At 47.2% G+C, this 120,250-nt stretch overlaps 19 protein-coding genes and 2 long non-coding RNA genes across 34 annotated transcripts in view; 13 read left to right on the plus strand and 8 right to left on the minus strand.

Moving 5' to 3' along the window:
- Window positions 1-14,969: 14,969 nt before the first annotated feature.
- On the minus strand, window positions 14,970-17,457 carry LOC133392752 (uncharacterized). The gene is made up of 2 exons (XR_009765804.1): window positions 16,229-17,457; window positions 14,970-15,297 (listed from the first exon to the last, which is right to left on the minus strand). It is a non-coding gene; the product is annotated as an uncharacterized LOC133392752 (long non-coding RNA).
- A 686-nt stretch (window positions 17,458-18,143) lies between these two features.
- Window positions 18,144-22,911, plus strand: LOC1269460 (protein SERAC1). Of its 2 annotated transcripts, none has more exons than XM_061655812.1 (5): window positions 18,144-19,378; window positions 19,678-20,000; window positions 20,062-20,763; window positions 20,854-21,120; window positions 21,391-22,911. In XM_061655812.1, exons 1-5 carry the CDS (start codon window positions 19,320-19,322, stop codon window positions 22,539-22,541), a joined length of 2,502 nt encoding a protein of 833 aa, XP_061511796.1. In that variant the 5' UTR covers window positions 18,144-19,319; the 3' UTR covers window positions 22,542-22,911. The 2 variants fall into 2 exon arrangements, with proteins under 2 accessions (XP_061511796.1, XP_061511797.1); XM_061655813.1 differs by having other exon boundaries at window positions 20,854-20,913.
- Window positions 22,912-24,255: 1,344 nt separating this feature from the next.
- Window positions 24,256-36,056, minus strand: LOC1268369 (uncharacterized). 3 transcript variants are annotated; one of them, XM_061655818.1, is made up of 8 exons: window positions 35,794-36,056; window positions 35,212-35,438; window positions 29,300-29,760; window positions 28,475-28,683; window positions 26,461-27,295; window positions 25,505-25,785; window positions 25,275-25,421; window positions 24,256-25,198 (listed from the first exon to the last, which is right to left on the minus strand). In XM_061655818.1, the coding sequence occupies exons 3-8, from the start codon at window positions 29,524-29,526 to the stop codon at window positions 25,080-25,082; spliced, it is 1,818 nt and encodes a 605-aa protein (XP_061511802.1). In that variant the 5' UTR covers window positions 29,527-29,760; window positions 35,212-35,438; window positions 35,794-36,056; the 3' UTR covers window positions 24,256-25,079. The 3 variants fall into 3 exon arrangements, with proteins under 3 accessions (XP_061511802.1, XP_061511800.1, XP_061511803.1); XM_061655816.1 differs by lacking the exon at window positions 35,212-35,438; XM_061655819.1 differs by lacking the exons at window positions 29,300-29,760; window positions 35,212-35,438; window positions 35,794-36,056 and adding an exon at window positions 28,778-29,255.
- LOC133393008 (uncharacterized) lies at window positions 29,760-30,535 on the plus strand. Its single transcript, XR_009765955.1, has 2 exons — window positions 29,760-30,034; window positions 30,127-30,535. It is a non-coding gene; the product is annotated as an uncharacterized LOC133393008 (long non-coding RNA).
- A 1,626-nt stretch (window positions 36,057-37,682) lies between the features above and the next one.
- LOC1269452 (uncharacterized) lies at window positions 37,683-39,375 on the minus strand. Its single transcript, XM_061655820.1, has 2 exons — window positions 39,212-39,375; window positions 37,683-39,133 (listed from the first exon to the last, which is right to left on the minus strand). Exons 1-2 carry the CDS (start codon window positions 39,339-39,341, stop codon window positions 37,986-37,988), a joined length of 1,278 nt encoding a protein of 425 aa, XP_061511804.1. The 5' UTR covers window positions 39,342-39,375; the 3' UTR covers window positions 37,683-37,985.
- A 655-nt stretch (window positions 39,376-40,030) lies between these two features.
- Window positions 40,031-43,311, plus strand: LOC1269444 (uncharacterized). The gene is made up of 4 exons (XM_061656630.1): window positions 40,031-40,154; window positions 40,217-41,355; window positions 41,662-41,821; window positions 41,892-43,311. The coding sequence occupies exons 1-4, from the start codon at window positions 40,046-40,048 to the stop codon at window positions 43,145-43,147; spliced, it is 2,664 nt and encodes an 887-aa protein (XP_061512614.1). The 5' UTR covers window positions 40,031-40,045; the 3' UTR covers window positions 43,148-43,311.
- A 534-nt stretch (window positions 43,312-43,845) lies between these two features.
- Window positions 43,846-68,524, plus strand: LOC1269451 (trichohyalin). Of its 7 annotated transcripts, none has more exons than XM_061653007.1 (10): window positions 43,846-44,079; window positions 46,440-47,182; window positions 61,128-61,279; window positions 62,921-63,653; window positions 63,727-63,964; window positions 64,037-64,202; window positions 64,264-64,407; window positions 64,479-64,578; window positions 66,323-66,466; window positions 66,779-68,524. In XM_061653007.1, exons 2-10 carry the CDS (start codon window positions 46,860-46,862, stop codon window positions 67,929-67,931), a joined length of 3,153 nt encoding a protein of 1,050 aa, XP_061508991.1. In that variant the 5' UTR covers window positions 43,846-44,079; window positions 46,440-46,859; the 3' UTR covers window positions 67,932-68,524. The 7 variants fall into 7 exon arrangements, with proteins under 7 accessions (XP_061508991.1, XP_061508992.1, XP_061508990.1 ...); XM_061653008.1 differs by having other exon boundaries at window positions 43,876-44,030; XM_061653006.1 differs by lacking the exon at window positions 43,846-44,079 and adding an exon at window positions 46,244-46,353.
- Window positions 68,525-68,577: 53 nt separating this feature from the next.
- Window positions 68,578-71,717, minus strand: LOC1269450 (aldo-keto reductase family 1 member B1). Its single transcript, XM_308086.5, has 3 exons — window positions 71,289-71,717; window positions 69,026-69,861; window positions 68,578-68,731 (listed from the first exon to the last, which is right to left on the minus strand). Exons 1-3 carry the CDS (start codon window positions 71,361-71,363, stop codon window positions 68,686-68,688), a joined length of 957 nt encoding a protein of 318 aa, XP_308086.3. The 5' UTR covers window positions 71,364-71,717; the 3' UTR covers window positions 68,578-68,685.
- A 1,567-nt stretch (window positions 71,718-73,284) lies between these two features.
- LOC1269446 (aldo-keto reductase family 1 member B1) lies at window positions 73,285-74,718 on the plus strand. Its single transcript, XM_308085.5, has 3 exons — window positions 73,285-73,596; window positions 73,675-73,817; window positions 73,881-74,718. The coding sequence occupies exons 1-3, from the start codon at window positions 73,519-73,521 to the stop codon at window positions 74,617-74,619; spliced, it is 960 nt and encodes a 319-aa protein (XP_308085.5). The 5' UTR covers window positions 73,285-73,518; the 3' UTR covers window positions 74,620-74,718.
- Window positions 74,719-74,802: 84 nt separating this feature from the next.
- Window positions 74,803-76,396, plus strand: LOC4578441 (prostaglandin F synthase 1). The gene is made up of 3 exons (XM_061653013.1): window positions 74,803-75,221; window positions 75,292-75,459; window positions 75,529-76,396. The coding sequence occupies exons 1-3, from the start codon at window positions 75,147-75,149 to the stop codon at window positions 76,225-76,227; spliced, it is 942 nt and encodes a 313-aa protein (XP_061508997.1). The 5' UTR covers window positions 74,803-75,146; the 3' UTR covers window positions 76,228-76,396.
- A 162-nt stretch (window positions 76,397-76,558) lies between these two features.
- Window positions 76,559-77,802, plus strand: LOC1269442 (1,5-anhydro-D-fructose reductase). The gene is made up of 3 exons (XM_061653012.1): window positions 76,559-76,658; window positions 76,729-77,424; window positions 77,505-77,802. Exons 1-3 carry the CDS (start codon window positions 76,584-76,586, stop codon window positions 77,691-77,693), a joined length of 960 nt encoding a protein of 319 aa, XP_061508996.1. The 5' UTR covers window positions 76,559-76,583; the 3' UTR covers window positions 77,694-77,802.
- Window positions 77,803-78,588: 786 nt separating this feature from the next.
- Window positions 78,589-80,321, minus strand: LOC1269441 (1,5-anhydro-D-fructose reductase). The gene is made up of 3 exons (XM_308082.5): window positions 79,854-80,321; window positions 79,559-79,726; window positions 78,589-79,475 (listed from the first exon to the last, which is right to left on the minus strand). Exons 1-3 carry the CDS (start codon window positions 79,926-79,928, stop codon window positions 78,741-78,743), a joined length of 978 nt encoding a protein of 325 aa, XP_308082.5. The 5' UTR covers window positions 79,929-80,321; the 3' UTR covers window positions 78,589-78,740.
- A 2,373-nt stretch (window positions 80,322-82,694) lies between these two features.
- On the plus strand, window positions 82,695-85,822 carry LOC1269440 (peroxiredoxin 2). The gene is made up of 3 exons (XM_061653018.1): window positions 82,695-82,771; window positions 82,996-83,262; window positions 84,889-85,822. Exon 3 carries the CDS (start codon window positions 84,904-84,906, stop codon window positions 85,492-85,494), a length of 591 nt encoding a protein of 196 aa, XP_061509002.1. The 5' UTR covers window positions 82,695-82,771; window positions 82,996-83,262; window positions 84,889-84,903; the 3' UTR covers window positions 85,495-85,822.
- A 2,708-nt stretch (window positions 85,823-88,530) lies between these two features.
- LOC1269439 (serine/threonine-protein kinase PITSLRE) lies at window positions 88,531-91,871 on the minus strand. Its single transcript, XM_061653009.1, has 2 exons — window positions 88,989-91,871; window positions 88,531-88,899 (listed from the first exon to the last, which is right to left on the minus strand). The coding sequence occupies exons 1-2, from the start codon at window positions 91,749-91,751 to the stop codon at window positions 88,795-88,797; spliced, it is 2,868 nt and encodes a 955-aa protein (XP_061508993.1). The 5' UTR covers window positions 91,752-91,871; the 3' UTR covers window positions 88,531-88,794.
- Window positions 91,872-92,858: 987 nt separating this feature from the next.
- LOC3291219 (distal membrane-arm assembly complex protein 2) lies at window positions 92,859-93,969 on the plus strand. The gene is made up of 2 exons (XM_560368.5): window positions 92,859-93,422; window positions 93,498-93,969. The coding sequence occupies exons 1-2, from the start codon at window positions 93,001-93,003 to the stop codon at window positions 93,910-93,912; spliced, it is 837 nt and encodes a 278-aa protein (XP_560368.4). The 5' UTR covers window positions 92,859-93,000; the 3' UTR covers window positions 93,913-93,969.
- Window positions 93,970-94,020: 51 nt separating this feature from the next.
- Window positions 94,021-95,389, plus strand: LOC1269437 (vacuolar protein sorting-associated protein 26C). The gene is made up of 3 exons (XM_308079.5): window positions 94,021-94,298; window positions 94,378-95,134; window positions 95,217-95,389. The coding sequence occupies exons 1-3, from the start codon at window positions 94,242-94,244 to the stop codon at window positions 95,300-95,302; spliced, it is 900 nt and encodes a 299-aa protein (XP_308079.4). The 5' UTR covers window positions 94,021-94,241; the 3' UTR covers window positions 95,303-95,389.
- On the minus strand, window positions 95,379-98,201 carry LOC3291218 (uncharacterized). Its single transcript, XM_560365.4, has 2 exons — window positions 96,544-98,201; window positions 95,379-96,477 (listed from the first exon to the last, which is right to left on the minus strand). Exons 1-2 carry the CDS (start codon window positions 98,038-98,040, stop codon window positions 95,419-95,421), a joined length of 2,556 nt encoding a protein of 851 aa, XP_560365.3. The 5' UTR covers window positions 98,041-98,201; the 3' UTR covers window positions 95,379-95,418.
- A 234-nt stretch (window positions 98,202-98,435) lies between these two features.
- On the minus strand, window positions 98,436-99,066 carry LOC1269443 (coiled-coil-helix-coiled-coil-helix domain-containing protein 7). The gene is made up of 3 exons (XM_308077.4): window positions 98,926-99,066; window positions 98,757-98,855; window positions 98,436-98,684 (listed from the first exon to the last, which is right to left on the minus strand). Exons 1-3 carry the CDS (start codon window positions 98,968-98,970, stop codon window positions 98,577-98,579), a joined length of 252 nt encoding a protein of 83 aa, XP_308077.2. The 5' UTR covers window positions 98,971-99,066; the 3' UTR covers window positions 98,436-98,576.
- On the plus strand, window positions 98,497-100,641 carry LOC1269445 (protein Mo25). The gene is made up of 2 exons (XM_308076.4): window positions 98,497-98,639; window positions 99,281-100,641. Exon 2 carries the CDS (start codon window positions 99,401-99,403, stop codon window positions 100,418-100,420), a length of 1,020 nt encoding a protein of 339 aa, XP_308076.3. The 5' UTR covers window positions 98,497-98,639; window positions 99,281-99,400; the 3' UTR covers window positions 100,421-100,641.
- Window positions 98,500-103,543, plus strand: LOC1269448 (phosphotriesterase-related protein). The gene is made up of 4 exons (XM_308075.3): window positions 98,500-98,639; window positions 101,946-102,267; window positions 102,343-103,244; window positions 103,315-103,543. Exons 2-4 carry the CDS (start codon window positions 102,249-102,251, stop codon window positions 103,450-103,452), a joined length of 1,059 nt encoding a protein of 352 aa, XP_308075.3. The 5' UTR covers window positions 98,500-98,639; window positions 101,946-102,248; the 3' UTR covers window positions 103,453-103,543.
- A 13,014-nt stretch (window positions 103,544-116,557) lies between these two features.
- LOC1269447 (myoglobin) overlaps window positions 116,558-120,250 on the plus strand; it is a 4,967-nt gene continuing 1,274 nt past the window's right edge. Inside the window, exon 1 of one of the 5 annotated variants that reach the window (XM_061653023.1) lies at window positions 116,558-116,762. The gene's annotated coding sequence lies outside the window, so the exon portion shown is untranslated. Of the gene's footprint in view, window positions 116,763-118,988; window positions 120,177-120,250 lie in introns of those variants that run through there. The other 4 variants (XM_061653019.1, XM_061653020.1, XM_061653022.1 and 1 more) reach the window with 4 other exon arrangements.

Below are 120,250 nucleotides of genomic sequence, written 5' to 3' on the forward strand. Positions count from 1 at the left end.
AGGACAGATAACAACACAATCCCATAAAAAACACACTATTATACAACCTCAAACAAACACATTTGACAGTGTTGTCAGTGTTAGGTCCATCCCAACTACCCACGGGTGGTGTGAAATAATCGCTTCATCGCAACCTAATCAGTATGAGATGGATCGGGTCCGATTTCCAACAAAAACAGTGTTGTCTGCGTCTGGGCCGAAATTGCCCACAAAACCCCCACCGTTTGACGTTTGACCGTGCCAAGCGAGGAACCCGAGCGTCGTGTACGGGGGATAGAAATCACGCGAGACCGACCAAGCACGCACGCACGCAGGCACGCACACGAAGAAGCGCTAAAGCGTACAAACTCTGTAACGTAGTGTGACGTACCCCAGCAGCGCATTACGCGAGCGCAAATTCCGAGAATGTAGTTTCAAACACGCTTCCCTTCCTGTGTCCACGTCTAACGCTTTGATGATCATATCGTGATGACCAATCGTACCGAAATTCGAATGAATTTGTTTTTGAATAGATGGGAAGCAGCCCCGCGGGCTCATAGAGGAAGCGCTCGTTTTGATGGATGGCTCTGGAAATTTCCTCCCAATTTCTACCCAATCATTCCACGTTGTTCCTGGAATCTTCCATTTTTACACCAGCAACAACTCCGCGCGCGATTCATTTGCACTGTATCCGTTTTTTTGGTACAAACTCTATCGATAATAAGCAAGCAAACATTGTGTGGGGAGATGAGGTTAACGAGGAAACCTTTGAAGCGCTTCATAACAGCGCGATAGAGTCTGCGAAAAGGGCTCCAAAACAACTACCCCCCCAGACAAAGGAAAGTGTGGCGGCAATGTTTCGACAATATGAGAGAATTCATAATTGTAATGCCATTTGTAACAAACGGGCGCACAAGGCGCGTCAACGGCGAATCGGCGAACAGTAATGATACGCGGGAAGTTTCCAGGAAATTATTCCAACGCACAACAAGGCACTGGAAAGGCGCGAATCGAACGCGATTTCAGCGAATTTGCACAAAATAAAACACACACACACACACGTCCGCTTTTTCAACTTTGTGGAAAGCTTTTGTTATTCCCTAGCAGCGAGAACCTTTGCCCTTGGTCCGCTCTTTGCGAGCATAATACCAATCCTAACCACACTTTTTTTACAAAAATAAATACAAAAAAATTGTTGTTGATGTCGCTCTTCAATTTCTTTTTTACCCTAAAAAAAATGCACATTTCGTCGAATTGGACAGTTTCTACACTGTAGAAATTGAGCGTATTCCATAATGTTGCTATTCGCCGCCACTACCCCCCTTCCTGTGGCTCCTCTCCGCGTCCTTCCATTTGCGCGAGCCAATTTTCGCGAAAGAGGATTTAAAATACCCAAACACAGTACAGCGTACGGTGAATTCCCGGGTTCGAATACATTCCACGAAGCCACCACTCGGGATCGATATACAGGGCATGGGGTAGACCTGGGCCAACCGACACACACACACACACACACACACACACACACACACACACACACACACAAACGTTTGCTGCCCTGCGCTGGTATTTGGAATTCTGCCGAAATTAGTTACAAACGCACAATATGGCACACGATCACTTGTTTATTCTTCACACAAAATTAATAACGAAAAAAATATCCGAAACCAAACTTTGATTTCAACTATGCTGGTCATCAATTACGAATGAGACCGCACTTTACGGCACACACACGAGGGAATCAATCATGTATGTGTGGTCGAAATAAATTGTAAAAAAAACTCTCTTCGCCCCCACACATTCCGTTCACATTCGAGCAAAAACTCCCACCCATTAGGAGACGATCAACGTCAACGAGTTCGTGTGTGTACACACAATTAAAATCATTTTCCCCGGATTGGTGCTGCTAAAATATTCACCAACCCGCAAACATAAACACTCTGTGTGCTATGTGCCGCCCACCGGGTGTGTTTTAATGTCCTGCTCGGCTCCAATCGAGCAAATTTGCAAATAATAACCGTATGACCTCACCCAATGCCGCTTTTAGCAAGCAAGTTTCAATAATTGACCAACGAGCGGAGACGGTGAAAGAGTTGCAGAGATGCCAGAAGAGGGGATTCTTTTTCTCGACCCCTTTTAGGAGCTATCTGCCCACTTCCGTTTCTTTTGTCGAGAACTACACATTTTTTTGTGTTTTTTTGGAATAGAGCATCACAAAACTCCAACATTAGCCGGCATACACACGACACAGACACCAGTAGTTCTAATTTCTCATATCGATGGGGCGAATGGCACAGTTCTACGAAATTATAATTGGATCCAGGCAACACCACCACCATCGCTCCCTCCGTCTCTCTCCACACCAACACGGCAGCAGTGTGGGCTGTTAGGTATGGTATATTACTCCTCCACACGGACACACAAGCGGGTTCGGTTCGCCAATTTCGTGGAAAAGTGACACCGAAATTGAACCTCGGACCCGATAAATAACCCCACGAACGCATGAAAGAAATTGTAAGTAGAAATTGATATTGCTCTGGGTGAAAGAGAGTGAGAGAGAAAGATTAGAAAATATAGAAATTTAGTCCCAATCGTACCCCCTTTCTTCTTGGGTTTGAAAAAAAAGCATTGAGAGTCAATGGTATTGCATCGTTACACAACGCAGAAGAATATATCGAGGGAAATGAGTTCCAAGAAAACGGCAAACCGAGAATATATGTTACCCAAGACACCCACCAACCCTATGGAGGCTATGGGGGTAGGAGGTTGGTTGGATGTATCAAATAACAAACTATTGAACACAGACAAGCCAGCCAGCCAGCCAAGAATGAAGGAAAGCGTATGGTAATTCGAGTTCACTTTTACCCAAGGGGTTTAATTCTACTGAATTCTTTTTCAACCCATTCAATCAAGCAAGACAAAAACCAGTACACACACACAGAGATTTTAAAACGCGCACAAGGAGCACATCAAATGCTCAACGCAACTGCGAGTGAGCGCATGCAAAATCCGTACGCCGCTTCCCGGAACACGGAAGGATATGATTAAACCGTTTCGAGCGAAACACGATTCCAAAAACCATTTTCCATTTGCGCAAAACGGTGAGACGCAGAGAAGTGGGGAAGGAAGGAAAGTGTGGAACGCGGCGACATGTATCTATCTATCTCTCCCCGTCCGTGTTGGTAATCACTGGTGGAAAGCGCTGGCTACTACTTTCAGACTTCAAATCAACCGGAAAAGCTTCGTTAGCAAAGCAGGCGCGATTGTATTCTATTTTCCGAATGAGGCCTTTTCATGGAATTGTGCACAGCAAAATGGGGAGATTGTTAGTTTAAATATCACTTGAAATGTCACACGTGGACATGTCTCACACACGATTGGGCTCTAAGAACAGAAAACCTCATTCTACGAGAAATGATTGATGATGATCCACAACAACCAACTACAACGTGCTCCCTTTATATACACACACATGGCTAAATAGATAGTACCATTAAACCATCCAGATATAAGCAGAAAACCACATTTTCAGATAAGACTCAAACCCCCGACCTGTAGCGTGCAGCTGCCGTGCCGCTTACCACGACACCACGAGTACATCGCTCGCTACGCTACGATTAAAAGCGATCAGGTTCGGAGAACAGTTCGTTACTCCCAAAAAACACCCTAGGTCGTGAACGTGTTCATCATCTATTTCGATCGAATCGTCGCGCTTGCCTCTCTTTCACTCTCTCTTTCACTCTCTGCCAATCCCAGCAAACAATTGAAGCGATGATGGGCTGTGAAGTTAATCCATTGAAATGCATCAAATCGCACCCTTTCGCTGGCCAATTTTCTCCATTATTCCTCCCCAAGGGGGGCAAATGCAGTTGTGAGTTTGATGCACTCTCCCCGATCAACCCAACATTGTGAAGGGCGATTTGCATTTAATTGAATTTCATTAGTCATTCCACCAGTGAATGGTGCGCCTCCATACTACGTGGAAACATGCATTCGATCAAACGCGGCGAAGGTAGTACGGGGCCGGAAATTAAGGTACCATTGTCTGCATTTGAGTGGGAACCGTGGCTACATCTGTAGCACAAATGCTCGCATGTGTGTGTGTTTGTGTATATATTAATTGCTTATTGTTCCAGGTGTGGTACACCATGGGAGGAGGATTACTGGAAGCTATACAGGGCGCACCTGATAAAGCAAGTGCATATAATGTTCGATGTCAGCTGGAATGGTCTTATCGATCCGAATCATCACAAGCAATCTCTCTTGTACAAGGAGCAGAGACGAAAAAAAAAACGGAAGAACAAGCCGCGTTGCACTACTCGCGCACAATACCAATTAAAACTTTCCAATCACCTTAAAAGTGCATGCTCACTCACTGTTGTTGGGGTTTGCTGTCGGGCCACCACCTGTCTCACCTGGCAGGTCAGTGTTCTTTCGGTCGGGCATAAACTGTCGAAAGAGTAGACACACGAGTGCATCAAACTATCACAAACGGTACTGGGGGATCGGAGCACACGACCACCACGAACCAAAACCCAAAAAGAGAAAATAGAAGCAACACATTTGACATGCGCTTCACTGCTCTGTTCGCGGAGGTTAAATTTTCTTCTTCGACCCGCGTCGACACGGAAAACTCTACGCCACCACAGCGAAGAAGCGCAGCGAAGGGCACTGGCCGTACCAAAAGCAGTGGAATACACGAGTACAAGGTGCAGCAAACCACCACCAGCAACGACGAACCGACCTGCTGCGGCTGCTGTTGGAAGACGGATAAAAACACGAGAATTCGGAAGGCGACGCAAGAGTTCGCGTGGCATGTACGGGCGCGGTAGGGAGCGCGGACGACTCATCCAGTTGGAACGTCAGCAGCGACCAAGCGCGAAGCAGAAGATGTTGGAACCACCGTGACCAACAGTTGTTTGCCCTCTCTCTCATTCCTTCTGCCTCTAAGGAGACTGCAGCCACCGTACACCGGAAGAAGCAAACACGCGCAGCGAAGACTTGAGGTTGGTCCGTAGTTCTTCGAATCCATTCACGGGTATATATTCTCGTTTGCGTCTTCTGCGCTTCTTCGAAATTTTTGGGGTGTATTTTGTTTGATTAGAGTGTGGTCGTCGGTTGTGCACGCTTATTCCTTATTCCATTTCGGTTTCTTCAACCCCCGAGGACACACTCACACTCGGTTGTCCACCGTGTGTGTGTGTCTGTGTCAGTATGAGGTTCTTCGTTGCACCACGCTCGAAGAAAAAACGAGGCCAATGCCCATTAAACGTCATCCGGAAGGCAACGGAATCCATCATCCGTACAGAGAAGGAAGGCTCTGCTTGTGTGGTGGAGTTGTGTGTTTTTCAACTTCATTTCGGATCGTTTGCCCGATTACAAGTCTCTTCGCGGCTGCTTTGCCTTCTTTCCCGTTCTCTTTACCCGATCAACCAATGCCCTCTCTCTCTCCGTCTATTCCGATTCCGTGAATCGAAAAACCAGTCTTTCTGCTGTCCAGCATAACCCAACAACTCTGGCGTGATGCGCGTCTCGCAGAGTTCGTTGGAACTGTTGCTCTAACCAGCAGCAGCAGCACATGCTCTTGCTCCCGCGTGATGTATAAATACGCAGTAAAAGACATGAAAGATATACCTCTCCCTTCGAACTCCACCAGTGTAGAGATCCACCGAAAACCGGTCACAGCACGAATCTTCGTCCATCTTCGTTTGTATGAGTGTCGGCGGCGAAACAGGGCCTTCGCGTATCACCACCACCAAAAGTTCGGAATGGTTGGAGGGGAGTTCGAGCCCTAAGAAAACAACAGAAAGATGGCAGAAAGCAGGTCGCGGCGCAATAGCATTGTGACCAAGCTACTTGCACTGAATGCAACTTTTCCATACAGTCTCTACAGCCTAGGTGAGAAGATTAACATAACAACTTTACTTGAAGAAACCTTATTTGTATGGTAATGCATCAACAACAGCGTCGTGTTATCCTTCGACTGTCGTGAGATGATCACGAGGAAGAGCAATCACCCCTCAAAAACTACGACGTTTTGTTTGTTTCGTCGTCTCATCACCACATGACCACCGTGAGGGGAGAAGACGACGACGTTGGTCAACTCACGCAAGGGCATATTGCGTCAAACTGGTACACGCAACGTCAACCCTTATGTGAGATATGATGGCGTAGCACGCATCAAGATGATGTGTCTCCTCGACCAGCCTCACACCTCGAGCGCGTCTGACGTTAATATTCATAAATGACCTCTTTTCGGCTGAGTGTCATTCGGACCAGTCGTCGACATCCCCCCCCCCCCCCCCCACACACACACACACATACACAAAACCGAACTCCAATGTCTTACAGCGATGTACGAATGTGCTTTGTGAAAACAGTACATCATTCGATTCACAGTGGCCTAGCGCAATTCTGGGAATATCCAATTTTCCAAGACGACAGACGACAGTCCTTATCGACCCGCCACACGATGGGTGCAAATTCCATGCATAACATTCCTTTCCAGGAACTACCTTCACCGTGTTGTTATCCCAGGTCGCGTTATCTGCTGCCGCCGCGGGGCGGTTTCTTGCTTACTTCACACATATGTTTGCCCCTCTGGCTTCTGCCGATAAGCTATTGTTAGAAAGCAGTAACCTTATTTATACACACCCTCACACGCAGCAAATGGACTCGATCCAGGATGTAAGGCTCGCTGCTCGGTGGTGCTTGGAAGTTGGGAACTTCTGTCACACACAAACTGCGTTGCATTGCACGTTATTGTATGCACGTGCGCTTATCTTATCCAAGGCGAGGCGCACATGGGCCGCCTTGTGTTTCTGTTTTTCTTGCAATGCACTTGTTGCGTATCGCCGAGCAAAACAAGACACATAAGTACACAGCCATAACAAGATTACGTGAGTTTGTTTACAGGAAACGGGTTAACACACGATCAAAACAATTTTGATCGAAATGGGCGCCCGATAGGCGTCTGAGTCACACGCAAACATCATGGTAACTTGGAAATGGAGATAAGAAGACGGCGTTGTCCCGAAAAGGATTTTACGTGTTATCTCGTGGTTTCAACAATAATATGTTTTGATTGACCCCTAGAAATGGTTAACAGCTGTTGTTCGAAGAAATGAATATATCAATTAATATTTTATTTATCGTTTGACTTCAGTTTTATGACTTCAGTTTCATCGAACTGCATAAATCATTGTTTTGTAATTAAGATATTTTCCTCCTCAGAGATCATGATTTAGATAACTTCACCTCTACCTAATCATTTCATATCCAATCGTGCCCACTTACATGATATAACTCTACCGCTCACGCATGTAATTAACAATTATGCCTTGACTGTTTTTGTACCCCTAAGGCAGCTCAGGTTAGGATCTCCGAAGACCAAACCCAGGTAATCAAACCTACATCACTCCCTCATCTTCCTACGATTCATGACAGCCTCACAACACAGCACCGTCTTCAACACGGGGTTCTAATTATCCCGGTAAGGTAATTTAGCTCCCGTCGGTGTCGGTCATTATATTGCTCCCTTTTGTCATTCCACATCCTTGCAGCTCACAGTGGTGCTTATTTAATTCATCACCATGTCTCGTTTTTCATCCCTAAACAGTGTTCCGCTGTGCGTCCTTCAACAAAAAGAAAAAGGAACGTTCCTCTAAGTCGAACACAACAGCTGGTAATAATTCCAGAGACACACAGGTAGGCAAATTTATTACTCCGATTCTACAAATCGGTTCTCGTCTGTCTGACCGGCTTCACACTTTGCGCTCTAGGCCCTTTTATCCTGGTTTACATTTTACTAGCTCTTGTTTTGCTGCTTTTTTTTTCATTTGATTCACCTTGCCCAAAAAGGTGAGCCACTCTTACCGACCTCCGGTTTCGGCCATATATGGAACACGACTGCAAGAGTGACATATAAACGGGCTCTTTACCTGCACACACACACACATGCTGCAACGCAGATGTCTCGACCAGCCATATGTCAGCACTTCCAGCCACCGGGTCTCGATGTCCCTTAGGTCTGAATGCCTCTCGTCTGGAATTAATCCACTCGCTCGCACTCTTTCGCTCCTTCCCGAAAACCGTCTCATTCGTTAGAGGTTCGCTCTTCCTCTACTAGCTCAGGGTTTTACTGCAAGGATTGATGGTCGGATAACATGCTACCCACTTTAAACGGGGTCTCGCTTCGCTTCGAGGAAGAAGCCCCCTAAGGGACTGGAAACTGCGCTAAACGAAACCTTCGGTCCTTCGTTCGTTTACAAGGAGAAGGACCATTACACCATTCACTCTGTGTCTCGCACGTCATTTACGCTCGATCGGAGAGTGTTCGCTTTCAACTGGTATGCAGCCGCAAGGGGCATGGCCCACAGTGGAACTACTTCCCCGAAGTAGTTTTCAAGGATCGCACGGGACGCCGGGCGAGTACTGCGAAGGACAGAACTGCAAGAGGCACAAAAGGAAACGAAACCAACAACAACAACAGCAGCAATTCAACCCAACAGTGACGGCCTACGCACTCCCTGGAAGTGCAGCCATAGGACAGTCATCCATTCGCGCAGCAAAGGGAAAAAACAATATCCCTGTCGATGAAGAAACTGGAAACCTCTGGCAATTCCCCTTTCAACCGTAGGAACAAAACCTACGGAATGGAATATCTAGAGCACTGTGGCATTTCGATACCTGGCACACAATTCGGAGTTAGCGGAGTTCGGTTTGCACACTTCTGAGCCTTGTTTTGTACACATTCACACAAAACATTAGAAAAACAAATCTTTTAACAATTCTACTCGTTAGGTCCTCTTTCACTCTTTCTCTCTCTCTCTTTCGAATGAATGAAGTACTTTTCATTGCAGTAAATTGATGTAGACAACTTCACACAAAACTCCGATTAATAGAGTCTATTGCCCCGCTCTGTACAAGTTCTTACTTCAGGAAGCTCCCAATCAGTGATATTCATCGTTTATATTCAAAGTGAAGACATTTCTCCTATCTTCATACAACCGGAGAGGTATGTGCGTGTGTCGCCGACGACGGGAAGTTTGCAACAAACCCAGACTGTGTGGTGCTCAGGAAATGTCCAATTTGTGTTGACTAGACCATCCTACTTCACGAAGATTCCGGACGTCACAGTCTCGAGTGAACTCCCCAGAAAACATGCTCTAGATACTTCCAGACTTCCAAATTTCCAGAAGATATTGGCCATTCGGTACGTTGTGCGATAAGATATCTGTCATCGAATGTTTTCCCGAAAAAAAACAACAACTCAAGGATTTCTTAAAGCCACCTTTACTCACCAGACCCGTGTGTTTGGAGTTCGTGTGACGATAATTATTTGTTTACTTTTGGATTACAACAAATACACGCGGGGTCTGTTGGAACTGGAATGCCTATTTTCCAGGAATTTTGGTGCGACAACAGCACACAAGAAATTTTTAGCATCTTTGTAAACATCTTGTTTTGCGCCCCCTTTTTTTTGCTTTCGATGCATCACACAGAAGCTGCGCGCAACTGTTTATGTACACAAGCTGTAAATGTCGGCTGCTGGCTGCATTGCAAACATTCTTGAAAGGGACGTCATAGAAACGGCCATGTTTGCTCAGTCTGTCAATGGGGTTGTGGTTGTTGTTGTTGTTGTCGTGGGTGGTTTGAGCATCGACATATTTGCAACCAATTCTCGAATGTTTTGGTTGGCGGCGATCTTCCCCCAGTATTGGACTAGATTATGTAAGTATAAAAGAGGCCAGGCCAATGATTCGCTAGCTTCATCAGAAACGATCCATCTCTGATTGTCATCAATTAGTATTCTTTCCCTTTTTTTTTGCCCCCGGCTGGTCGAATCAAACCATTAACCGTTTCCTTTAAGTGATGACGAAGGCGTTTCCTGACAATAGACACGCCGAAGTCGCGCCGAGAGCTTTGCCTTCTCCACACATCACGCACAAAAGCGTACATAAATCAACTGAAGCAGCAAGAAGCATGCCCTGAATATTGCAACAACATTGAAACACAACAGACCGGCATTGGAAGTATGTATGTTTAGCTTTTCACTTTATTTGCCTCAGCCATTTGTCATGCACAATCACAAAAGAGCGTCAGAACGCGTGGGTAGAATACGCGCTGCCTTTGCTAAACTAACGTGTGCCTTTGGATGGCGCATATGGAGGCCGCCCACCCAAAAAACATACCCCAAAACACAACTTACGAGTACACAGCCAAGCAAACCCCTTTTATTTACAGGAACATAATGTTATTTGCGTAGAGTAGGGGCAACTCCTTGATGGACCGATAAGAAACAACAGCTAAAACCGGCCGAGAAACAGAGAGACACGGTAAAACAAATAACCAACCATAATAGGAACCGTTTTGCAACATACAGCTGTGTCTGGCATCGTCGACTGGGGAGTCAGTTTCCGTCTCCGGCACAGCGTGTGCGTGTGTGGGCCACTTACTTTCATCAAGAGTGGCCGGCGCGCCAAAAAAAACCCAACTCCCCCCTAACCTAATCAAATCAGAGCACGAAACGAAACGACCATCCAACGGCCATTTATCATCGCACTTCCGACAAATGGTGTTGTGTCACTTCCGTTGCCGCATCATCGTTTGCTCTCTTTTTCTTCTTCTCTTTTTTTTTTCGCACGAAATTTCGGTGCTACTTCCGATTTTTTGGTTGGAAAATGGGGAGGCCACAAAGGCCACAGACACAGACGGTAACAGAGTCAAGCGCTTAACATGGGACGTGCATCATGACTCATCTCTGTCGTCGCTATTGTCAGGACCTAACCAAGGTTAATGTAGGCATTCAGTAGATACCACAAAAATGAGTCATTTGCTAGAAATCACACATCTGATGACAGGAAGAATGTATCAAACCACAAAAGAACCTTACAACTCTTCAGGACTTTACATAGATTTTAGCTTTTTGGAGCACAGAGCATCACTCCATACAGTCCAAACCCTGCGACATTCAACAATTCTACAACGAGACTGATTTTGAGGCCTAAAATATGATTACAACTTCCCTGAAATGACATTTAAAACGGCGATAACTTTGTCTGTGATATCGCTTAACATCACTAACAACATCCAATTATTTTCACAATTTCCACGCCGCTCCATCACACTCCAGAAAACCGCTTGCTACACACATTGGCAATTAGCGACAGTAGCTAATCTTACCAAATATTTACGCCGAATTTTTGGGAACCTACCCTCACCCCGTACCAAATTAACTCTACAAATCATCTGGGACAGCGGGACACACTCCTGCGCCTAATTGCCTGGGAGCGGCCGTGTCCATCAGCATAATGAAGCTATCAGCAGCGCGCGAACGCGTCACGCGCTCATTAGGCATCAAAACTACCGGTCACAATTGCCACCACTCCGGAGAGAACGATGATGGATGACGATAATGTGATAGGAGACAAAAAAAGCCAAGGTGGCTCAAATATCAATCGATCGATAGTAAACAACCCGGGGGAATTGGTGCCGTTGCGGTGCGTTCGTGGCCTTATGACACTATCAGGTCCCGGCGAAGCTTCCAACCACTATCACAGGGGAGGGAGGAGGGCAAACAGTCCCGCGCAGCGGCGTAATGGAAAATAGAGAGCGAGCAAATACAGCGAGCGACTCCATTTGACGCAACTTCCGGTTCCATCGTGTCGCGGTGGAAGAAAAAAAACACAACACTGGAGCCACATGATTACACGCTGCTGCTGCTACTGATGGACGTTGAGTCATGCTAAGAAGGGCAGCGATGGGTTTGATTGGGTGCTCCTATCAATTCGTGGAGCTTCTCTTTGTGTGTGTTTGAAGTTGCAAAACATTATCTGATAAAATTAAGTCCATTTTTGCACACTAATGGTGGGAAAAAGTGGCAAGAAACCGAAGAGCCACGAATTGATGAAGCAAAAATTGCAAAATGCTCTTTAAAAAATACGCCCTGACCCCCCCGACGACCAAACATCAAATCGTCAAATGACTTCCTTCCTTGCTTTTGTTCGCCAAAACCGTTTGTAAAGTCAGGTTCATTATTCTCGTATGTGTGTCTATGTTTATGTCTCTCTGCCTCTCTCTGCTTCTCTCTTCTAAAAACATGCGACCTAAAAGCAGCGGTGTGTTTGGTGCACCGGGATGGGCACACCACACACACGTTCGCTTTGGCGTTGTTGATTCCGTCATTTCCTGTCACATGCAAAAAAAATGCGCAAAAACCCAAACACAGCAACAGACAACGAACCCCCTCCTAAGGTCCGCTACCAAAAGAGAGATCGTTAACGGATCGCTTCTCCACGGTGGTGCCAGTGTTGGTGTTGCGGGCATCAGATTATTATTGTTCGCCACACACACACACACGGCCGGGTTGCATCTGCAGGAAGTTGGCCACAAAACCGCACCACACTTCCGCCCATTCAGCCCAGTTGGACAGACGAGGAGCATGCGGGGGGACCTCTTGCCCGGCCGGGTTTCTCTTGCATAATGAAGCCGATTCCCACAGGCCACACGGTGGGAGCAGAAGATCACGGAAGCCCTTGGAAAGATCGTTTATCAATTTGTAATTCATTTTAAATAAAAAAACGGCTGTAAGGTGTTACATTTTTATCGATCGAAAATCACTCCCTCAATCGCTTGATGCAATTTCAACCCTCCCGTCGTTTGATGCTTCCGCTTATGACTCATTGTTGTTTGCAGCAGGCCGCTGGAAGCCATTTAAGCGCCAGGCGAGGGCAAAATCCCACACACAAAAACAATCCGATGATACCGACCCACCACCGGACACGGTGGGGGAGAGAGATAAGATCGGGTTTTGTGCCGTTGTTGGTCTCGCAACTGTTTTGATTGAAGCCAAACAAATGTTATTCACACATTGAAGGCAAACACAGAATGGCGAGGGTTGTTGTGTGCGGGAGGCTTTGAATTGATCTGTTTGACGCATTAAGTACAGTATTGCAAAGCTTCAGCAGATATCACAAAACTATTAAAAGAAATAACAAAAGAACAAAGCACAATAAAGTAAAAAAACAACATCCCAAAACACACATGAAAAGTTAAGTGTGCAACTGTAATGCTCCGTTTGTGATATCGTGTGCAATATTTGCGATCAAATGGTGCAATATCACAATTTTTACAATCAATATTACAAAATCAACAATTAATCTTTAAGAAAGTAGTTTGGAGATTTTGTGATCAAGGCTGAGTGCATTGCGATGATAGCAAGTGAAATCAATCCGACAGCCTTTGCTCTCTCTCTCTCTCTCTCTCTCTCTCTCTCTCAAACAAAATGAATTACGGAAAGAAAGTATTTTTCCCCTTCTGGCACACCATCACCCCCCCCCCCTCCCACCCCTCAGAGTGACTATTATCTAACACACACACAGGTCCGGAAGTGAAAACTTTGAACGGCAGGAAAGCACGGCGACCGCCCAAAACCCCACCACCAGAGGAAGATCCCCCATGAAGGAGGCTAGCTTTCCAATTTATCGAGCCTATGTGCAATTTAAAGAGGCCATTATACATCGAGAAAGATGGATTTCTGGTGGCGGAATCACACATCGCTCAACAACTGCGAGACGGTGAAGCCGAAAGGCGCGCCCCTGTTGAACACACATCAGCAGTGTTGCGTGTTTTTGCGGATTGGGAAAACATGTTTTTCCTCCCTTTAATCACCTTTAATCTATCTTACTGCGCACACGAGACGAAGACGACTCGCGTTGTACCCCGTGAGTCTCGGGTGAGGCAAGTGGGAGGGATTTGGGAGGGATGAAGACGTTACGTCAGCATCATTCATCATCGAGTATGGCCGACGGGGCCATGGCCGGCTGTACCGCAGAGTGGTGAATGAATTTCCATCTCAGGGACACCCCGCCGTCAGTCACTACCTTCACCATGCACTCCTCCCATGCGGATGCAGTGGGAGACAGAGAGAGAGAGGGAGGGATGTTGATCGATACGGAGCGTTGGGTGGGTAGTAAAATGGTTTTGGCTTTTAAAAATAGATATTCTGACAAACAACCACACAACCATTGAGGGAGCGCCAGCCCCTGCCTTTGTGTGTGTGTTTGTGCAAACCGCAAAGATGCACAAAAAGGAGAAATAAAGACTGTTGCCTTTGCCTGCCTTTGGTGTGGTGACTTTTTATGCAAATTTGATGCTACCACAATAACAACAACAACAACAAAACCGCAGCACTGCTCTTATTTACCCCTGCTTAAATGCAACCAACTATCCACCTCCCGCTCCCAGCTTACTTTGTGCCGCGATCGATCGATTGTGTGTTTTTGTGTTGCACTTTTTGCTGTGCGCGGGGAGCCATTGTTGTTAGCAATGCAGGCCGGAAGTTGGCTGCAGTGGACAAACAAAAATAGTGCACACAACCCGCCTCGTACACAAAAATACACCTCCATAGCGCTGCACCAAACGAGGCTAAGCAAACAACCACTCACACACACAAACCTCCAATCGAACATTAGGATTGACGTAAATTGAAGTGGGGAGGTTTTACGAGAGGCATCAAATAAATGCACTAAGAAAAAAAAGGACGACGAAGGTTTTATATGTCTTGCTATCCCCTGTTGTTGTTGACGACTGTTTTTGTTATGTGTTTTGTTGTGTTTCTATTTATTCATCGGAATATATAAAAAAATAGCAGTAAAAATGGGCTTGCTGCCAAGGTTGATTTGTTTTTGTTGTTGTGTGTCGTGTTTTTGTCGTTGTTGTTGTTGTTGTTGTTGTACTTGTTGTGAGTAATCGGTCACAAAAAGCGTCATGTCCAATTGCGATTTGCATTTTCGCTGGCAGCAACAACAATTACAAAAGCAAAATAGTTACAAATTTCTTGTGAACTTTTATGTTTTTCTGCTGTTAATCGATGTTAATTTGTGTAATAGTTTTTATTTCGTTGCCGAGAATCGTCTCCTTTTTTGGACACTCTGTGCCAATTAGGATTATTTAATAAGGATTAAATAATAAAAATAAGCTTCAACATACCTTTTTTGTATTTTTAAAAGACTCGGCAAACGGCACAATAATTGCTCTTTAACTTATTTTCCCCTTATTTTGTATGAATCGTTTTAATTTTTGCTGTAATCAATAGCTTCAAATTTCACTATTCACCTTCAAAATTTCACAAGTTTTGTATTTTTCACTAACACTGACTTTTGGAAGAGTGTAATTTTGAATGAACAGATTATTCACTTAAATTGTAAAATATAAACTTTTTTCTGGTGCTATAAACATTTCACAATCACGTACACACTTCACTCACTGGTAGGTAAGCAGTTTATATTTTGATTTTAATTTTTAATCAGTCATATGCTGCAGAAGAGAACCACAAGTTATAAATTATAATATTTTCGAACAACTTCACTTTTTTTACAAAACAAACACACAAACAACGCAAATTATGAATGATGTTTCACCACCCACCCCACCCCACCCCCTGAGACTTGGTGGGGTGGTAAGGTGATAAGGCCGCAATCGAGCAGAATCGCAGCGCCATTGGTGATGATGTTGGATGAGTTTAAATTTCATTCATGAAACACGACCCCACCACACCACACCTTTGAAGGGCGACCTGGGTGAGATAACCTGCCGGCGCCTTTACGGGGCCGGTCTGCTGCGTTCCGCACCAAAAGATGGCCCCGGTCGCTTGGGCCAATAAGCCGAGCGTGAAAATCCCAGGAAAAATGCAAACTGTGGAACCAAACTGTATTTTAACTTTAATAAACGATTTTTCTATTATGGAAGCATTATTTTAAACCACTCCACGATTAGATCTAATCTGCAATCTAATTATTTTTTTTTGCCATTTTTTTATATTCTTTAGCACAAAACACGGAAGAGCACGACTCGCCTTGAAGGCAAATAATTTTCAACGAAGGAAAATACAATTAAAACACACCGCAGCAGCAAGAGGAGGCCACGTTTTCACTGCATTTGAAAGAGAGCGATATAGGAAGATAGAGAGCAAGAGAGAGAGAGAGAGAGAGAGAGAATGCACAGCACAAATCGCACTACAAGGCACCACCACCACCACCGATGATTGTTTCGCCATTGTTTCTCGATGAAAGCGATCAAAACTTGATGTGCTCTAACCACAAAATGGAAACTTTCTAATAAAATTCAAATCCAATGCACTTTCAACACAATTTTTTTTTCGTCAGCTTCTCCAAGCTCAACCGACATTTTGTGGTAAATATTTTGCCACGAACGCTCTATTGCTTGCTTGCACTTTTCAAAAACAAACCGTTTTCATCTGCGACGCAGTTAGTTTTTCTTTTTTTTTTGCTCCCACTTTACGCCGTCGTCATCCACAATAGCTGACGACACGTTGTTTGTTTGTTGCTTTTGCTTGCCTTGCCTGCGTTGGCTGGCTGCCTTGGGGCCTGGCTTGCTGCTTGCGATGTCGTACGAACACTACTACTACGCGATCCACCTATAATTCCCTCTGGCGGCGGCTGCTGCTGTACGTTCAACTTCATTCATGTGCTGTCTCTGCTCGCTCACTCTCTCGCTGCCATGCTGTTTGCTCTCTCCCTCTCACGCAAAACTCGTCTCGTCGCAAACTAACACACGCACACACGCGCACGCAAGCATACATCCTGTGCTAGACTTTTGGAATCCGTCACAAGAGACGACGGTGTAAGGAGGTTGAGGGGGTAAAGGGAAGGAAAACAAACGGTACACCATTTCCATCGCTATACGAACACACACACAAACACACCTAGACGACCCCGCGTTGAGATCAAAAATATGCTGTGTTGGGAAAAATACGCACACAAACACACACACACAACCAAAAAGGCGAGAGAAAACTGTGCAAAATTGCAAATCCTCCTCGCTTCTTCTTCTCATTTTCAGCAGACTCGTGCCATCCGCAGCGCAGAAATGGTTTTCCATGAAAAGGCTCGCAAATGTTCTTCAAGAAAGTGGCTGTTCAGATCCGGACGGTAAGCAATGTTCACTGCACTGTGTGGTGGTGGTACGACGTGACTGGCATTGAAACGCGCCCCGTGTTGGTGCGATTGTGAAATCAACCCCCACGCACAAAAAAAAACTCCCCAAACACATTACGAGCAGTTCACTTACATGTGGTACGATTTTTCACACACTTTCACGTTTTAGAAGCAAACTAACTGCAAACCTTCAACGTTTTCCGTCCGCTTTTTCACACCGAAAAGAGAAGAAATCTTCCCAGACCACCGAGAACCCGAGGGCGACCCTGTTTGTGTGCACTTTTTTTCTTCTCCCAAATGAGTACGAAGCGTTCAACTCTTGCAGCCCGGTTGTAAACGCACGCGCCCGAGCGGTACCCGAACCGCACCGATGTATTTCCGAAAACGCGGCTGTTCGAAGATGGGTTTTTCAATTTGACCGTTGGCGAACGGTCTAGGGGGGAGCTGGAGTTAGCTTTCATGTTAATTTTAAACACTTCAATGTACGGATTGATCTCTTCAAGTCTATCTTGGGTTAAAATCTCAGGCCTGGGTTGTTGTTGTTGCGGCAGCATTTGTTCAATAGCAATATTTCCGAAGATTTCGCAAATTAGTTTGAAATTTTGCACGTAATTGCTCATAATTCCTCACGTGTAAGTGCCACTTTTTTCCAATCCAACTGTGGATGACTCCGACTCCGAACGACTCCGACTCTCGAAGACTCCGAATGACTCGTACTCCGACTGCGGACGACTTCCTCTCCGGATGACTCCGACACCGGACCACTCTGGACAGCTTCGGATCTTGCGGAGTTGGTTCCAACATTTTCAGAGTAGTAGTCGGAGTCGACTCCGGAATTTTGCCAACTATAATATCACTACTGCAAAGTGGTCATGCGACATAAAACCAGAATCACTTCCGAATGACATGAAGCTTCCAACTAGCAGCTCCAGACGGCTCTAGGCTTTAGCCACATGGGTATCCACATGGTTTTGAGTTAACCGGTATCGGAACCGGAGTTACGTCGCTCGCAAGCGATTCGGTGCCATGGGTATACTATTCCAAGAAACCATCGTTATTCAAGTCATTCCATTTGAGACCCATGTAGAGACAAATCCATTCAGTTAAGGATATGTGAATGTTACTTGCTTATAATTTTAGGACGCATATTTCATTTCCAGTCAATGTTTTTTTTTAAATTCAAAACGACACTGGTAAAAGATGCGGCGCTCAGTATGAATTTGAATTTCGCGCGTTCGAATTGCTTGAAAATGAAAAGCGTGTTCTGAATTTCCTTTCGTCATCAATATTGAGCCACCTTGCGCTCAGTTGCTCCTTGCATTCTCTCTCCCTTCCTTCAACTTCTTTCAACGTCTCTCACTCACTCGCTCACTCTCCCTATCTCTCTCTCGCTGTGTTTATTATTGGTTAGTCGTAGTTTCCTTCCACCACGGACGTAGCGCCAGCTAATTTGTTGATATTTTTTTCGCGAAAAACATTTGCTGCACTCCTGCTCAATCATTGACATCAACGTGTTAGCTCCGTCTGTTGTTGATATTTACCGTCTAATATCTTCCCTCCAAACGGTTGCTGACGCCATCGCCCAGTGACTCAATCCACATCGCTGCACTTGTTTTGTGTGTTATTTACGTGGAACTTACCTCCCCTCTCATTGACTGGTGTGTGTGTGTGTTTGTGTGTGTCAGTGTGTTGGTGGCCCAATCCGTATGGCGTGATGTTGTTGTTATTATCGGATGTTGTTGACGGCAGCGAAAAGTCGTTAAGTAGGACCGACCGCGGCATTAGAAATTTAGTCTCGGACTCACACCCCACCAGCAAACAAGAATCAAATACACCGTGAAGGCACACCCCAGGTCGTGCCCCCCAAACAAGAGAGACAAGAACAGTTTTCAAAGCGAATGAACTTAAAGGAAGTGATAAAGGATATAAACGATTTAAAAAGGATACAAAAGTGAAACCCAAACCCACGCATAATAGAGTTGTGCGAACAAAGGGACAGTGTGAAATACAGAGAAGTTTGAACAAGTGTGTGCCTTGTTGTTGGTGGTGTGCATTGGGGGTGCTACTTTTGTGCTTAATTTAGTTCGAACGAGCGCGTGTGTGGTATGGTGTAACACACACACACAGTGTGTGAAGCACAGTAGGCGAGCAGATCGCCTTTTCAGTGGAAAGCGACAGTGCGGGAACCTACCACACAACAGAAACACACCAAATTTTATCGAAAAGTACACAAAAAATTAAGAAGTTAAGAAAAAATTACCCTAAAAAACGTGTCATATTGAGATTGTGTTAAGAGAAGGAAAAAAAATCTAAATTATAGTACAAAAAAGTCGGGAAAAGGAGGTGTGAAAAACGTGTTTTCCAGCCAACCACCAAAAAAGGATGCAAATCGAGTACAGAAAGTGTACCAAATTGTTTTCCGGCTGTGGCGTTGCATCGCTGTAAGTACCAACACATGGACCGTCATCACGAGCCCCCATCTCTCACCCCCCTCCCTAATACATGCTGATTTGTTGATCGGTTTCTAAGACACACCCCCCGAAGGGGCGACATATCACGCCATCGCAAAAATGCGGCCTTGAGCAGGCGCCGACGACGAACTGCGTAGCAGAGTGAGAGTTGCGCACTTCCCGTCGTTGGGCACGTTGATCTCAGCGCGACCGTACCGCCATAGTATTATTGTTTACGAATTCATTAGCTAATCGTCCATCCCTTCCCCTTTTTTCTAATCTATTTTTAGGCTGGGAGTGTTAAGCTATGAAGCATACCGTACGTACGCAGCCCTTTCCTCGCTGGTCGACACACGCGTGCTAGACATTGACCGGAAGCGCCCAGATTACATCTACATCAAGCATCACATCTACCGACAGTCGCTGCGCGAGCGCGCTCTCGATGCGGAGAACCAGCACCGGCTGCTGAACATCATCGTGCAGCCGTTCGAGAAATGGTGGAAAGCGCTCAAGCATTCCGTGGCCTGGCGGCTGCTCCGGATCGCCCAGCGGGGCGATCAGGCCGAGCGGCTGAAGGCCATCCACCAGCTGGCACAGATTGACCATTTAAAGGGTAGGTCGGAAGTCACAAAAACCGTCGCCGAAACAAGTGCCTAATGATCATTTCTTTCCAGATTGGGACTTTCAACACTTGGCGCAGCTGTGCGACCACCGGACGGCGATCTCGCTGGCCCGCTCGAACTGTGACACGCGCTGGTTTCTGCCCCCGCGCCAGTACGGCGTCGAGAAGGAGATGCGCGAGGTGCTGGTGGAGATGAAGTCGCTGCTCGAGCTGTTGGCCCCGCACAAGTGTGCGGCGTACGCGCTGGAGCAAACGTTCGGCAGCTCGGGACACATCCGCGAGCCGGACGGCGACGAGGTGACGTACCAGATGTCACCGTCCCGGTTCGAGTACGATCAGCTCAAGCAGTCGCTCAGTGCGCTCGTGCATCTGACGGGGCTGGTCGGGCCGGAGGGTAAGCAGCACTGCCGGCGGATTGTGGATGCGGGTGGGCTGCTGATGCTGCTGGAGGCGGAGAAGCTGTTCCGGGAGGATATTGATATGAAGCTGCTGATTAGCCGGCTGGTGGGCAATCTGTCCGCGTGCGAAGGGCTGGGGTACGAGTTTTACGCGAGCGGTTGGATCGGCATACTGGCCCGGTGGAAGCGGGACGTTGATATGCGCATGCAGGTGACGGCGGACCTGACGCTGGAAAATTTGGACCAAGACGATCCGAACGGGTTCCGGTACGCGCCGAAGGTGTACCCGTTGCATCCGCGCGGCCGCCAGCAAGCCAAACCGGCCGTCGATGTCGTCTTCATCCATGGACTTTTGGGTAAGGATGCTGACGTGCAGCTCAATCGATGGTTTAACATAACTAACGCTTGTATTTCCTATTTCTCTATATTCTTTTTTCCCTCTCCAGGGGGTGTATTTGTGACGTGGCGCCAGAAGGATCTCAAACCGCAAGCTGCCAGTCTGCTAGGTAAGAAACACAAAGACGTTCATTTAGTGTCCACATCGTCGCCTTCCTTCACCTCGCTCACCAACGACATTGCACCGACGGACGTCGACATACCGCCGAACGGGACAGGACAGCGAACCGAGGTCGCTTACGCTGCTCGCACGTACAAAAGCTGGTCCGCTAGAAAGTCCTCCTTCGAGGAGGAGGACCACGCCCGGACAGCTGAAGGTAAGCGTAAGCGAAACGTGCTACGCTTTTCCGTTGTTTTTACACTTGCGCCCTTTTCACCTCCCCTTTCGGTCGCTCATGTCACTGCCACACCACACCTCATCTCCTGTCCCCGGTACGCAGGGGGAATCGGATGAGATAAAACATACAAACAAGTTGTAGAAATTCTTCATCCTGCGCGCTACGTTGACGATCGTGCTCACTCAGTTTCATTGTTGCAAAGCATAACGATGTGCTCTAATTGCAATTTCTCTTTCCTTCCATTTCCAGAGGGCATTACCGCGTACAAGGATGAGCTGCTAACGTTCCAGGAATCGACCAACAGTGGACCCCGGGACGCATCGATCAGTGATACAGAAACGAAAGAGCTAATTGAAGCACTGCAACAGGAGGAACCGCTCGGTGCCGACTGGACCGTCGTCTACCCGGACGTCCCCCTAGCAGCGGACGAGGATGCGCACACCGGCAAGCCCACCGCCACCGCGGACGGTGCCACCTGCAGCGTGTCGGGCGACCAGTGGCTACAGGAACCGCTCGACTCGACGCAGCGATCGTTCTGCTGGCCGATGGAATGGCTCCCGAAAGACTTCCCCAGCATACGCGTGCTCGGCCTGGACTACGAGTCCTCCCTGTCGCAGTGGTCGGCGACCGGCTGCCCGTGCGAGAAGTACGACGGCAAGCTGCAGAAGCGAGCGGCCGAATTCCTCGAAAAGCTGGCTACCTCGGACGTCGGGCAGGATCGGCCCATCATCTGGGTCGGCCACTCGATGGGCGGACTGCTGATCAAGAGCATCATGGTGCAGGCGCTCGAGAGTCCTAACCCCAAAGTGCGCCGGTTGGCGGAAAACTCGCGCGTCGTCATGTTCCTCGGTACGCCCCACCGCGGCAGTGGTGTGGCGAAACTGAAGCAGCACACATCCGCCCTCGTGTGGCCCTCGGTCGAGGTGCAGGAGCTGGAGGAAAACTCCACCCATCTGCTGCATCTAAACAAAAGCTTCCTCCGCTCGGTGGATTCGCTGGGAGTGCGCCGGCCAAAAATCATTACCCTCTGCGAGGGCAAGCCAACCGTGCTGACGTCGTTCAAGCTGGCCATACACGTGGTGCCGGAAAGTTCGGCCCGGATCGATGCGGGCGATTTCTACCTCACCAGCGAGGACCATCTCAATCTCAGCAAACCGATCTGCCGGCAGTCATTCCTGTACCAGCGGCTAGTCGGTGCCATCCAGGAGGCGATCCGGTCCGGCGGCCCGGACAGTGTTAAGCTGGCCAACGTGGCGCAGGTAATGCCGAAAGCCGCCCAGCAGCAGCTCATTTTCCACGGCACCAAGAAGAGCGCCGGCAGCACAGCAGCATCGTCCGCCCTGTCCGGGCTTTACACGCAGCTCAAACAGTTCGAGCAGCTGATGAATGTGTTTATTTAAATCCAGACATGGCACAAACACACACACTCACCAGTTACCTCCACGCACCTCAGCCAAAGCTTGGACAACGAGACAACATCGCATTTCGACTTTCGATGTAAGAATGTGATGAACTTAGGGTTAGGATCGTGTTGATTTAAGGTTGCTCTCCCGTGTTTGGTTGGTCGTTTTTGCCTCGCAACACACAGAGCAACACCGCACACCGCAGGGTTTAGTTTTGTAGTTATTTATTTTTTTGTTACACATAGAGGTTTTTTTTAATTTGCAAATGTTGTTACCCCCCTCCCTCGCTTGCGAAGAAGCATTACGAATTTGACGGATTTACACCGAGAAAGTATTTGTTAACAAAATAAAAGTTACAGCAATGAAATAATGGCTTTCACATGTTAAGATTTTGATGGGAAAAAAATGAAGTTTTCGACGGTATCAATTCTGGTTAGCTCTGAAGTTTTTTGGAATCGATTCCGGATGGTAGGTTCGGAATCAGTTTCCCGAATCGATTCCGGAATAGGCTTGAGAATTGACTCCGAATTCGGCTTCGGAATCAGATCCAGAATCAAAATCGGAATTGTCTCCGGAAGTGGCTCGGGATTCGGGTCCAGAATTTAAATCCACTCCGGAATCAGAATCGGTTTCGGAGTCGGAATCGGTTCCAGAGTCGGAATCAGGTCCAGAATCGAAATCGGAATCGGCTCTAGAATAGGCTCGAGAATTGACTCCGAATTCGGCTCCGGAATCAGTATTAGATCCGGAGTCGGAATCAGATCCAGAATCGAAATCGAAATCGGAATTATCTCCGGAATTGGCTCGGGATTCGGTCCCAAGAATTAAAATCCGCTCCAGAATCAGAGTCGGTTTCGGAGTCGGAATCGGTTTCGGAGTTGGAATCGGTTCCCGAGTCGGAATCCGGCCCAGAATCGAAATCAGAATCAGCTCCAGAATAGGCTCAAGAATTGGCTCCGAATTCGGCTCCGGAATCAGTATCAGATCCGTAGTCGGAATCAGATCCAGAATCGAAATCGAAACCGGATTTGTCTCCGGAAGTGGCTCGGGATTCGGCTCCAGAATTTAAATCCGATGCGGAATCAGAACCGTTTTCGGGGTCGGAATCGGTTCCGGAGTCGGAATCAGGTCCAGAACCGGAAACCGGAGAAATCGGAATCTGTTCCAGAATAGGCTCAAGAATTAGCTCCGAATTCGGCTCCGGAATCATAATCAGATCCGGAGTCGGAATCAAATACAGAATCGAAATCTTAATCGAAATCGTCTCCGGAATTGACTCGGGATTCGGCTCCAGAATTTAAATCCGCAGCGGAATCGGAATCGGAGTCGGAGTTGGAATCGGTTCCGGAATTAGAGTCGGAATCGATTCCGGAGTCAAAATCAGGTACAGAATCGAAATCGAAAACAGCTCCGAAATCAGGTCCGGCATTGAATTCGGAGTCGGTTTTGGCATCTCCAAAAGAATAGGCAAAAAAAATAGCAAATTCCGATTCCCAGGACGATTCTGATTTCGGGGAGTCGATTCCGATTACGGAATAAATTCCAATCCATCATCGGAATCGGCTCCGGAATTGATTCCAAACACGGAATCGGATCTCCTGCCAGTATAGTTATAAAAAATGTTGAAAGAAAAGGAACTTTGTAGCTAAATTGAACCGAAGATTCGATCAGGGAAAAGGTTCGTCGCCTTCGGATAAGAAATCCAAAAACATTTGCTATTTTATATCGTTCATTATGGACTCTGTGTCCATCGAATGAATCTTTATTTGCGTGAGAAGTGGTTCCCCATATCAGTAGAGCACACACTAACCCACCCCTCGGTAAACCTACGCTAACTCCTCTCTCACTCACTCTCTTTCTATCATCGCACTGTTTTTTATCGATTATCACAAAATAAAGCAGCTGTCTTACATCTGTTTAAGGCTCTGCTTTCTCAACGCACTTCCGACCTCCAGCTTTGCTAGGTGTCGCACAAACTTTTGCTGTAACAGTGTTCAAAACTTCACTTCAGCGGTCCAAAAGCAGCAAACTTAACGCAAATTTAAAATGTAAAAAAAACAATCATTTAAAAAAAACTGAAACTGTAACAGCCATAACGGCGATCGTCCAAACTGGATCTATCTAATCTCAAAAATGGTATACGTTGGTCCCCGTCGGCTGTCTTTCTGATGCGACTACTTTAACCCGCAATCCGGTAGTTGTTGGGCTTACATTCTCTTCGTCTTTCTACCCTACTTAACGGTAACTAACTACGTTTGTAACAAAAGGTTTTGCAATTGTAAAGTGGAAACATATTTTAAAACAAATATTGAGCCCTCCTCTCACACACTCTCTCTCTCTCTCTTCAAACAATCATCAGCGAAGTCGAGCTCAAGTTCCCGCCTTATTCCGGTACGTTGTTGTAGCATTTATATCGCGCTTCACTAACTTCTAATGTTTCTGTACACAAACACACACGCGCACACACAGTTTGGCATTCCTCTCCCGCACGCACGTCTTATCACACACGTCTTTCTCCCTCTCCTTTCTTTGGCTTCAGCTGACGCGATTGATCATTTTGACCAGCTCGGTGTAGAGGATGCAGTTGCGGCTCCGCGGTTTACAGATTTCCCGATGATCGAGATGCACCCCGCACACCTCCCCGATGCCGGGATCTGCAAAACAGAATGCGGCGTTAATGCAACCCACTTGGATCTTGGGGCCTTGGCCACTGCCTTCCGAATTACTTACCCGCCGAATCGATGCCAACGATGCGCAGGTACATCACGGACATGAGCGTCATGGCCGTCTCGACGAAGCTGAACACGTCAATCTTCAGGTGGCCACTGTGGTACAGGGCAACGAAGCGTCTGTGCAGTTCAAGAATACTGGAACAGTCTGAAGAAAAACCCCAAAAAAACGAAGGTCAAGGTCAAATCCTTCCTATCTCAATCGCAAGAATTCGTTGTGTCCTCACGCACTTTTCTGTATTTCCAGCAGCTCCACCGATTGGCGCAGCAGCGGCAAATTGAAGTCCGCCAGAGGAGATCCCCGATGTGGTACGGAGTAGAAGAAGGTCCCACGGGACGATTGCCACAGTGGTTCGGCCGCTGGGCGGCCACTTTCCCACGCATCGACCAGGATCTGCTTGATGAAGATGCCACCCTTGGAGTGGCCGACCCACACGATCGGATGTCCACGACCGACCCCTTTCGCTATCAGCAGATCACTCATCTCCCGTGCTCGATCAACAAGGCTGGAGCTGCAAAAAAAGAGAAGATCTTGTCATAAGTGCCGATTATGTGACTCAACTGCTTGAGAAAAAGTATCAAAAATGCTCATTTTCTATTATGATCCGTGTTAGAGAACTCGATTTGTCTCTGGTTTGATATATCGAACTGAACGAAGGTCATTTGCATTACCTGACTCAAACGGAGACCGTTTTTTGCCAAACAGCTTTCCGTCAGGTTAAAGCTACGGAAAGCGGTTTGTTTTACGGTTTAACTACTAAATACATATATTTAAACCACATGAATTGCATGTAATTAAATTCAAAAGGGATTTTTTGTAATTATTCACTACAAAAAGGGTGGGAATTACAAAATACACAGAAATTAGAAAATCATACCACAAGCGCTACTTTTCATGACATTGCCAAACACATTTAAAGAACAATAATATGCCACACGTAGAAATAATTATAAATTGGTACGATACTTCCTGCGTTACGCGTTGCAGTTTGTTTTGACAAACAAATCCATTTCAGATCAATTTGGTAGCAATGTCTCGAGTCAACGAAAGAAGTCTCTAACAAGCTTGTATAATACCGATTTTGTTTCAGTTCGTGTAGCGCGATTTTGTTTGACACATTTCCGTTTGAATCAGATAATCGACACTATATTGTGTGTCTTAGAGGTCTCCGAAATTCTTGACCTACCGATTCCTTTTGGTGATCCAAACCGGTCGCCACAGGTACGGATCGGTCGTGTAGTTGACGGCGATCACACGCACCCCGGGACAGTCGAGCGGCAGCCAGTCACCCGGCCAGCAGGGTGACCAGTTTGCATCCTTCGTCGGTTTCGGCAGCTTCCTCTTCCCGTTCGCGGTGCCCGGTGAGCCGGTTCCATCGTCGATCGCAGTTGCCGGCTTGCGACCGCCCGCCTGCTCCTCGCTCTCCTCGATGCGCAACCGGAAGGTGGGAAAGCTGTACTCCACATCGTCCGCAAAGTGTACCTCGTCCGGTTCGCCGCACTCGTACGTATAGCGTCGGTGCGCAAACTCGTACGAGGTGGACCGTGACTCATCGTACTGGTGGTCATGTTCGGTCGTCCGATCACCCGCCCCTCCATCCTCCCACTCTGCCGGATACTCAAACTTGGGTCGCTTGGAGACGTGCGGCGGTGCAAACAGGTTGGCCCGCGAGTGTCGCTGCCGTTTCGGTGGCCGTAGTGGAGGTTTCGGAGGGCGCTCGAAGTTCACCAGCCGTCCCTCGCTGTTCCACAGGCCCTGCTTCCAGGTGTTGACGAGCGAACCGTGCAGCCCGTGGATGAGCACAATGTCCGCCCGGATCGGTACACCCGGGGGTGGTTCTGCGAGCACTACCAAATCGACGCACCGCTCCGGTAGATGGCGTGGGACGCGAAGGGACGCTAGCTGACTGGTTGCAGCGGTGGGAGTAGTAGTAGCAGCAGTACCCTGCTTGATGGCAACGGTGGGCGATGAGTCCTTGCGGAGTTTGATCACACGAAGCAGCGGGTCGATGCGGTGCGCCACTAGAACGAGGAAAAGGATCCAGGTTAGGCAGGAGGACAGTTGCTGGCTGGCGATGGTTTCAAACGATGCCCAGGCATCGTCCGGCCCTGCACCACCAGCAGCACCGAGTGAAAGCGTTAGCGTCGAGAACAGCACCATCGAGCCCGATCGACGGTACGAATGTGAGTGAGGCCACATTAGGGCGGAGACCGATATGCAGGATCGTGCCTGTGCGCGAATCCTAATTGGATTGGAAATTATTTTTATCCCAACACCGCCGTTGTCGCCGTCTCACACCGGTATTGATTCTGACTCTGGCTGACGGCTACGCAATCAAACGCAGGGCGCGCTTTGCTGGATGGGGCTGGAATGCCGAAACAAAGTGCAACTGGCGCTAAGACGAGGGATGATGACGCTAGTCGAACGTTCGAGCTTGGCCCGTTTATATAAACTGTATCGATTCGGGAAGCGTAATAGTGCCCATCTTTCAGCTCCAAACACTGGTTGGCACTGTTAATGTTACGATAAGATAACGATATAGCGGTTGTTGGAGAATCAACTTGAAGTGTTTAGAGAATGAAAAAAAAATGGCTCTATTTACAGTGGAACTACAACTCGGTTTTAATGGCAACATCTTGATGAGTTCCGTGCGCATCAAATCACAACAACAACAGCCTGAAGTACTTACCGGAAGTATCTTCTCAATTCTAAGAAAATCTTCCATTTAGTCATCAAAATTCCAGAGTTCTTAGCTCAGTATCTACAGACAGATCTGCTGTACAGGCGAGCTTTACTCAGCTGCCTCAGAGAGCAATATCTCACATCTGACACCGTTTTAGGACACTTGCCAACGCTGAGAATAGAATGCATTTGTTTGACCACAACCACAGACCAGTCAATCCGGAGTGCAGCCGGCCTACTGCGAGTAAACAGATCGTAAATAAAACCTAGCTGTGCTCTGTGTTGTTATTAGCAAACAGGGGTTATTGACTCGCAGCCGTTTTAAAACGTATGACGTATGACAACCGTTCGAAGCATTTCCCCTTTCCCGATCAAGGCAGGCCTCGTGTGCACGTGAACAGTAGCACAATCCGGTCGTGGTTTTTCAACCTATTTCCGTCTTTGGTGTCACATTTTACAGACACACGGCAAATGTGTTGCACACCACTCTTCCACTGGGAATCGTTCTTTTCACTTACCTTGTACGGAGGACAGACTCATCGAGACGGTGTTGGCCGCAACCGCGAACAGCGTCGTCAGCAGACCGTGGCTTTCGCGAACCTTCCGGAGCAGGGCCAGCACGCTCAGCCCGCGCAACCCCTTCCAGCCACGTGCGACACCATGCGTGAGCGGAAGCATCAGCCGGATCAGGACGCCGAGCGCCACGCGGACACGGTTGTTCGGTGTGCTGGTAGGAGTAGAAGAAGGCGATACAAGTAACATTAGTTCCGGATGGTAGAAGGTAAACATGTGAGTACTGTTCCGAGTGCACTCTAACTAACTTTTTATACTGGAAATATGGTCCAGTTGTCTGGTTCATACTAATTAAGTTCGTGTAACATGAGATAAGCTTCCACTAACTATATTCCCTTGTTGCTAAGGCACGTCGTTATCCCTCGGCACGATAAAGCTCCTGTGCGGTACAATGCATCCAAAATCGTTAATCCTTTCAGCACTGATTTCACATCACTATAAAGCCTGAAGGTTTCGTGAGAACAAAACCCACCCGGTATACACACACCCAAGGTATCAGTGCGTACGCGTATCTTTATCGCCATTTGCAGGTTGAGGTTAGGTAGCTGATAACACACTCAACTTCCCCATGTCATCGCCGAATGTAAATACAGCTGATATGAATCAGCTTCGCAATGAACCTGATGGTGATGAACTGCCTACTATGATGATTCGCGGGTCCCCTCTTCACACGAGACACAGAGATAGCGTCACTGTTCCTGTGCACTTGAACTTCAAGATCAATGTGACCTGACAGAACTTTAGTGGGAATGAAACGGGGGTTTACTTACTCCACAACGACCGCCACCTCGCTCGGCTTCGTCATTAGCTGCATCTGGCAGTCCGATTCCTTCACGACCAGCTGCTCCACCGCCTCGGCCGTTATGGCGTTGGCACAGAAGCTGACGGTAACTTTGCTGTCGTTGTAACACTGGCCGACTCCACCGTCATCATCGGTGCCGGTGTGCAGTGCATTGCAGTTGGTGTCCAGCGTGGACCACATACTCATTCCGTCCATTTTATCTTCGTTCGTGATGGTTGCCTCAGGGCAAACACGAACACACGCGATCACAAATGTGACTTTGGTGCCGAAATTCTGCTGCTGTCTGCTCCCAATAGTTGGAGTGTTGTGGAGTCGGTGGTTTTGCGTCGTGTGAGTTTAACGATGGTAAGTGAGGATCGTCATTATGAGGATAGCTGCTTGTTTGTTGGCGTTGTTCCACCTCCAGCCGCTTGATTGGTGCTGATTTATCTGTTTTATATGAAAATTGAAGAAAGAGAGAGAAGGAACGTGAGTTAGTTGATATTTCTTCACTGCCGAGGGTCAATTGGAGTTCCTGAGGGAGCGTGCCAACGAACAAAGATTGAATGCAGCATCAACGTCACGTGCTGTTAGTAATGATGATCAGTAACAGTCATGTGCAGATCCTGTCTCATGATAAGAGAAAAAGTAGGCTAATCTCAGCTTGCACTATCAGGGCTCCGAACCCCTTACAGTGTGCATGGGGAGGAGAAGTTGTTTTGACGTAAGTGTTTTGCACTTTCTCATCAATTATGCCATTGAAACGACGAGCGCACGTTGTTGCAGTCATTCCTATTTATATTGTTCACACCACAGAATCACACCAAACATGACTCAAGCGCCTAGATCTAGAAGAGCTCCGTGTCAACAAGACCGTACTTCGATAGGATGTCTAACGCGCTGTGGCTGAGATAAAGCTTCCGCCAAGTGAAGTGTGACCAACCTACCCCAAGGACAACCCCAAACAGATGACGATGATGGCGGAATCGATCGTTGTACGGGCCTGATAAACGGTTCCAGCTGGTCACCCTCCAGCCGGCACTCTCTCAGGTCACCTTGCTCAATAATCGCCGTCAGGCGGCGACATGTTCAGCCCACTCTAAACTACCGTACGAAAAACTACCCATACAGCACCGCCACATGGAGGCAGAGCAGTTTTGCTGGTAGGTCATTTATTTCCGCTTGTAGCAACGCTGTTCGATTTAATAATAAGCTGTTGAGTGGATGTTGTTGTTTTTTTTTCTTTTTGCCTACCAATGCCTTCTAACAATGCACCTAGCGAGCTTCCTTTAATAATGATGTGCATTTGACCGTTCGTTATCGAACACTTCTGCCTCGATACGACGACTACCACCACCACCTTCCTCCACCATAATCTGTTGGTGGGTTTCACGCGCTTTCTCCTTCGCGTAAAACACGAGCACAAACGGCACCCAAACGATGTGGAAAACGTGGTGGAAAACTGGCGGCGAACTTGACTCATCGAGCCCATGGTCAAACCATCAAACAAAAAAAAAAACCAGCACGAGCAGAGTGAAGCGATTCTTTATGCGCCGGTTGCAGAATGGACAACCCCCAAACGACCTCGTTCGTTTTCTGGTTGTGTGGCTTTGCCGCGCGCTTTAACCTTAATAGTGGCGAACATTCGCGATCGATTTCAATACAACCCCACGAAAGCAGCACGAGGAAATGAAGATGCGCGATTACGCATTACAACAAAACTGTTTTGCTTTGCTTTGCTTTGCTGATGTTGTAATTGGTGTTGGCGGTCTGGGATACAGCACAGGTTGTGCGGTATTAAAGTTTCACGATAAAAAGGTCCAACGTCCGTTCGTTCCGATCGATCGAAACTTGTCGATGGGTTTCATAGTTTGTAATCTATAATCAGGGTGCTTATCAGGCATTGGGGCGGTCCCATTGTACACTTCGTCAACTCGAACGACTCAATAACATACCTGTCTTGGGTTCAAGCCTAGAATGGACCATGTCCCCGTAGCAAGGACTTGACTATCCGGCTGCGTGGTAATGAATTAAGTCTTGAAAGCCTGTAAAGGCCGGCATGTCCACGTAGGACGTTACGCCAAATAGAAGAAGAAGAAGATCAGGCATTGAGGGAGGATTTTTAATGATCTTCAACATCGGGAAACTGATGTCTCTTTACTGGGAAATTATACTCCACAAAGCCAACACGCTGCAGCGCGATGATCTAACTTTTAACCTCATTTTTACATCCAGAGCAATTACGAGTGCTTATCAGTGAAGACGTGACTGTACGACGTTTGGAACTAGTTGGCTAGTTTTCCCGGAAAGCTAGTCTGAGCTAGTATTGCAGATCTATTCATCACAAAAGATCACAACAAAACCCTGAAGAGTCCACGGCAAAAAATGGGACAAAACCCTCCGGGACGCTTTATCAACCAGGAAATAGCCGGCAGATCCTAATGTTAACTCATTCTTTACTCACACTTGTAAGCAAACAAAATCCCGCCCAGACGATAGCTGAACACCGTGGGTATGCTGTATGTTGTGCTATTACAACCACAAGTACACACACACACACTTATGGCTCTTATCAGTCGGGAAGCGGTCCACCCGCCGAGGTTACTTCATCGGGAACTCACCCCGTACACATGCGTCTACCATCGTCTCTTATCAGCGGTGTGGTATGCCCTCAGTACACGGTGTTGACTTCTCGATTCCGACGACTGTGAATCTCAAGTATCACCGAAGATTGAATGCGCCGCGCCTGCCCAAGCGTGCAACGCGACGGTGTGCCGCTTTTGGTGACGCCAACGGTCACGTTCCCGAACCGGTCTCCAGGGGGGAATAAGAGAGCGGTCGTCCAAGCACCATACCGTTTTTGTGACGGCAAAATTTGCATAACCTATTCTTCTAAGTGAGGCAAATAGAGAGAGAGAGAACAGCTTGACCAGAACGCCTCCAGCCAGGAGATCATTGATGATGATCATCAATAAAATGCGGCGTGCCCCCTTGGGTCCCTGTCGCTATTTGGAGAGCTGGGATCACATTTGCATAATGGAATACATTAGCTAGACGATTGAAAACCAGTGCCAAAGCATACGAGAACATTGGCACCCATTGCATTGGTTCGATTTGTGGCACTGAAGTTCCAGTCGAAAACTGGAAAACTGGAAGGATTTTCATTGCTAATGATGACTTCTAGCGATCGATACAGCAGCAACGGAAAGATGCAAAACGGGCATGACACTTTCTTTTCAACCCGACAAACCGGCAAACAGCGATGGGAAGCAATTCCAGCTGTAATGATAGGTTGCGGAGACGTGTGCGTGTCCAGCGGATAATGGCAGACTCCACTTACTAATAAGCAGTTGCAGCAGATAGGAGCTACGATTTCCAGCTGGTGGTGCTGTGCTGTAGGTTTCACTTCCAGCTTTAAGGCGTTTTTACCTTTCAATTGCCAATTGGAAACATGTGACTCCAACGGGTTTGGGTGCAAATATTCGATCAATATTTTATAAACCCTCGCCTCGATCGGTCTATTTTATCACACACACCACCTTGGAGCTTCTGCATCGTCGTTTTTGGAGTGCAATAAGATGCTCTGTGCCACATCTTATCTCCGTCATCTATCAGCACCTTTTCGCATCATTGCTGGTGCTGTAATTAAACGTTTCTCTCTCGCTCTCTCTCCGCTTTATTCCCTTAACGACGCTCATTAATGATCCGCACAATTGTGCGAAGAGATAGCGCAAAAAAGGTTCGCCAAAAATATGTTGTGACGCATTTCACAGCCAGCTGCTGGAGTTGATTCGCGGCTTTTTGGCAATTTTTTTGTTTCTTGTTCGGCCAGATGTGCTTCACGCCTCTTATCGCAAATGGGCAGATTACATACGAGTTTGGTACAACCCGCCGCCCAGATGACCCAGAACGACCGGGCGACTGATAGTAGATTGCGAGCGAGAGGGGCCAGCTAAACATAATACAGAACATTGTGACCTGACCTGAGAGGAAGCTTGATAACGGTTGTGGCGCTCGAGGTCTTTGGATTCATTCAGTAATGGCTATGAGCGGCTTGTGTGCTGGTGGTAATTCATTTCTTCCATTTTATTTTTATCTTTTAGAGAAAATGCTCTCATCAACCAAGTTCAACGAACCAATTATGCAAAAAAGTCACATCTGAACATTCAGACTGAGCGTCGGCTGGGCGGGCGCCTGAGGACTAGTGCTCCACCGCGTTCCGTCTGTCAAAGACTCCGCTAATCCGGTCTTATCAGTAAGCGGGTTAATGATAGCGGGCAGTGGACAAGTGACCGGTAACACCAGCCGAGGTTGAAAAAATTGCCACTCCAAAGATAATCCCCCGTTCGTTGACAAAGGAAATGTAGAGCACTGTGGCTGCTGCTACTGCTGGCGATGAACCGCGCCTAGCGACATCGTACACTGTGAACCAACTGTGGCAAAAACGTGAACCAACAACAACAACAACAACACAACAGTGACACTATGGTAACGGAAAGGCAGTAGCGTTAATTATAGAACCGTTTGCCTGTCGCGGTAGTAGTAGTTTTTTGCCATCATTCTGCCACAGGAGAGTGGACAGCTAAGGGTGAACGGCGAGAAAAGAGTGTTATATTCTTGTAGGGGGTTGGATGGCAAAAGGGGAAAACGGAACCGACGACTTATTTGGTTGGGCTTTGGTTTATTTTTTCTTCTCTCTGTTGGCAGGATTTACCTTTGTGTGAGTAATTGAGACACTATTGCTATACTTTTTGCTTAAGTATTTGCATTTTTGAGGTTATGTAAGTACATTTTGTATAAAAAGGCAGTACTCCTACTGTAGGATAGGCTTAAGGAAGATCTCAAAGGTTAAAAAGATCAATAAGAAGAAGAGGATGAAGATGAAGATGAAGATGATGATGAAGAAGAAGAAGAAGAAGAAGAAGAAGAAGAAGAAGAAGAAGAAGAAGAAGAAGAAGAAGAAAAAGTGTAAATCTGAGGAGCTTTAGCAGCCAAAAAAATCCCGTTTACAAAGATGCAAGGGTGACGACGCACAAACAATGCCGGCTGTGTTGATTGCGGTCATTAAAAAATAATCAAAATCAATTGAAACACTTCCACACCAGTACAGCTGCAAGCTCACGGTAAGGGTGTAAGTAGTAGTAGCCCAATACAACTACACACACACCAACAAAAAATGCTGATATTCAAACACTCAAAACAGCCTCTGGGCGAGTGAGTTATGTATCGCGGGAAGAATTCAAAAAGAGGAAGCATATAAATAATCGTCCAACAAAACGCCGAACAGCCACCTCCCCCTCGCGTAATTGTTCACCTTGAGCGTCGCCTGAGCACAATCATCACGGGAGCGATCGGACACTTGGGGGAGGTGGGCGACAATCACACATCGAGCACCCCTAAAATCTGTGTGGCTGTGTGTGAAATATGGTGAATGGCAGAGGTCACACATCTTGGCGTACGCAATCGCACAACCGATTCGAAACATTTTTGGGCAACCGGGCGCCGTGCGCTTCAAACTAATCCCTTTTCCTCGAATAGATCTCGTGGCGCGCTGCGTGTAGTGTTTGCACATTTGTAGGCCTGCTGTGTGGGCGAACCATACACAAACACAAACGCACACGAGAAAGAGAAGAAGAAGAAGATACACACCACACACACACGCGGGTGCGTTTGCCGAGTGCGTTTGTCGATATTTTTATGCTTTCTGGGGGTTTGCTTGCTTACTCCACATGTGGTTGTTGTGGTTGTGCTCTTCGTCCGTTTCGATCTCGTTGGGGGCTTGTTTCTGTTTTGAATAATGATGGGGAATGGGGAGATGAAATTAGGGGTAGGGGTTGAAGGGGATGTCTATGCTTTTTTTTTGTCGAAACGACACAAATACAGAAACATCAAACAACGAACCTTTTTTTTCACAGCACACAAAACACACACACTCACACAGACTCGTTCTGAAATGGGGGAATTCTGTCGCCGTCTTTTGTTCCCGCCGTACAACCCGCACACACAGAAGCTCAGCTGTTGCTTCCGCACACTAAAACGCTACGCAATTACAATCCGCTGGTACGCTTCACTTGCACGCTTGTACGCAACTTTTGCGCATTCGCTCACGCAACGACCACGTGCTAGGGCTGTGGTGGTACAAAAAAATGGAATTCTTTGCTTTTCCTTCTTTTAGGGTTACAATATTTCTATTATAATTTCACCTTAGCAACCACACACACACACACGCATACATACACCGACAGTTTGGGGCTCAGCGCCGTTCAAGGCCACACACTGTTGTAGAGTCTCAGGGGCGCGCACGCCAGGAGAACAAGATAGTGGTCGTTGGCGGGAATGCGATGATCGAAAATCATCATCCCCCTGTTGCAGCCAGCCCCGCCATCCGATAACACCCCCGAACACACACACACACACACACACACACACACACGGTAAAGCTCGGACACTTGAAGAAAAAAAAAAACCGAAAGTGATACGTACCCCCGCGCAACACGGTTCCGTCACATCAGACACACGATCAACAATCGACTCGACAGACAGAAACCAGCGTGCTCCACCGTTCGGGGTGTCCACCACACTAGCGATAACACAGCACACACACACACACAGTCACAAACGCCCAGCACAAAGCGAAGGGCGCACACGGGGTGGGTTTCGCTGCTTCGCTCGCCACTGCAGCGGACACAGCACGGGGCACACTTGCGCTCGGGGCGAAGGGAAACAATCGAATGAACCGCAAAACCCTCGAGTCCGCGGTTCGTGGTCGACAAAGCGCGCGCACAGACACTACAACCGATGTCGATGTTGTCACTAGCACAGAGACAAAAACAACGACGGTACAGAAGCGGCCCAACGGTTGGCGTATTTGAAGTGCGTTTGAAGCATTCTTTGGGCTGAGAAAATTGAAAGATGGGAAAAATAATGTAACTATTTGTTTGTTTTTGTTTGGTTAAAATAAGATGTATTTGTATTTTTTTTATACATCCTTCCTTGCTCGGTTGATTCGTTTCATGTGTGTTTCTTTTTAACGTCAAATAATAAATACCAACGGCACACATACAGTGAATAGTAAGCAAATGCGTATGGTGGGCTCGAGTAGTGCTGTTAAATGGACAACAAATATTGAAATCAATGAATTTATTGTTAATATTCTGATTTATTTTAGATGCTTATAAGTGTTAAGAAAGTATCATTCCCTTCTCTGGATATAGCCCTACCGTTTATGATGTTTGATCTTTTAAATTATTAAAGTGGACGAAACACTTCTCGATTTTTTGGGCGCTGTTATTCATATAATTTCCTGTAAAATAAAAATAAATCAGTAAAACATATTTTTGTTTGTCCCATAGAACCTCCCGCTACTCTCCCATAGTGAGCAACATTCAATTGTTTTTAGCAAACATATTCGTCCGTACACAGCCGGTAGAGTGCATTCATGAGCAATCACAAATTACACCTCATACGACGTATTCCATTTCTTCCTGTTGTCGCCAGCGCCGTGGTGCAGCACGATGCAATTTATTATCATCAAAGCAGCACTAGGTCTTTGCCGCCCTCTACACTTCCTCGCTATTAGCAACACGTTTTTGCGCCCCCGTACACAGAACACGGAAACAAGGATTTTTGTTTTCTATTTTTTTGCTGGGAGAAGTGCCAATTTCTTCCCTATTTCCTACCGATTTGCTTTCTGTCGTAAGGTTGGTCATGGCATGAAAGAGCAATAACCGCACAGCTGCTGGCAGAATAATGGTAATACGCAAATGTTACGCCACCCAAAAGACACAAAGGAATCGTTGCGTAAAAGCATAACACGTGTAGCTGTGCTGTGATGCGCATACACGCAGTTGCTCTCTGTTGGGCGGGAAAAGAATAATGAGGCATACACTTTTTCTAAAAATCTGTAGAAAAGAAATTCCAAAATTGTGTTGAATTCAAGCAAACAGTTAAGTTTTACTAATATTGAAATATATTTCATGTGTAGTTTATTTTATTAACGCAACGAAACGAAACCCTCATTTCGATACGTACTGTAGTTTGCGTAGTTAGGGGTTGATGATGGTTATGCGCCGTAAAGTATGCAATACGCTCAACGCACGTTGTGGTGAATTAAAGGACGTTCAAGCGGAGGGAAATCTCCATTCCGTTTCAAGTGTTGATTGTTATCGCTCGAGTACACATTAAATCGGTACTTCACGTCACATTAATCTACTGACCGGAATGTTACATTATTCGGAACTATACCTTGTTAGCTAAAACCAACCTGCTAAATGGTCTAAAGCAGATAAGTTGCAAATTTAATATGCAAACACTTGTTCCAACCGCTTGAAACGATTGTATCACCACGCCAAGCAAATGCAGCTAATCAACAATTTGTGGATTAAAAAATACTCTTTTATTCAAACAATGCTATCCAGCCTATCGAACGGATTTGAATCGCGTGCAAGTCATGTGCTCCCCGTTATCGGAGGCGTGAAAATGAGTTCCTCCTCCTCGAGCTGGTTCGATAAGCGTCGAGCGTTGTGGTCCATTAATGCCTTTCGGGGGAGGTCTACGACGTCAATGCTCGCTTTTTATCTACCCTACTTCAAACACCACCCCTTTAGGTGGCCATTAAGTACCTAGTAGCTTGCTCTGATTTACTTGCCAGACGCTCGGTGCTTACTTCCTGCCACTCATATCAACAGACTCGCCACGTTCAGCTGTGGCAAGTGGCCCGTCACGCGGTTAAACTCGTTCACCTCGCACGCATACGAGTAGCCCCGGGAAAGGTTTTCCCGATCCCAGTTAATCCACCCGATGCGACTGCTCACGTCCGTGCAGAAGATATAGTCCCGTCGGATCTCCTCCAGCGAGATGTGGACATTGTTAACTCCTATCAGCACGATGCCCGAGTTCTGGGCCTCGTTGTGCAGGATCTTGTAGTACACCTTCGGTGCTCTCAAGCGCGTCCGTCCATTTGGATCAAAGTCCAGGAAGATCTCCCGGTGATCTCCATTACCATCGGCCTGCGTCTGCACACCGTACGTGCCGCCGTAAACGCGCACACGAATATTGCGAGCCGCCACAAACGATTTCACCGACGACTCAATGCGCTCCCAATTGCCAGCGTTAAAGTTTTGCCACTGTGGGGCAGCATTGAGGAACCAAAACGTGGCGTTCTGTTGCGTGGCATAAATGAAATCCGCCCGAGCGGCGATATGTCCCCGAGCCATGTAGATACCGTTGTTTGTCGTTTGTACCAGCTCGTCCGCCCGGGGCTGTGAGTCCAGAATGGTTGCAATCGTTTCCCGCTGCATATTGACGGTGTATAGTGTATTGACGGTAACGCCCGGATAGAAGTTACCCTGAATCCAACCCGGTCGTGGTACACCCGTCTGGAAGCCTGCATTCGCCGGGGTAAATTCATGGACTAGATAGTGATTGTCGTACGTCACCTCATCGTGACAAACGTCCATGATCTTCGGGAATCGTGCTCCCATCTCAAATCCAATCTCAACGATCGTGGCATCGTTGTAGCAACGGTTGGCCGTGCGTCGAGCCACGCTGCGCCAGTTAGCCGTACAGCCGAACTCCGTGAAGGCATACATTTTGCTTTCATAGTTGAACTGATCGTCAAGCACACACGTCACGACGATGGAAGTTTCCGAAGGGAACAGTGAAAACCCATTCTGACAAGCCAACTCCAAGGTTTCCCCAGCGTTCAGCGTCAGAATGCCACTGGACGTTGAAGGATACTTGAACTGATCCGTGCCGGGGATGAGAAACAGGGGCTGTGGTTGAGGCAGCGCTGCTGTAGCAAGTGTTAGGGAGCATCCCGTTGCTAAAGAAGGAAATCGAAATTAATGCGACGTGAAGATGTTAGTTATGATGTTGATGTTAGGACTCATCAACAACTCACCAAATCCAACAACTTCTGGAGCATCCTCAGCAACATCTTCCGGGAGCTCCCGCCGTGGAATATCTCTCGCCCATACTGCAGGACTTGCCACCAGCAGCAACAACACTAACGAAGCTGAAACGAGCCCCATACTCGAAACCAACCGATTGGACAATTTAACGAACAAGCTTTCGGGTTTTATAGGTGCCCGGATCCACCGGAATTGTGATTCACATTCTTACGATAAGAACTAATCCGCTCGGCTTTGCTGATTTCACGCAAAAATAGAGAAATGTCTAGCAAACGAGAGAAGTAGCAGTGGAAGGAAGCAAGAGAGCCTTTGCACCCACTCACGGGATATGTGACATACTAGTACTACGAGGGCCGTTGTCGATAAGATAATCAGCGTTGGTTGTAAGAGTGTTGTTGTATTTCTTATCATTCGCGAATCACGACCATGATCAGTGGGGGTTCTGTTTATTTGTTTTATGTACAGCTGTGTACTGGTATCGAGTGATCCTATAATACTTAGGATCAACTTCAAGAATTCAGGATATTAAATGGCTTACCTCAATAGCACCTGTCGACGATGTTAGCCGGTTATTGGAGGACAATTCCGTCAGAAACGGCCCACTCACTTGCGGCATGCTGTGACAGCAGAGACTACGTGCAAAAGCGTCCAAAGTTTCTTATCACCACGAAATTTCCCCCAAACAACCACACACACGACATTCATCCGTTTTGATGTCTGGAGGTGTGGTTCGATATGGGGCTCCCCGACAGGCTTCGACAGGGCCTATAAAAACGGCCAGTCTACGCAGCTCCTTAATGCACTGTGTACGAGAAGGTAGCAAAATGAGGTGGCTGCTCTGTCTGGTAGCGATTGGTGTGATTGGGGCGCTTGCGGAAGCCCGCGATCTTCGGCACGAAATTCCCGCTGAAGTTCCGGAGTTTGGAAATTATGGTAAGATCAAAACGAGTTTTGGTAATTAGCATGGAATAATCACGTCCTATCGCTTCCTCCAGCAACTGCCTGCTCGATCCGCACGACGGGCGATATGCCACGTCCACAGCCACTAGTGCTGATCCCCGGTACCAGCCAGTTCCGCTATCCCGCCACCGGCAACGGGCTGCTGCAGCTGAACGCTGGCGAAACATTGGAGCTAGCCTGCCAGGACGGGTTCGGACTCTTCCCGGGCAAAAGCTCCATCACCGTGACGTGCGTCATCAACGATCAGTTCAACTACGACAGCCAGATGTTTGCGTTCCGTGACTTTGCCTGCACGGAGAACTGGCTGAGCAGTGCGCGTCGTACCGCGCAGCGTTGCTTCAACGGGGCCACGATCGTTGAGATCGGCTTCAACGTTGGCCAGCGCTTCCCGAAGATTCTGGACGTGTGTCACGACGAGGTGACGTTCGACAATCACTACGTGGTGCATGAGTTTACGCCGGCCAATGCCGGGTTCCAGCAGGGCGTACCACGGCCGGGCTGGTACCAGGGTGACTTCTACCCCGGCATCAACATCAACGGACTATACACGGTCAATACACAGCGCTCCACCATCGCCACCATTCTTAGCTCGCAGGCTCGCGCCAATGAGCTCGTCCAGGGTACGGACAATGGTATCTTCCTGGCGCGTGGACACATCGCCGCTCGGGCGGACTTTATCTACGGGACGCAGCAGAACGCCACGTTTTGGTTCCTCAATGCTGCCCCACAGTGGCAAAACTTTAACGCTGGCAATTGGGAGCGCATTGAGTCGTCGGTGAAAACGTTTGTGGCGGCTCGCAATATTCGGGTGCGGGTTTACGGCGGTACGTACGGTGTGCAGACGCTGGCCGATGGTAATGGAGATCATCGGGAGATCTTCCTGGATTTCAACGCGAATGGAAGGACGCGCCTGAGAGCACCGAAGGTGTACTACAAGATCCTGCACAATGAGGCCCAAAACTCGGGAATTGTACTGATAGGAGTTAACAATGTCCACATCTCGCTGGAGGAGATCCGACGGGACTATATCTTCTGCACGGACGTGAGCAGTCGGATTGGGTGGATTAACTGGGAGCGGGAAAATCTTGCCCTTGGCTATTCGTACGCATGCGAGGTGAATGAGTTTAATCGCGTGACGGGCCACTTGCCACAGCTGAATGTGGCCAGTCTGCTCGTCTAGGGTAGTTTCTTTTTATCGCGTACCATTGAATGACCTATTGTGACGATGTGTATAGTGCTTCAATATATACGTCAATATACTCCATCCGTAACGCATTTCTTATCAATTTGGTGAGCTTGGCAGAGTTTGGACTATGATAGCATGCGGATATTCGTTTACTACGCTTTTCGGGTTTCGGCTAATCGTGAATTGTTCTTCAAGCTGTCGGAAATGTATTGTGCCAGACGTATTGTACAACTTATCGGGATGATAAGCAGATTATCTTCGCAATATGGTTTGCTCCGGAGTTGATGTCTTGCTTACCTTCAAAAGATTTGCTGGAATCAGTTGAATAAATTCAGTAGACTCGTGCAGTACAAGATGTTGGATAGAGTTTTAGCAGTCAGTTGTATCTTTTTGGCGGCATACCTTCAAGGTGCAGCTGCTCGCGATGTTCCCACTTCCGAAGAGATATCTAGAGGTAAAGATATTGCTTCAATTCTTCATATAGCTGAAGTCATCTCAAAACATTAAAATCGCTTCCCTCCCAGCCGGTGGATGTACGGTCCCGTTCGCTGACCTACCGTACCCGGAGCAACCGCTCATACTGATCCCCGGGACGGAGAAGTACTGGTACCCACTGGACGAAACCCGCGAGATCCTAGTACCAACCGGTGCCCCAATCGAGCTGGCATGTCAGCAAGGCTTTCGACTCTTTCCCACCCAACGATCGATTACGGTCCAGTGTGTGACGAACTCAACTTTCAGCTTCGGTGGCTCGACCTACCCAATGAAGTCCCTTGCCTGCACATCGTACTGGTTAAGCTCGGCCAAAACCACCCAGGCACGGTGCCACAACGAGTCCGTGATAGTGAAGGTTGGCTTCGAGCTGGCCGACGCTCGCTGGGTGAACGTGTTTGACGTGTGCTACGATGAGCAGCTTTACCATACACACTTTGTGCGCCATCATATGAACCGCGCCAACGGTGGCTATCAGTCAGGCAATCCACGACCCGGCTGGTATCAGGGTGCGTACTACACCGGCGTTAACATCAACACACTGTACACCGTGAACAAGCAGCGGGAAACGATCGCCACCATCCTGAACTCCCAGGCCCGGGCGGACGTACTGGTCCAGAACACCACCAACGGGATCTACATGGCCCGGGGGCACATCGCGGCACGGGCGGACTTTGTTTATGGCACGGAGCAGAACGCAACCTTCTGGTTCCTCAATGCTGCTCCCCAGTGGCAAAACTTCAACGGAGTTAACTGGGAGCGGGTGGAGTCTTCGGTGCGCGATTTCGTGGGCAAGCGGGATCTCGAGCTAACCGTGTACAGCGGTACGTACGGTGTACAGAAGCTGGCCGACGGCAATGGCGACTATCGGGAAATTTGGCTTGACTTTGATCCTGTGGCTGGTCGTCGCCGAGCGCCGGCTCCGATGCTGTACTACAAGATCCTGCACGACGAGGCCAGCAACGCGGGCATTGCACTCGTCGGCGTTAACAACGTGCACGTGCCGGTTGAGCTGATCCTGCGCGAGTATGTGCTGTGCAAGGATATTGGCGATGAGGTCGAGTGGATCGACTGGGAGCGTAAGAACCTGACGATCGGGTACTGTTACGCGTGCGAGGTAAATGCGTTCAACGACGCAATTGGCAGGCCCCATCCGCAGCTGAACGTGGCGAAGCTGCTCACGAGCAGTGGTGCTAGGGGCGCGGTGTTTGCGCTCGGCCTGATGTTGGCAGGCCTGGGACTGCACGCACTGTTATTTGTGGTACGGTCCTCTGCCCTTCGTGCGTGAGCGGTGGTGGTGTTTGGGGACAGCCGAAAGCAGCAGACACCATTTCCGATTGACGTCACGAAGCAGTAGCAGCTGCAGCACTGTAGGCGCAATGGCGGCCAAAAAGAGGTTTCGTTTTAAATTGAAGTCATCAGTATTCCAATAAATTTTGCTTCAAAACATTATTTTAAAGAAGTTTTGAGTGGTTTTATGTAAAACTTTGATGGATTTAATTAGTATAGATAAAATATAGCTCCTGATCCCACTATCCATCTGAGACCCATACAATCGCAAAACGTTCCAATTTTCTTATTGAGTTTTCCTATTATTTTCTGATATTTTCTGATTGGATCACTTAGAAACCCGTGGACGATGTTTCTATGCCGTTAATTATTTAAACAATACAACACTCCTTTCACTCTACTTTTCGCCCGCTTTCGACAAACAAACAAACAAACAAACAACGAAATGCGGAAAGCCATTTTCGGCAAAAAAAAATCACATCAAAGAAGCCACCCTCGATCGGGAGTAGTTGATCGTAAAGGTTTCAAACGTACGCGCACCTACTACTTGGGGCGAATTTCCCCCCTTCTCCTCCCTAGTGAGGTTCAACTAAACAAAGAGCTCGTGATCGTGAAAATCCGTCGGCCGTGGTGCTTTTTTATTTTCACCCGAGCCAACGCCAGCCAACCAGCCAGCGAGACCCAGGGGATACAGGGTTTGCATTCGCATAACGTTCGTCTCACTTATGAGATGCCCACCACGGCCGCCACTGCTGCGTGTGCCAGAGTACTTGTGGTGCGGAAGTTTGGCGTAATTAAAGTATTGCATTGGTTCTCGTCTTGCCACACGTGAAGTTTGTGTGATTTGAAATGCAACGATTTGTTTAAGTGCAAAGTGACCAGTAAGTGTCTGTGACAAATGATGGAATGACGTGATTGATGAGGGTTTAGGTGTGGTTTTGTGCGTGTTTCTGTGCTTTGAATGATTGGATTTAGGGATACTAATCGATTGAAATGGACTGAAGGATGAGTTTGCGTTTCGATTCAAGGCTATCAAAGGGGAAAAACAAAGGCCTAAGAGACGTCATATCTGAGCTGATTTCAACACAATTGCAAGCATTTGGGGGCTTGTCACATTCTTCAAACGTGACGTTCTAAATAGCACACACACAGCGTGACTCAAAAACGTATCCGTTTCTCTACTAGGCCAGCTTCAAGCTTAATTATGTGAACCATTACTTAATATGTTCCCTTTAAAAAAAAACATGAACAGCCGTTGCCAAGCCGTTTCAAAACGCTTAATTGTGTGTGTTACGTTAAAAGGTGAAGTGTCGTAAATCACGAGTGAGGTGCAAAATTTGAAAGATTAATGGCGTTGGAAGGTGACTGTTGCTGAGTGCGCCAAATTTCGTTCTAACGATGCCTAACTAGAACTAACCCAGACAACAACAAATACTCCCTCCAAAGTGTTGAACCATGGCACAAAACAAATCTTTAAATTGTGATTTTATTATACCAAGAAAAAATAAACAATAATTAAAAGATTGTTGATTTTCTATGAAACAAAAGAGTATTAAATTACAAAACAAAAACAATTCTCATTTAAAACAACAACACCAACTGCTCCTCGTCATCGCTTACCGTCGGTAACACCTCGGCGAAAAAAGAGCAAATAACAGCATCTACAAACGAAGATGCCAAAAAGATGAATAATATACCAATTAGCAATATCAATACACCTCGCACCATCCCCTCAAACAAACAAACAAACAAAAAAAAGCACATAACCTCTTTGCGGAGCTGTTAGGAATGTGTGCTCATGAACGTGATCGTGGCATCAACGATACATTCCAACGGTGTCGGTGTGCTCTGCGCGCGCTCTCTCTCTCTCTCTGTTTAGTGTTTCGTGAAACGATTACACGCAACCGAAATTCCATTCATTTCGTTTCTGCTGCAGTTTGTGCAGGGGGAAATGTTGATGGAGGGGAAAATACAGGAAAATGTGTGTGCATTTTTGAAAAAAAGCACTAAACGATGCGTCGTTCGTCCGTTACCAATGTATTGCTTGAAACTATGTGTGTTTTTAAGGAAATGGACATTAAGATCGATTATTAGGATAACATACAATTTTCACACTGTATTATTCACTATTAATAATTAAATTACATAAAAAACTCTCACAATTGCATTCTCGATCAACCTGTTGATGCACAAAACACTCTTCTCTTCAGCCCCCAATTTCGTGGAAGCAATTACTATTAAAGAGCTTCATTACCATTTGACGCCGCTTTCTAGAGCCAACGACGCGACTGAGGTCATAACTCATAAATAGTATAATCCTGTCGCCAATATGACCGCCACACACACAAACACCCATAAATCTTCCCACTATTGCGCCTTTTCTTCGCTCCGTTGTTTGTTTGGAGTGAAAATTCACATTTTCCCACGGTCCGCTTAGGCACGGACACGGGGCCGAAAAGGGCAACGACGTCTAATTTTATGCCTGCACTCGCTCCATTGCAAATCATCCACTTACCTCCATATCAATCTGCAGTGGATGGATGACAAATTTCCGGGACAACGGCACCGCACTGTAAGCACTGTTTGCGCAGCGTAACGCATCCGCTTGCGTTTGTTTTCCCACCCACGGGGGAGAGTTTCCTCTTTTCTGCGGCTCAAGGTTAGCGACGAGTTTGTGCGCGTGCGACGACCAAAAAACCGTTCGCATTGATTGACAAACCGTCCATCCAAGTCCAGTGTGCGAGGGTTTGCTTTTGTTTTTTTCTTTGGATTTTCCCCCATCCACAATCCACTGTCGCACGTTTTAAGGGTATTTATTTATCTTTCGTGTTTTTTTTTTCAACACGGTGTCTATTTTTTCGCTTCTATTTCCATTTTTGCGACAAGTGGCAACGTTCGCTGACGTGTCCAACGTTGGACCTGCGGTCCCCACAGAATGATCCTTAAGCTTGACCGCACTAGAGCGCGTTTGCAGGACGCCATTGGTGCGCAATTCGTTAAAATCGCCCATTTATGTTTGTGTGTGAGTTCGGTTGTATTTGTGTGTGTGTGTCTGGCTCTTTGGGGAGGGATTCATATTTTTCTACACCATTTCCTGCGGCGGACAACGGACCGTTCGGAGCAGTCGTCCGATCCGGTTGCCAGGTTTAGGGTTGGCCTTCAGTGCGCTACCGAAACGAACGCGACGCGCATTGTTTGACCAGCGTAAGAGTTGGTATTTGGTGATTTGGGGGAAAAGAAGGAAATTGCTTTCGTGATTTTTACAATAATTTTATGTGTACCGTTTTCAGGATGGTTTGTTGTCTCCCTTCTCGTGATAAAAGTGATCACTACAGTGCAATCGAAATGTGAAAAAGAGCCACCTTAAACGGCCCAGTCTTGCGTAAGTGCGAATCGGTGCGAATCAAAGCGAAAAGAAACTCTCGCGTTTTCCTTTCTTACCAAAGTGGGTGCGTGAAAAGTGGTTTTTGGTTATATCATCGCCACGCGTACTTAGCGCTCGAGAGCCTTAAGCGTGTGAAAACGCCACCCAAAGGTGTGCCTCCCTGTTTTGCGGTGCCTTTTTTCTGTACTCTGTACTGTACTCGACTGTCGACTCGCTCTCTCTCTCGTTTGACTGTAACCTAGTGCGTGTGAAGTAACTCGCCTTTTGTTTCGACGACCCTCCCACCGTACGACCGCGGGCAGGGAAGGCAGTGTATGTTGTTAGGATGAACTTTTTCAACCCGCAAATACCGCGCTTCCTGGCACACTTGCCGGAAGACACCGACAACGAGACCGAGCAAGAGCGCGAGCACCACCGACACCAACACCAGCAGCAGAAGGCGCAACAGCACACCGATGAGGAGGGAGATGATGAAGAGGAAGAAGAGGAAGAGGAAGAGGAGGAAGAGGAGGAGACCGATACAAGTGACACCGAGGATGACAGTGGGATTGCGGAGGAGGCGCCCGGACCGGACCACTTTGCCAATCTGCGCATCACCGATCCGCTGAGCGTGCAGAACAGTGCGCTGAACAACTTTTTCCACTACTGGTAAGTGATTTGGTTATGTTTGTGCGGGCTGGGATAATTTGTTTTTGTTTTTCTCCGATTATATTGTGCATAAAGTGTCATAAAGTGCATACAAATACATTCCATAGCATAGTTCATGGAGAAGTTGGTAACAAATGGATGTGTTAAGTGTTCTTATTAAGGTCATTCAATGTCAATATTAAAAATGATCAACATTTTATCGCATCACCTAATGATAAGTATGTTTAAAATAATTTTTATGAAACTTAACAGACAAATATTAAAGTTAACTAAACTCAAAGATGATTACGATAAAAGAACAACAACAAAGTAATAAAGAATAAGAAGTAAACTAAATGGTAAAAAAAAGAGAATTGAAGAACATAGTGCAAATGATGGAACTCGAAAACAAGATGTTAAGGGAAAGAAGAAACCAAAAGAAACTACAAAAAAACTATAAAAATAGCAATCAAGGAAGGGGAAGATTGATGATTGGTGATAAGTTTTACAAAACTGAATGAACAAGAAGCGAATAGAAGGCAAAAAATATGGACAATAAAATAGAAAATAAGTCAACCACATACAAGAAAAAATAGAAGAATCAATTAGAAAAAGAAAAAGGTAAAGAGAAGTAGCAAAACTCATTAAAATTAATACAACGTAATAGTAAAAATTAGCTAAAACAAAAGAAAATTGGCGAAGCTACTTTTCAATCCACTTCAAACTGCGAAACACCAACGGACACAAACGTCATCTAGGATGGTTTTTTTGTCTTGCTGGCAAATGTCTCCCAACCCACCCAAACCCCACAGTGTGGACGAATCTTTGGGACGAAAACCCTCACACACACACATACTTACTGCTCTTACGCTTGTATAACCTACCCCAGTTACCTATTCCGTTACCGTGCTTGTGACGTGTTTGAAAAGGTGACAGAAGGCGTATGAAAAACAAAAAAAAACAAAAAAAAACCGTGCAAGAAGGAAAGACCCCTCCCCGTGTGCGGCACCCACACACTCGGGTGCTCACGCCACGATCGCACCGACACACACACACACACACATACTCACGTACGTTTGCAAACGAACTGCAAACGAAAATAAATTTTCATTTTCACTCACTCAGTTCGTAGTCCATTTGTGCGGATTTTTTCATTGCTACTTCACGTGCGTTCGCAGTGCTGCTTAGCACAATCCTTTCTACCTTCCCTGCCTTACCTGCTGAGTAGATTAGTGCCATCACATTTCACAGGTTGGAAAGGAATCCGTTGTTTTGATTTAACGAAATATTTAACTATCTAATTCATCAACGGCACACCGCCGCACGCTGCGGCTGAGGAACGTTATTCGGTCGGCCTTTTTTTTAATTGCTGTTGTCTGCAAAGTGTCTTGGCGTTGCAAAAGCAAAACCGAGAGAGAGAGAGAAAATGAAACGCCTGCCTTTTGCTAAAATTATGCAAACGCACACGTACCCCGTTGATGGATGGTAACCGGGCCGGCATTTACCGTCGGTCGTTGGTAACTGCACGTCTCCCCGCACGCAGAAACAACTCAATCCCGATCCGGCTAATTGAGAATCGATCCTCAAGCACCGGATTTGCTGGGAAAGGAATTTTGATACGGTTGCTTGATCAACCTCGCCACTCCTCTCCAGCATCAATCCAATGTAGATCACAGCTTGATCGCAACGCCATCGAAACCATCTGGCAGGAAGGTCGGAATCGGAGCTAAAAAGAAAGAAAGCAAAACCCACCCATTTCCAGACGCCACTTGAGGGCAAAATATTTGCCTTCACTTGAGGCCAGAAGTGCCGATCATCGAGGAAAGTCGCAAAACGATGGGCATTGCAGATTTCTATTTCCAGAGGTTGCACGATCGTGATGCCGGGGAACGTCAATGGTTCTTTCTCCAGGTTTGCTACAAAAAACAGTATGTTCCAGCGATGGAATGTTCCAAAAAGCAGTTTATTGTGTGTTGTTCCTCTAATTAACGTGAAAATGATCCTCTCTCGCTGTAACCTTGAAGTTGAGTTCAAACTTCTGAGATCACTATTTCTACACACATGGAAACAATGCGCTCCGAGTTTAGTAGACACGTTATTTAGGCGACCTGTCAGACGCGTGCACTGTGCGGCCATCTTGAAGCGATGATCACGCCATAAAGCGAGTGCCAAATTCAGTCATTAAAAGCAAATTTATAGTGACATTCGCTGATCATGCGATGCAGAGTAGCTGCAGAAAGGGTGTTTCGTGGAAAATTTGATTAAATAAACAATTTAAAGCGTGTCAGAAGTTTGATATCGAAATAATGAACCATTAGATAATGACTATTGTGTTAGTTATTTAAAACAAAAGAATATTTTGCATGAATTTGGACGCATTTTATACGAATCACCCTGTAGTTCCCTCCAGGGAACAGGGATGCTACTGACAGGATTTATTTTTATTATTATAATCATTGTCGGTGTAGATCGAAGATCATTGTCTATACATTTGGATGAGAACCCACTCCCCCATCTCCATCTTCCGGTACTTCATGCCATGTGTGGGATGTGTTTGTGTGCGTATGTTTTTCTAACCAAAAACTCGATCGTGCGATCGCAACTGACGTGTACGATTGAGGCGGTAGCGAAGCAGGGGGGGTTTTCCCCGGTCGCAACATTTCACATTGACGTCAAACGTATCTTTTCCCGCGTCCGGTCAATGGAAAAGATAAAATGGGGAAAATTGGTTGATACTGGGATAAGGGAAGAAAAGAAAATAGAAGAAAAAAACGAACGATCACGCTGTGGATGGGAAAACCACAAAACCCGAACATAAGCCGATTGAGATCCATTTTTTTGAGCATAGAAAACAGAAACATCCTCTTCACAAGACAGTAAAACCATGTGTCAACCACGTTCCCTTCCTAAGCCCTTCATTTCCTCACGCTACTTAAACCAGGCGATCAAACACGGGCACACATATTGGCACACACCGGTCGAAAGAAAACAAAACTCCTCCGCAAAACTCGAAACGATCGCACTTGAAGCTAGGGAAGGGAGGCAGATCTTGTGAGGGAGCAGTAAAAACGTCACCACCCTTGCCCACCGCGGCAGTTGGAAGTTGGAAAGTCTGGGATGGGCTTGGAAAATTGCGACCGACGCGGACATGATTACGGCGTTTACGGCGCCCGGGGAAAGAAGGAAACACATGCACACGATCGGTCGGTCGGTTGGTTGGTTGGGATCCTTTTTGGAGAAGCGCTGTTTCGGGTGGGCGGGTTTGGGTGAACCCAGCTAGAAGAGAAGGAGGTCGAACTGCGTACGCACTTGCACCGCGGTGGCCTTCGGAAGACCCGGTCCGGTACGAGCACAGTCAGTCGGTAGTGACAGTCGACCGTTGGCGGATCTATCTTCCAACCGGGCAGCCGCAAAGCCGGAATTATTCGACTGTGCGTTGAGTGTCACTCGGTTGATTGTGTCGCTTCCGGTTAGTGGAATAGAGTGTGAATTGTCCTCTTCAAGTGTTTGTGTGATTTAAAACCTGTATGGTGTATGTGAAATGTGATCGAACGCGGTAGAATGAAACTGTGAAGCAAACAGCAACTCAACCATATGATCGTTGAGCGGGAGTGACATAGAAATTCGTGTCACTGTGGTCTCGTGAAGTCTGGTTTCCTTTCTGTTTTTATTTTGCCTTAATTTACGGGCTGTACAATCTCGTGTGTTAGAGGGAACGGGATGCTATTTAGACAACAAAAAAAAATCTCCCAAGCAGCTTCTCACTGCAGCCCCACGAACGCACCTTCATCTCGTGGTGGCCCATATTTCTCTCTGGCACGCGCCCAAAAACACGTCCTACACCTTGTACGTCTTGTGTGGTTGGTTGGTGGGAGCTAATTATTACCACCATTGCGCGGTGATTCCCGAGGTGGGGCAACAGTTTTACGATTTTATAAATACGACGACACCCTCACTCACTCACAGCGGCGGAGCGTTTTGCAAAGTCAATTATGTGTTCCGAATGCGTTTCCAATGGACAATAAAAAGAGAATTTTTGTGTAGTCGGTGTTTTTAATGTCTCAATTTCTTTCCCCATCTTTTCAACAGTAATTGAAGCTGTCATAAGAATGTTACAGCACAGAACAATTACAACATCTCTCCCTCTTTTGTCAGTCGCGATGTAACAATCGTGCGCCGTTGCACAATGCATTCCACTATGCTCTGCGTTGGATACAGCTTTACAAAAGCATCCGCCGACCGATCGTGCTGTTGCTCTTCCTGTCGCAATACAGAAGCAGTTGAGGCTGTGGGTAGCTTGTAAGAACCCCGGCAGGGGTCTTCTTTCGGCAGTGTAGAAAAAAACACCAACGTCTCAACCTGATGAGTGACTGGCCGGACTTCACCGCTCGAAGATGATTCATTTGACAGCGCGTACTTACCAGGGGGAAGAGCATGCTGTTTGTCCGTCGCGGTGATTAGTGTGCTGGTCCTGATCGATTTGCGCTTTGCCGACCCCGGTACCGGTGCAGCGGGCAAACTGGCCCCAGTTTTTTTTTTTTGGGTGGGAACTATACAGACTTCAAACCTGTATGTGTGTGCGAGAGTGTGCTATGTTTAGACGCACTAATTTTGTAACTGCACCACCGGTTGAAGTGTTTGCTGCGCTATCTAAGATCGGTGGATCTAACCCCCTACGGTTGAGGACCGGCGTTGTGAGCTCTCCTGAGACAACGTGTGCTATTTTGAATAAGGGAAGGTTTGACTAAGCGGTTGGCGATCTTGAAGGGTTGTTTCGGGTTGGGAGGATTGTACGGTGCGTGCAAGGTTTGTAAAACAGGGATTAAATTGTACTGCGAACATCGGGTTAATAGGTAAAACAAACCTGAAAGATGCAAGCAGATCATAACAACATCCTAATATCATAACATATTGATTGCTGAATGTTGTAATGAAATTATTACAAACCATGGAACTTTTCCTAGTTGTGGATTATATCGAATGCAAAAACCAGATGAAAACAATTGCATTCATTATGGCTTAATTTGAAATCCAGAATTTTATAACTTAAAACTTAAACTTAGAGTCTTAAAGGGGCAAATAGAAGTAGCGTTTATATACGATTGATGATCTATGCTCCAAACAACCGAAATTATTTAATTTCCTCATTGCCTTTCCACAATAAAGTCGTGCAGATGTGCGTAGTGTAAGATGAGCACAATTATACTTTCTTTGTCACTAAATTGTGACTCTAACTCTCCAAGACACCATATTTTTTACAGCGTGTCAACGTTTTTGTCTCTAAGGCATCAATGTTTGAATGCACATTGATTTTTGTTTATGAGGCATCAAATTTTGTCTGTGAGCCAATTAGTGATGTAAGATCAGATCCGAATTCGTTCAAATGATCTGGATCAGTAAATTGAGCGAGTGAAACATTAGCTTTTGACATCAGCTTTTGAAAGATCCAGATCATCGCTTCCCAGAGAGAAACAAAAGTGATTGTCCAATTGCGCCTAATGTGCTAGTAAGCAAGTGATCAGGTATTATGCATCAGTTTTTGAAAGATCCGGATCATGGCTTCTCTGAAAGAAGCAGAGGCGAATAATCGAATGCGCTAAATGAAGAAGTGATCAGGTATCATTTTCGGATCAGCATTCTTTTCTCTTCAAATAGTAGATAAAACATCCCAATTGACATTTTCGAGCACGAATAACCGGAAATTAAACTGACCTTAAACTGAAACCTTAAACTTCCCTTAAACTGCACCAGTTTAAGGGAATTTAGAAAAAGGCCTTTAAAATCAACTGTGATGCGGCTTTTTCGTTGTTTTCTTCTAGATTCGCTCGGAAATGATGTTTCCTATCGTTACAGTTGGTCATGTAGCCATTTTATACTTAAATAATATCGATTTTTTTTAAATAACGTCACACAAAATTAGCTTTTGTTTTTCATAAAAAAAATTAAGCTACGAATGTAAAATGAGCTCGACGGTATCGTCCATCGATAGAAGAAAGTCTAATTTACGAACACGCCAAATTTTAGCGCTTTCAACACACTTGATCATACACAAATCCACAATTTCAGGCGTATCGAGTACTAATCGAGCAGATATGCAAAAACAATTTCGAGCAAATGTCACTTGGGATATCTTACACATGTGTGATTCTTTATGCCAAAACGAAAAAGCCTGGTGACACCGCTCGGATCCGACTCATACTTTGAATACGACGGTCTCATGGAACAGTCGTCAACTCGCACGACTTAAGAACATGGCCGTCATGGGTTCAAGCCCCAAATAGACCGTGCCGCCATACGTAGGACTGACTATCCTGCTATGGGGGGGAATCAATTAGTCACTGAAAGCCAAGCCCACAAGTGAGTACAGGCAGGCCTTGACCGACATCGGTTGTTGAGCCAAAATAAAAAAAATACACGAAAAGCATATTTGTTCATAATCTATGGAGATATCTGCGTGCGAGGCGTTAATTCCAAATAAAATTTTGACAAATTGACTTGATTGCGCCAATCATAAGGATAAAGCTTTAGCAATATATTTAGCGTATTGTCTACTCGACAATGACGATGAAAATATAACTGGCATTCTCATTCATTCGGTCGTTAACACGTACTGCATATTTTCGCCTCGTGCTTCGTCTCAACCAGACTCTAAACGACGAACAGCACTGGATACAGGGTTTCCGCAATTTATTGGTTGGTTCCTATAATGTTTAGGTCCGTCTTTACAATAGCTTTACAATTTATTCAATTTGATTATTTTAAAAAACACATTTAAATTATATGGATTTTATATTGCTTATGTGACGTAATAATTACAATTGTGATAAATCGGCTCAAATATCTTGTAAAGTGTTCATAATTCCTAGAAGTGTCAAAAATTGATTCTTTAGAGCCAACATTTGGTGGCAACGGCAGTAAAATGTATTCAAAGAATTCAACTTGACTGAAAATCATGCATTTTGATTGGGAAATAAAATGACATGTATTTCGATGCAAAAAACTATATATTGCATCGGTAAATATTGCACCAAATAATTCAAATTCTTCATTTGCCTATTGGATTAATAAAAGTATAGTTTTAAATTCATTTAAATTATTGTAGGCTTTTCAAAGGAGGAACCTATCCATAGTTTGTCGTCGACTTGAAACCAATCTTAACTAAAAATTAAAGTAGATTAAAAGAAAAAAAGGCAGATAATCCAGTACTACTAAAAAAAATAATCACAAAAGACCGTACTACTAAAAGGATTGTTAAACATCCCTTTTCTTTTCCACCCAAAAACATCAGATCATCTAAAACTACGCAAAAAAATGCTCTAAAATCAGCAGAAATTTGAACGCTTTATGTTTATCGACATGACGATATTCCATCACTCAAAAGTGTCGATCATTTTTTAAAACACAACCGTTAGGAGGCAGTCCCACCTAAAAAAATTAACACTATTTTTTTAACCATCGGATAAACGAAACATCCACTTAAGCGCGGCTGACATCTGCTTGTACGTGACTGGATGAAAGTTTCACGCAGCTTGAAACAAAAATAAACCGAAAACAACATGTCATTGGTAGCCAAATCTAAAAAAAAATCAACGATGCGGTTTGCTAAAGCTAATGTATAAAATGTATTTGCTAAATACATTTACACGCAATGCAATCAATTTCGAGCAGGCGATCTCCACTCGTATTAGCCATTGTTGTTGTAATAGTAACGATTTCCTGCTTCGATTGTTGATTGATTCGATCGGTCGTAAGGGAGAGGAAAAACAACACAACAACAAGGTTGGACTATCGACTGCCCATGCCAATCATTTCTACCCAAACAACGGCAACGCCAGCAAGACGTGTCTAAATCCGCTCAAATCAGTGGTGAATCGTATAGTGATAGGACTAAATTTAGTTTCCCCCGTTGCCTTTCCTCGCCGAATAAAAACGCACTCCTTCCCCGTTTGGTGCGTTTAAACCTCGCTACGATAAACAAACGAAAGGAGGGACAGAGGACTGGTTCGCTGTGTATTCGGAAACTAGCTAGCGAGCAGCATTTTCAGTTTCGCCTGTCTCTCACGCCACACAAAAATCGACGTCGAGGAGGAGATAGTGTCGAGGAGGAGATAGGAGATGTAGTAGTGAGATCCCAATCTCAATGGGAGATAGTGAAGCGCGTTTTGTTTGTTTATTGGGATGAGCATGTTGCGGTTTTTTTGTTTTTCGTTGGGTGGCATGGCATTTTTTTTCGCAGCCCAACCACAAATAGGTTGGGGGTTAGGTAGAAAGCAAATAAACACGCCTGCACGTTCGGCACAATTTACACGATTTAAACGGCATCGACAGGCCCAATTTCGCGAGTTCTTGTTCCGGATAAACGAAGCGTTTCACACGCGCTCGCACGAGCTTGGGCACGAGCAATGAGAGGTGGATGTCCTTGTTAGAATACTCGTTTCCTTCCTCTGCCTGCTGTTGTGCTGCCCTGGAACGAAGGGAACGCGCGAGGCGTGGCCAGAGAGCGGCAAAGTAACGATTTAATTAACGCGCGTTAAACACTGTGCAGATGCGCTGCAGGTCCGATTGTCAAGGATTTAGCAGGAGCAGGGTTTGAAAGTGCACAAGCCAAGCGAGATGTGATGACAGCCTAGCGAAGGACAAGGCTATTTTTGAAGCAAAACCTCTTTCAGCGTGTGATACTGCTAATCCGCTAAACAGATTAAAAACATTGCTTGAAAATTGGTTCAAGGTTAAACACACACACACGCAACGAGGAACGAAGATCCGGAGACCCCAACGCGCCGATGGAGACGCTTGGTCGCTCTCGACACTGGGCTGGCTGCGTACTGCCGGTCTGGCGTTGTTTCGTCATATTTAAAACGCACTCAATTCGCTCAAGGATAATGCGATGGTTTTGTTTTTTTGAGGATTTGTACATACACACTTGAACGCAATATGTATAGCTCAAATCAACATTGTTGCATAATTGTTGCATTGTATTGCATGCATTCAATGGGATGAATTGTAAATGTAAACAGTTTACAACAACGATCGTTTACGCTTCACCTCCTCATGTAGTATCGCATGCCTGTCTTTTCGTGTTTCTTTCACCCGTTTATTAATAATAACCTCACCACAAAACCTGACGAACGACCCTCTTCCCACGACCACTTCCACTGCGGCTTAAGCAGATTCTTACCGATGAGTTCGGTATTTATCTTCCGGGAAATCCACAAACCACAAGCACCTCCCTAGCTCCTTCCCCACACATCGGCGATCGTTTTACCCGTTGACAGATTGATTCGCCACAAAAACGCCCCAAAGAGGATCGATCGTCCCCCAGCCCAGCTCATTTTGAATGGCGTGTGTTGCTTTTTGGAAGTACAGGGGCGGTCTCGTGCAAACGAATGGAGACGCATGGTTGCTCATGAATGACGGGAGGATTAAGAGCGTTCAAAAGCGGCGGAAAGCAAAGGAAAGGAGGCAAAATAAACCGCACATGACAGATTGCAAAGCTTCTCGTAACGTCTAGGCGGACATTGTTGCGTCAGTGAGCGAGTGTGAGCAAAAATAAGTAATAAAGATCGGGGCGCGAGCGCGCGCTCTCGTTCGCCGAAATGGTTAACATGAATGACGGAACAGTGTAGGACGCAGCGGGACAAAACAAAAAAGAATAAAAACAAGGAAAAAACGCGTTCGTTTGGGAATTTTCCCACCACACTTCGTGCGTGACGTGCTGGTTGTGTCGCACGCGTCGTATGGAGTGGCGAAATGACGACCTTCCGCGCCAAACCAGTATCTTTCAGCTTCTGTTCCGGTGCCGATCGCTGGCTGAGCGTGCGAGAAGAACTGTTTTTTGATTTTCAAAGAAACTGTTTCAAAGGAAACTACCAGTTGAACGGGAAAAAAGTGTGTGCGTTTCAGCAAAGGTGGTTGCAGTTTGTGTGTACCCGTCCGCAATGTTTAGCTTCTTCAAACGCTCCAAGTCGCAGAAGGGAAAACAAAAACACGATAAACCGCTGCAGCTAGTGCCAGCGGAGGAGCCAGAGGTGGCATCGGTAGCAGTGTGCAGCGAAGAGCCGTCACAACCACCACCACCACCACCATCGTGTGCGAAGGTTGCGTCTGATGCGTACGCAAGCGCAGCTGCGCGGCAGACGGGCCGCAACGCACCGGACGGCACCACGCTCGGAAGCCGCGCTGGCGACGAGGAAAAGCGGACCAAAAATAGCTCACCACCGGGCGGCCCAGTGGGGCAGGCGGACGGTGGCGGACTTTTGGCACCCTTGGGCGAACGGTGCGAACGCTCGCCCGAGCAATTGTTGCCCTCCAAGTGCCGGCCCACCGCGGTGCCGAAGGGAGCGACGGACGACGGTGACGAACGAAACCACCGCGCGATCGATGTCAGTTCGAGCGATCTAACGCGCCAGCACGGTTCGGTCGCGCCCGAGTACGAGTGCGGCAGCGGTCGCGAAGCTTCTGCCAACGGTGGCCCGATCGATGACAGTGCCGGGTGCGCACGGGAACCACGTCCGCCGCACGCGAGCCACAGTTCGAGTTCGTACGCGCCGCAGAGCGAAAGTGCAATGGCGAAAGGGAAAAATCGACGCCGCTATCAGCAGCAGCAGAATCAACAGAATCAACAGCAACAAAATCAACAGCACGTGAAACCACAACAACAACAGCAACAGCAGCAGCAACAACAGAACGTGCTAAAGCTATCCCTCCCGAAGGCCGACTCCAGCGGAGGTCAGGATGGCTCCACCCAGGGCAGGACGCACCTGTCGAACCTCGCGAAGGCAATGAGCGGCACGGTACCGATCAAGGTTATCGAAGAGTTTGTGGAGATGCAGCAGGGAAAGGGCACGGCCGATGCAGAGCCCAACCTTCCGCCCGGTGACGTCACGAAAGCCGAACAGGACGGTTCCACCACGCCCCGAACGATCGAACGAGCGTTAGCGAAGACACACACCAGCGGCGACGCTAGTGGTGCGGCGCTAGTGTCGCCTAACGCATGCGCACCACTAGCGCTCGCTGTCACGCACACTACCACCTCCACACCACAGAGCGGTGGTGACAGTAGTACGGATGGGCAGTTATTAAATATCAAACATATTTCGCCTACTACTCCGGCACTGGGTCATCACGCACACCAGGGCGGCAACGCGGTACAGTCAGCTCACGACACCACTACACCGGCGGCCGATCGTGCGCTCAGTCCGGCCGAGGCGACGATCCTCCCGCCAGTCGGCAGTAGTGCACCGGGAGCGAACCTTACCGTATCGGAGGCGAATGCCACCGGCAGCGAAGCAGCAAACAGCAGTGCGCGAGCAGCAGAGCAACGAGCACCGACGAGCATCCAGGAAATGGGCCAACAGCCAAGCCGGGCCGGCAGCGAGCAACGAGCAACAGCCCCGTCCCAGCGGGCGACCAAGTCAACGACACCGCCATTGCCACCGCCACGCAGCCAGCGACCGGCGGCAGCGGCACTTCCGGCGCACGAGCTAGAGGCGCCCACCCGCCACACGGTCGTGATCGTGCAGGATGCTGCTGCTGGGGACGATACTAGCGACGATCGGGACGTCTTCTACGAGGCAAAGGAGACGCTCTCACCCACCAGCGGCACTGACGCCGCGGACGATGACAGGCACCGTGTTGCCGGGAGCGAGCATGGTGCGGAACCGGAACCGATCCGCGCTAGCCTGGTGCTTAAGCTGGCCGAAGTGCCGGATCATCAGCGCCAGCCGTCGCCGCAGAAGAAGCAGGTCAGCTTCAAGCTGACGCAGAACGGCAGTGACGATGTGGAGGTGTCGTCGACCAGCGTCGACAGCAGTGACGTGGACAGTGACAGTGAGGTAGGGCAGGCGACGGGCCAGGACGGTACACTACAATCTCATACTGCATTTAGTGAGCGTGCTAACAATGGTGTGTTCAGTCGGGAGGATGCGGGCAAGAATTACATTGAGTTTCAATACGATCACAGTGCATCCTCGCCAGCCGAGGGCGTGGAAAAGTGTGACGAGGAAAAGTGTGCAAAGGCTGACGCAGCGGAGCAGCGCAATAAGAGCGAGCTGATCGAGGACAGTGTGGCCAGCCTGCCGGATGTGGTGCAGCCGTCCAACATTGAGCCGCCGGCATCCTTCGGCACCGTTGAGAAGATCAACAGTGACATGTAAATATCCTTACTTTTAGTTCTTTTGCTGTGTGTTTTTTCGTTAAATTATATCCCTTCATAGCTTCAAATCCTTGTTTAAACAAGCGCGCAATCAACGGATAATCTTTGACGGTTCCACAGACACAATACAACCGGTCGATAAACGATCGTTAACTATAATCGCGCGCGCTAAGACAGTCCGTCTTCCGGTGACGTTATTGAAACGATCGTTTGTGTAAATATTTATCACAAATTGTGATCCACGAATTGCGAATTTCGGATTGTTTCATTCCTACGGGGCCATCTGCGAGAACTTGTGCTGAATGATCATCTTCCCCCACCCCACAAAAACACACTTTTGTTTACCTATTTGCGCACGTACATTTTGCGACGCAGCTGGTTTCTTCTCGATGGCAGATGGCGACGCCTAGAATGAGACCGTTCTTTGTATGCATTCGTAGAAGCTGTTCGGGGATTAAGGTAAAAACGATTAATTTACTGCTCACGGAAGTGACAGAATGAGGATCGGTTCGGTCGGGTCGTTGAAACCTTCCGATAAGAAATGTGGAGGAAATTTAGTGAAAACCTCATAAAGACAATGCGGTTGTGCGAAATGATGTTTTTCTCCTGACTCATATCCGGGCACGTTCACACTAGTACTCGCGATTGACGTCAGCAGCCCCGTGGGGAGCGTGGGAAGTAAGAACCAGTTGAAACGGCCCGTTCAGTGCGGCCCGTGTTTTGATCCGTTTTTGATCGCCATCTTGTTAAATGAGTCATGAATGCGAAAATAATTACACGCCAGGAGCTCCCTCTAATTAGCAAACAAAACTGTAACAAAACTACCAAAACGTGACTTTTTGCCTCAAAATACATATCAAAATGCTTCAGGACTTGTTCAGGCTTGTAACCTCAATAGATGGCTGTTGGGGGCAATAAATCATACAAAACACGGTGCTGTGGATTGTTGTGGTCAGCCTGCGCTGACCCACTTACCTTTAACCAGTAGTAGTAAGCGGAAAATAGCACACGTGAATTGCACTTTCCGACACACTTCCATCATTGCGCTGCAACAAAACCCCTCATTGGACGATAAAAAGTAACCATAAACCCTATTTAAGCGAGCTGTAAGATAGCTAGCGGGTACGCATCGCTTCCGCTGCCGGACGGTTGAAGGGGCGCTGCTTTTTTGCAGGGCACGTTAAGTGCTTTTAAAAATAACTCTCCTACCGGCCGGTTTCGGGCAAGGTAAGCTGAGCGCATTGGCAGGCTTAAAACTTCTTCCTGAGCTGAGCGTTCTAGGTGACGTACCAGATGGGCCGCTTCGAAATGCGACGATACTAGTATACCGAGTACGCGTCAGACTGTCTGCCAAAGTTTGAGAAGGTCTCCATCGTATACTCGCTTTGAGCGCTGTGTAAACTGAGCCGTTTTTTTTTTCGCTGATATCCTCACTCCGACGGCCTGCTGAATGAAACTGTGTGAATGAAAATTATTGAAATATTTCAACCCGACTGCTGCTGGTTGTAAACTGCTGCACGAAGTGGTAGGGTCTCCGAAGAGCAAGGAGGGGAGGGGTTTTGTAAATGTTGAGATTGCAATTTCACCCTCGGAATCGCTTCGTGTATCGATTTATTTTCACTTGGCAACTGTCTCGCCGGGGGGAAGGGTCAATCAATCAGTCGGCACGATCAAACGATCAGGGTGAGGAGGGTTGAGCACTTTCTACAGGGGTAGGAAAGGGGCAGGGCTGTAGCTGCAAAACTAAATACCGCATCACCCTCTTTAAAAGCTTGTTAATACAACACGCAATAACTCTTTTTGCTTTTGCAGGAAGGATCTGGTGAACCAGGAACAGCGGTACAGCGCCAAGCTAGAGGAGGCCGAAAAGCGCGTGAAGGAAGCGAACGTGAAGGTCTACGAACTGCAGCAGAAGCTCGATGCGGTCGAGCGGGATGCGTTGCTTAAGGAATACAACGTGGAACGTAAGTGTTTGGACAATAGACTAGAATGCTTCCTCCCGAGCAAGAATGTGGGAGCTGTCGAAAACGGAACTCCAAAAAACAACCAAAACCCTCCTGACAGCGGTTAGCAAGTGTGTGGTAGAGCAAAACAACTTTAAATTGATGAGGTGGACGCGTGCGACGATGCTGTCACGCGTGTATATAGAACCGCGTGGGACGATCGCGTTCGTGCGCTCGTAACGCCCCGACAGATGTCAAGCGCGTGTATCCGCAAATACTTAGTATCGCTCGGAAGACGGAAGTTTTTTTTTGCCGTTACGGTTCATTCGTCGACGCGTTTATTGGCCAAGACCTCCGAAACGCTATATCAAAACTACGAGGGGCCGTTTTTTGATCTTTGAAGCAGTGCGACAACGCGCGTCATCGACAGTTGCGCGACGCAGCTCGGACAAGCGTGGATGCGTTATTTTTGAATGCGCATCGGGGGGACATCGGGGGGACCCGTGCGGGACTGACTGACAGACAAAGCGAGCTACATTAACCGCAACCGAGAGCAACCGCCGCCGAGAAGAGAAGAAGCTACATTGCTATTTTGGGGCTGAATAAACAGCGCGCGATCCTCCGTTCCTGTGCACCGGTAGGAAGAAGCATTCACAAAGACTTCCTGCTGACCTTGCGCTGGGCGGGAATATGAGGGATCTTGGTTTTTTTGTTCTACCAGTTCTCCTAAATCAACCGGATGACAGACAAGAATGGATGAGGGGTAATGGAATGCGGGCGATGCCAATTCGGTGTCAACGACACAGGTTTCGCGTAACGATTCTTGATTGGACTTTCTTCCGAAGTTGAAGAGTTCCCCAAGTCGTAGTTCCGATCGCTGCCAAGACCTTTGAAGACAATCTATGCATGATGGCCAACAGCTTGGTTTGATGGGAGTTGTTGATCAAACACGTAGAAAGCAGTCGTTTAACGACGTAGTATTCTTCCCCCAAGAACGTCGTTAGGTCCGGGAAATACCCAAATAGGTAGCAAAACAGCATTCCTTTGTAAAGGCCGGGCTACATTGATCGTACTCGCAAGCGTAATTTTGATTTTCACTAGCGCATCTGGCGGCGACTGGTGGAAGCTATTTTTGGTCATCCAGGGAATGGTCATGCCGGATCTCAAAATTAAGTAGTTTTTCCATCGTTTTCCATTGCAAAAATGGATGCAATGCGTGCAAAACATGTGTATCTACGTTTTACAAAACTTTTCTCCTCCGTTTTTAGTAAAAAACATAGAAAAATAACGTATTTTCTGGAGCAGTCCCAAATTGTTTGGCAAAATGCTTCGGTCAGCCGCCGCCAGATGCGCTAGTGAAAATCAAAATTACACCAGAGAGTACGATCAATGTAGCCCGGCCTTAAGATTTTGGGATATTCTTGATACCTGAGAAGCAGGCTTTGGTAGAAATGTCAACGCAAGAAGCAGTAGAGTATTGCGTTGCAGTAGGCCTTGATACAGTGTTTCGTCGTTGTCTTTCGCTGCTCAGTATGGGTTCCAGCAATTCTAAAGATCTTAACAAATGCAACAAAGAAGGTATTTTGTAGATTTCTGATCTGGCACAAACGTAACTAACTCCTCTCTCACTCTATTTTCCGCTGTTTCCCTTTTGTCCTTTAGGTCTACAAGCGGAGCTGGTGGCCGCCCTGAAGGAATGCGAAGGCATACGGGCCCGGCTGACGACCCAGCAGTCGGAGATGGAAACGATAAGACTGAAGGCCTCCGACCGGGAGGACGAACTTAATCTCAAGTATCAAAATTTGGAAATCGAACATCTGGAGCTGACGGAAAAGCTGGCCGAGGTGCGGCAGCTAGCCCACGAGCTGAACAGCCAGCTGATCGACGCAAAATCGGAGGTGGACCGGCTGAAGGAGGAACGCCAAAAGCTGCTGGACGAGCGCACCGAGGAGCAGAAGATTATGCGCGAAGCGCTCGAAGAGTCGGTGCGCGAACGGGCCCAGGTAGAGGCGAAGTGGAAGCAAAGCTTCGAGCAGCTGCGCGACGTGAACAATGCGCGCGAGGAAGATCTGATGAAGGATTGCGAGTTCACGATTCGCAGCATGCAGAAAACGTGCAAGGAGAAGATGGAAACGGTCGAGAAGGAGCGGAAGCAGGCGCTCGAGCAGGTGAGCCGGCTGGAGGAGTTGGCCCGCAAGCGCACGGACGAGGTGCGCCACCTGAAGTCGTACGAGGCGGAGGTGGAGCAGCTGCGCGGGCTTACGTACGATCAGAAGGAATCGCTGCTCGGGATGACCCGGCAGGTGGAGAGCTTGAAGGCGGAGCTGGAGACGGCGTACAACAAGCTCGAGGAGGAGATGGTGAAGGTGCAGCAGATAAAGAACCGCTGTGAATAGTAAGTAGCAGAAGAGAGGTCTTCATCTCAAATGTTTAATGTTAATGTTTGGTACATCAACTTCTCTTCACAGTCAACTGTGTGAAAAGGAACGGGAAGCCCTGAACCGGATAGAGATCGCCCGAGGGGAGATTGCGATGCAGTGGGAGGATCGGCTGCTGCACGAGATGAACCGGCTGAAGGTGGAGCTGGAACAGACGCACATGGAGGAGCGTACCTCCGCCATCGAGAAGCTGCGCCGCGAGGCACTGGCCGAAACGGAAGCCATGAGCCGGCGGTTCAATGAGCGTGAAATGCAGCTGAAAAATGAGGTAAATGACACTCTCAAACTCTTATTGGCAAGGCATCAAAACTTTGAGGGCTTTGTGTGCGCTTTCTTCCAGATCGAATCACTTAAAGCGAAGCTGGAACAGCAAAAGAAGCTGATGGCCAATGCACAGACCGACGCTGACCAGAAGCTGCTCCAGTCGCGCATGTACGTGGAGCGAGCCGAGCGGGAGCACGAGCGCAAGCTGGCCAAGGAAATGTCCGAGAAGGATGAAATCATCGGTACGTTGGCTTATTTTGCTGAACGTTCCAGAGTACTAATTCATGCATTTTTCCACTCCAGAAACCCTCAAGCAACAGTTTGAAAAGGAAAAGTTGGAGTTGGAGCAGCACTTTAGCGAACGGATTCAGCAGGTGCAGGAAGAGTTTGCGCGGGAAATATCCGACACGACCGAGCTGATGAAAACTGCCCACAAAAAGGAGCTAGGTTCGTCCTATTCCCAAATAATGCAATCTATTCCCAAATAATGCAAATTTTTTCGCGGGAATTTGTTTTAGAAACACAATGGAAGGCTCTTGTTGCAGAGAAGGAAGAAGCACTGCATCTGATGGACAGTCGCAACCGACACCGGCTTGAAGATGCTGAGAACAAAATCAGGTAGGCAAGCGTTGTCCCTCTTTTGTGTTTTCCTAAAGTCCCCCAAAGATTCCGATTCTTTTCTCTGTTGTTGGTGTAGTACATGTGGTCTGTGTGGTTTTGTGTAGTATGTCCAATAGATGCCGCTTTGCTAGGGTTTTTCTTTTTGCGCTTTGCTTTGCTGTTACTGACGCTACACCACGCTTGCGACTGTGTGGATCGACAAAAAACTTCCTACCCAATCACGTTAATCACTTTCCAATTCATCCCAAACTCATCCCCTCTCACGCAATCTCAACCCGTTCGTTGTAGCAAAATTTAAAATTGTACATGTGTTTAATTCATCGTTTATTACCGGAAACTTAAGAGAACGAAAACGGAAGCCCTTCCACGCTCATTACTCCTTTGTGGCGGTTTCGTTGGAAGATGGCTCCAATAACATAACCAACAAAAAAAATGAGAGAAAATAGAAATTTAGCCGTTTTTTTTCTTCTGTAGCATAACCTTGTTGTGTTCATTCTCATACTGAAATTGGTAAACTTTGTACCATTTATTCAACCCTCACTCTCGTATCCCTCGTCACAGTTTCCTTTCTGTACTCTCTCTCTCTCTCTCTCTCTTGTTGTTGATGTGTGCAACTCATCTGATCCTCTCTCTGCATTCATCATTGTGATAATGTATTTGTTCTATTTTCTCTCTTTCTTTTCTCTTCTATTTTTTGCACTTCTCCTTCTTCTACTTCTACTTCTACTTGTTGCCTTATCCAATTTGGCTTTTGTCTTGTCTGTTTTTTTTTCTTTCGGTAATAAACGATGATTTTCTTTGTAAAACATATGTATCGTTCCTGTATCAAAAATTCTTCCGTTTCAATTCTTGCAAAAACCAAAGTACCGCCGGCGGGCTGGAAGAGCCAATGCGCCAAGCCGCCGCTGCACGCAATCCACTGATACAGCTAATACTGCTGCTTGTGCAACTGGTGAAAGGAGCGTATCCCTTGTTGCCCTCGATGCTGATCTACCAGCAGACACATTCCTTACCGTTGGCATCGGCCGTGCTACTGCTAACCTTTGGGCTGATCGTCTACTGCCAGCTACGTATGGTGGTTCACCATTGAGACGTTGCAGCACTGACCAAATGATAATCAAAAAAGCATAATTGTCCTTGTTTTACCCTTCCATGGATACACAAAAACAAACAAAAAAACGCATCGTGAAAGCTCTATTGGCATTTATCTTTTAGCACCAACCCCAACCAAATTACCCAATACCCCGGTTTGCCTTTCTCTCTACACTGCCTTTTTGTGAGTGAAATAGCATTTACCTGTTGTTGTTTGTGAGAGTGGGGAAAAGCCTTCCCCCATTGTTTTTTTTGCACATTGTTCTTGTGCGCGTGTGTGCGTTGGGCTGTTAAAGTGTGACGAACGTGTTGTTGACCAATAAATACAAACAAAAGAAACTTTTAAAGGACAAAAAGTTATTCAACTTTTCCAAGTGTGAGATTTTGCCCATTCGTTGCCACATTCGTGCTGCATTCGTAATTAATTGCGTTCATTTATCTTCTACACACCCTCTTTATATCAATTCAATGCACCTCACCCGCATCTCGCGCATCCGTTACATTTTCCGATTTCGAAACTCCAAAATATGGCTTTTATCTTATTTTTCTGGTTTTATGAAAATTTGCCCTCATCCCACGTCTCGAAAAATGCTCGTATCAAACCGTATATCCCCCCGTTCCTGTCCATCCAATCGCTTCCACTGAACAGAGAACTCACGACCAGCCATCAGCGGCAGCTGAAGGACCTGCAGGAAGAGCACAGCTTCGTGGTGCACAGTCTGGAGTCGCGGGACACGAAGAACGCGCAAGAAATTCAAACGCTCCATAAAAAGTGCCGCTGCCTAACGAATCTGTAAGTTTTGTTGTGTTATCGCCCAGTAGTAGTGTAATTGTTCTAGTCTTAGTCATCTGTCTTTCTGTTCATCATCTCACTGATTTTGTGTACATAGTATCATAGTTCAACACTCACAGCACTCATCTCATAACTCTGCACGGCTCATGATTAGACACTGTGACCATCGTATTCTATACTGTTTTGCTCGGAAGTTCCTTCCACTAGACTTTACCCGTTGACAACTCGACTCCGAAGAACTGAAGATGTTAGGGCAGTGACTTTGAGGGCTTCCACTACCATTAATACCCGTCTGCTTACCTTCCCACACAGATTCGAGGAGATGCGCTTACGCTACGAACGGCGCGAGCCACGCATGGAAGATTTGCAGCAGATCGAAGAGCTGAAGACGGTGATCGAATCCCAGGAGCGTGATTTGCGGCAGCTTACCGAACGATTGCGAGAGTTGCAGCTGCAGCAACAGCAGCAAGATCAACATCCACCCCAAACGCCACGCCGTTCGAAACCAAACCGGGGAAGGCAGCAGAAACAGCAGCAATCGAATCAGCAGCAACAGCAAGGTAATAGACAGCAGCAGCAAGGTAATAAGCAGCAGCAGCAGCAAAAGAAAGGCCGACAGCAAGCCCCAGCCGAACCGGAACAGTGTGAAGAAGCGCCTTACGAGGAAGCGGATCACCAGCAGGTGGATGAGATCGAGTATGTGGAGTCTTTGGGCGATGCACCCCAGGTGGTACTCATCCCACCTGCTCAGTTCATACCTCCAATGGTACACCGAACACCGTGCGATGTGATCTACGAAGAGAATGAAGAGGAGGAGGAAACGGCACAGATGGCAGAAGAAGAAGACCAGCACCAGCAGCAACAACAGGAGACAGAAGAAGTTGAACCTGAGGTAGAACAATCGAACGAGAATAACGAAGAACAGGTGATAGAAGTGGAGGAACCTGAAGAACCGGTAACAGTAGTGGATGTTCCCGAGTCAGCAATCCAAACCGAGGATCGTGTGATACACTCGACCACACCGACGATCATAGAGGATGTGGATGACGCACCGCAGCCAAACAGCATCATGCCACTCTCCACCGAGGAAAGAAGCAGCAGCGAACCTCCCAAATCGATCAACGTTGTACGAATCGAAAACGTTACCGAATCAACAAACCAACGGCCACGTGCATCCTCTGCGCCGAGAATCATCATTACAGACGACACGGAGAAGTCTGCCGGTGAGAGCACAGACCTCGAGAGCACAATTGTGGTAGAGATAGTGGAACAACCCTCTCCGGAACCCGTTGAGCAACCGCCCGTGTTTGCTAAACCGTATCCAGCGGTCCCAACGGAACTATCACCGCCACCTACAGAGTGTGTCGGGGATAGTGCCCAGACAGCGGCTTCCGCTCCGGAACAGATAGTCGTGCCTCATCTACCGGAAGGTGTAGCAACACCCGATGGTCAACCAGTAGATTAGGCGGATGGTGTTGGAGTGTTTTGGATTATTATCGTTTCCTTCGATCGTTTTGACCCCTTTTGTACAGATTTGCGTCCTCGTACAACTTTATCTGTATAGTTCCACATTTGGAAATGTATTATCTTCTTGACGATTGAACATATCCCGTTGTACTTGTTGTATGCCAACCGCAGGCATAAGAAACACTCCATATTTATTTCGTTTTGCTTTAGCAATTAGTAGTAGCGGAGATTGAAGTGGATTTAAAAGAGAGAGAGAAGGAGAGAGATAGAGCAGTCATCCTTATGCTCCCAGTGTTGTTACGTGGAAACGGGGAAGATATTGCTATTGATATCTTCACACGTGTTTCGATGAGCTTAACGCACAGGGAAGCGATTGTTAGCTATTGCTGCTATTGCTCTATTATGATTATGTTAATTTTTTTGCCCCTATTATCATTTCCTCCGTCCGGTACTGTACATATAGCTAGTTACACTTGCCAGCAAATTTTAATGTCCCCTTTGGGATTTCTAGTAGCGAGAGGGCACCAAGCCGTCAAGGATCGACGTAATTTTGAGTATAAGATTAAATAAACGAAAAGTTCAAATAAAATAGTTATACGAAATGTTTCTTATTTTCTTTCTTCACAAGTTTACTCAGAATCGAATTGAAATTATTAATCGAATTTACTTTATTGGACCGTTACGTGCTGGTTACATACAAATAATCAAATTGCAGATAGATGACTTCGTCTGCTAGGCTGTGGTGGCTGGAATTAGAACTCCTCGTTTTCGAACGGATGATACGGATGTCCAGCAGCACTATAGGAATGCGAGTGCAAAACCCAAAACGAGAAAATTAGAATTAGACGGTGAAAGAGGTCACAGATTAAATACATTATCAAATTAGGCAGGCTGGATGGAGGATGGGTAGTAACAAAATTAAACTAAATTGCCATTAAATCACACCATTACGGCCGCTTCGCGTGCGTGTGTTGGCTTCCTCATTTCTAGGCGATAACGCCACCATGCGTACTGATAACGGAGAGCACAGTGAACTTGAACTTGTCCATGCTTTTAGCCATTAGAATTAGTTGCTGCAAATTTTTTACTCACCTCGTAATAGGCACCAACCGCCCATTGCAGTCGAACGTATCGATCTGTGCCACATCGTCCTTTGTCAGCTCGAAATCAAACACCTCAAAGTTGGAGGCAATGCGCGACTTGGTCACCGACTTCGGGATAACTACGTGGCCGCGCTGGATCTGGTAGCGGATCAGAATCTGGGCCGGCGTTTTGTTGTACTTCTCCGCCAGCGCCACAATCTTCGGATCTTCCATCAGCTGCGCATCGCCCGGCTTAGCCCAGGGGCGGTTCGGCGATCCGAGCGGACTGTACGCGGTAACGATCATACCACGCTCCGTACAGAACGGTGACAGTTTCGACTGCGTCAGATAAGGATGGCACTCGATCTGATTGGTAACGGGTTTGATGGTGGCTGCCGCCAGTACACGCTCCACCTGCTTGGAGTTGCAGTTCGAGATGCCGATGCTCTTGGTCAGTCCGAGCTCCACCAGCTTCTCCAGCGCTTTGTACGTATCCACGTAGTCCACATCGGAGAAGGCCGTCTTGCCGTTCTCGTCCTGGGGGAACAATTCCGGTCCCTCGCGGTACGCCATCGGCCAGTGGATCAGGTACAGGTCGATGTAGTCCAGCCCGAGGTTCTTCAGCGTGGTGCGGCATGCACCCTCGACCAGATCCGGCCGGTGGAACGTGTTCCACAGCTTGCTGGTAATGAACAGGTCCTCGCGCTTTACGACTCCCTCGTCGATTTTGGCCTTCACGCCTTCGCCCACCTCGTGCTCGTTCTGGTACACGTGGGCACAGTCGATATGGCGGTAGCCGATATCGATCGCATCCTTCACCGCCTGGGCGACCTCACCCGGAGGAGACTAGGAGAAAAAAGAAACCAAGGTTGATATCAATGATTCATGAAGGCATTAGAGAAAAGTATTTGTAGTACAAGTTTGTAAAATCGATCGACCGCTTTTAGTGGACAGTTTGAATAATAGATGGCGCTATTGACAGACCATCGGATACTATCGATTGACGATGAGCTATTACAGTAAATGATCATTTGACAGGTTTGTTTTCGTGTAGCCCCTTTGAATAACTCATATCCTTGTATCATTCGCTACATAGCAATAAGGCTCCTAGCTATTTCAAGCGAATCGTTCTAGATATCTTCTAATAACATATAAATGAGCTAAATAATTCAAGATTTCGTCATTTTTTAAAGGATCTGTTGAAAAGATCTGCTACCTGGTCATCAATGTCATATATCGTACGGACTTTTGGATACTTTTTGAACGTTTTTGAAGTCATCTCACGATGATTACCTGTTTTTCCTCTATTTTAGATTGTCTCTTACGATTTACAGAACATTTCCACACATTGTTTGAATCGTTCCCACAATCTATTGGAATCGTGGTGACGTTTTTTGAAACAAATGATTCAAAAAATTATGGGAAATACTCAACAAGTCGATGGACAGATTCAACAAACTTTGAAGCACATCCAAAAATCCTGGAGAAAAAGCCATCTAACTCTCTAGGTTAAACCCAATTTATGAAATTACTTTTTGTAATATATAGCTTTAAAATCAGTATCACTTCTCTGGAATTTAGTACAATTAGAAGGCTTTGTAATAGAAGAAAATTTTACAAACGCATTTTGAAGTAAAAATGTCAAAACTATTATTTCCCTACTTTTAGATTTTAAGTCCTTTTCATAAGTTAATTTAGATAGTATCATCAAACGATTTACTATTATCAAATAAGATCATTTTTTAACTTCAACCACCTACGATTTTCTCTTGAGCACTTAAGGGTTAACCGGTCGGAAGCCGGTCACCCTATCCTCCGTGTGTTAGTGAAAGACCCTTCATTCGCTATTTACAAACGCATTGCAAGTTCCACACAACACTCACAGATGTTGTTGTTTAGAGACAGGGAAATATCTCGACGACGGACTTGCAAATATTAATCTAAAAGCCTTCCGTCTCCAGCAGTGTGTGGAGTGCAGTCCAGGTTTCAATTTGCAAAGTCATGCAATGGTTCCAGCTTGACCTTCAAACACGCAAAGGGAAGGGGGGTTGGGGAACTAATCAATCAGACGAAACAAAGGGTAAACATTCCGTAGGCTGCATTACATTAAATAATTGAACAATTGCACTCTAATAGCAATTCACATGCACTGACTGAGCGTTCTGGCTGACAATTTACATCGGATTCCCTCTGCACAGCGTCAATTATGTAATTGTACCCCGGTAAGCGTAGGCGAATCGTACGAATCAATGCACACCGACAACAATACTTACACCCCAAGTTCCCAGGCCGAGCATGGGCATCTTTTGCCCGTTGTTGAGCGTCACAAAGGGAACGGTCGAAGCCATGATTAGTGCGGTAGGACGTTCAAGCTAAGCGGTCACACTGGATGAATAATGTTCACTCAATAAACGGACACACAAACACAACCGGCCGGGACAAAACGGGACGTTCCAGCACCGGGAACAACAACAGCAAAACTGACACAACCGGTCACGAACGGCGCGAGTTTTATAGAGTAGAGAGTAGCACGCTTATCTCGACCGGCAGAGGAAGAGCGAGATAATGAAGGGCGCGTTAGGCACGAAACAAGCCTACGACACACATACAGTGATAGAGGGGACACCGTATTTGGTTGCCGTGGAACAAGTGGCTCGGTCTATCAAAGCAACCACCGGCTTCGTGTACGCATCGTTTGTAAACTATCGAAACGCCGCTACAATACGCGGAAATACGCACACATTCTCGCGCACCGCGTATACGCATACAACGTTAGCGTTTGAAATGTCATAGATTTGCGAGAAATGCGTAAATGTGAGCGACAAATGGAGAGAGAGAGAAGAGAGAGAGAAAACATAAACCATAGACAATTAATAACGTCATCGCCATGCTGTGAGAAAAGTATTATAAATAAAACCATTTCGCTTATGTTTTTTTTAGCTGTATCTTACTGTAATCACTCTTTTATGACTTATTTCCTCCAATTGAACCACACATTGCAGCATGCTTTTTCCATCCAGCACGACCGAAATACGATCTCAATAGTTGAGATTAGAATGCCGGCCGGTGGAAGGATTCATGCACAGTAACAAAAAAAAAAAAACACTACATGGCACACATTACCGAGGTGCGTTGCATTATCGGGCAGGAGATACATTATCGTTCGTATTTCATTACCGATAAGACAACTAGCGTAGTGATCAACCAACCCTTATAGATAAGCTATACAGCATGATGATGATCAACTTGTGGGGGGAAAACACACGGCCTGGTGCAGCATAACATATGACAACGTGTTTCATTTGTTGTGAAATAAGCGAACAATTCAACTTAAGCTTGAATAACAAGTATTGTATTTAATAAAGTTATACAAATACACGTCCGTCTGTACTGTACACTTTTAAACAGCAATAATTGCAACGGTCATTAGCACAGTTTTCCAGCTAACGGTCAGTTACGGGGCAGTTGGCTGCGTACTTTGGTCTTGTTGGCTGCGTCAGGCAAACAGCAACGCATATTTAAGGCTAGGATAGGCAATTTTAAATTTATTCTCGTAAATTAATGTTATAGCTTACCTTTACTTAAATTCTCATTCATTTTGCTTGACATCTTATCTTACCTGAAAAAAAGATTTAATGTGAAAAAATATGTGTATAACAGTTTTGTCATATTTTGTTCAAAAAATGAATTACAGGCGGTCCCCGAGATACACGGTACCTCTTATACGCGGATTCGGAGATACGCGGTTTTCTAAATTTGACAATTCTTTGAGCAAATTGTACTGATTTGACACATCAATTGCAAATTGCCAAATAATTTCCGTTTTGATCGAATGTTAAAAACTATTTCAAAAGGTTTAAGACAGTTATATTCAGTCAGAATCATATCAAATAATTCATAAAGTGATTAAAACCGCCCCCTACTTGCAAAATTACACGAAAATTTGTGATATTTTAGCTGAAAATCACGAGATTCGACTTACGCGGAAATTCGAGATACGCGGTATTTTGCGGCTGTTTTCGGTCCCTATTAACCGTGTATCTCGGGGACCGCCTGTACAACAGTTGCGTGTTTCAAATATTCCCGTCTCACTGTCTATCGCGTGGATGACAAACCACAGACAAAACTATAAAATCTCTGATTTAAAAAAAAAACCTCTTTACATGCGAAAATCACTCTAATGCATCTAAATTCTACGTGAGCGAGCAAAGACGATTAGGACGTACGCGCGTATTTCTTATCTCTCTCTTTCCGTTTACCGGCCTATACATTCTCTCTCAACTCCCTGTATTCTCTCTCTTTGCTTAGAACGACTATTTATATAAAAGCGGCAATACCGGTACATGATCGATCACACGAACAAGCGGGGGACTGTTTTACTCAGTTATTGTGCGTGTGTGTTCTGGCAGCGAGCGTCTTCTAATTCACCTTTTCCTTCGCTACACATCACAGTAGGCAGTCTGTATTTTGCAAGCTCTCAGCGCTTATCATCCCAAACGCAAAATGACTTGCAATGTCGTACCGAATGCAATCTTTAAGAATGGTAACAGCATTCCCATGTTTGGACTGGGCACCTGGAACGTAAGTAGAACTTCGTGTAGAGGAGATGGTAGCGGTTGACAGTGAAAAGAGTGACGACCCTTCCACGTCCACTTTTAGTCTCCCCCGGGACAGGTGGCGCAGGCGGTAAAGGACGCGATTGACGTCGGCTATCGGCACATTGACTGTGCCCACGTCTACCAGAACGAGCATGAGGTGGGCGAAGGAATTGCGGCCAAAATTGCCGAAGGTGTTGTGAAGAGGTAAAAAGTAACTTTGCTACAGTTTGTGTCCCAATATTAATCATCTTCCTTATCTTCCTACAGAGAGGATCTCTTTGTGACGAGCAAACTGTGGAACACGTTTCATCGGCCCGATCTGGTCGAGGGTGCTTGTAAGACGACGCTGCAGAACCTTAAGCTGGACTATCTCGACCTCTACCTGATCCACTGGCCGGTGGGCTACCAGGAAGGTACGGAGCTGTTCCCGATGGGACCGGATGGGAAGACGTTCCTCTTTTCCGACGCCGATTACGTCGACACCTGGCCCGAGATGGAGAAGCTCGTTGATGCTGGGCTGGTGCGTAATATTGGAGTGTCGAATTTCAATGCCAAACAGGTGCAGCGTGTGCTGGACGTTGCACGCATCCCACCCGCCACCAACCAGATCGAGTGCCATCCTTATCTGCACCAGTCGAAAATTACTTCATTCTGTGCGGAGAAGGGCATCATCGTTACCGCGTACAGTCCCCTCGGTTCGCCGGCCCGACCCTGGGTTAAGGCGGACGATCCGGTGCTGATGGACGATGCCACAGTTGGCCAGCTGGCGAAGAAGCATGGCAAGAGTGCGGCACAGATCTTGATCCGCTATCAGATCCAGCTGGGTCACGTCGTTATTCCGAAGTCGGTTACCAAGGAGCGCATTGCGTCAAACTTTGATGTGTTTAGCTTCCAGCTGGACGAGGATGATATGAAGCAGTTGGCGGGGTTGGAGCGTAATGGACGTATTTGTCCGGAATCGAGCGCTTTCGGACATCCGCATCATGCGTTCGAGAAGGAAGAGTAATAGTGGGATAATAGACCGAGATATAGAAATGCGGCGCATTTGCTAGGTTAGAGACTTGTTACATTTAATAAAACACACACAAAAATATTACAAATAAAATTGTGACTTTGCTCTAATTAAGCGGTGCTAAACGTCATCTAATGTAAACAAACGAGTACCTAGTGCATGTACAAACCAAGGTCAATTAGTACACCCTTACTAACAAGATCGCTCCTGCAGATCTCGCCTGCATCACAATCACAGTTTTGTAAGATACACCCGCAAGAAGAACCTCCAGAAAAATCTCCAGATTGTGCCCTCGTTCCATTTTTTTTTTGCCTGCTCATGCTGATAATACTGTCGCGCATTGAGCAAACCGCACCGAACGGCTTGTTTCACTTTTAGTCCACACCAAAAGTCTGGCGGATGTTCTTGCGGTTGTGCATACGCTTCATGGCCTGCTAGTATAAATTGTCCAACATTGCAGCGAGGGCGTTTAGTACAGTTTGCTGAGTGCAATTAACCAAAGCAAGCCGTGAGAAAGTGAAATGGACGCGAAAGCGACACTAGTGACCCTGAACAATGGGAAAAAGATGCCCGTGCTTGGGCTGGGTACCTACAATGTGAGTAGTATTGAGTGCAAGAAATCATTAGATTTGTGACGATTTTGTCATTTCCGCCCTTCATTTTCAGCTCCGGGGACAAAACTGTGTCGATGCGGTAAAAACAGCAATCGATGCCGGCTATCGGCACATCGATACGGCTTCGCTGTACCAGAACGAGGCAGAAGTTGGGCAAGCGATAAGGGAAAAGATTGCCGACGGTACCATCAAGCGGGAGGACATTTTCCTTACCACTAAGGTCAGTTGATGCACCCTGCTTGTGTTGGCCAAAAGTCAAAAGTAAGTCTATTTTTAACCCTAATTCTAGCTCTGGAATACATCGCACGAACCGGCCCAAGTGCGCGAAGCGTTCGATGCCTCACTCTCCAAACTCAACGTGGACTACGTGGATCTGTACCTGATGCACAGCCCGATCGGTGCTACGGTGGACTCGAACGGCACTACCGTTCTTACCGACGTAGATTACGTCACCACGTGGAAAGCAATGGAGCAACTGCTCGATACGGGGCTCGTTCGCAGCCTGGGTGTTTCCAACTTCAATTCCGAACAGTTGCGCCGTGTTCTGGAGAACGGGTCGGTGGCCCCAGTAACCAATCAAATCGAGTGTCACGTACGCTTGAATCAGAAAAAATTAATCAAATTCTGCAAAGATCGTAACGTGATCGTAACCGCGTACAGCCCACTGTACCGGCCGGGCAGTACGCTCGGTCCGGAAGAAGGGCAAAGCTCCAAACATCCAATGGAAGACGCGCGGGTTGTAGAAATTGCGGAACGGTACAAGAAAACTCCAGCCCAGGTACTGTTGCGCTATCTGGTCGATATCGGTACGGTGCCGATTCCAAAGTCGGGCAACCCGGAACGTATTCGGCAGAACTTGAACATCTTTGACTTTGCACTGACGCCGGCAGAGGTCGTTACGCTCGATGCGCTCAACACGGGCGAGCGGTTGGTGAAGTTTGAGATGGGATTGGCCCATCCGTTCTATCCATTTGAAGCGGAATTTTAAGTCCACTTGGAGCTGGAGGCGGAAGTGAATCTTTATCAGTGAAATAATAAAATTAACAAGGTTTTAAGATAACTGCTCAATGACTTTATAACCCTGCGATAAGACGATACGGTTGTATAAAAAATCCAGAAAATAAAAAATACATTTTTCATTTTTTCAATAATGAAAACATTTTTTTAAATAATTTTTTAAATTGTTTTACACAATTATAAAATTAAAAGAAATACTTTTGAAAACTTTTTTAAAAATCCTATTCTTTAATAAAATAAAAATCAGTTTTGAAGCAACCTCTAGGGGGATTTGACGCGTCGATACACCGTCGACCGGCAACGTCAGGCATCAGCTGTTTATTCGCAATGTCAACACAAGTGCCGACGGTTCGCTTTAGCAATGGGTACGAAATCCCGGTCGTCGGATACGGGACATATTTGGTAAGAGACGCCAGTGTCCGTGTGTTTCCTCAAAGACTCAAATTACACAAATTTTCTAATGCATTTTTAGGCTCAAAAAGGCCAGTGCGTTGAGCTGGTAAAGAAAGCGATCGACCTCGGCTACCGGCACATCGACACCGCCTTCCTGTACGAGAATGAAGTCGAGATTGGGCAGGCGATACGGGACAAGATAGCGGAGGGTGTGATCCGCCGGGAGGACGTGTTCGTGACGACCAAGCTGTGGAACACGTTTCACGATCCGCAGCACGTCGAGGAAGCGTTCCGCCGTTCGTTCGACATGCTCGACATCGGGTACATCGACCTCTTCCTGATGCACTCACCGATGGGAGTACAATTCGCCGGGTACGAGTATGCGGACATGCAACCGAAGGATGCCGCCGGCAATATGCTCCTCTCGGACGTGGACTACGTCGAGACGTGGAAAGCGATGGAAAAGCTGGTCACCGCGGGCGGGCGAGTACGCAGCATCGGACTGTCCAACTTTAACAGCGAGCAAATCGAGCGCATTCTCCAGATAGCGACGGTGAAACCGGTCAACAATCAGGTGGAAGCCAACCCGGGCTACGACCAGCGGAAGCTGATTGCGTTCTGCCAGGCACGGGGCATCACGGTGACGGCGTACGGGCCGATGGGACGTCCGCACCGTACGACGAACGGCAACCGGAACGCGCTGGACGACACGAAGGTGCTGGAAATTGGGCGCAAGTATGGCAAAACGGGCGGTCAGGTGATACTGCGCTATTTGGTGAGTTGGAATTGGATAGAGAAAATTTCCTAAAAGCTGTTAAATTGACTTCCAATTATTCCCATTTTCCTGCCTACTAGATTGACATCGGAACCATCCCGATTCCGTACTCGACGAACGAGGAACGCATGCGGCAAAACATTGACGTGTGTGACTTCAAGCTAACGGGCGAGGAGATTGAATATCTGGCCTCGTTCCATTCGGCCCGCACAATACCATTCTTGCCACTCAAGTCCCACAAGTACTATCCGTTCGATTTAGAATTTTAAGGCAATATGGGTCGCATTAAAAGCGATTTTTTGAAAACAGGTGATGGAAATTGGTGAGTTTATTTTAAACAGGTTTTACTAATAAAAATGGTTTAATGTTTGGAGAGTATTGGTTGAATAGTTTTATCAATATTGATCAACCCACTTAAGGTTGCCCTAGCAAACAATCGTCTAATAATCTTATCAGAGGAAGGTTTCGATCTATATTACTGTACTTTTATGATGATTAAATGTATAAAATGCTTACCTTTCGTAGAAAGCATGGGATTGGTCGGGCTCTATTTAGAGTGTAATTGGATACGTTGTAACTTCACTTCCGCACTGTTAAGCCTTGTCCTTGACGGTTTTCATCATCATTTCGCGTTGTTTGTTCAGTCCAGGGTGTCGTATTTGAACTGAAATTCAAATAAAAAGTTTTATTTTTAGAATAAAAAACACAAATGGTTACTAAATGGAACACAAAAATGGCAGTGGTATGTTACATAACTGTTTTGACAGTATCTTATCGGAATGAGTTATTTAATTAAGATGTAATTGATGTAACGATGTTGCTGAAAAGACCGCTCAACAAGCAGAACACGTGCTAATTCCGCGTGACAAACAGAAAACATTAAACAACCAAAGCCTACTCTGTTGTGAACTTAATTATTAAACGCTTTTCTTCGGACGAACAACCCGGTAGTGCACTGTGTTGGGGGGAGGGGGGGGGGGGGGCGCTATTCGCAAACAAACAAACAAATCAAAGGTAAACACAGATGCCCTTCAAGATCTGCTAGCAGGCGCTGGCTCTGATTGCATCGTTCAGCAAAACAAATTGCACCCTTTTACGATGATTGCGACGAGCATTCGTACGCTTCGGAGGGCGGAAGGGCACAATTAATAGTAATCATTACGATTACGTCACATGGCACACACATACACACCAAAGAGTGCAGTAACATTTATTTACCAAAGCAACAACAGATTGAATACTATTCACGGTGACCTTTTTTCCGGTGTGTAGAAATCATTAGCCATCAGATCGGTTTGCTGTTCCCCCCTTCCTGCTCAGTACTCCAGCTTGAACGGGAAGTACTTGTGCTCGCTGCTGAAGTGAAACGGCACCGTTCGGCCGCCCGTGTTGAACCAGTCCATCACCTTAATCTCCTCCTCGGTCAGGCTAAAGTCAAAGATATCAATGTTTTGCCGGATGCGCTCCAGCTTGGACGATTTCGGGATCGGCAGCGTGCCCAGCTCGACCAGATACCGCAGCACCACCTGGCCCGCACTTTTGCCGTACTTCTGGCCAATGGCAATCACACGCGGATCGTCCAGCGCGTGCTTCGGAATGCCCGCCGTACCGACGACCGGATCGGCCATATTTGGCCTACCGAGCGGACTGTACGCCGTAATGACAATGTCATGCTGCCGGCAGAACTCGATCAGCTTGCGCTGATTGATGCCCGGATTGCACTCGACCTGATTCGTGACCGGTTTGATCTCGCAGTTCGCCAGCAGCCGCGTCAGCTGCTCGCTGTTAAAGTTCGACACGCCGATGCTCTTTACCTTGCCCTCCTTCACCAGCCTTTCCATCGCTTTCCACGTGTCGAGATAGTCGACGTCGGAATCGATCGATTTGCCGTTCGCGTTCATCGGCAGCAGATCGTCCCCGGTCCAGCCGCAGAACTTCCAGCCCATCGGCCAGTGGATGAGGAACAGATCGATATAGCCCAGGCCGAGATTGTCGAGCGAGCGCTGGCACGCTTCGGCCACATGTTCCGGGGCGTGGTAGGTGTTCCAAACCTACAAAACGTAAACGCACCATAAACCTTATTAGATTAGAAGGGGAGAAGGCACGAACACGGGTTTGGTATCGCGCGCCGAACCTTCGTAACGATGAACACATCTTCCCGCTTGATGAGCCCTTCCGCGATTTTGGCCCGCACCGCCTGCCCGACCTGGTTCTCGTTCTGATAGAAGTACGCCGTATCGATGTGGCGATAACCCTCGTCTATGGCCATCTTTACCGCTGCGATGCCTTCCTCTTCGTTGGCCTGCAACGATGATAAGCATTTTTTGTGTGTGGTTACAATTTGTTACTCAGCATCCTCTGCCCGCTTTATCGCACGGCGCGAGTTGATAATGGCCTGGGTTGACTGGTTATCGTGCTCGTCTGCTTACCAAGTACGTGCCAAGCCCTAGAACGGGCATCTCAAGGCCATTGTTGAGCCGAACAGATGGAACTTTTGGGGCCATTGTAGCGAAGCGATACCTGTGCGAAAACGTCCGCCGTGATCGGTGAATCGGGAGTGAATGAGTGCCCGGGGTCGGGCATTAGATGCGTCTAACTACTATCGCTATTGATCGGTGGGAGTGTGTGCGAGTAGCAGATAGTGACGATGCGTGTTTTTTTGCCCCGTCGATGTGCCGCTGATGTGTTTACTGATCGTTTGCGACGAATTGCAGCTGACAGTGTGGGCGATAATCGCATAAATTAAGCTTCCCTTCTTGTTGCCGGTGTACGGTTTTTTTTTTTGTACATGTTTGGTTGTCTCTATGTGTGGAATGCTTGGCTGAAATGGGAAATGAAATGTAAATTAGATATTGAATGTTAGCTGAGCTATACTGGTCAGCCGCAATCTTCGAAGGAAATGATGTTAATTTAGTGGAAATAATTTAGCAAAATTAATAGTAAAATCATAAATATTGGCTTACGCAATCAGTATTTCTGGAATGAATACTTTTTTATGCGAAAAATGCGTAATTTGTGCAATAATTTGGAATGATTTCAAATTAAAACAACTCCATAGTTTTCCCTTATTTGAATGGTTTGTTTGTATACACCTTGGTCTATCTGCTGCTGACAACGCGCAAAATGCTCCTTGGGAAGCTTTGCGGCCTCATCTCTACTACGCGAGAATGGATGCAAGTGAGAAGTGAGAACACTTCTCAGCCCGCTCACAGGCAGCGAGAAAAACTCATTTCTCGGTAGCGCGCTGACTGGCGAGATGCTTCGTTTTGATTTCGGAAATGGCATACTACTTAGCGGTCACCTACTATACTAAATTTGCTCGTAAAGATCGGATGCTGTTTACAGGGTTTCCCACGATTTATTGGTCAGTTCCCATGATTTTTTGGTGTGTTCCCACGATTTTTTGGTCGTATCCCATAGATTTTTGGTTCGTTCCCATAATTTATTGGTATTTTCCGATTGGATATCAATACAATTGGACCAAAAAATTCTGGGAAACGACCAAAAAATCGTGGGAACGCACCAAAAAAATATGGGAACCCACCAAAAATTGATGAGAACCAACCAATAAATCGTGGGAAACCCTGTATGCTATTGCTAATCCTTCGAAATCTATATCCACAAGTGATGGGAAACTAATGGAGTGAATCCATGGAACCATTAACACCGACAAACCGACGTGACACTTCGAACAAAATGAGCTTCAAAAGTTGTCTCATTATTTCAAATGAAAATACGTTAAACACTAGCGCCATCTCTAGAATGATTCGCTTACTACACTGACATAGAGAAGAAACTGCTAAATCCCCTTTTTGTTTTTCTTCGCAAATTCCAATGCGTATTGTTTTATGTACTTCTCACATCTTATGCATTGATTTGGAAACTTATAAAATGATGTTCCTGGGTGTTTTGTCCAAAAATTCTCACAAAATCTTGCCTCACACTTCCTTCGCAATTTGTATTTAGAAAAGTTGTTTACATCGAAGCAGCAGTGAACAGAGCTTACTTTGACAGAAGTGATCGCCTCACTGGTAAATGATAGTACTTTCGTGTGGGACACTTTTGTAACGCCAGTGTCACGTCGGTTTGTCGGTGCCATTAACCCCATAGAATGTTAACAAGAGTTTAATGAGTTCGCTCCCAACTATTGGCCAGGGTAGAAAAACGACAAGAATAGAGACACAGCAGATGACTGTGATGTAAACAAACTCCAGTTAGCGAACAATATTCACTAACTGCAGTGACGTTTCTATGTATTGGTTATTTTGATTGACGTTGACTTTAAAGAATATGTCACATTTGCTTTCATTTATGTTGATATAAACTATAGTATTTCGTGTGATGGCGTAAAGTAATAGCAAACATAGGCAAAAGACCCTAAATTGGTGTTTTGGCTATGTTTGCTATTACGTTTCATCCCAAATAGCCAGAATTGCTTAAGCAGCTCATTTTGGCACGCTAAAGATCGCTGCTCTAATTCGCCTTTTGCAGTAGATAAACAGCATCAAAGTTCTATGTGGGTCTTTCAAACAGCGCCTAAGCAGCTTCCTTATGCCACGATGCCAGGGATTATTTTTCTTTGTGTTTTATTTTCAAGCAAGCGTCATCGATGAAATAAACAACAAAATTTGTTTGGTTTAAACACATATGTATATTTTTAAATCCTTTGTATTGATGAATTACACAAAATTTTACACAATTTACTGATAATTCACAATCGCTTCACTCAATATTCATTCTTCAATTAACGAATCTAACTTGTGCAGCAGCAATGAGATTATTGCCGGCGTCCGTCTTTGACACTTTGACAAGAGCCACCTTGAACCGATGTCATGCATTAAAAAGCTATAAAGTTCCACCAAGTTCAGTACCCTTTCTTAACAAGCCTTCAAGTTCCATCATGAACCCTACGCATAGTGCTAATCAGCCGCAAAGTTCCAAAGAGTACCATGTGCCTGTTAAAAAGCTCCATAGTTCCGCAAAGTACCGTCTATCTCTTAATCAGCCACAAAGTACGACATCGGAACGATTTTTCGTTAAACAGCCCTAAATCAGCTATTAAGTACGAGCTGGCTATTTGGGATGTTTTAACGTTTAAGTGTTTTTTTTTATCTAAGAAACACTCGAGTTAGCGAACCTCCAGTTAAAAAGCACTCCATTTAAAACACCTCCAGTTACCGGTCACCTAGTACAGCAGTAAAACGATGGCCAAAAGGCGAAAATTCTCTATACATAGTGCTTACAAATGATCGACCTGTAGCGTATGCTACAGTTCCCAAACTTTATAATTGCCAAACAAATTTCACCCATGCACAAACTTCTATTGAACCGAACTACAAGAGAATATGTAGTGTAGATAGGTTCAATTGCCAGTCTACAGTAAAATACAAATTTACAGTGTCCAAAAGTCATGAAACAATCAATTGATATTTTGATCCAGCTACACGTCTGAGGAAATTAGAAGAATGCCAGCAGAACTTCCAATTTTCAGAAATCAGATCTCCTTCTGTGACACAAAACCAACGTTCTCACTATCTCTCTCTCCCTTTTTCTCTCTTCTCACCCGATCAGTACTTGCGCTAGGTGTAAGCGCACCTTCACCGGCGCGAGCGAATCCCACCACTACAAATTATGACCAGCTCGGCGGCGGACCTGTTCAGTGTGTGTTCAGAAGAAAATCTCCGCCGAACAGAACGCAAGCAACTTTGCTTCGCTCCGTGAATTTTACCGTACGTGTGTGTGACTGTGTGTCTGTGCGTGTCGCTCGTCTTACCGGCATTTTGCGTAATTTTGTCGCAAATTTTTCCTGCATTGTACGTTCGTGTTCTTTCACTGCAGGTAATTGTTGAACCATTTCACTCTGTCGGTTGCATATTTGGTCCTTAATTTAATAGCTTGCGATGGATGATTAAATAGTGGTAAAGGATAAGAAAATGATTTTAGAAAAGCATTTAGCACTTTATTAAGCGACCCGGTGTATTTGCTTTAAGAGCACGCTCTTGTAGCCGCATCCAGACGCCATTGCCGACGTGTAATTCGTGTGACGCCAAAATTTCATCTTTGTTCGATGCAAAAAAATAGGTTCCATTTTGCTCCTCTCTAATTGCCAACGCGAACAGCACCATCGGAATTTAATCGATTTTCCATCGAAACACTTTACAGTGTGGAACTTACCGCCCATTGTTTCCTAGGCAGCGAATGGTAGTGCCCCCAAGGGTGAATGATTTTTGCAAGGGTTTGGCCAGTCGGTTTCTATGGCAATTGTTACAAATCTTTACCCCTAATCCAGAAAAAAGGGGGGAAGCTGAAATGGAGTGTGGAGTAGGGGGGTTAAATGCTCAGCTTCTAGCAATTTCTACACATTCGATAACGCGGAGAGAGGAGGACCAGACCACGCTCTACTGCAACCATAGTTTTGAATCATTCGACGTTCTCCCCTAACCATCCCTCTTAGCTTCCCCTCTTCAACTCCCTTCCATCTAATCTTCCGGTGTGTCTGGCTGTGTGAGTGTGTGTATAATCACATTCCGGTGGATGTTGCTAGAAGCAAATGGAGTGGAGAGAGAGAGGAGCTTTGTAATTGTGTTCCGGGGGCTGTCTTGTCTCGCGGAACAGATTAGGACAGTCCCGGGGTTGCGAGGAGAAACTCCCCTCTTTACACGCGTACCCTTTTCAACGTCACGAGAGCGATTGACGGCCTACTGGGACCACCATCACGATCTTCGATCACCTCCGTGTCACGCCATCTTTTTTCGTTGCCTCCATTTCTTCCTACCGGCGACCGATGGGGAGCGAATTGTGCGACTTCCTCCAGGCTTTTTTTAATGGATGGTTTGAAGCAATGAGAGCTGACGACCGTCGGAAAAGACGCAGTGTGATGTGGAAGGTTCCTGGGGTCAAAAAGTGAAAGTATCACATTTGCTGTCGGCCCAAACGAATCACTCATCCATGATATGTCTGTACTTTCCGCTGGGAAGGGGGTTTTTATTGTGTGCCAAAGAAGCTTTTTTGCCCCTGGAGGGAACTATATTAGTCACCAAGCGCTCTGGTGGCTCTTTCGCGTCATCAGAATTAATCAGAACCACAGAAAACAAAATAAAGTAATAATTGAACCATAAAATTTGACGCAACAAACATTAAATGGAGAGCTTAAACACACTCTCAAAGCCTACGCACGAAGGAGGGAAGGGAATAGAAACCGCTTACTAATCCGCTCCACCTTCCCCCCGTGTTGTAACTATGGGAACAATGGAGCAAGCGCAAAGCTTTTGGAATTACGCAACTGCCGGCAAGCGTTGCTCACGCTGCTGCAACACAACCGGTCTGCTCTTATGCGGCTACAGTGGGGAGCAGTGCAGATGGGACGAAAGCACTTGAACTTTTCATGTACTACATGCTTTTTTCGTTGCTTATTTGATGGTTAATTTCCCTTTTTCTTCTCTCTCTTCAACTCTCTTCCTACAGTAAACTAATCTCATCATGCCAGTGCCGGAGCTCCAGAAACCCGCGCCCGCATTCAGCGGTACCGCCGTCGTGAACGGTGAGTTCAAGGAAATCCGCCTGTCGGACTACCTCGGCAAGTACGTGGTGCTGTTCTTCTACCCGCTCGACTTTACCTTCGTCTGCCCGACGGAGATCGTCGCCTTCTCCGACCGGGCGGACGAGTTCCACGAGAAGAAATGCCAGGTGATCGCCTGCTCGACGGACAGCCACTTCACCCATCTGGCGTGGATCAACACGCCCCGCAAGCAGGGTGGGCTGGGCGAGCTGAAGATCCCGCTGCTGGCGGACAAGTCGATGAAGATCGCGCGCGACTACGGCGTGCTGCAGGAGGAGTCGGGCGTCCCGTTCCGCGGCCTGTTCATCATCGACGACAAGGGCAACCTGCGCCAGGTGACGGTGAACGATCTGCCGGTCGGACGCAGCGTGGACGAGACGCTGCGCCTGGTGGAGGCGTTCCGCTACACCGATGAGTTCGGCGAGGTGTGCCCGGCCAACTGGAAGCCCGGCAGCAAGACGATGGTGGCCGATCCGCACAAATCGAAGGATTACTTCAATGCCGTCAACTAAAAGGATGTTTGTGGGGAATACGTTGAGCCGAACAAGAACAGAAGAATCTTTCACACACACATACATTCTTTCCGCGTGATATCATCTACTTTACGGGAATACATCATCGCCCTCTGACCGCGGCATTAAATTAAAAATCATCATCCAGAGAAGAGGAGGCTAATCGCACAGGTTGAACCTGCGAGAAGGAGAAAATGCTCTTTTAATGAGAAGAATAACACGAGGATCAAAACAGAAACTGTTTAGATGTTTAAAATATCATCAACCCCCCCTCCATGAGCTGAGAGCAATAAAATGGAAATAAAGTATTGATTTTTATTTTGTATAATATATGTGTTAGGGGTTAGTTTGAATTGCACACACCACGCTACGCGTATCCACTAAATAATCGGTCACATTGCGAAATTAGGTCCCCGACACGTCCGCGATAAGAACTATTCATGCTGGTGGTCACGTTTTGTGGGCTTGATAGCGCGACAGTCTCTTATCCGATAAGCGTCACAAAAATTCGAGAGACTTCTTCCGGAAGCCAAAGGTCCTACCCAGGTTGTTTTCGTCAGAACGGTGCATTTGTATCGATTTGACAAATTTAATCATGCTTTTCGCGCGCTGCTGTTGCACGGTCTGGCCGTTCCTTTGCTTCCGTTGTGTTCAACGATGTCCACACGCGCGCCTCATTAGCATTCCTTTCCATATGGAATATGCAAACGATGACATCGCTACAAAAGTGCACTTCATTATGAGCGATTCTGTCGTTAGCACACCGGGTCACTCTCGAATACACATGAGCGAACCATTAGAAGTACGCCAAGCGCGGCGAGGATTGACAAACTACTCAATTAGTAAGTGGCCTAATGGGCCTAAGGGGTTGACAGTGAAACACCATAGCGTGTGTATCTTGTTTGAAACAACACTCAAGAAATAATTGAAACACATTTCATTATGATGTGATGGGATGGTGATGGGAAAAATGAAATCGGAATCGATTCCGGCTAGCTCCAAAGTTTTCAGGATTTGATTTCGGATAGTAGGTCTGGAATTCGATTACTGAATCTATTCCGGAATAGGCTACAGAATCGGCTCCGAAATCGGTTCTGGAATCGAAATCGGATCCAGAATTGGAATTGGCTCCGAAACCAGATCCGTCTTCGAAATCGAAGTCGGTTTTGGCATCTACATAAGAATGAATAGGCATTTGGGTCCAATGATGCTATGTATTGATAGCCGCAAAGAATCAAAATTTACTAGTAAACGATCCATTCTGATGTAGATTCCCGGACTGATTTCGCTTCTGATACTTCTTAATTCAGTTCAAGAACTGATTCTCATTCCGGAGCTAATTCGATTTATGGAGTCCATCCTGATTACGTTACGTTGATTACAATACCGGAACAAATTGCGATTCTCAGGTCGCTTCCAATTCCGGAACCGATTCTGATTCCAGGATCGATTCCGGCTTCGAATTCAAAATCGGAATCGATTCCAGCATCGGAATCGATTCCAGCATCGGAATCGGCTCCGCAATTGAACACGGAATCGGAATCGGGTAGGTACGATTCCGAGCTCCCATCACTAGTTCAAACAATAGACGATCGGGACGATTTGCTAATCCATCTCACCCGTTTTGTACCAAATGCCTGATAATTAGCGGTTCGCCCAATTATTCGCATTCCTGGCGAGTGTCTTCCTCCTTCAATAACCTCTCACATTGGGCTTTAAGCGGAGAGCAAGCCACGCAAGAATGATATGTAATGAGCCACGAGACAATCACCTGTGTCTACCGGTCAGTGAGGCGCGATGAGCGATAACTTGCCACTGATAAAGCGGACATTGTTAAGCATAAATGGGTGGGTGGGATGGATGCAAACAACACGCAATGCTAAAATGAACCGGTTTTACTTCCAGCGTGTCTGTTTGGTGTTGTGCATCATGCACTCGAGTGGGGCGCCAAAAGCCAGGAGGACGACATCGCGATAAAATATGGCGCGTTGTTGTGGTTGACTCGTTTTTCTTTCATTTTTCCCTCCAAGGCGTACGTTATCACTGCCACGGTCATGGGGTCTCACGGGTGGACACATTTGGGACACCACAGCGGGTTATTATCAGCAGAGAGTGTGCATAAGCTGTGTGGGAACTTTCGCCTTTCGTGCCATTTCTACCATTTGTTGCTCCATGTGACGTCTAATTATAACATTTATTTCATTTAAAAAACGCTGGAATTAGTGAGTCTATAGGTTTTATAAGAACTAATTAATTTGTCCAGATTACAGATTCAAGCCACGCCAACAAATTTCAGAGATCTCCTTTACTGTAAAAAGTACCTATCATGAACCCATACCGGTCCTGGAACCGATCATGAACCCATCCGTTCCTACAACTGCTTATAAATTTATACTGGTCCTAGAACCGATCATGAACCCATACCAGTACTGGAAATGATATTGATCCCATACCGGCCCAGGAACAGATCATGAACCTATACCGATCCTGAAATAGCTCGCAATTTCAATTATTTTCTACAGCAGTTCCTGGAACTGTTCCGAGTTTGGATTCGGAACGATACTTGAATACTTGTTCCGAAATTGGAACCAAAGCAGTTCCATTTTCAGTCGACAAACTATACTCGGTATAAGGAATAGGAATTAGTAATTAGCGAAGGAAATAGCGTAGGAATTCTTCTATTTGGCGTAACGTCCTACGCGGTCAAGCCGGCCTGCACAGGCTTTCGAGACATAATTCATTACCACGTAGCCGGATAGTCAAATCCTTGTTACGGGGGCATTCTGGGCTTGAACCCATGACGGGCATGTTATTGAATCGTTCGAGTTGACGACTGTACCACGGGACCGCTCCAAGCGTAGGAATTAATCGTAGGAAATTTAGTAGAATTTGTATAGTGATGGATGGTACTCACGATTTAGCACACTCTGCTCTGCCGTTTCTCTGCGGGTTGTTTGGTGTCACTTCTTTTGAACACGTTCCTTTCGAATGCAACCAATCCACTTTCGTCTTTTTCAATGAAAGCTCTAAGAAAAATTTTCTTTTTAAAGAACACTAATGTAAATTGTATTAATTTTCATGTTTTAAAAACTAACTTCCTTGTAATGTTGGCGAAGCCTTTCCAAATTCTGAATTTCACTTTTCATTTCTATTGTGTTAATTGTGTCTGGAATTTCGATTCTATCGCGTATCGGACGACGGCGGCAGCTCGCCAGTCCCAGTGTCAACCGGTGCTCGGTGCAAGTAGTGCTGGGTGCGCACAGCCTACTTCAACCCGAACCCGGATGACAGCTCGTGCCCTCAGAATTTCAGGCTAAACCCTGGTCCCATGGCAAGCTGGCGCGATTCCGCGTACGTCGTGCCGCCAAGATGAAAGCCCGCATTGTCCGGCACGGCATCATCGCCCTGGAAAAGCGAAAAACGAAGCATAAAAAACAATTAAATTTGGCTACTCACGAATGGGAAAAGTGTGTGTCCCTTTCACTTCCACTTACCAGCTTTTTAAACTCTCCACCACCGCTCGGCGGCTTGGGGCTGGAGGCGAGCGCTTTCTTCAGCCCGAGCTCACTCTTGGCCGGCCAGGTGGGGAACATGGCCGGATCGATCGGCAGCGGCAGCTCCTTGAAGTAGTTGTGCTGCAGGGCCGCCTCCGCCGTCAGCCGTTGCTTCGGATCGAACGTCAGCAGGCCTTGGAGCAGCGAAATGCCCAACTCGCTCGTAAGGTGGGCGAACTTCTTCCTCAAGTTCGACACCGGATACTCGGTAAAGGTCATTTTCTGTACGGCCGGCAGCTCGTTGTACCCCGGCCAGATCTTTTCGTTCGGCGTGCCCAAATCCTTGAAGATGCGGTTCAGCTGATCGATTTCTGTCTTGCCCGGGAAGAGTGCCGCCATCGAGAGAAACTCCGCAAAGATGCAACCGACCGACCAGATGTCGATGGGGGTGGAGTATTCCTTGCAGCAGAGCAGCAGTTCGGGCGCCCGGTACCAGAGCGTAACGACGATCGAGGTGTACGGTTTGAGGGGGGAACCGTACTCGCGGGCGAGCCCGAAATCACCCACCTTCAGGATGCCTTTGTGGGACAGGAGCAGATTGGACGTTTTCAGATCCCGGTGCAGGATCCAGTTGTCGTGCAGGTGAGCGACGGCCCGGAGCAGCTGCTGCGTTAGACATTTGACCTCGCCGGGGAGAAAGACCTGCTTCTTGTGCTTCATCGTTTCCATCAGCGACTTCAGATCGTGCTCGACGTAATCCATCACGATGAAGATTTTGTCCATATTGCTGCCGACCACAATCTCCCGCACGGTCACAATGTTCGGGTGCTGCCCCTTGAGCAGTGTGTTAATCTCCCGCAGGGACGTAATGGGGAAGCCCTCCTTTTCCTTCTCCATCTTTAGTCGCTTCAGGGCGACAATCTCTTCGGTGCGTTTGTCCTTCGCCCGGTACACCACACCGTACGTGCCTTCCTCGATGCGATTGAGGCAGAGGAATTCCTCCACCGAGCGGCAACCCTGTATGCCCGGATAGTACGGTGGAAGTGTATCCTTCACCTCCACCTCTTTCGATTCCTCCTCACCGACCGCTGGTTTTGCTTCGCCGGACGCTTTTCCTTCCTCGCCCTTTCCCTCATCATCACCTCCACCGCCGCCGGTTGGACGCTTTCTTGCCTCTTCTTCTCTCGAGCGGCTGCGACTGCTTGGACTGCGACTATCACGTCCCTCGTGCCGTCGGTGCCGTCGAGGACTTCGCGAACGACTTCGCGAACCCGATTCCGAACCCGAACGTGAGTTCGTTGGCGATCGGGACTGGGAGTTGTACGAGCCGGAATGGCGACGATCCGATTTTGCCAAATCGCCCACCGAAAGCGGACTTCCCGGTGGATGCTCCTCGTCCCGCTCGTCCTCCTCCGAACCGTGCGAGGAGCTGGTGTGTGAGTGGGAGGACGCATGTCGATTCCGGTGGTGCCGCTTTCGCTCTCTGCCCCGTTCGCCTCGACGCTTCGTACCCCGCTGGTCAGCGGCTCTTCGTGCGCGGTCGTCCTCCGGCACCATCTCAACGTCATCGTCCTCGTACGACGGGCGCTCCTCTTCCTCTTCTTCCTCCTCTTCTTCCATCTCTCCGTCGTCCTCCTCGTCGGTGTCTTCCTCCGATTCCGTCTCGATGCCCCTGCCACGCTCCTCCTCCTTGCGCAGCCGCCTTGCTTCCAGCTCTTCCCGTGCCAGCTCCTTCCGGCGGAGCATCTCCCGGTCCGCTTCCAGCAGCTTCGCCCGACGCTCCTCCTGCTCCTTTTCCTCCGCCGTGCGGGGTGGTGCACTCGACGTTTTCTGTTGGTGGTAGTGGGAATGGTCGGGGCTTTCCAGCACCTCCACCACCTCCTCGGCATGTCGCCGACGATCGCCGTCATGGTGTCGTGTGCGTTCCCTCGCGGCTCCTTCATTTGCTTGCTCCTCCTCGCGGTACCGGCGATGCAGATGCTGCTCCCGGCGGCGTTCCCTCTTCTCCGCATAGTACTCCTCCTCCTCCGCGTGCATCTGTTCTGCCTCCCGGTCACGGTCGCGGCCTCCCTCCGTGCCACGCTTCGAGTCCCGCCGGTTCTTTTTGTGCAACAGCCGGGTACGCAGATCTTCCATGATTTTCTCCGGATCGGTCGCTTTTTCTTCCGCCCGGCGCTGCTGCTTTTCGTTGTACTCTCGCTCACGCTCCCTTTCTCGGTCGGTGCGCTCGCCCCGGTGCTCCCGCTCACCGCGGTCCCGGTTCCGTTCCCGCTTGCTGTGATACGTTTCACGCATTTCCCCGTAGAATGGGTTCATTTCGTACCGCGACGAGTGATGTTTGTCTCGGGAGCTGGTTTCTCTGCCGCTGCCGCTTCGATCCCGTCCACTTCCCGAGCGCGATGAAGAGCCCTGCCCCTGCCCTGGGTGTCGGTGCTGCTCACGACCGCCGGCTGCATGATGCTCCCGCTCGCGGTAGTAGTGCTCCCGCTCCATCCGATTGCTTCCACGGTCAACGCGCCGTTCGCCACCACGGTCCCGGTCGCGGTCACCTTCCCGCTCCATCATCATGTGATGGCGCAGATGGTCCTTGGCGTGCCGTCGATCCTTCCCCTTCCTGTCCTTGCGCTTGCTCATGCCATAGTAGGTGCTGCTCGCCTGCGGTGGTTTGATGTCCAGCGAGTCGGTCGTTTCCTCGTCGTCCGATGGGCTCAGCTCGACGCCGCTCATCACTTGTCCATCTTCGCTCTGTTCGGCATCACTCATGATTTTCTTTTCTTGCCACAAAATGCACCGAAAAAACTCACGGGAGTTTCACAACAGAATGTGTTTTCTTCCGCACGGCAACGATGCCCCAGAATGACAACCAGAACGACGCCGTCAGTGTGGCCAGATTATTTTGGCAGATTTCGGCAGGAGCACCAAAATTTTATCGGTAGTTTTCGGAAAGAGTTTCAGATTTGTCAGTAGTTTTCGGTAGGTTTTAACTAGAAACTTAGTTAAAAAAAGTGCTAAGCGGGGGGAAGAGGGGGGCAGGGTGCTGATGCGCAAAACGAAAGTTCCATCTGACGAGAAAATGCATCTAGGATATGGATTGGGATATGAATTAGATTTAGTTCAGCGGTCACACAAATGCTGGTCTTTCTGAAGTGTCGATCTGAAAATTGTGTTAGAGCGTTTCTACATACACCGAGCATGCAGCTGAGAAAATAACTGACAGCATGCTTTGACAGCGACTGACAGCATTTTCGGTGAGAGAATTCTCCTCGGCATGCAAAGAACGATGGAGCTGAGAAAAAATTGAATTGGCAGTTTATAGCGATCGATCAATTATAGTTTGCATTTTCGCCGTCTAATAATCGTAGATATATTATTAAAAAGTAAAAGAAACTTTTTTGACTTCATTTTAGCGATTAAAATGGGTTTTTTCAACATCATTTTAAAAGTCTCATCTCGGCGCTTTTCAGAGCTTCTACACACGCCAGCGTGAGAAACCGGTTGTCAATTCTCTCACAGCCATCTCTCAGCTGCAGTCTCGGTGTATGTAGAAACGCTCTTAGAAATTCTAAGCCTTTTCTCGGGGCTCCACGGGACCGCTTTGGGCCGCTATAGTGCTCTATCGGATACGATTGTATCATACGTGCTGTCGTTAGATTTTTGCTGGATAATTTAGATTGACTAGATTATTTAGCTGAGTTTTATAGATCAATAATAAAAAAAGATTTTAAGACTTTTTGGTCAGTATTATGAGAAAATCTGTGATTTTCGGTAGGATAAATGGAAAATCGGTAGTTTTAAGAGGCTCATCTGTGAGTCGGTAGGCATATCAAAAATCGGTAGGAATACAGATAAATCGGTATTTCTGGTCACTTTGATGCTACTTGGGTACTGCTGTCAGTGCAAAACGTAAACAAAAGCACTTCGGTCCACCGGCAGCCGAGCTGCTCCTGTGGGTTTTTGTGCCGTCGACAGGATAATAATTTAATTAATCTTTACCATTAACAAGTTGGAAACAATGTACAAGCTAGTCAGAAGCACCACCACCCGACTGTCCACCCTGAACCGGGCCAGCGTTCACAGAGGCCCCACAAACGATGTGCCTCCGGCCATCGGCCCCACTCCCGATCTCGATCCGGAAATCAGCAAAAAGATACAGGAAGACAAAAAGCGTCTCCAGTGGCGCACACCGTACTCTGACCGGCCGGACAGCTTCTACAGCGCGTTCAAACTGTTCGCGTCGGAAAACCGTAACTCTGAGCTGGTGGAAAAGATGCAACAACCGATCGACCTCTCGCCGTCGGCCATCCTGGAATGGTGGCAGAAGCGTCGCACCACCATCGAGGCGCACATGCAAAAGTTTATCCCGGAGCGGCATGCCACCCTCGGGGACGACATTGCCACGGCACACTTTATCGTGCATCGGGGCGGATCCGTGCGGTAAGAACGGTTGTGTAACAGCCTGTGGATTGGTTCCATGCTCAATCATTCCTTGGTTTTTCGTTTTTTTTATAGATTCCGCGGAAGTGACAAATGGATTCAGAAAGACGAAGACGACGAGTACGACTTACCGCGGCACCACATCCCGGGCATGGTGCTGGAGGAGGTACGCTGCGACGGCATGACGCTCTTCTACGAAGGCATGGAAAACATCCAAAAGCTGCTCCGGCTGAAGCATCTGTCGTTCGAGAAGGTGGCACGGTTTGACGATTGGTATCTGGATCGGATCTCCGGCAACGTGCTGCCCTCGCTGGAGCGGCTAAACTTGCGCGGGACGTCCGTTACCCACCGGGGGCTGAATTGTTTGTACCGTTTGCCCAGCTTGAAGGTGCTGCTGGTCGACGATCCAGAAAAGGACATACACTGGAAGCTGACGGTGGCCATGCTAGAGGAATGGAATCCTAATCTGCGTGTCGTGGCGAGTGAATGAATAGGGAAAGGAGAATCGAAATTTTCCCCCGAATAAAATGACCATAGCTAGCTGAAATGTCTTGTCTGAATCGTGTTTTTTCAGATGTAAACAAAAGCGCACCGTAGCCTATATAAACCCTGACAAGCTGCAATCTGTCAACGGGGCGTTTGTTTGTGTTCGTTCGGTGCAGCGCTCGGAAGGTTAGAGCGGAACCCTTATCAGTGCGGAGGACGGCCTTTTTTTTTTGGTGTGTGGAGCTGCATTCGGGGGACATGGGCTGCTGATGATGAGCAGGATTATCGTTTGTTCGTTGCCTAACTCAGATTAGCTGCGTAGAAGTGAATACGATGTCAATTACTGTAGAAATCAAGCTTCGCCGTGCGAACAAAGTGTACTACGAAGGGGTACGTAGGAGTAAGGGGGAGGTTTCCCGTGTTTTTCACAATAATTATTCCGTTCCTTCACCCCATCGTTCCTCCGCAGGAAACGGTTTCCGGTGTGGTGCAGATCGTGTGCGGGTCGGAAACGAAGCACGATGGCATTGCGCTCGCCCTCGAGGGCTCGGTCAACCTGCAGATCAGCAACAAGAACGTGGGCATCTTCGAGGCACTGTACAACAGCGTCAAACCGATCGCCCTGCTCAACCAGCACACGGATCTGGCGCCATCCGGCAAGCTGCCCATCGGCGCCAGCGAATTTCCCTTCGAGTTTCCGCTCATCTGCCCGAAGGAACCGAAAACGCTGTACGAAACGTACCACGGCGTGTTTGTGAACATCACGTACATGCTGCGGTGCGACATCAAGCGCAGCTTTCTCGCCAAAAGTGTGCAGAAAACGCAACAGTTCATCATCCAGTACCGGCCGATGGTGGAGCACCCGCCGAAGGAGGTACAGTTTTCGATCAGCCCCGATACGCTGCAGAAAACGGCCAAAGAGCGGATCTCCATACCGAGGTTTCTCATTTCCGGCACGCTCGATTCGACCGACTGCTGCGTGACGAAACCGTTCACGGGCAGCGTGACGGTGCACCATACGGAGGTGGCCATCAAGTCGATCGAGATACAGCTGGTGCGGGTGGAGACGTGCGGCTGCGCGGAGGGTTACTCGCGTGATGCGACGGAAATACAGAACATCCAGATCGCGGACGGGAACGTGTGCCCGAAGGTGGCGATACCGATCTACATGACGCTGCCGAGGCTTTTCACCTGTCCGACGCTGATAACGAAGAATTTTAAAGTTGGTAAGTGGGTCGATTTTGAAAAGGTTCGTTTTTTTACATCGCCAATTTAAATTTGCTTCTTTTTCTCCCTCCCGCGCCACAGAGTTTGAGGTGAATCTCGTTATAATTTTTGGGGACGATTATCTGGTGACGGAAAACTTTCAAATACTCCTTAACAGAACGGCGTAATAGGGAGGTGCGTGACAACTGCCTTCGCATTCCAATCATTTAATCTTCTGAAGCAATAAACGTAACGGCCGAAAGCTACATCCAAAATCCACACCGGTAAGAAGCGGCTTTATTTGCTAGCTGAAAGGTTGGCGGTCTACGTTGGTTGTTTCGTCTAGCTGACCATTCAGCGTCCGTATCCTAATGGCAATCCGTGTGCTAACGTACAGCTCCAGCAGATCGCGTCCCATGCGGGGATGACGGGTGAGAATGGAATCGACAATACTTTCCGCCAATCTGTCCTTTTGCTCGTGCATCATGCCGCACACGTAAGATTCAAGCTGTTTCGCCTGCTCTCTCCAAAGGGCGGAGGGTTTCACACAGCCAAAAGCATCACCCATTGGCTTCACGACGTACTGTCCGCCTGTACGCTCAATAACCGAGGAGGTTTCTCCGAGATAGTCATACTTTTGGCCCAATCGAGCCACTATCATGTGAGTTAAGTAATCACAAGCATTAGCGTCGGTTACAGCATCCAGCTCCGGGTCCGATGGATCATCCGATCGGCGAAGACTTTCCACGGGAATTTCCCCCAAAAGATTCGCTTGTTGCAAGTGTAAACTCGTTACATGTGGATATCCCTCCACTGAGCCGAGGGAGCACGTTTTGCAGAGTTGAAATAGAACGTCATTTACAGAGAGTGGACGGAATGTTGGAGCGTGTCGTTGGATGCTTTCCTTCAGTTTGCAGATCGTGCCATTCATCGGCATTGTGCTCAACGGTAGCATTGGCAATCCCTTCACTTCCCCGGGATAGTACGCTCTCAGATCGAGCAGCAACTTGCGCATCGAGTTGATGGAAAGAAGAACGGCTTGCGGGAGGAACTCGTAGTCGGCATTCACGCACCGTATACTTTCCATCACATCGTACATCCCATCCAGCACGATGTTCTGCTCGTCTTCGCACACCCCGTACGGTAGTTCGGTAATCAGGTGCTGCTTGGGAGTGAAATTTTGGCCGTTGGTAGTCATGCACAGGTCGCACCAATCGACGAAAAGATCGAACAGGGTCGTCACTGTGGACAGGAGACCTTCCTCGTCATCGTCGGTGTGAGCGAGCAGCCTTAGTGCGGTTGTTGTTTTGAGAGATATAAATTCCCGCGCAAGATCGGGATTGTTCTCGAGCTCCAGAAGAGCCTGCAAATATATAAAATAATCGTGTTTTACTCAAATTTTAATTCTTCGACATGCTTTCTTACGCACCCCGTCGCTTAGGTATCGCTGGTAAATGGTACTGCTGTCGGAAAGGACCGACAGCAGCGTCGCTTTCGTGATCGCCAGATTGTTCTCCTGCATCACGAACCCATCTTCGATCAGTATGCGATGGATGGTGGCCAACGTTCGGGCGGGGCAGGTGTACAGATAGACCGCATCATCCGTTACCGGATGGCGTATGTAGTGCTGATCGGCGCTTACGTTCAATGCGTCCCATGTGCGCACAATCGCCGCGTCACAGTCAGTCGTGATGGCAACCACGTGGTAACCGATGTTATGCAGCTCTGTGATGGTTTTTTCTACCCTTTCCCGGCTTAGAATGAGATCAAAATCAGTGTGCACAATCTGCTGCCAGCGGGCAAACACTCCCTGCACGGTGAGGCAATGAAGTTGCGCGTTGGGACCAACGATTTGATCGCGCGTGCCATCGTACCGGTACCGGACGGGTGCGTTGGTGCGGATCAGGCTCAGCGTGCAGACAAGTTCGACCTTTTTAAGCGCTGATTTGTGCAGCTCCAGCAACCGGAATGCCGCTGCACTGTGACCCGTTTCCAAATAAACGGAATGTATCCACCGAGCGAGTTGTGGCGCGTCCGGCAGTGGATAGCGCAACTGTTGGCGTACGTACGCGAACGCTTCCATGCTGATGCAGCGGAGTTGGAGCGCTTTGGCTAGCTCATCTTCCGTCCACAGCACTTGCGCCGCCGTTTGTTCCGGCAGCTCGGCCAGAATCGATGCCAACTGCCCTTCACCGAACCGACCGGCCAAAAGCTCCGTAATGCGGTCCTCGACGTGCCGGTTCGTGTGTTCCTTCAGCTCCTGCAGCAAGATGGCCACGTTCACCAGTTCCGCCTTGGCAAAGTTAATCTTTTCCGTCTTGCCGTCGATCGTGGCACGCAGCCGGCCGATTTCTTCCCGCTGCCAGCGCGTTTCCTGCTCTAGCTCCACAATCCGCTGCACCAGCTCCTCCTCGCTCATGGGCGGTATGATGTGTAGCGGCTTCACCGAGCCATCCGCCCGCTCCCGTCCCATCATTCGCTCGCACACGTGCTTGCGAAATGGGTTCACGATCGGTTCCGATGCGGCCACTTCACCGCTCAACAGTTTATCCACCTCCTGCATGCGCTTCTTTCGATCCTCCTCTTCGGTAGAGGCTGCATTCGTGGTCCGTTTCAGCTGCTGGCTTACCGAGCGGATCGTTGGCATGGCGTCCTTTTGCAGCGTCATCCGCTTCGTTCCGTACAGTAGCTCACCGCGCAGATCACGCTCAAAGCATTCCGGGGTGAAGTGGCTGCTGCACAGGAATTTGTAGGCCGATTTGGGAAAGCTTTCCTTGGGCAGGTCGCAGAACTCTATCCATCGATCGCGCCGTGCCGGATTGGTGGGAAACTTGTGATAGGTGATGCGCTCCAGCGCATCGTCCGTTTGCTGGTCAGTGATGTTGGACCGGTTTTGGCACAGGGCACAGCTCCGAACGGCGGACATTCTCGAGAGGTGCCGGCGAAAAGCGAGAAAACACACATTGAACAGAAGAAAATCCGTTGCACACCAAACAAACCCTTTTGTGAATTTTAGCGACTGACAGTTGACTTTGTTTACAAACACAAACCGGCAAGCAACTGTCTCCGGTGGCACTTTTGACAGAATTGGTAGGAAAAATTGCTGTTCGTTAATTTTTACCAATTTCCCCGTATTATGAAACAACTTAACCAGATCATGGCACGTGTATTAATTGAGCTTTTTTTGCTACATGAACAAAAACTGTAAAATTTCACGCACAAAAAAGAGAGAAACTAATAAAAAGCCATACAAGTGCATGGATGGAAGCTTCCACTGCTTGCCTACTTGGCAGATCGAAACGAAACGTCAACAAGTCCGTATACGCTGTGCTGTGCTCCGTCGCGAGACTGTTTACATCCCCGTGCAAACGCTTTTATTTCACTCCATTATCTACAAATTAACGAAAACCCCTGATTGCTAACGGTGGGCTCGTGTCTCCCACGTCCGTCCTGTGCTGTGCTTCACGTCGGTTTCGTCTTCATATACTCGGCTTTGATACTTTCCCGGTCGGCAACATCTGGCAGGTAAGGGAAGATACCGTTCGCGCGTCGATCCGCTCGCACTTTGTTCTAGAAGTAGGGAAATTCGTTACGCCCAACTCGCAAACGATGCTAACGACCCGCTAGCCGCCCGCTTCGTACCCAAAACTCCTTGCAATTGTTGTAGTTTGCATAATACAGCTCACACTTGCCGTGGTCGAAGTTGTTCTTGCTGAGACATTTGTAGGACAGTTCCTGCTCCTGTGGGTGCGGGGAATGGGCGGGTGGTGTGGTTAGGTTGCATTCGTAATTTCGCTTGCGTTGGGCTTACCTTCAAACAGGGGTTGTTCTTTTCGGCTTCGTAATTTTTCGGCATTGTGTAAAATTTGCGGAAGGTTTTGTTTTGGGTCGTGTGTGCGCTGGATGTGTGCCGAACAGCTGACTTTGACAGATAGGGGGATGATTTGTGTTTCGAGGGGTACGGCTGTGTAATTTTGCTATGGGAGCAGCTGAATGGGATTTGAAATGACCGTTTTTTCCGTTTGTTTGTGTAAATCGATTTTAAAAGCGCTGCAACTGATAAGTGTGCGTATTATTTTCGAAAGTTAAAGTTGTGTGGCCCTTCCGCTCACAGGACACAACAATAATTGTATAATAATGGATTTTGTTATGACTTTTAATTGTAGCAAGTGCGGTGTTTGCTCGTGTTGCAACACCGCTTATGTAGCAGCGGGCCTGGGCGAACGATCACTGTGCCCCCTCCTCCCCCCGGTAAGGACGCAAAAGCTTGACGTGAGCGTGCAACGATGCCACTGTTTGGTAAATCGCAGAAAAGCCCACAGGAGCTGGTGAAGTCGCTGAAGGAGGCGGTCAATGCGCTGGAGCGCGGCGATAAGAAAGCGGAAAAGGCACAGGAAGATGTGAGCAAGAACCTGGTGTCGATCAAGAACATGCTGTGCGGTACGGCCGATGCCGAGCCGCAGACCGAGATCGTCATCTCGCAGCTGGCCCACGAGCTGTACAGCACCGATCTGCTGCTGCTGCTGATACAGAACCTAAACCGCATTGACTTCGAGGGCAAGAAGGACGTGGCACACATCTTCAACAATGTGATCAGACGCCAGATCGGCACCCGACTGCCGACGGTCGAGTACATCTGCACCAAGCCGGAGATTCTGTTCACGCTGATGGCCGGGTACGAGCATCAGGAGATCGCGCTCAACTGTGGCATCATGTTGCGCGAGTGCGCCCGGCACGAGGCGCTCGCCAAGATCATGCTCCACTCGGAGGAGTTTTTCAACTTCTTCCGCTACGTCGAGGTGTCCACGTTCGACATTGCGTCCGATGCGTTCTCCACGTTCAAGGAGCTGCTCACCCGCCACAAGCTGCTGAGCGCGGAGTTTCTCGAGCAGAACTACGACAAGGTGTTTAGCCGGTACGAGGCGCTGCTCAACTCGGAGAACTACGTGACGCGGCGCCAGAGCCTGAAGCTGCTCGGCGAGCTGCTGCTCGACCGGCACAACTTCACCGTGATGACGAAGTACATCTCCAACCCGGACAACCTGAAGCTGATGATGAACATGCTGAAGGAAACGTCGCGCAACATACAGTTCGAGGCGTTCCACGTGTTCAAGGTGTTCGTGGCGAACCCGAACAAACCGAAACCGATCATGGACATACTGCTGCGGAATCAGGAAAAGCTGGTCGACTTTCTTACCCGCTTCCATACCGATCGCTCCGAGGACGAACAGTTTAACGACGAGAAGGCTTACCTGATCATGCAGATCAAGGAGCTAAAGCCCCAGACCCAGGAGGCTCAGCAGTGATTGTGTTGTGGTGGAGGTGGAGGTGGTGGTGTTGCGGTTGAATGCATGCAGCATGTTTCATCAACAAAGCTGAAACACTATAAGCGGGAGCAGTTCAGTAGTTTTTGTGTGTGTGTTTTTTTTTTCTTTCGTTTTTTGGGTTCTTTTTTACGAAAAGCTTTGCGAACACTACTACGCCTTTGCTTAAATAGAAATAAATGTTCTACAGTAGAATAAAGAAATTGAACGCTGGTTATGACTTGTTGGTTGGTTAATGGTTCAAGGAAAACTCATCCTCTCGACAGCGAGCTTATCATCGAAATGGTATCAGATTATTATGAAATCGGCGCAGAATTGGGTATCTGAATAGCATCAACTTTGTTTAGGGGTTTCAAATTAACAATGATTTAGTTTCGAATTTATGAATCAATTAAATATCGAATTACCAACACGCATTGGTATCAGTTTCAAATTGACAATAAATGCTTATAATTATTATGAAATGCTTAAGTTACTGCAAATTTAATCTTCATTGAAGAAAGATAATAAAAGCACATCAAAACTATATTCTTCTTCTTCAACTTAATTGATGCAACAACAGTCCAAGGTTAAAGTAAGGTTTGCAAAACACAAGTAGTGATACAGTAGTAGTGATTTGAATTGATTTAAACAACTTAATTAAGTATATAAGTCAATGTCATATGCGCGTCCTGCTGCTCGGTCCATACGAGTCGTGAACCCACGATGAGCAGAGCGTCGTAATGTTAATTTGTACGACCTGACGTCTGTACCACGGGAGCAGCTCATCGAAAAGGGATCAACTACCAATATAATGAAACAATTCTCAAACAGAGCTCTTCATAGAAACGCCGTAAACCCCTGTGTCGCGCGTGAATTAATTTGATTTTTTTGGGGTTTTTTACTTCTATTTTTAATTAACTCCATGGAAATTAGGTAGAGTTATCAAAATAGATAACTGTTCTGGATTCCAACGGTCCGAAATTAAACGACACATGTTTTCATGTATGTGTGAAGCTACAATCGTCGAGTACTATTTTTATTCGCACAAAAAAAGGGTCATCTGTTCACATCTATGTGTTTGTGGTTGTTGTTGTTTATGTTTATGTGGTTGTTGTTGTTTACTATCCACGTTTCCAGAAGCAGATAACAACGACGCTAAAACACAATGGGCCGGTAAAAAAAGTATCCTTGGTTTTGTTTTCTTCCGGATCTCAAGACTTTAGGCGGCTCACCAGCGGTTGATAAAGAGATTCTTTATTTATCATAAAGGGTTTCTTCAGGGGGAAGAAAAAGAAATGAACCACACGAACGGGATTTATCCAAACAAAAATAAGATGTCTCGAGTTCCGACTTGTTTGTGCTTATGTAGGTCAGGTTTATGTACCATCGATCAGTTGCCTTAAGTCAAACTGCATTATGCACCCTTCGTTTGTAGCTGTGTTCAATGCACTTGTGTACGAAAGATAAAAGAAACTGATCATTCCGAACCCATACTCATCTCTCCCTCAATCTCTCCCTTCCACAGACCGTACGAGGCATACTACAGCATACCCCGAGCAACGGTGAAGCTCGCGTAGATAAGACGCAAAGCGCGAGATAACGAGCGCATCACACAGGCAGCCACTGCGCGGCACTCTAGCAAACACGCCACAACGAAAACCGGTGGTGGGGTCAATTATCGTGTCTCGTGAGGTGGGTTGAATATAAACCCCGAAAAGTTCATTCCGTTTCAGATCACGTACCAAGCAAACAGCAAACGTTATCTTGCAACTCAGTTCAGTTGCACATCTCAGCACGATCGGATCGGAGAGCAGCAGCTTTTGCAGCAATGATGAAAGTTCAAACAGGTAAGTGGTGTGAAAGTGAAGATCATCCATTCCCAGTGGGACTGCAAACCGACTTATATACGCTCGTTTTACCAGTGCGTGGCCCGGTCGATCCGGAGCAGCTCGGGTACACCCTTACGCATGAGCACTTTTCGCTCAACTTCGACAAGATGTACTCGGCCCCGCCGGACGCGGTCGAGGAGTACGTGAGCAAGCGCATTACGCTGGAGAATGTGGGGTACGTGCGGCAGTACCCGTACGGTAGCCGGTACAACATCAACTTCGAAGACTTTGATACACACGAAGCCGTAACGAAGGATGTGGTGGCGTACAAGAAGTTTGGTGGTGGCGCAATCGTAGAGAACACATCGCATGGATTGGGTCGTAATCTGAAGCTGATGCACGATGTGTCGCGGGAAGCGAACGTGCATGTGATTGCTGGCACGGGGCACTACATTCACGTGATGCAGGATGCGGCAACGCACGCGATGAGTGTGGAGCAGATGACGGACCTGTACACGAAGGAGCTGCTGTTTGGCGTGGAGGTGGACGGGTTGGATGAGCCGGTAAAGTGTGGATTTATTGGGGAAGTTGGCAGCGGTTGGCCGATCAGTCACTTCGAGCGGAACGCGATACAGGCGACGGCGGAGGTACAGGGTGTGGTTGGGTGTGGCGTATCGTTCCATCCGGGCAGGGAGCGGGAGGCACCGTACGAGATCGTTCGGCTGTATCTGGAGGCCGGTGGCAGTGCGTCCAAGTGTGTAATGTCCCATCTCGATCGGACGCTGTTCGAGGACGAGGATCTGCTAGAGTTTGCCAAGCTCGGGACGTACCTGCAGTTCGATCTGTTCGGTACGGAGTGTTCGTACTATCAGCTAAACCCGAACTCCTACATGCAGTCGGACGAGCAGCGCATCCAGAAGATTGTCCGTCTGATCGAGGAGGGTTACGCGGAGCGCGTGCTGATGGCGCACGATATACACACGAAGCATCGTCTGGTAAGTGGGAACTGTGCGGCGAAAGGAGAAAGCTCGTTCGTGAGAAGCTAATTTTGGGATGTTATTGCAGACCTCGTTCGGTGGCCACGGGTACAGCCACATACTGAACAACGTGCTGATGCGCTTCTCGCTCCGTGGCATCGACATTAAGACGGTCGACACGATGACGATCGCCAATCCGGCACGCTGGCTCGAGATGAAGGTTTAAGTTTAAGTACCACGGTGTACCCACACCTTTTTTGTGCCCATATTCAGATATTTTAATCAATAAACGCAGCTCCAGCTCTATCTTCTACGTACCACTGGGGAGTGTAAAGTTTACAAGGAGAAAGTGCGTAAAACTGCATCTTCTACCGCATCTTTCACCCCGCTCTGATGCGTGATTCTTATTAGCTTTCGGGTGGCAATCGTTCGCTTTACGGTGTGTCACTGGAGACACATTGAAATGGTTGTGCCGTCGTTGTGCCAGTTTCCGTGCTGTCGTTTCGCTGAGCTGAGGGGTTGGGTTGATTGCCTGCTTACTTCCAGCACTCACTATCCACCTTCCACGTGTTTGTCAGCACAGTCGCCAACTGTCCTGTCCTCGATGCCAGCAGCAACAGCAACTCTTTCGCCTACGTATCGTACACCCGGACCAGGGCAGCGCTGGAGTTTGTTTTCTTATCTTTATTACTACTTCATAAAAGTTTCACAATATAAATTTAAATTTCCTCCCCCCTGCGCCCTTGCTCCTGCAGCATTCCCGCTTTGGAGAAGGTTTGAAACACCGGAACCGGAACCACCCATTCCCACACACACAGAGACAGACCACTGTACATTGGAAAGGGGATATCATCTTTTTCGCATGGAATTTCCCATGCACCTTGCTGAAGAGTGGCCGTCAGCGTTGGGTTTTGTTGCTCCGTTTTGGGACACACTCTCTCCCTCTTGTTTGTGTGTTTGCTTGGAGTAGCTTGGAACTGCATTTGGTTCGCAAACAAACAAATAGGGGACAAATCGAATAATGAAATTTGTCCATCGTTTGGCGCCCATCTCTCTTAAAAAGGTGTAGACATTTTGTGTGGGTAAGTTTCCCGCGTGGGGGGGGGGGGGGGGAAAGTCTATTGTTTGTGGCGGGTTCTAATCCACGGTATGCACAATGTACTGACCCGGGGGAGGGGGGGGGGGGGGGGGGGAGCTTGGTTTGCAACACCTAGAGGCAAGGGAAAATAATAGAAAATGGGTAAAAACGAATTTCAACGAGAGAAAAAGTCACTGTCTGCGAAAGATCATTTGCATCAATTATGATGATTCGAGCGGGTTATGATGACTCTGACTCCACAGCAAAAGCGGGATTTAGCGGGGAAAGTTTTTGCGAATATGTAGAACCATCAGCCACCTACCACCCACTCAGGGTGTTTGCATGCACAAGCAAGAAAGTCACAAATTTTTAGTGCGCACCCAGAACTTTCTCATCCCCAAAAAGTCCCCATCCCCGTTCGCGGTGGTCGCGGTTCGGAGGAATGAATAACTATTAATGTGCGAAAAATCAATGGGAAAACTTTCCTTTGCCCAGCCGCGGTTTGGTCCGGCTAGTTAAGGAACATTGGACGGTGCAAAGAACGGGATGGAGGAGTGTTTGTTATTGGCACTATTTTATTTTATTCGTTTCTTTATTAAGTTTTACGGTGCATAGTAAGGTTTTATTAGAGGTAGGAAAAAAAGAGGGTGTGGCGGACGTTGAAATATAGTGCCTTCGGCGCACTCCAAGGTCACAAAGAGTCACACATTCTGGTAGGGTGATAAAAAACGGTAGCCGTAAAGAATCGACGTTTTCTTACAATATTTACGTTTACGCAAGCAACGCTGACAATGAAGCCTTTCAAATGGAAATAAAAAGGTCTGCGCCAGATTTAAAATATGACCACAAGGTCAACAGAGGACCCAGTGGAAGTTTTAAGGAATCGCTTGGAGAGGTTTTTGGTGGACTTTTTTCAAACAAAAACAACTTTTGCGACCAAAGAAGTCCTGTTTTCAATTATCCGCGTATTATCTAACAAGGAAATCTTACCTCATAATGAGACAATCAAGAGCCTCGTCAATTTTGTTCCCATTCTTTCCCATGGGGTTTCTTTGCTTCATTATTACTACAAAAAAACTTTGCATCATTAATTGGACTTCGTCCAGAGTTCTAAGTACACCATAAACATTTAATTTGTCCAATGTTTTCGACGCAGGGACAAGGTCCGCTTGTCCATCAGGTTCAGTTTAGCCCAAGAACAAGTCTGAATGTTTCGCTCAGTGGAGAGAACCACCTTCAGGTACGTTCTCATCCCCCGTTTCTTCGTTCATGATCGGTATGCAGGCACCCACGTCTGTGTGACGGGAATTGTATTTTTTTACGTTGAAACATAATCCTTTTATAGCGCCAAAGTGGTAGACTGGCGAGTGGCGCTCGCGCACGATTTCCACACAACCCATCGTTGCGACCTTGGTTCCCGGATCGTATTTAACGGTCCGTTTACGGCATCATCATTCAACAAAAAACCGCCGTGTCAATCGTGTGTACAGCCTGAATCCCGAAATACAAACACACAACATAAAGGCCTAATGGAAAAGCATAGGGAAAAATGCAGTTCACTTCCTGTTAACGTCTTTCTTTACAGCTCGATTGATAAGGGAGTCGAAAGGAAAACGATCTAAGGAACCATTACACGCGAAAGGTTTCTACAGTGATGGTGTCCAAACGAGCACCCCAAAAGAAAGACCAAAAAGAAATGTTTGTTTTGTAGCCTACTTCGATCCTTACCACCTAGAAGTAGCTTCATCTCGGACTCGGATTCGAGAAGACCTCTTGACACTTGAGATTCTGTGTCAAGTGATTTACAAACCGACCGTCTCTTCTGTTTGTAGACAAACAGTGTGCCGCGCAAAAAAAAAGAACTCACCTCACAACCGGCATCCGGGGTCAAAAATGGTGAGTACTCACTTGAATTTGCACTCCAGAATAGGGATATTTCTCCTTCCAGTGTGGAAAAAGGGACATTTTCCAGTCCGCGCATGTGCAGCGGGCGCGTACACTTCTTACAGTGGCAAGCCATGAGAGCCTGCAAGCATTCCAAAAGAACACGGTCGGCAATCCTTTCAGAACTGTTGCTGGAGTTGGAAGTTTGAAAAAAAACAACCCTTTTCTGGGCGAAAACGTCCCGAGATGGTTTGTTTATGTGCTGCCAGGGGTTTATGGCCGTAGCGGATCATGCGGAACTGGAATTGGCAAGAGGACCGGTAGGACCAATGAACGTATCTAAGGGAATGGTTTGGAGGGGAATGTCCCAAACAAGAACATTTGGGAAACTTTCTCAGGAACTCACCACTTCTCTACTTCCCTCTTCCCATGCTATTTGTGGAAAGTTTTCAAAGTTGTTGGGCTGTCGGTTACTGTAACTGTGACATAGTTTTGGAAGGCAGGGAGGAGATGTTCCTGTTGCTCACAAAGATGTCACCGTTTCAATGCCTCCTTTTCCAGTTAAACTCATTACACTTTAAACCAGGAACAACCAGATTGGCCCAGTCTCATCGAAGGGCCAGGTTGAGCGCTTGTAGACGAGTTAAGGCTTGCGATAGAAAGGAAAGGAAATGTTTAAAGATTTATGACAATTTATACCGGAAAGCGCAAAGGGATGGTTCTGCATGCATCAAACAAGCCCTTTGCTGTTAACGTTTCCGGATTGTGCGTGTGGGGTTACTGTTTGTAAAAGCGAGAAGAAGATGCGATGCAGCGCAGCGGCGAGACGAGAGTTTCCGTGGTAATACGAGCTGGTTACGGATTAATTTCTCTCAACCCGTGGCAACTCGAACCTGTGGTATCTCGGCCGACAGTGCCAGCGTTGCATATGGGCGAGTTGCATCCCACCATGTTGCATCCTTGCTCGAGGATGCTGCACTGTTTAGCGTTCGACTTAATTTGGTTGAATTATTAAAAAGTTTCTCGCGTGCACCACGCGACGCGGTTTTGTATCTCGTGGGAATCCATCACGATGGTTTGGGGAAGCGTGCGTGGGTAATGTAATTTATATTTATACACAACAGAAGTGCAGCAGCGATGCAGAAAGATAGAGAGAGAGTGCAAGCTGCAAGCCGAGAGGGATCATGTGAAGATTTACAAACTTTCTTTCCATCTCGTGATTACCTTTAATTAAGCGTATCGCTCTCGCTCTACAAACAGGAACAATTAGCTTAAAGAGGGTGTCTTATTAAGCTTACAGAATAGTTTCTGTGATAAGGAAATTGCATTTGCGGTGTAGGGAGAAATGGTTCATGCATGCAAGATTCATCTCTAATTATTACTGAAGATGCTGGGCATAATAGAATTTATCCAAAACTATGCCAAGAAGGAAACTATTCCTTATTAGTGGTACAAGGTTTGGTACAACATGTGAGCAAATCTCGCGCATTAGTATCGTTTCTTTCTGGATAGGTACTTGGAAGGATCAGTATCTTTGGTTGGATAATCAATTTCTGGACCAGTTTGGATCCAGTATCAGTTCCAGGAAACGGTAACCACGGTTGGTTGGTAACTAATTCCTGCATCTATATGGGTTCAGGATTTGTTCCAGGAATTTTGGAAACAAGCTCCATAGCTTTATAGGTTTTGTATAAGTTATGTATTCGTTTTGTTAAAGTGTATAACGAATGATGTGTGATCTGTACAAGTTCTAAGATCTGTTGGAATGTATGATTAATGCCAGAACCTGAAAGGGTTGAGAATTTGTTCCAGGACAAGTATGGCATCATCATCACTTATCGGGATCAGACCGATATGTGGATTTGGAGTCACTTCCAGGGCCGGTATGAGTTCAGGAATAATTTCAGCTTCAGTGTGGGTCAAAATATGTTCCAGAACCTGTAAGGGCTCAGGATCAGTTCCATGACCGGCATGTGATTGGCATCAGTTCCAGGATCAGTATAAATTTAAAAGATCAGTTATAGGACCCGTACAGGTTTGGAATCACTTTCAAAATTGGTATAAGGTTAGGATCAGTTCCAGGACCGGTATGAATGCAGAATAAACTCTAATACTAGTATACGGTCAGGAGCTCCCTATGGATACGGGATCCAGAACCAATATGCATTCGAGCACTCCATAGATTTATAGCGCACTTAAAACTTTTCTGAAAGTGTTTAAGAGTGTCCTTTACCATAATTATTTTAATGGTACCGAAACTATCTCGCTTATGCAGAATAGCTGGCTCCAAGATCCTTATCCTTTAATTGCTGATATCTGTTTCTGGTTTGTATTTTACAAAAACTCCTCCCCTTAGCTTCCGACGTCCCGAAGGTCATTACATAAATGCGGGCCCCGCCTCGCCACGCGAACGGCACACATTACGGCCCAGACACACACACACACGGTAATTGTAAATGCATAAGCAGTTGTTGCAAAAACTAGCAAAGCATATTTTCCAGCCCAGTGTTTTCGTATTAAAACGCAGACACACTGGTCGTAAAAAAAAATGAACAACAGCAAAATGCCAGCGATGCGTATCAGCTTTACATTTACAATGCGAAATTCTGCACCACTCATTACGTGGCGAGGAACGGACGGTGGACCGCCATTTGGATAGCGTTAAACGGGTGTATTTTTTCGGACAGGGAGGGCAGGGTCTCGGCCCCAGCAAACCGTGATGACATGCACCGGATGGAATGTTCCGCTGCACGCGGTGCTTGCTGAAGGGATGCAAAAACTACGTGGCTGTGAGACGATAGGCCAGCGAGATGAAAAAGAGAACGTCCTCCTTGGTGCTTTGGAAGGGTAACGGCATCGTCACTACTTCCGTTTGCTGCAGTGTTGTTGGAAAGCTTGCAGCATTGCCAGCAGGGCATACACAAACCTTTTACTTTACCTTTTTTATGTGTGTTTGTGTGTGCAACCACTCGGAATGCTGCAAGCACCCGTGATGGAAGGCAAAAGGCACACGGCGCAAATAAAACAGGTAATGGAGAGAGAGAAAAGGTAAAACAAAAGTCGAGAAAAACTAAGCCCATGCTAAGCTTTATCCAAACCTTGGCTCGTGTGTGCCCGTGTATGGCCACATATCGTGTGACTCTGCACGGGGCTTGCAGTTGAAACGGAGCACACTTCAGCGTGCCGGTGTACGAAGACAGTCGCACTGTTGATTATTTTATTTATGAAACATTCTCACGTAAGTGAAAAACTTCGTTGCACTAATTACACATGAGAAGTGAGAGCTGGTTGGGGTGAGGGATGGAGTGTGTGCTGTTCCACAGTCATGCTCTATAGGACGACGTAGTGTTATCGCTGGCCTCGATCAAATAGTGGTCAGCAGAATGAATACAATGTAGGGACTAGCAAGTGTGTGAAATAAGGTATAGTAGTAAACACGCATGAATAAATGGGTGACATGAAGCAGCAAATTATGCATTACGACGCATTGCCTTTGACAGAAACAGTCGAGTAAAGCATTTAAAGAGCATGAAATTAGACAAGGTCAATGAACTTTTCATTTGTTTTATCAATTTCGAACTTCATTCATGCATGCAATACTACTACAAAAGCGAAAAGGTCAGAAAAGTAAACTCTCGTCTTGGAGTTGAGATTCGATCCATTGCTTGCGCTACGCAAGCCTAAGTGCTTACCTTAACACTAAATGGCCACTAGATTTCCATCCGGCTAAACTGGCTATTAAAAGACAGCTTCTCCCGCTCTTCATTGCGAAGCGTACAATGTACTCCAATTTACTTTTTAATGCCAATGCTTCAGCATTATGCTACAGATTAACATTAAAACTCCAACTTTACCAAACTAATTATGTTAAGTAAAATGTCCCGCTGTACAGCGAAAAGCGATTTCAAGCAGAAAATCCAACCAAAGTGCTTAAAACAAAACTAGCTTCACTCCACTCCAAAAAAAAAAGGCTGGTCATTCCAGCGTGTCCCTAACATTACTTATCTTCATCCGGGAAATGTTAAGCATTGTGAGCCCTTCACCCCCACCCCCCGGGTTTTACTGAGACCAAACCCACGCTTCCTCTTATGGCTTTATATATATATAGCTGGCGGTAAGTATGGGGAATGGTTTGGACTGTTTGCAAATGCCGGTCACGTAAATAGTTAGCTTCCCACTACTTTTCAAACTGCTTAGTAATGAGCCGTTGCCCGGTGTGCCCGGAATGGTAAACGCCCCGGCATGACCGGCGACGAACCGTACCGAATCGTCGGGGGGAAATCATCCCCATCATGCCGAGGTAGTGCGAGAAAGACAATTAAAAACTGACACTGACGAAACATCAGACAGTAAAATGGTTCGCTTCCTGGTCGGGGTTTGTTTTGTTGGTCGGTTAGAAGGAGCGATGGGTTTGGTTTTCATTGGGATTGTTTTATGTTTAAGGGTGTACATTCATTTCGTTATGTTGTGTATTGCAAGTACAAAAGTAAGCTCCAATCAGTTGGTAAACCTTAATACATTAAGTGTTTAGACAAGTGATAAAATGATGGTCAGGCTCAAAAAGATTTGATTTTTTCATTCGCCTGAAGTACTAAAACCTCAGACAATCTAGTTTGAACAGGTCTCTCCCAACAAAGATCTTGAAGTTAATAGTTTCACCAGACGATAAACGAGAGCTTCTCCATTACACCGCACCAAGTAGTGCTATCGTAATCGAACCGAAACTAATACACTGCACACAATTGTTTCCCTACACAAATGTGTCGCTCTCACATGAGCTATGGGGAAAGTTTTCCCATGTTAAGCGCCTACATCCTAAAGCTGGATCGGTGATGATGCTTCTTCTTTCCAATCTCCACCATAGCTTGCAGTAATGGAGCCACTTGTTACAACCGGTATGCAATTTTTTGTTGTTGCTGCTGCTTCAACGACAGTGGTGCCGGCACAATAAGCCGAAGCCAAATGAAGACAAACTTTCCACAGCAAAAGAAAGAGCTGAGCTATGCTTGAGCGCACTGGCAGAAGTTTGTGCAGCGCGGCAGAACCGGTAGGACATTACCAGACGCATATCGGCAGTATGTGCGGACCGGTTGAAGAGAGGGAAGAAGTTACGGCAATGCAATAATCTGCGCGCTAGCAAACGAATTCCTCCTTTCTCTCTCTCCCCACCGATATGACGGTGCAGCAACAATGCAGCAACAGTATCACCTTCCGGATGGGGCAAAACAATAGCCTCCGAGCGCAAACTTGATGCATCATAACAATGTCTATTTATTGCTGGAGAATTAGTTTTCCTCCTGCTGCTTCTCGGTAAGCGTTTTCAAGGCCATGCTGCTGAAGCGATGCTGCCAACTCACAACACAATGGGCAGAAAGAAAATGAGGAGCGCGGGGGTATGTTGTTTATGTTTCGCTAGAATGTGAGTTTCTCGTTGGTGCTGGCTCCTTTCTTCCCCGGGGGCGGGCATTTCCGCCGTTCGATTCCCATCCTTTCTCCTTCACTAATATCTTTGGGGATTTTGGATTGTTCCCGGTTTCTCTATTTTCCTATTGCTTTCTGCTGTGAGCTGAGGAGGGTAGGGTAAAGAGGTTTGCTGAATAATGCAACCCCGTTTGGTGCTGCCGGTGTGGAGTAATTTATTGCTTTCGTACACGTTTTCGCTTCGCCTTTTTGGGGAGACAAAGAGAGAGAGAGCGGCTGTTTTGCGCTAGCATGTTGGCGATTTTTGGCTCCGCTGGACGCTGCCGAGTGATCCTGGCAGCACGGCACGGCACGGTCGTTAGGTGTGGTGTTTGTGTTGCCTAATGCCAAAATCCCACTCCACACTCTCCACACGCCGTGAATGGGACGTGCCCGGTTGTTGGGCTGCTGCACTTTTCGCCAGCTGCCCCGGTTATCGCCGGCATACCAACACACACCTTGACGCCCTTTCGTCATCAGCAGCAGCAGCAGCAGCAGCAGTGCAAAGAAATAAACCTATATTTATGTGGCACAAAAAAACAAACAATCTAACCCCAAAAACCCCGTTCAAGAAGCATTCGGATCCTTCCGGGGTTCGGGTTTCGTATTTTATTTCCCCTTTGCAAAGGGGGGGGGGGGGGGGCGGGAACGGGTCCAGGAGGAGTCCAGGAGGACAGAAACATTTCTTTGAGAAAATTGTCCTCACCGGTCGGGGTGTGTATGCTTTATGAATAATAAACAAATAAATAAAATAGACAATGGCGTATAATAATAGTTCCTTCATTACGTTCATTTCTTGCTGTCCCGCACGTTCTAGAGGGGCCGCCAGTGCGGTACTTGATTTGCAAAATAAATCAAAACACACTCCTTTAAGAGCTCACCTAGCACCATAATTCATTGGAAAAAGGGGGTTTAAATTTGGGTCCGAGATTTACTCCTCTAGCGGGTTTGGAGCGACTCACTAAATGCTGGCGACTGGTGACCACGTGTTGGTGACGCTCGCTGCGGAGTAGTAGCGCAAACTTTCCACCCCGTACACCCTGTTTTGTGTAATAATCCATTGCTAGACACATGCCACAAGAGAATGGAAAAAGGGGCACAAACAGAGAAACTTCAACCTCACACTGAGCGAGCGAGTACTCTTGCAGTGGGGATAAAACTCTTCCACAGTTTAAGATGTTGCCATGAAACTGGTTGGGCAACAAGGTTTGCCGTTCCAGGCAGCAACAAGCGCTGCCCCGTTGGCATATATATTGCATTACAGCGAAAGTTTTATTAACGTTCCAAAGTAGTGTTGCTGTAGTGCTGTTTGCTGCTGCTGCTGCTGCTGCCGCTCGGTATGCCATTTTGCACACGCGAGCTGCTTGCATAAAACCTCTACCTCGCTACCGTTCGCGGCAGCTTTGATGGACATCTGGGGATCAAAAGTGAAGTGGAATTTGTTGCTCCATCGGTTCTCTTGCCCGAGTTCTCGTTTAGTTTTGCTGGTGGCGGGTGCTTGCTAGCTTGCTGGCTTGCTGATGGTGGACTCGACGTCGAATTTGCGCTTGCCGGGTGGTCGGTTGCGAAGTAGCTGTAAGTAGCTGTAAGTTTCGAAAAGAACCATATAATGCAGCCCCCTTTTTCCCCGCGCTCTCTTCTACGGCGGCCCCATTAAATAGTGGAACGTAATTCTACTGACAGGCGGAAAATCGGGCTTAAAATTGATGACGAGCTTGCCTGGGGGGAACAGCAAGAAGCGTACGCTACGGGAGGGGTAGGGAGTTTAAGTAAAGAGACTGTCCCTTGGAACTTCTCGACTGCTCGGTCGACTGGATATTGGGAGTTGGACGCTACTGCCATCCAACGGTTGATTAATATTGACCGATATTTAAAGCACTTTTAATTAGAAGCCATTCCGTAGAACTCCGCAAAATAACCTGAAAATTCCTTGAATTTTGGGGAACCTTTTTTGGGGTTCCAGTGTTTAGATTGGTAAGCATTCGGAGCGAGCCAATGACATCCTAGAGTGGTAGTTAGTTGGCTGCTATTAATTTCCCGTTCGATTAATTAAACATTACTGGAGATGGGTGTCCTGTTACTCCTACCAAAGAGCAACATTATTGACTATAAACCTTAGAACGGCAGGAGTTTGATAGTGAAAGTTACAGGGCATCAATGTAAAGGTCTTCCTGCACCGAACATACCAGCGCCATCTGGGGACAGTACTACCAGCGCAACGTTTAAACCATGGCGTGTTTCGTTTCAATATCCGTTGGCATCACGTAACTTCCGGACGATCGTTCCACCATAACATCTGCACTAGACGGACCAGAGCCGTCGGTTTGCGCTGGGCTGGAATTTAATCAGAAAGACAATATTCAACCCCATGGGGCAAGCTGGGTACGTAATTCTTCATCGGCATCGGTGCGTGGTTCGTGGTGCAAAAGGCGTATTGCATTCGAGATAAATTTGGTGGTTATAAAACAGGCCACAGGCGACACGCCAGAGTTGTTCTTAGTTAGTTTCGGAGCTCTTTTATCACCGTGTGCGTGTGCTGTGTGCGAGGTTTTTTAACAATTTTCGGCATGGGTCGCGCATCAAGCACGAAACGTGTTCAATACACCACCGGACCCAGACCGGACCGGGCGCGCACGCGGTGATAAGCAGTCAAAACGTTTCATTGCACCCTACGATCGTGCCTGCCAGTAATCAAGGGTGAAAAGGGGTTATTCATATTTTCCTTTCCACCATAGAAATGGATGAAAACATGAAAGAAAGAACAAATCGCGTGCAGAAGATCTATGTGCCGGTAACGATGATTACCTGTCGCTTTGCCCATGTCGCACGGGCCGATAGATAGGACGATGAAGAGCCATTTACAGAGCTGCGTCGTTAGTTGCCATCGCCATCGCAAAGAGCACTGTTAACACACCCACCTCTACCGACAATTTTAAATGTCAACGGAAATGAAAAGAGGATGAATCAATGGCTCACCAGCAGGAGCGCGTGGTCGACAAGACCTACCACCGTTGGTGTTGTTGTCGTGGGGAAGAAGTCTTGTAATCTTTTTCAAAACACTTCACCAAGATACCAACAGACAAGTGGGGAGAGGGAAGATGAGAGAACATTTGCCTCAGTGTATTATTAATTAAATTGAAATGATATAATACCGTCGAGGAAGTGAGATAGGGATGTAAAGGTCCAGCACAACCGACATGGAAATCATTGCCAGCAACCTTGGCAAACGAAGGTGCTAGTGTTGAGGAAGGTGTTGAAGAATGTTTCGCATCTGAGGAGCGTTGATTATGAGTGGCGTTAAGAGCGAGTAAAGGGAGCGTGAATGAGTGGTGTCGTGTCGGATAAGACGTCGTCCCCCTTTTTTGTGTCTTGTAGATTATGATGGGTGAGGTTTTGAAGCAGCCCCGAGACTTCCCCGAATCCGGCACAAGCCTTTGCTCTTAATCTGCTGCTCTTCGGGCGAGGGTTGTCGGTTTTATTGCTTCTTAGTAATGATTTAGTGCAGCGAATGAGGGAGAAGAAATTTGCTGTGCTGGCGCTGGGAGATTGCGAAACTTTTTCGCTTTATCTTGCACTCGTGGAGCATGGAAGATAAGGCACAGCCCAAAGACACTTGGAGAAGAGAAGTTTTGGTTTTCCATATTGTTTTGTCTGGCGGAATTGTGGATACAAGATTGTAGGTGTTGCTAAAGGTCAAGGATTTGTCTGGGTGGAGTTGGTAAAGCTCATAAGAATGTTATTATTTTGCGCTCTTACAAAGACATTGAATGAGCTATTAATACCAATGAAATTTAATTTGTTTGATGGTTTTACAATTTAGTAAGACATAAATTAAATCAGCTTATAATTGGATTGAAATTTAAATACAATCTTGTTTAGAATAAGCGACTTACAATATGTAAAATATGTTGTTAATTTTTCATACATTGAAAACCTTTCATGCGAACGCTTTTAATCATCTAAAGTATTGCGGATTGCATAATTTTAGGCGAGATTTTATAAAAACGGTCAGCTCGAGTCTTGAAGCTGATAATCATGTTTTGTTGCGTTCTAGGACATGTTGCTGAGCTTGGCCCGGTAGTCTCTGCATATTGAACTTACTATTAAGATGATTTGATAGTAATTTACATGGGATATTATACATTTTTTCTAAAATAAGCAATGAAACCCGAGTGAGCTAAATGAATGTTACTCCTAATTCCTATTACTATTGATCTGTTTAAAATAAAGTTTCTCCTTTAGTTTCACACAATTGTTTGTGTCATTTGAGCTTGATATGTAGTTAAAGTAATGAAAATTACTATTCAAGCCTGACTATTTTTACTCCCGTGTACATTTTTTTTACTTTTTTCAGTTGTTATTGGCTATAAAAACGAAAACCATCCAAAAAAACGCATTAAGCATTATCTATTTACTCATCATCATTTTATACTCCACCTCTATATACCTTCGTGCTGTGCGGGAAGTGGGCTAATGAAGCATGTTGTTAGAACAAAACGGATCGTCCCTCCATCCACTGTCCCCAGTTCGCGTGCTCCCAACATTTCCGATGCATTCGATTGCACTTAGGGACTCCTACGCACTCTGGAGCCACTGGTCGGGTTGGTTCCATTGATCCATTCAACCGATAACGGTTGCACGAATTTCTTGTTCTATCATCCTCCCAGCCGGCGAGGCCCTTAACGAGCCTCGCGGGGGCGCCCTGCGTATCAGTGACAGGTCGTAAATTGAACTTGTCATAATTCACGCGAGCGGTGCGCTCCGGCTCGTCATCTTCATCAACGTGCTCGTCGCCGACATCTTCCGTGGGCAGTCTTTGGAGAGGGCAGACCCAATCGTTAATTGATAGCAGCCCATCGGCAGACTGATGCCGTTCGTTCGTTCGTTCGTTCGTTTGCCGCTGTAGCAGTACCGCCGTAGACAGACACGACATCAACACCAAGCGGAAGTTGGAAAGAATTCAGCCGAGTTTTTGCCTCCAAACGTTCGGCAAACCTTCCCAACTCCCCACATAGTTTGTGCCGTGGCTATAAAACAGCAACGAACGGAGAAGCGAGAAGACATTTTGTAACCGTTCAATGTACCGATAGGAGCTCTGAGTGTGACTCTGAGAAGTAAGTGACTAAATTATGTGTTTTTTTTATGCTGTTACCAAGTCTAAGCGCCAAAACGATAGGAAAGTGTTGTGATGCGGTAGCCCGTTGATTGTCAATGTTGGGTGTGGAGGGTGTGCTCTATTGTTGTTTCCGATTGTCGAAATAGCGAAGCGAATTTGCTTTGCGAAGATAAGGCTGAGTGTTGTGTCTGATGGCATGTGAATAGAAATGAACTTGGACCGCTGCAGATAAAGCAATCAGTTGATGAATGTTGATGATGATGCTCTGTGTCGTGTGTGCGAGTGTTGTGATGTGTTGAGTTGCTTGTGAAGCGGATTTTTTATGTTCCATTCCCAGAAAAGAGGGCCACCTGATGTTGAATTCAATTCGCGTCTCATTAAAATGGGTGCGCATCGGTTTAATAATTGATCAGTAAAGGGCATAATTTAATAATAATTATTGTATTCAGTTCTTCAAATGTATCCAATTACCTTAATTCAACCATTGCAAATGTAATACCGGTGGCATAACTTGGCCCTTGGAATCGTAATTGCTGCAGACGTGTTTCAATGGGCCATTTACAAACTCCACTCCGTTGCATGTGTTGCTTTTAATGGAAGCTAAAAACAAATGAAGATAACGAAATAATTACGATGAAAAGGGGTTTATGTTTAATTTTACACCACCCGGCCTTCATCCCAACCCCAACCACCGTGCAACAGGTCGGGAAGGAAAGTTTGCATACGCTCGCGCAAACCATATGCCCGCCGGGCAAAGGAAGGAAGCAAAGCGGCTCCACACATTTACGCGTCGCGTGGCGTTTTGCGTGGCGCAAACGATTTCAACCCCCCCGGCCGGTCAGTGTGACTGTGAAGTGAAATGTGACGAAGCAAAAGTGAAATGCAAACGGACGGACGGGCACGCACATGGCGGTCGTACACATACAAAAACACAGCCACGGTACGAGCGACCAGGCGTCCGCTTTTCCTTACTTTTTCTCTCTTCAAGCCTTTTTTTGTGTGGCTGTCCCATCATCATCGTCGTGATGCCTTTCATAGTGGCTTGTTCGTGTCGGTGGGTTTTGTTTTTTTTTTCGCTCATCCATGTTGAATGTACCGTACAAGCCTGTGGGGGCCTGTTCAAATGGGCTCACATCATCCCGGACCGCTACGCTACCGCTCTCCAAGCCGAGCGTTCCGTGTTTATGTGCTGTCGGTCGGCAAACAAACAAATGTCTAATTATTTCCTTTCGCCGGGAGCCGGGCAAAAATCGAGTGGAAAAGCATCGCGTGGAGTCGTATGTTTGTGTCGTTAACAATTATCTTCTGGCAGTAGCTTTTTGTTTTTGCTGTGTGTGTTTGTCGTCGTCGACGTCGTTGTCGTGGTCCGATCGTTATCGCAGTCGTCTCTTAGTACATCACACATTCACGTAGGGTCTTAGTGCTCTGCTGGGTGTGTTTTTTGTTGACCGTCTGTCTGTCCCGTTGCGCTGCGTCCGTCGCTCCGTATTAATTAAATAAGACGGAAGCCAAAACAGAGGCGCACATAGTTGGCCTTGCAATAAAAGAGTGTAGGTCGAAGGAGGGTGAAGGGAGGGAGCGAGAAAGCTGAGCAAGCAAGGCGCTTACTTACGCTTGCTTACTTGCACACCAACACAGCGAGAGCGAGCGCGTTTGAACACACCGGGGGGCTCGTCTTTAGCTCGTTGCAAAAGAAATGGGAGGGAAAAAATGGGCAAGCAACAAAAAAAAGAGCAACTCAGTATGTGTGTGTGTGTGTGTGCTCCTTAGCCAAGAAGGCACTTTTCTGCACGATGGAAGTAAATAGCTCTCCGGGTTTCTTTTATGAGCCTTCGCGCACGCTGGCGAATGGGGTGGTGAAAGGTAATTTCTCGTTTATGCCATGTTTTATGCACACTTGCTACGTTATTGCTCGGTGAATGCGTAATGTCCTTACAGGTAGACTGGTGACTTTTGTTTTGTTGCTTCTTTCTATCTAAAAAAATCCAAAATTAGCTTGAAAATAGGATAAATTCTAAAAAAGCTTCCCTTTTATAAGTTGCGGCACTGTCTGTATTGGTACAGAGCTCGGCAAACCGGCACCGTGTGATGATGCTGCGAAACACACAAACAAGAGATCAAACATCACCGGGAGAGTGAAAAGAGAGAGAGAGAGAGAGACCGACTGTTAGAATGTGCAAAAACGACCAAACGGCATGGCAACACTGGCAAACATCGGCGTTAGTGTGCGAGCCACGAGAGCGTACTGGCGTGCGATGGCAACAAGCCGCCACAAGGAACGCGGGCGAGAGAGATAAATACTTTAAATTGAATCAATTTTGGGGCGCGTACCACTACCACCACTACCACGGAAACACACACACACACGTAAATCGCATACACAAACACACAAACGGGTAATAGAGGTATAACGGTGTAATGTAATGGTGTGTTGGCGGGCCCCCCTTTATTACAAGCCCTCAGCCGTAGTAGGCCACGCGTCCACGGCTCCGGTGTGTGTTGGTGTGCTGCCCGAGCGTAGTCGGCCGTGCCGTGCGATGTAGACTGGTGGAGGCCGTGGTAGCTTGTGCGCTTGTGGTTTTGCGGTTTTGTGGCCTCGAGTGAAAAAAGCCCCAAGTGTAGTGTGCAAAAACGGAGGTTGCGGAGGGGAGCCCGGTTCATCGCTTGTAAGAAAAGCAGCGTGGCAGGTTGCGTTTTCCCGACCTGTTGGTGTGCGAACTGTTTGGAGCTGCAGTTTTGACAGTTGTCGCTGGTAGTAGAAGGTGTGTAGCTTGCGTCTAGAGTAATTCCGTCCATTACCCAACTTTGTAGCGCGTGTGTTCTGCCCTTCTGCCCCTGCACTCTTTGCCCCATTCAAGCTTACGAAACTGAAGCGAACGCTCGCGGTAGAAAATTCTGCAACCAACAAGACATTGAGCGTGCTGTGTCTGTGTGTGTGTACGTATAAGAAAGAGCGGAAAATTCGCAAAAATACATAACCCTCAACACCTTCCAGGGGTTCAAACGTCATCCCTCAAGATAGAAAGAGCGAGAGAGAGCGCACACCTCTACTAGAGAGCGAACCTCTGGAGTATCTCCACGAGTGTGTGTTTGTGTGTGTGTGTGTGTGTGGTTCGTTTCTCTCAGCGGGCGAAAAACGAGCGCGAAATGTGACTGCTCCATCAGAAAGCAACAAGTTTTTGCCGAGTTCGGAGGGTTTATGTTTTGATTTTGGCTGCCCAGTTCCTCCTCCCCTCCAGAGTGACAGCTGACGACGCGGGTGTGCCATCGTCTCGGTTTCGCTCCCGGTTTTTTTGTTGCCTTTTTTATGTGTGCGTTATAGGATAGTGTTTGCACAGGCGGTGTTGGTGCTGCTGGAGGGAGTCGGTGTTGGTGGAAGTGTGCATGCGTGCAACCGGAACCGGGAAGGAAGGTACTATCACACACGGTGTTTGTGTGAGTGCGGCGTATTTTGATAGTATTCTGAGTGGACGGGAAGCAGATACT

This window comes from Anopheles gambiae, chromosome 3 (assembly GCF_943734735.2).
Source record: "Anopheles gambiae chromosome 3, idAnoGambNW_F1_1, whole genome shotgun sequence".
Taxonomy (NCBI): Eukaryota; Metazoa; Arthropoda; class Insecta; order Diptera; family Culicidae; genus Anopheles; species Anopheles gambiae.

Bases quoted from the DNA above. Each gene is read 5' to 3' on its own strand.
- LOC1269460 (XM_061655812.1), top strand. From the start codon at position 19,320: ATGCAAATCGAGTACAGAAAGTGTACCAAATTGTTTTCCGGCTGTGGC. The intron at 20,001-20,061 runs GTAGGTCGGAAG...ATTTCTTTCCAG, and splicing joins ACAGATTGACCATTTAAAGG to ATTGGGACTTTCAACACTTG. The intron at 21,121-21,390 runs GTAAGCGTAAGC...TTCCATTTCCAG, and splicing joins CCACGCCCGGACAGCTGAAG to AGGGCATTACCGCGTACAAG.
- LOC1268369 (XM_061655816.1), bottom strand. From the start codon at position 29,526: ATGGACGGAATGAGTATGTGGTCCACGCTGGACACCAACTGCAATGCA. The intron at 25,422-25,504 runs GTGCGTGAGGAC...GTTTTTCTTCAG, and splicing joins GCTGCTGGAAATACAGAAAA to ACTGTTCCAGTATTCTTGAA. The intron at 25,199-25,274 runs GTAAGTAATTCG...TCTGTTTTGCAG, and splicing joins CGTTGGCATCGATTCGGCGG to ATCCCGGCATCGGGGAGGTG.
- LOC1269452 (XM_061655820.1), bottom strand. From the start codon at position 39,341: ATGGGGCTCGTTTCAGCTTCGTTAGTGTTGTTGCTGCTGGTGGCAAGT. The intron at 39,134-39,211 runs GTGAGTTGTTGA...TTCCTTCTTTAG, and splicing joins TCCAGAAGTTGTTGGATTTG to CAACGGGATGCTCCCTAACA.
- LOC1269444 (XM_061656630.1), top strand. From the start codon at position 40,046: ATGAGGTGGCTGCTCTGTCTGGTAGCGATTGGTGTGATTGGGGCGCTT. The intron at 40,155-40,216 runs GTAAGATCAAAA...CGCTTCCTCCAG, and splicing joins TCCGGAGTTTGGAAATTATG to CAACTGCCTGCTCGATCCGC. The intron at 41,822-41,891 runs GTAAAGATATTG...CTTCCCTCCCAG, and splicing joins TTCCGAAGAGATATCTAGAG to CCGGTGGATGTACGGTCCCG.
- LOC1269451 (XM_061653002.1), top strand. From the start codon at position 57,100: ATGTTTAGCTTCTTCAAACGCTCCAAGTCGCAGAAGGGAAAACAAAAA. The intron at 59,313-61,127 runs GTAAATATCCTT...TTGCTTTTGCAG, and splicing joins GAGAAGATCAACAGTGACAT to GAAGGATCTGGTGAACCAGG. The intron at 63,654-63,726 runs GTAAGTAGCAGA...TTCTCTTCACAG, and splicing joins ATAAAGAACCGCTGTGAATA to TCAACTGTGTGAAAAGGAAC.
- LOC1269450 (XM_308086.5), bottom strand. From the start codon at position 71,363: ATGGCTTCGACCGTTCCCTTTGTGACGCTCAACAACGGGCAAAAGATG. The intron at 69,862-71,288 runs GTAAGTATTGTT...TTTTTCTCCTAG, and splicing joins TCGGCCTGGGAACTTGGGGT to TCTCCTCCGGGTGAGGTCGC. The intron at 68,732-69,025 runs GTGAGTAAAAAA...GCATTCCTATAG, and splicing joins CGGTTGGTGCCTATTACGAG to TGCTGCTGGACATCCGTATC.
- LOC1269446 (XM_308085.5), top strand. From the start codon at position 73,519: ATGACTTGCAATGTCGTACCGAATGCAATCTTTAAGAATGGTAACAGC. The intron at 73,597-73,674 runs GTAAGTAGAACT...GTCCACTTTTAG, and splicing joins TTGGACTGGGCACCTGGAAC to TCTCCCCCGGGACAGGTGGC. The intron at 73,818-73,880 runs GTAAAAAGTAAC...ATCTTCCTACAG, and splicing joins GCCGAAGGTGTTGTGAAGAG to AGAGGATCTCTTTGTGACGA.
- LOC4578441 (XM_061653013.1), top strand. From the start codon at position 75,147: ATGGACGCGAAAGCGACACTAGTGACCCTGAACAATGGGAAAAAGATG. The intron at 75,222-75,291 runs GTGAGTAGTATT...CTTCATTTTCAG, and splicing joins TTGGGCTGGGTACCTACAAT to CTCCGGGGACAAAACTGTGT. The intron at 75,460-75,528 runs GTCAGTTGATGC...CCCTAATTCTAG, and splicing joins ACATTTTCCTTACCACTAAG to CTCTGGAATACATCGCACGA.
- LOC1269442 (XM_061653012.1), top strand. From the start codon at position 76,584: ATGTCAACACAAGTGCCGACGGTTCGCTTTAGCAATGGGTACGAAATC. The intron at 76,659-76,728 runs GTAAGAGACGCC...ATGCATTTTTAG, and splicing joins TCGGATACGGGACATATTTG to GCTCAAAAAGGCCAGTGCGT. The intron at 77,425-77,504 runs GTGAGTTGGAAT...CCTGCCTACTAG, and splicing joins AGGTGATACTGCGCTATTTG to ATTGACATCGGAACCATCCC.
- LOC1269441 (XM_308082.5), bottom strand. From the start codon at position 79,928: ATGGCCCCAAAAGTTCCATCTGTTCGGCTCAACAATGGCCTTGAGATG. The intron at 79,727-79,853 runs GTAAGCAGACGA...TCATCGTTGCAG, and splicing joins TAGGGCTTGGCACGTACTTG to GCCAACGAAGAGGAAGGCAT. The intron at 79,476-79,558 runs GTTCGGCGCGCG...TACGTTTTGTAG, and splicing joins ATGTGTTCATCGTTACGAAG to GTTTGGAACACCTACCACGC.
- LOC1269440 (XM_061653018.1), top strand. From the start codon at position 84,904: ATGCCAGTGCCGGAGCTCCAGAAACCCGCGCCCGCATTCAGCGGTACC.
- LOC1269439 (XM_061653009.1), bottom strand. From the start codon at position 91,751: ATGAGTGATGCCGAACAGAGCGAAGATGGACAAGTGATGAGCGGCGTC. The intron at 88,900-88,988 runs GTAAGTGGAAGT...TCGCTTTTCCAG, and splicing joins GTGGAGAGTTTAAAAAGCTG to GGCGATGATGCCGTGCCGGA.
- LOC3291219 (XM_560368.5), top strand. From the start codon at position 93,001: ATGTACAAGCTAGTCAGAAGCACCACCACCCGACTGTCCACCCTGAAC. The intron at 93,423-93,497 runs GTAAGAACGGTT...TTTTTTTTATAG, and splicing joins CATCGGGGCGGATCCGTGCG to ATTCCGCGGAAGTGACAAAT.
- LOC1269437 (XM_308079.5), top strand. From the start codon at position 94,242: ATGTCAATTACTGTAGAAATCAAGCTTCGCCGTGCGAACAAAGTGTAC. The intron at 94,299-94,377 runs GTACGTAGGAGT...GTTCCTCCGCAG, and splicing joins ACAAAGTGTACTACGAAGGG to GAAACGGTTTCCGGTGTGGT. The intron at 95,135-95,216 runs GTAAGTGGGTCG...CCCGCGCCACAG, and splicing joins AACGAAGAATTTTAAAGTTG to AGTTTGAGGTGAATCTCGTT.
- LOC3291218 (XM_560365.4), bottom strand. From the start codon at position 98,040: ATGTCCGCCGTTCGGAGCTGTGCCCTGTGCCAAAACCGGTCCAACATC. The intron at 96,478-96,543 runs GTGCGTAAGAAA...ATATATTTGCAG, and splicing joins AGCGATACCTAAGCGACGGG to GCTCTTCTGGAGCTCGAGAA.
- LOC1269443 (XM_308077.4), bottom strand. From the start codon at position 98,970: ATGCCGAAAAATTACGAAGCCGAAAAGAACAACCCCTGTTTGAAG. The intron at 98,856-98,925 runs GTAAGCCCAACG...CCGCACCCACAG, and splicing joins AGAACAACCCCTGTTTGAAG to GAGCAGGAACTGTCCTACAA. The intron at 98,685-98,756 runs GTACGAAGCGGG...CCCTACTTCTAG, and splicing joins ACAATTGCAAGGAGTTTTGG to AACAAAGTGCGAGCGGATCG.
- LOC1269445 (XM_308076.4), top strand. From the start codon at position 99,401: ATGCCACTGTTTGGTAAATCGCAGAAAAGCCCACAGGAGCTGGTGAAG.
- LOC1269448 (XM_308075.3), top strand. The intron at 103,245-103,314 runs GTAAGTGGGAAC...ATGTTATTGCAG, and splicing joins TACACACGAAGCATCGTCTG to ACCTCGTTCGGTGGCCACGG.